The sequence below is a fragment of the Adiantum capillus-veneris genome, chromosome 5 (genome assembly GCF_014529385.1).
Source record: "Adiantum capillus-veneris isolate H3 chromosome 5, ASM1452938v2, whole genome shotgun sequence".
Classification (NCBI taxonomy): domain Eukaryota; kingdom Viridiplantae; phylum Streptophyta; class Polypodiopsida; order Polypodiales; family Pteridaceae; genus Adiantum; species Adiantum capillus-veneris.
The window spans coordinates 15247740-15391918 of record NC_140935.1 but is presented as its reverse complement, the minus strand read 5'-3'; the positions used below and the strand labels follow the sequence as shown (position 1 = coordinate 15391918).

General features: G+C 44.1%; 1 protein-coding gene and 2 pseudogenes across 4 annotated transcripts; 2 read left to right on the top strand and 1 right to left on the bottom strand.

The window, feature by feature from the left end:
* The first annotated feature begins 3892 nt into the window (after positions 1-3892).
* Positions 3893-4394, top strand: LOC147456917 (uncharacterized; annotated as a pseudogene).
* Positions 4395-36178: 31784 nt separating this feature from the next.
* LOC147456915 (putative serine/threonine protein phosphatase 2A regulatory subunit B''gamma) lies at positions 36179-129354 on the top strand. Of its 4 annotated transcripts, XR_015188055.1 has the most exons (15): positions 36179-36485; positions 77741-77992; positions 78069-78174; positions 78317-78416; positions 78519-78624; positions 78812-78902; positions 79694-79835; positions 80043-80190; positions 126781-126890; positions 126965-127121; positions 127207-127332; positions 127452-127620; positions 127942-128402; positions 128503-128709; positions 128802-129354. XR_015188055.1 is itself a non-coding variant. In XM_086511995.1 (13 exons), the coding sequence occupies exons 1-12, from the start codon at positions 36327-36329 to the stop codon at positions 127590-127592; spliced, it is 1638 nt and encodes a 545-aa protein (XP_086368121.1). In that variant the 5' UTR covers positions 36179-36326; the 3' UTR covers positions 127593-127620; positions 128503-129354. The 4 variants fall into 4 exon arrangements, 2 of the variants coding, with proteins under 2 accessions (XP_086368121.1, XP_086368120.1); XR_015188054.1 differs by having other exon boundaries at positions 128503-129354; XM_086511995.1 differs by lacking the exon at positions 127942-128402 and having other exon boundaries at positions 128503-129354.
* Positions 113088-113785, bottom strand: LOC147456916 (nuclear envelope-associated protein 2-like; annotated as a pseudogene).
* Positions 129355-144179: the final 14825 nt, after the last annotated feature.

Below are 144179 nucleotides of genomic sequence, written 5' to 3'. Positions count from 1 at the left end.
ACACATACACAAAAATGCTCCGATTTATAGCTTCGACGACTACGGCATCTTCAAGCAGGCAAGACACTTATATCCAGTTGTGGATCTCAGCATTGACACCTAGTTTTGCGGCATCAACAACCCGTTTTCCCGACGAGTTTCCCGGCTTGTGGCGTCGACTTCTCCTCTAACATTGACGTGCATGGGTGAGGTGCCTCTTTCATAGAGGAGTGACACTCGGCATCGGCATCGACTTTGATGACATCAACTACAAGTTTTCACACACTCTCTAGCATTGTAGAGAGTGACAAATAGAGACAGCTTGTCAGTAGTAGTGAGAGGCCGGTTACAGATTGCGATTAACAGTACTCGCATGTGTTTCTAAAAGTAGTTTATTTTGGATTTCTATTTGCATTTGGCCATGATGTATGGTCTCTATGGTACTACCTATGCATAGCCATAGATTCTTTCTTAGGGACAACTCTCAAATATAGATTAACACTCACAGGGACGATCACACATTCTCTTGACACAACAGATTTGCCGACCATCTTTGAGTGTGAACCATTACAATTTCCAGTGGGAGTTTAGACGCATATGGTTTATGTGTGACTAGCATTTGAGTGCTTATGCTCTACTGAAAGCATTTTTCTCCCCACAGAGAATGCTCACTTGAGTATAGATTTTTCTTGCATCTCATTGGTGCACCTATTTGAGCATGTGTCATGCGGTCTTGCAATGACAGTGTCACATTTTGGATGTACATTATGTTATAGATATTGCCGGTTGTACCTCATTGTACAACCAATTTTGGCATGTTAAGACAGTTCTGTCGTTTCTAAGACTCGATTTGGAAGAGCCTTTCTAAGACTGTGGCTAGTCAAGTCTGCATAACCTTTTGTGAGGGTCATTGCGTGAGATTATTTGAAGCCGAGTACCAAAGGCCAAGTTACCCCAATGTGAGGTGGATTAGGTTGCTAGAGATCTCCATTTGTTGCCTCACCATAGGACATTTATAGATGGGTATAGGTGCGTTGATGCCAAGTTGGCAGTCTTTTGATAGTTTCTTTGAGCAAAATATACTAGTTTATGCCTAGTCAACACTCTTGTTGGTTTATGCATTGTTTTTGCTTAAATTCTCTTGAGATTTTGATTTGGGTACAGAGGAGACTCTACTGAATCTTTCCCACAATTCCTCTAGTTTGCTTACAACCCCCTTTTGCATTGACATTGCAGTGGGTTGTGCTGAGTTTCTAGTTGAGATTTTGATCTCTGAGTAGAGGAGACTTTGCTAAAATTTTCACAAGTTCTTAGCATTACTCTCTTGTTGTTATCTCTTGTGAAGAAGATTACTGCATCAAGAAATTTGATTGCACAAATTTCACTATATCAAAATTCTTGATGTCCTAATCAAAAAAGGACTTATAGTCCTATTGAAAGAGCACAAAGAGTGTTTGGACAGTGATGATCAATGGGAAGAGCTTGATGCTCATGCCATGGAAACTATTAAGTTGCATCTTGGTGAGTGTATTTTCTTCGAGATTATGGACAAAACCAATGCTAAAGAACCATGCGAGTGTTTATGCTCAGCATGGGATGGTAAGAGTGCATATAACAAAGTGTTTCTAATGAAGAAGCTTATGTGTAGAAGGTAGCAGTGTCAATTCACACCTGAACAAGTTAACAATGTGTTTACTTCAGTTGACATCAAAGAGGCTTAGTTTCTATGATGAAACAAAAGAAACATTTTCTTGCTATGTTCTTTGCCTCCATCATGGAATACAACACTACCATTAGTAACTCCATCCCTACGGAAAAGCTTGTTTTTATTGATTTTATTAGCTCTTTGCTCACGAAAGAGATTCAACGTCAATCTCTTGACATTAGTGGGCATGGTGATACATATATGGCAATCGAAGTAGCTAGAGGAACAATCAAAGGTAGTCAATCTCTTGACAATAGTGGGCATGGTGTTGCGTATATGACAAGTGGAAGTAGCCAGAGGAACAATCAAAGGTAGAGAGTTCATAGTCACAGTTGCGGTTATTCTTAGTATCGCAATATTGCATGTAGCAAGAGCAATGGGCGTGACACAAAGAACATTGAATGCTATCATTTTCATAACAAAGGACACATGAAAGAGGATATCCATTTTTTGTAAACATAGAAGGGTAAAGCCATTGTCCTAAGTTTTGCACCTCCTAAGAGCAAGATGAAGATAGAGAAGCTCAATGTTGTTGAGTCTTCACATGTTGATGTTGTTCCTAACATGTTGCAATCGTCAACTGTATTGGTACTCAGTTTTAATTTGAGTTTAGAGACGTTGTTATCTCTTGACAAATGCTATATTTAGAATTGGATTATTAACTCAGGTGCTAGTTTTCACAAGGATTAGTTCTCCAATTATGCTTCTACACATGGTTCAGTTAAGCTAGGTGATACTTATACTCTTGAGTTATGTGAAATTGGAGATGTGAAATTGCATATTTCCAATGGTATTGAGTTCATGATGTGAGGTGTTAGACATGTGCCAAAGCTAAGAGCTTGGTTTCAGCAAGATAGCTTGATGATCTTGGATACACTATAGTGTTTGGAAATGGTTTCTAGAATATCATAAAAGCTAGCTTGGCCATGCTTAAAGGACAAGACTATGGCTCATTATATTCCTTGTATATCTCTTCTATGAAAGAGACATACAAGGATAAGATTATGGCTCATTATATTCCTTGTATGTCTCTTCTATGAAAGAGAACTCTATCTATGTAGTCGAGCTGCCTTCTATTGAGTTGTGGCATAGTCAGCTTGATCATATGAGTCACAAGAAAATGAAGCAATTACAGTGGTTTGTCTATATCCCTGTGTTATTCTATTCTAACTTTAGTTTGTGTGAACATTATATACACAAGAAACAAACTAGGCTTACCTCATTGCCATTAACACTAGTCCTGTAATTGGACACTAAAGTGTCGTGAGACACTAAAATGTCGTGCAAACACATTAAAAGGTGTGATTTTTTAGGAAGGGAAAATTTACCATGAATGACTGGAAAGCTAGCCTAGGTTGTCTCTCAAGACTTGAAAAAACATCCTTATTTCTTTAAAAGCCATAAAACTACCTAATTAGCTTGTAATTAAAGCATTTTTTGGTAAGTTTTTTATAATTGCATGGCTTTGGCTATGGAGCCTTGGAGGGGAGAAGGTTGGAAAAAGGCAACCATCGGGATGAGCAAGGCCATCGAATGATTCACATTGAACCCATCAAATAATGCTCAACTGCGCACTCTTATCTCGAAAAAAGCATGGCTAACTCTACAGAGCAAAAACCTGCTCTCTGGAGCGTTTTTTGCAAAAATACTAGAGCACGATATCGTTGTTTATGTTGGTTCATAGCGCTTTGTGGTGGCAACCAAGAATTCCACCCTCCTCTCGGTTGCACCTGCGCTAAGTTGTGGGATGCCCTCCTTGCAATTTTGCTCTATCCAGCCACGGAGTTTGGGCTTGCATTGGTAAAGAAGACTCATCCTCTTGATTGGCAAGAAAAGTGCTAGGCAGGTAGAATAATTCCATTCAATGCATGCAAACAGTTGTTTAAGTGTGCCTTTGAAGGCGACTCCACTCCCTACATGCTATCATGGGAGTCCTTGTGAGTGCATCTTATTTTGATTGTTGATGCAAGTGTGGAGGCACCTCATCAATGCATTGCAGATGTGGATGATGAGTTTACTTTGGCAGAGTTTTTGGCATCCCAAAAGAGGGATGCTCTAAATGTAAGTTCAAATGTATTGCCGAATGCGGGCATGCCACTTGTGTCTGATGCGGTTGAAATAACTTTTGAGTATGCTTATATGATGAATGTGATGGATGTTATGGATGATGCATTGAATTTCAATGTTGTGGATATACATGAGAAATCTATGGCTATGGATGTTTTGGGTGTGTCTCTAATTTCTTCTATTGCAAGCTTGCCACTTGGTGAATTGCCAAGTGTGCCCTCTCTAGTTGCTAAGAGTGGTTGACCTCCTAAGAAGAGAATTGTGGGTAGAGGCCGACCAAGGGCAATATATGCCAAAGAATGTTTTGGTAGTCATGCGGATGCAACTAATGTTGATGCCTCTAAATTTAGTACTAGCGTTCATGCCAAAGTAGGTGCTCGGTTTTTTGGTGGATGAGGATCTTGTAAGACATTGTGATGTTGTGGAGGCAAATGCAAGGAGGCGAAATGCTAATGCTCATGTTGAGAGTAGTCATGCTCACAAGAAGGGGAAGAAGATTCTCAAGAAGCGGGGCACTTCACAGAAGCATGTTGTAAAAGAGGGTTGACATGTGGATGCTATGCAAGATGGTGATGATTCTAGAGCTGAACATGCATTCGTAGGCGAGGAAGAAGAGTGTGAAGATGAGATTTTGGAGGCATAAGGTCTATTCTTGTGGGATTCTTATGATGAGGGTGATTGGTTAAATGTAAGCTTTCCAGCTTCGAAGAGCGGTGATAAAATGCCTGTGGAGCCTGAAGGAACATTCAAAATACTACCATCAGTTTTGGATACTGTGGGTCCAGATTTGGGACAGGTTCCAAGAGAGTTTACAGAGATTCAGTTTTTTTCCCAGCTCTATTTCCTCTTTATTTGGTACACACAATTGTGGCTAAAACAAATAGATATGCAATTGAAAAACGTGAAAAGGTTTTGGCAAAGCATGAGTCAACTCGAATATGGAATGCATTGGATAGACATTCATTCTTGAGGTTTTTGGGAGTGTCTATTGGTATGGCCTTGCAATTTATGCCATACAAAAATTGTTATTGGAAAAGAGATGCTTGCGGCGTTGTCCGATATCTTAACTATGCAAAGAAGATGGGGTAAACTGAATATCAACAAATAAAGCGTTTATTGCATATATATGAGATAACTCTCAATGGCCTCTTGTGAAGGGAACGTGAGAGTAAAAGAGGGGTACTTCACAGAAGCATGTTGAAAAAAAGGGTCGACATGTGGATGTTATGCAAGATGGTGATGATTGTAGACCTGAACATGCATTCGTGGGCGAGGAAGAAGAGTGTGAAGATTAGATTTTGGAGGCATAAGGTCTTGTCTTGTGGGATTCTGATGATGAGGGTGATTGGTCAAATGTAAGCTTTCCAGCTTGGAAGAGCGGTGATAAAATGGATGTGGAGCCTAAAGGAACATTCAAAATATTACCACCATTTTTGGATATTGTGGGTCCAGACTTGGGACATGTTCCAAGAGAGTTTACAAAGATTCAGCTTTTTCGAGCTCTATTTCCTCTTTATTTGGTAGACACTATTGTGGCTAAGACAAATAGATATATAATTGAAAAATGTGAAAAGGTTTTGGCAAACCGTGAGTCAACTCGAATATGGAATGCATTGGATAGACATTCATTCTTGCGGTTTTTGGGAGTGTCTATTGGTATGGCCTTGCAATTTATGCCAGACAAAAAAATTTATTGGAAAAGATATGCTTGCGATGTTGTCCGGTATCCTAACTATGCAAAGAAGATGGGGCAAAGTGAATATCAACAAATAAAGCGTTTATTGCATGTACGAAATAACTCTCAATGGCCTCTTGTGAACGAAACGTAAGAGTACAAGCTATGGCAAGCTTTGTCATTGGAAGAGAGGTCGAATGCCACTTTTCCATTGTACTACAATTGTGGAAAGAATGTAATTGTTGATGAGAGACTAATTCCATCTAAATGTAAGTTGAATCCTTGTTGAGTCTATAATCATAAGAAGCCGCAGCCTAGCCATGTGATCATGGTTGGCGGGCTTGAGTTTCCAATACCCAGCCAGATGAACTTTATGGCGCATGTCAAATGTGAAGGTAACAATTGGAAAATTTTGTGATGAACATATTTTTTTTGTGTAGGAGCATTCCTCCTATCCACTCATTTTGGGACAGCCATATATCACGGCTATGCATATGAAAAAAAGGTGTTGGATTATGCTTCAGCTTATGCAAGAATCTCAGTAGGGACGGTAAAAGAGCTGTTCAATTTTTTATGGTATGTTGACCATCTTAGAAATAAAGATAGCTTAGGAGATCACCCATTGCCCAAAGATCCATAAAGTCTTAGAATTTAAAGAGTACAGGTTTTCTCATGATTTTCTTGTTAAGTATGGAGCCTGATTTACCCTTGTAATTTTCTGTGGTAAAAGCGCACATTTGTAAGGCCCCCATTATGAGGAGAAGCCATCGTGCGTGAAACAAAATCACTCACCGGAAACCAAAATTTTCACGGACAAGAATCAGGGGCAACTTTAGGACTTTTTTTTTCGTCGGAATATAATGGCCGGACGGCGGCCGGAAAGTAGTCGGAAAACAACCGGTCGGTTGGCCGGTGGCCGGTAGTCAATGGCTAATGGCCGGTGGCCGGTGGCCGAATTCAAAAGCGGACTTGTCTTCTCAAGGGCGGCCACACATGGGCGGATTGGAGGGTCCGATTTGGACTTATTCGCACAAGGGCGGCTACACATGGCTGTCTCTCATAAGAGAGGGCAGCCCTTTTGGCCTATAAAAGGAGGCCATTTCTACACACATTTTATAGTGTGAAGTTGATGCAACAAGGTGAGTGTGAGGTGGTGAGAGTGAAGCAAGGCGGGAACTCTATCAAGGATTTAATCCCTTTGTAAACTACTTCTTCTTTTGAAGTGCTAAAGCCAGTGGCTGCTTTCCCGTGGACGTAGCCCACATTGGGTGAACCACGTATATCGTGTGTACTCTCTCTCTCTCTCTCTACTCTATTATCTCTTGTGTGTGAAATCTATCTCTCTCCATTAAGTAATCTACTCAAAAATCTTTTTAGCTACGTCTTATTTTCTAACAACTGGTATCAGAGCAAGGTTTGCTCGTAGCTAAATTATCTCAAGGAAAGGATTCCTTGAATTGAGTGGGAGTTATGGCGGAGGAAGGGAAGCTCAAGATTGAGAAGTTCAACGGCAAAAACTACCAACATTGGAAGATGCAGATTGAAGACTATCTCTACCAGAAGGACCTCTATTTGCCACTAGGCGGTCTTGCGAAGAAGCCCGCAACAATGGCAGATGAAGCATGGAATGTCCTTGATCGAAAGGCACTGGGAACAATCCAGTTAAGCTTGGCGTCAACGGTGGCCTTCAATGTTTCAGAGATGAAGACCACGGAGGACTTGATGAAGTCACTTGACGACATCTACGAGAAACCATCGGCATCCAATAAGGTATTTCTTATGAAGCGCTTGTTCAATCTAAAGATGGCAGAGAATGGTTCAGTTGCAGAACACCTAAATGACTTTAACACAAACATAAGTCAACTTCGATCAGTGAAAATCAATTTCGATGACGAAGTGCGAGCTCTCCTTATACTATCATCTCTACCGGATAGTTGGGATAGCCTTGTGATGGCTGTAAGTAATTCTATCTCTGGCACAAATACTGTTAAGTTTGATGATATTGTGGGTGTTCTCCTAAGCGAGGAAATGCGAAGAAGAAGCACAGGAGAATCATCAAGTGCTGCACTATCAGTGGAAACAAGAGGAAGGCCTAAGGAGAGGTTCAAAAACCAAAAGGGTCGTGATCGCTCAAGGCGGAGCAAGTCACGCACAAAGTCAGTTCTTGAATGTTGGAACTGCGGCAAGAAGGGCCACGTCAAGAAGGATTGTTGGCCCAAGAAGAAGAAGGAGACAGAGTCTCAAGACAACAAGCCAACATCGAAGGCAATGTGGCAGGTAAAGTAGAGCAAGATGCTAATTCTCTCATTAGACAATGTGTCTAATTCCTAGATAGTAGATTCCGGGGCTTCATTCCATGCGACACCACACAAGCAACGTTTCCAAGACTACACCAAAAGTAATTTTGGGTATGTATACTTGGGAGATGATGAAGCTTGTGAGATTGTCGGCAAAGGTACAGTTTCTGTCAAAACTGCTAACGGAAATGAATGGAAGCTTAAAGATGTTAGGCATGTTCCTTCTCTTCACAAAAATTTGATCTCTACAGGACAATTGGACGATGAAGGTCACAACATTGCATTCGGAAACAAACGGTGGAAGATCTCAAAGGGATCTTTGGTGGTTGCCAAGGGAGAAAAAGTCGGTACACTTTACTTGTGTACTGTTAGCACGCAACCTTCGGCCTGTGCAGCAACTACAGAAGTTGACAGTGCGGTGTGGCACTACCGACTTAGGCATATGAGTGCCAAAGGAATGCAAATCCTTCAAACAAAGAAGCTTCTACCAGGTTTGAAAGAAGTGGACTTAGAGTTCTGTGAAGATTGTGTTTATGGTAAACAAAAGAGGGTAAAATTTCAAAATTCAGGAAATGAAAGAAAAAATAAAAAACTTGAGTTGGTTCATTCTGATGTTTGGGGTCCTGCAAGTACACCATCACTTGGTGGCTCATTGTACTATGTAACATTCATAGACGATGCGACTAGAAAAACATGGGTTTATGTCATGAAGAATAAATCCGATGTATTTTCCATATTTCAAAGGTGGAAAGCCTTTGTGGAGAATGAAACAGGTACCAAGGTTAAATGCCTCAGATCCGACAATGGAGGTGAATATTGCAGCCAAGCTTTTGAAAGCTTTTGTGCTAGCAATGGCATTCGGAGGCAAAGGACAACCCCAAGGACACCTCAACAAAATGGTATTTTGGAAAGGATGAACAGGACAATCATGGAGCGAGCACGAAGCATGCGGCTACATGCAGGCCTACCGCTTGAGCTTTTGGCGGAAGCTGTAAGTACGTCTATGTACTTAATCAATCGATCACCCTCAACGGCATTGGATGGGGGAGTTCCAGAAGAGGCATGGACAGGTAAACCGATGAATTATGCATTTCTCAAAGTGTTTGGGTGTGAGGTTTTCATGCACATAGATAGAAGCCTAAGATCAAAGCTAGATGCAAAATCCAAAAAGTGTTTCTTCATTGGCTATGGAGAAGGTGACTTTGGGTATCGCCTATGGAATCCTGAAGATGGTAAAATCTTAAGGAGTAGGGATGTAATTTTTAACGAACAAAATATGTACAAAGATTACTTGGAAAGAAAACAAACAAAAGATACTGGTGATGAGTACATGGAGCTTGAGGACGGTGAAGACTCAAGGACTGCAAACGGTGACAATGTGCAACAACGTCAACCAAATGAGGAGCCTCAACCTATTCCCCGAAGATCTCCAAGAGCAAGTAGACCTCCAGAAAGGTTTGTTCCTTCCTTCAACCATATCTTGATCTCAGATTCTCGAGAGCCGGAATCATACGAAGAAGCTATGCAACATGAATCCAAAGAAGAATGGACGAAGAGCATGCAAGTGGAGATGGACTCACTACATCGCAACCAAACATGGGAGTTGGTTGAGTTGCCTAAAGGTAAGCGGTCACTTCAAAACAAATGGGTGTACAAGCTGAAGGAAGAAAAGGTACAAGTCTAGGCTTGTGGTAAAAGGTTTTTCTCAAAAGAAAGGTATTGACTTCAATGAAATATTTTCTCCTGTTGTAAAAATGAACTCAATTAGGCTTTTCTTAAGCCTTGTGGCTGCTCATGATCTAAATCTCGAGCAAATGGATGTAAATACGGCATTCCCTCACGGTGACTTAGAGGAGGAAATCTACATGCTTCAACCAAAGGGGTATGAAGTAAAAGGTAAGGAGAAAATGGTTTGCAGATTAAAGAGGAGCTTGTATGGTTTAAAGCAAGCATCAAGACAATGGTACTTGAAGTTTGATCGATGGATGTTGGATCATGGATTCACAAGATGTAACTCGGATCACTGCGTCTACACGAAGAATTTGGGAGATGGGAAATTCATCATCCTAATGTTGTATGTTGATGACATGTTGATTGCAAGTGCTAACATGCAGGACATCAAAGACCTAAAAGAGGAGCTGTCCAAATCTTTTTCAATGAAAGATTTAGGTGTTGCAAAGAGGATACTTGGTATGAAAATATCAAGGGACAGAACGAAGAAGACAATAAAGCTATCTCAAGAAGATTACATCAAGAAGGTACTAGAAAGGTTTGCAATGCAAAATGCAAAATCAGTTTCTACACCTTTGGCTGGTCATTTTAAACTAACGAAGGATATGTGTCCAAAGACACAAGAGGAGATAGCCTATATGTCTAAAGTTCCATATGCTGCAGCGGTAGGTTCTCTAATGTATGCTATGGTCTGGACAAGGCCAGACATTGCACATGCAGTGGGAGTTGTGAGTAGGTTCATGGACAACCCAGGTAAAGAGCATTGGCAAGTGTTGAAGATGATGAAACAGGAAACAGAAGGAAGACAGCAACTCAGAGTAGGAAGAAGATGGAGAAGGAGAAGACACAGAGCTTGCGTACGAGATCTCTGTAGTCTATCTCTCTGTATTGGAATAATAGAGTATATACAAACTCAGAGCTACAAAGCTTATATGAGACCCTAAGAGATAAGGTGTCCTTTCACACCAGATGTCCAAGGGGAAAAACCCAGTGGGAGAAAAGTGCCCCTGGTAAAGCGCGTATACACACTAACACTACTACATGTCTACAAATCCCCCCTGTAGTGATAGTGTGAATCTGTACAAGGTAGCAGATCATCATGTGTATGAGAGTAAGCCCAAAGCTTTTTGGAAAGCTTCAAACTTTTCTCGTGATAACGCCTTCGTAAATAGATCTGCAATGTTATCCTGTGTAGGACAGTAAGTTAGTGTGATCTCCCCTGCATGTAGCCTTTCCCTGACATAGTGGTAGTGAACCTCTATGTGCTTTGTTCTTGCATGAAATACTGGATTCCTTGCAACTGCCATAGCACTCTGACTGTCAGTGAAAATGGTAGTGGGTGCCTGTTGACACTCACAAAGATCTGCCAATAACCTGCGTATCTATACACAATCAACTGTTGCCATGAAAGCTGCCCTGTACTCAGCTTCACAAGTTGATGTAGCCACTGTGGGTTGCTTCTTGCTTAGCCAAGATATACATGCATTTCCCAAGAAAAAACAATTCCCACTTGTAGAATGTCGTGTGCCAAAATCACCAGCCCAATCTGAATCGCTGTAACCAAGAAGCTGCATAGAACTGTGCTTTCCATACATATCCCCCCTTGGAAAGAACATGGAAAGATTAGGGGTACCTAAAAGGTAATGAAGTATGCGCTTCACAGCCTGCCAATGATGCATACCTGGGTTGTTCATAAATCTGCTTGCTTGTGAAACCCCAAATTGAATGTCTGGACGAGTGTTGCCTGCCAAATATATCAAGCAACCAACCGCTGCTGCATAAGTATGTACATCAAAAGGTTCTCCAGCATCGTGCATGCTCAACTTTGATCCAGTTTCTACGGGTGTAGAGATTGGTTTACAATTTTGCATACCAAACTTGTCCAAAATTTTATGCAAATATTTTGCCTGCAGCATGTATATGCCATCCTCTGATTGCACAAACTGAATACCCAAGTAATAATGTAGCAAACCAAGATCAGACATCTCAAAGGTTTTTCTCAAAGCATCTTTAAACGCTTCAATTTCATCTGCAGTATTTCCTGTAAGAAGCATATCATCCACATAAAGTGTTAGCATAATGAGAACTCCATCTCTCTTTTTGACATACAAAGTACTTTCTGTTGGACTATTTTGAAATCCCTGGCCAATCAAATAAGTATGTATCTTCTCATACCATGCTCTTGGAGCCTGTTTGAGACCATACAAAGCTTTACGCAATCTACATACCTTTTGCTCTTTACCTTTTACAACAAAACCACTTGGTTGACTTACATAAACTTCTTCCTGCAAATCACCATTCAAAAAAGCACTTTTGATATCCAACTGATGCACTTTCCAACCATGATGAGCAGCAATTGCAACTAGTGATCTAACTGTGGACGCACGAGAAGTAGGAGCAAAGGTTTCATCATAATCTATGCCTTTCTGTTGCGCATAGCCTTTTGCCACAAGCCTTGCTTTGTACCTGTCAACAGTACCATCTTGTTTCCTTTTTACCTTAAAAACCCACTTTGTACCAATAGGCTTTTTACCTGTAGGCAAGTCCACTAGATCCCATGTATGATTCTTATGAATAGAATCAATTTCTTGCTGCATAGCATCTTTCCACTGAACACACTCTAAAGCTTGTTCAATTGAATCAAGCTCATTTGCATCACAAAGAGTGCTAAAGCAAGCCAAATCTACTTGCTCTCTGTCAAAAGTAGTACCAACCCGTGTTTTTCGTGGCAACGGTGCATCCAACTTGCTATCCTGCAAAGTTTTCTGAACCCATTTAGGCAAAGTTCTTTCTTCCCTGAGAACTTCTTGCTCTTCACGCACAATTTTCTCTACATCATGAGGTGTCACATGCTGATCAAAAGATTGATCAAGATTATCAACCTGTTGTGATTCTTGATTCTCCACAAAAGAAGGAAGCAAACCTTCAAATACAGCATGTGTCTGCATATGAGGTACATCAAAAGCAACCATAGGTTGAGCAGTAGTTTTTGCAAAAATTACATCACAACTTTCAAAAATCTTGTTTGTAGCAGGATTGTAAAGTCTATAACCTTTACTTCCACTACTGTACCCCACAAATATACATTTGATTGCCTTATCATCAAGCTTCCCACGTAACTGCTGAGGGATGTGAGCATAAGCAAGACAACCAAAAACACGAAGATAACTGACTGAAGGTTTTCTGTCATACCAAGCTTCATATGGAGTAATGGTCTTCAAGGCACGAGTAGGACACCTGTTCAAAACATGTGCTGCACAAGCAACTGCCTCCATCCATAGCTTATGAGGCAAACTCTTAGCCTTGAGCATACATCTAGCCGTCTCCATTAAAGACCTGTTCTTCCTTTCTGCAACGCCATTCTGTTGTGGTGTGTATGGCATAGTGCATTGGTGTTTAATGCCTTTCTTTCCCAAAAAATCCTTAAATGCACCTGACATGTATTCACCTCCTCGATCGGTACGAAGAGTCTGTACTTTGCAACCTGTTTCATTCTCAACCATGGCGACATAATGTTGAAAAACTGCAAACACATCTGACTTTGCTTTGAGTGGATACACCCAACAAAACCTGGAAAAGTCATCAATGAAGGTCACAAAATAAAGGTTGTTTCCTATAGATGGCATCCTCATAGGACCACATACATCACTGTGTACAAGCTGCAACTTTCGTGTCCCTTTAACTGAACCATCCTGCGAAAATGCAAATCTGTGCATCTTTCCAAGAATGCAACCTTCACATACATGTCTTGGTGGCATCTCCAATAAAGACAAATCATGCACCATATTATGACGTTGTAAAGTCATCAAACTGCCATAACCAACATGCCCAAATCTAGCATGCCACAACTCAGCATCCTGCATTGCCTAAGTCTTTGTTTCTGCAATACATACCTGAATCTGCTTTTCATAACGATCTAGCACAAATAGTCCATTTTCCAGCGTACCTGTAGTGATAAGAGAATAACCATTCTCTCGATCCCGTACAACACATCTGTCATCCTCAAAAATGACCCGAAGACCATTTTTTGCAAGAGAGGATACAGACAACAAATTCTTCTTGATCCCTGGAACATATAAGACATCTGGCAAGCATAAATCTGAACCATCTGAAATGGTAATCAAAATCTTACCAACGCCTTTGATTGGATAAGAAGCATTATTTGCACATGTCACCTTCTTTCCTGTTGGAGCTGCATCCAATGAACAAAACAAATCCTTCCTTGAAGTAATATGCATGGATGCACCACTATCAAAGTATCAAATCATTTTTGTCTTGTCAACACTGTAAGCAGAAAAATCTGAACATACTACGAAAGCATAAGAATCCTGCACAAAGTTTGCAGACTCTTCTTTAGCTGTAGAAGAATCACCAGAAGCTGAAACAACCAAACTTGACTCTTTCTTCTTTTCTTTAGCAATTCGCTTTTTACACTCACTAATGTAGTGATCAGGTTTCTTGCAGTAGTGACATTTACCTTTCTTCTTGGACTTGTCGAAATCACCTTTAGACTTCTCTGAAGACTGTCCTGCACCAGACTTGGAGTGATGAGCACTCTCTTTACCCTTGTTTTTGTTCTGTACAACAAGAGCATGATCCATACCATCCACCTGTAAAGACTTGTTCTTAAGTGATTGATCCTCCTGCAATAGCAAAGCCACTAACTCTTCAAAATGAAGAGGCTCAGGATTAGCTCGCAAAGATAGAGTCAAAGAAGTCTGAAAAGTCAAATAAGATGGTGGTAGTGAATTGAGTGTTTTGGAAACCAAGTCCTTCTTTGGAATCACTTCATCAATGCTAAGCAATTTCTCTTTAAGATCCCTGATTTTTGTAAGATGCTCGACGATATCGTCACCTTCGTCCATCTGTATTTTGTCAAGTTGTTTCTTCAAAAACTCTATTTTGGCAGCGTTTCTTCCTCCAAACATAGCTTGCAGAGTGTTCCAAGCATCCTCAGAAGTTCTGTAAGATCTGATATGTGGTGTGATTGTCCTCTTTATGGTTAAGGCAATCACAGCCATAGCTTGTGTATCTTAAGTATCCCATCTCTTTTGCTTTGGAGTGACTTGTGAGGGTCCTGCACCAACAGCTGCACCACAACCAAGCGTGGCAGGTGCAATCCTACCTGGACGAACTTCATCTCCAGATACATAATCCCACAATCCTTTACCAACCAAAACATTTTTGGCCATAAAAGACCAAAGAGAATAGTTGGTACCATCCAATTTGTCTTCGGATGTAAACGCACCAAAAATCTCTTTCTCTGTAGATTGAGCCATACTGTGGATGCACACAAGAGAGCAAAAGAACCTCCAAGAGATTCACAAATCTCCTTTCCAATCCAAGCAAAACTCTACACAAAATCTCAGCACAAAGCTAAGACAAGGTGCTTCCCAAAAGAACTGTTTACCTGAAGAAAATCTGTCAAAAAGCACACCCTCTTGATCTAAACGCCTCCGAAAAGTAACTTCTGCTACGCTGCTCGGAACAAAATTTTGAGGGCTCGAACGGCTTCGAAAGGGGGGTTAAACCCCAGGTCACCTAACCAGAATACTCCCGGAACGTTGAGGATGCTCCCACGAGCAAATTTTCCAAAAACTGCCTGAAAACTGCGATTGCGCGTGCGGACGCGAAAACGCAAGTAGAGGCTCTGGAAATCACCTTGCTCTGATACCAATTGTTGAAGATGATGAAACAGGAAACAGAAGGAAGACAACAACTCAGAGTAGGAAGAAGATGGAGAAGGAGAAAACACAGAGCTTGCGTACGAGATCTCTGTAGTCTATCTCTCTGTATTGGAATAATAGAGTATATACAAACTCAGAGCTACAAAGCTTATATGTGACCCTAATAGATAAGGTGTCCTTTCACACCAGATATCCAAGGGGAAAAACCCAGTGGGAGAAAAGTGCCCCTGGTGAAGCGCGTATACACACTAACACTACTACATGGCTACAGCAAGCTGTGAAGTGGATACTTAGGTATCTAAAAGGGACAACAACAAATGCTTTGTATTTTGGAGGAACTGATATTTTTCTAGAAGGGTATGCTGATGCAGATATAGCAGGTGACAAAGATACTCGAAGAAGCACTACTAGCTATGTTTTCACGGTTGGAGGCACAGCAGTAAGCTGGGCTTCAAAGCTGCAGAAAGTGGTTTCACTTTCTACCACGGAAGCAGAGTATGTAGCAATGACGGAGGCAAGCAAAGAAATTATGTGGCTTCACAGATTCTTAGAAGAGCTTGGATTCAAACAAGACAATTGTGTCTTGTACAGTGATAGCCAAAGCGCTATCCATCTTGCGAAGAACTCAGCCTTTCATTCAAGGACAAAGCACATTGAGGTGAGATATCACTTCATACGCACTCTTTTGGAAGAGGGACAGCTAAAGCTAGGAAAGGTGCATACAAGTGAAAATCCTGCAGACATGTTTACAAAGGTGGTCAACAAGGAGAAGTTAAGCTTTTGCTCATCTTCAATCGGCATTCAAGGATAAGAAGCCAGAATGGAAAGCAGTCACAGGTTTGGTTTGGAGATCAGTCTCCAAGTGGGAGATTGTTAAGTATGGAGCCTGATTTACCCTTGTAATTTTCTGTGGTAAAAGCGCACATTTGTAAGGCCCCCATTATGAAGAGAAGCCATCGTGCATGAAGGAAAATCACTCACCGAAAACCAAAATTTTCACGGACAAGAATCAGAGGCAACTTTAGAGGCCTCGGGGGCGGAGGCCCCCGAGACTTTTTTTCCGCCGGAATATTATGGCCGGACAGCGGCCGGAAAGTGGTCGGAAAACAACCGATCGGTTGGCCGGTGGCCGGTAGTCAATGGCTGATGGCCGGTGGTCGGAAGTCAATGGCCGGTGGCCGGTGGCTGAATTCAAAAGCGGACTTGTCTTCTCAAGGGCGGCCACACATGGGCAGATTGGAGGGTCCGATTTGGACTTATTCGCACAAGGGCGGCTACACATGGCTGTCTCTCATAAGAGAGGGCAGCCCTTTTGGCCTATAAAAGGAGGCCATTTCTACACACATTTTATAGTGTGAAGTTGATGCAACAAGGTGAGTGTGAGGTGGTGAGAGTGAAGCAAGGCGGGAGCTCTATCAAGGGTTTAATCCCTTTGTAAACTACTTCTTCTTTTGAAGTGCTAAAGCCATTGAGTGGCTGCTTTCCCGTGGACGTAGCCCACATTGGGTGAACCACGTATATCGTGTGTACTCTCTCTCTCTCTCTCTCTACTCTATAATCTCTTGTGTGTGAAATCTATCTCTCTCCATTAAGTAATCTACTCAAAAATCTTTTTAGCTACGTCTTATTTTCTAACATTTCTTGAGGTGCCACTATAAAGAGGGACTATGGTGGTGCAGTGGAGAGGAAGTTCTTGCAAAAAGAGACTTTTCTCTTCAGGATTTGTACAGTTAACTGAAACCTTGAAGGTTCAGTCTCATACAAGAAATTTAACAAATTACCAAAGTGGAAAAAGAAGTATGTTGTTAGTGTGCAAAGTGAATCGCAGGGCTATGATGTACTTAAACTTGAGGATGTTATCTCAAGAGTCTTTGAAGAAGTATCTTATGTGGATACAATGTTAGAGCTTGAGGTTATTAATCAATTTAGGTAAGAGACACAAGTAAGAGAATACTTTGATGATGGTATTGAAGTACAGGTACAAACAAAGTATAAGACTGTTGCCAAGAAGGTGAGACCAATGGCTACACCTTTGCCAAGAGGAAGTGATGAAGTTGTAGAAAAAGCTTCATAAAAACCTATGCTAAGGGACTCAGAGAATATTGGCCATAAATTTATTGAAGAAACATTGAAGCAATTGAGACTTGGTGAAGATGGTTCTCTTACTGAAGAGGAAATTGAGTGCTTTCAGGAGATGCTTGCGGGACATGTTAAGGATTTTTCTTTTAAGCCAAGTGAGATTGGATGTGTAGATCCAAATGTTGTTGCACCTATGGTTATATTTATAGTTCCTCATATGCCATAGAATTTACATTCTATTCCCATTCCTAAAGCTCATTTGTTGAAGCTTACTTATTTGCTCAATGAGAAGATACGTATGGGTATTTTGGAGCCCTTCATGTGCACCATATTCTAATCAATGGTTTACCATCCTAAAGAAGAATGGTTCTTTGCAATTTATACAGGGCATGTAGATGATAAATAAGGTAACAATTTGAAGTGTGGACACATGTTTAATTGCCCATGAATGTATTGAAGCCTTTGCAGGTAGGGCTATCTACTCTATGGGTGATATGTACTCAAGTTATCATCAGTTTCAGCTTGCTTTGGAGAGAAAGTATCTTACTCCTATGTGTACCCCTTTTAGGTTGGTAAGGATGTGCACTATACCTCAAGGTGCAATTAATTTTGTTGCTCATATGATGAATGGTATGAATAAAGTGCTAAGAGAGTTTATTCCTCATGTTACTATTCCCTTTATTGATGATTTGTTGATCAAGGCTTGTTAAGAAGGTTTAAAAGATGAGGTGAAATATCGGAGGGGGTACAAAAGATTTGTTACCCAACTCATTGTAGATTGTGATGCTATTCTATCCAAGCTTGAAGAGGTAATTTGACACTTTTAGGCCAAAATTTGATTTTTGGTGCCAGAGAGATATTGATTGTAGGGCATATGTGTGCTCCAAGTAGAAAACGGCCAAGTCTAGTTAAGGTTGAAGCTATACAAAAGATGAAGGAGTCATGCACATCAGTTACTAATGTTCGTTAAATTTTTTATGCATGTGTGAGTTTACCTTATTTGGTTGCCGCACTTCGCTCATGGTACAAAGGTACTTTATCACTTATTAAGGAAAGGAAAAAGGTTTGTAAAGGAAGAAATTCATATGAAGGCCCTCAAGAAACAAAAGAAGATGCTTCTCGAGGCTCCTACCTTGAGATTCGAGAAAAATTGACTATAAATGTGCAAGGCCCGTTATTTTGATAGTTGGCATTAGCCCACATGCATTGGGTGGGCTATAGACCAAAATGATAAAGAAGGTCATAGGTATGCAGTTCAATCTAGAGAAAAAGTGCTTAATGCCTATCAACAAGGTTACCCACAGGTTAAGAGAGAACATTGGGGTGTTGCTACTACCCTAACGTTATTTTATTGGGGTTTTAGTCATGATAGAAAGAGGTGGTTTGCCATTGATAGGGATGATTGCAAAGCGCTCTACTGTGGACATTGCTATGATGTGATGGATAGCTTTCATTAAGTCTCTTAACCCTCAGTTTTGTTATATTACAGGTAGAGATAACCCAGTGGCAAATATGTTGTCAAGGGGCCACGCATGAAGATGAAGAGGAAATGCTTACCACAAGTGATAGTGAGGGCTTAAATTTTTACACTTCTTCTCATTTACATACAAGTTGTAGTTTTTTAATGAAAAGATGTATGATGGAGAATGGATTTTGATAGGCCTCTATCTTAGCACTCTTACTAGAGAAGAGGGATGTAGTGATCAAGAGTACAAGAGGTTCAAGAAAAAGGCTTATGGGTACTTTCTAAGGGATGGTCGTTTGTGGAAACAACCAAATCGCCAAGGAGGAGTACCGCAATGGGTTTTATGTGATAAATCAATGTAGCGACATGTGATTAAACAGTTTTATGAGGGTTTATGGGCACGACACAAAGGTGTCTGTGCAACAGTTGTCAAGATCAAAGACCGTTATTGGTGGAAAGGTATGTAAAAAGATATTGTTCAGTTTGTAGAGACTTGCATGGTATGTCAACAATATTCAAATGTACAGCATCAAGATAGTTGCATCCTACTTATACATTGGCTATGCATTCTAAGTGGGTTGGAGATTTGATATTATGCTAGTGAGTGTTTGGAAAATTAAATGAGATATATTTTTCTTGCTAGAGAAGATCTCACTAATGAGGTTGAAGGCAAAGCTTTGCATACTAAAGTTACAAAGTACAATATGCAAAGTTTTGCTTGAAGATGTGATTAACAAATATGGTTTTGTTGGGAAGATTACTACTGATAGAGGAGAGATAGATGCAAATGAATCTCGTGAGTTTTTTGACCGGTTGGGTATTGAATTGGCTATTACTACAGCTTACAATCCAGAACGTAATGGGAAAAGTGAATGAGGTCATCCGCATTTTGTCAAAGCTTTGGTGAAGGCATGTTAAGGGTGTATTGGTGATTGGATTGAACTTCTACCTTTTACTTTGTGGGCTAACCAAACTACACAATTTTGTACAGGCTTTATGTCATTTGAGCTTATGTATGGACAAAAACCAGTCATGGCTATAGACGAGGTAGCTATGTCTTGAAGAGTGTCTCCATGGAAAACATAAATGTTGACGAAAGATTTTGGGACAAACATACATTATGGTTGTACGCATGGAGACAAAGGTATTAGATGATGGGTCAGCCTATGCAAGGATCCAGAGTAGGGATAGTAAAAGGGTTGTTCAGTTTTTTATTGTGTGTGTTGATCATGTTAGAAACAAAGATAACCTACATGATCATCCATTGTCGAAGATACGCAAAGAGTTCAAAGAACACAGGTTTTCACAAGATTTTCTCGAGGTGCCACTATAGAGCAGGACTATGGTGGTACCGAGGAGGGGAAGCTCTTGCAAAGAGGGACTTTATCTTCGGGGGTTTTGGGATTAACATCTGAGGGTTCGGTGTCATACATGAATTTTAATGAGCTACCTAAATGGGGAAAACAATATGTTTCAAGTATTCAAAGTGAATTGCAAGGATGTGATGTGCTTGAATTTGAGGATGTTATTTCACGAATCTTTGAAGAGGTCTCCTATGTGGATACTATGTCAGAGCTAAAGGAGATCAAGCAATGCAGGTTACAAAGTGGAACGGACATTGTTGCACATGTATGAAAAACTGGATATATATGAAGCACTTACACATATAAAGGAGGGTTTGGGTGAAGTAGTTGAAGTCCATGTGGAGACAAAATATAAAGTTGTTTCCAAAGAAGATAAGCCCGATGGCTACACCTTTGCTAGAAGGAAGTGATGGAGTGATGTAGAAAGCTTCTTGATAGCCTATGCTGAGAGATCCAAAGAACATTGGGCATAAGTTCACTAAAGATTTGCTCAATGAGAAGATGCGGATGGGTGTTTTGGAACCATCATGTGCACCATACTTTAATCGATGGTTTACTATTCTAAAGAAGAATGGTACCCTAAGGTTCCATTCAAGCGATCATTAAGGTAAGAATCCGCAATGTAGGTACATGTCCAATCGTGGATGAGTTTGATGAAGCCTTTGCAGGTAGATCTATCTACTCTATGGGTGATCTTTACTAAGGATATGATCAATTTCAGCTTGATTTGGAGAGCAGGGATCTTACTACAATGCGTACACCTCTCGGGTTGGTAAGGATGCGCACTCTACCACAGGGTGCTACTAACTCTGTAGCTCATATGATGAATGGTATGAATAAGGTGCTGAGGGGATTTTATTCCTCATGTTACTATGTCTTTCATTTATGATCTTCCAATCAAGGGATGTGAAGAAGGTTCAAAGATGAGGTAAAAGATCAGAGGAGGTGCTGACAGTTTGTTACCCAACATATTGTTGACAATGATGCCATTTTATCCAAGCTTGAAGAAGTTAACTTGACACTTTCAAGGAAAAAAACAATTTTTGGTGCTAAAGAGGTTTCAATTGTGGGGCATATGTGCGGTCTAGATGGGAAATGGTCGAGTTCAACTAAAGTTGAAGCTATAAAAAATATGAAAGAGACATGCACCACATCAATTACTAAGGTTCAAAGGTTTTTGGGTGCATGTGTATTTTATCGTATTTGGCTGCCACACTATGCTCATGTTGCAAAGGTACTTTATCAATTGCTAAGGAAGGGTAAAAGGTTTGTATGGGAAGAAGCTCATATAATGGCCATCAAAAGATTGAAGAAGATGCTTCTTGAGGCTCGTACCTTGAGAAATGTTGACTATAAGTGTGGAAGGCCAGTGATCTTAATTGTTGACACTAGCCCAGATATTGGGTGGGCTATAGATCAAGATGATGAAGATGGTCACAGGTACGCAGTCCAATTTGGAGCAAAAGTGCTTAATGTTGGTCAAAGAGGTTACTCACAGATTAAGAAAGAACTTTGGGGTGTTGCTACCACCCTGTAGTCTGGCAAAGAATATTTCATAGGTACTTCAATTGTGGTAGAAACAGATTGTTTTCCATTGATAGGGATGATAGCAAACTGCTCTACTCCGGACATTGCAATGTTGTGATGGATAGCCTTTATTATTAAGTCTCTTAATCCTGAGTTTTGTCATATTGCACACAGAGATAACCTTGTAATAGATATGTTTTCAAGGGCCAGGTATGAATATGAAGAGGAGATGCTTACCACCAATGATGATGTGGGCTTAAAGTTCTACACCTCTTCTCATTTACACGCAAGTTGTGGTACTCTTGTTCGCATTTTTGAAGTTTTTTCTAAAGGGATGTATGATGGTGAATGGCTTTTGATGGGCCGCTACCTCAGCACTCTTACCAGGCAGGAGGGATGGAGTGATCAAGAGTACAAAAGGATTAGGAAAAAGGCTTATGCCTACTTTTTGAGAGATGGTCATTTGTGGAAGCAACCAAAGCGTTCAGGAGGGGTACCACAACGGGTTGTTTGTGATAAAGCAACTCAATAGTAGGTGATTAAATAGTTTCATGAAAGCTTATGGGCTGGACACATAGGGGTATGACAACTTTCGTCAAAATCAAGGACCGCTATTGGTGGAAAGGAATGTATAAAGATAGTGGAAACTTTGTCAAGTGTGCCATCAATATTCTAATGTACGACATCAAGATGGACTACATCCTACTTATCCACTAGCTATGCATTACAAGTAGGTAGTAGATTTGATTACAATGCTAGTGGGGGTTTGGCAGATGAGGTAGATTGCTCTTGCTAGAGAAGATCTCACAAACCAGGTTGAACGGAGTTCTTTGCGTACAAAAGCTACAAGTATTGTATGCAAATTTTGCTTGAAGATGTAATTTCCACGTATTGTTGTGTTGGTAAAATCATTGCTAATAGAGGAGAGTTGGATGCATATGAATCTTGTGAGTTCTTTGCTCGTTTGGGCATCAAATTGGCTCTTACTACAACATACAATCTAGAGGGTAATGGGAAAAGTGAAAGAGGTCATCCACCTATTGTTAAGGCTTTAGCAAAGGCATGCAGAGTACATATTGGTGATTGGCCTAAGTTGCTACCGTTTGCTTTACAGGTTGATGGCACTAAGCATAGCTCTGTTACAGGTTATTGCCATTTAAATTGATGCATGGGCAAAAGCCCATTATGCCTACAGAGGAGGCGGTTATGTCTTGGACTATAATTCCATGGGAAGTAGGTATGTCTATAGAAGGTTTACTTGCTTTGCGTATTCGCCAACTTGAGAGGCGTAAAGAAGATATTGAGCAAGCCAGAGAAAAGCTCAAGGAGGTAAGGTTGAAGAATAATGTAGCATTTGATGAGAAGCATAAACTACGGCCTTATGCTATCAAAGATGGAGATTGGGTACTCGTTTATGATAGTAGCTTGGAAAAACAATACTTTCCTATCGAGAAGATGGTCAACCGTTGGTTTGGGCCGTATGTTGTACTTCATGCTTATGACAATGCAGAATATAATTTATGTGAGCTCAATGGCACTGAGCTAAGGGTGCCTACTACAGGGAAAAGGATCAAAATGTTCAAGAAACGGGAAGGTGAGTTCAATTTTGAGGAACAAATCTTAGATCAACAGTCAAGGGATGATGATGATATGTATGCTTCAGACGATGTGTCTAATGAAGCTTTTGATGATGCAAATTAATGAAAAAGACGGTTGGCACATGTCGGAGGATGTGCAGGTTAAGGGGGGGTGGATGTCGTGATGCTCTACATCCAAAGGGGGAAACTCAGAGAAGATATCACTTCCTGGGTGTTATCAACTTTTAGACAAACTGTTGGCAGTTGTTATTGGGCTACCATGGTTGATATGTATGTCATATCTTGAGGATTCATGGCTAATACGGTGTACTTTAGAGGGCAATAAGTGCTTGAGCAGCATCTTGTTCAGAATTCCATCTCTTACAGTGCATTGATGGCGGGTTATAATAGCAGAATTATGCTTGATACTACAGTGGTCAAGATATATGCATAATGTGGTGATTTGGTGATGCATGGTTGGCATTAATTAACCTCAACACTGGTTTGGTTGATATTTGGGCCAAATATGGTGCATCGGAAAATTCCCTAGTTGATATACAAGCCAAATTTTATGTTGGGTGATGTCCTAGGTTATATGTATGCCAAACAATGTGCACTTAAGAGAGCAAAAAGTGCTTGAGGAGCTATTGATTGCAAGATTATGCCAAATAGGGCAAGGGCAAATTGATCTTTAGGAGAAAATTGTTGTGATTTAGCATTGACTTGGTCGATATGTTGTCAAATGTGGTTCCCTTCCGAAAGCACAAAAAGTTCTTGATGAACTTTCAATTCAAATGTCATCTATTGGAACACGTTGATTGCAAGATATGCCCAGGCTAGCTATGGCAAAGAAGCACTGGGCTATTTCCATTGAATGTAAAGCGATGGCTTCTCACCAGATGTGGTCACGTATGCTGACATTTTAAAGGCATGTGGCTATTTGGGAAACACTTTGATGGGCAAAAGATTTCATGATGGTATCGTTAGTTGAGGGCTATTGACGTTATGCTTGGGACTACCTAGGTTGACATGTATGCCGAACGAGATGGCCAGCCATTGGCTGCTTGGAGGATGGCTGCCCAAGGCCAATGGCTCTATGGTCGTTTGTTTAATGAAAATTAGGTTTTGTTTTTTATATAATGTGAATGGGCTAAGGGGAAATGAAGACTGATGTTATCGAGCAGCACAGAGGCAATGTGGAGGGAAGGAATGGCCTTGTGTTGAGCTGTAGAGGGCTCAGACGGGCGTGATGAAGAAGCAAAAATTGCTTAGCAACCCGAGGCACTCTGATTTGGCTCTATTATCACCGACTTTGGCGCACCTCCATCTGTCGATTGCCACATCATCAAGGCTCATCATATGCCACATCAGACACACGGTGCCATGATTGATGGGTACGAGCAAAAAGAGGGGTTATAAGTGTGTTGGCAAAGACAAAGAGAGAAGTAAGGGAGTCAAGGGAAGCAGATAGGAAGTAAGAGAAATGAATGGGAAGCTTGGTAACGGGTCTCTCCCTCTCAACTTAGCAAAGCAAAGAGGAGGAAGCAAATTCTCTCACTTCCTCATTCAACCTCGGGAAAGTGGAAGAAGATGGCCTTCTCTTTCTTCATCGACTTTTCTAGACAAAGGGGAGCTCATAAAGGCCCCTTTCAACCTCAATTTTATTGATCACTCTAAATGTTCGTCTAATGCTGGCCTATATTATTCACATAAAAGGAAATATGGAGTTAGCCAAAGAGAAATCTTGACTTCTACACCGAATCTATCTGGAATGTCTTTCGATCTTACTTAAAATGTGCTTGAAAATTCCTTGACCCAAAAGCCTCATGTGATTCCTGCATTATGTGGTTTGGCCATGCTAATTGGTACATCTCAATCATTTGGAACATCTCTTTACAAAAAAACTTGTAGACTTTTATTTATCCCATATTTGCTCATGGCTGGGTGGACGAGCTAAACCATTGGTAATTGTACAGATTGCTTTCAATACTTTTTGTGGCTTGATGCTTGACATTCTTAAAGAGCTCAAATTGGATGAACCTGGTACTTATCTCACCACATATGCCAACTACAAGGGTGTTAATACTGCTATTTGGATTACTCAAACCCTGCATTGAGGATGAGGATTCTCCATCACTTAAAAGACCTAACTCACGAACCACCCCCAATAGCTCTTTTGCATCTTTCCTAACTCATGGGGCTTCTTCTAGTTTCAATAGAGGAAAGTCTCGTACCTTCACTAGAGGTAGAGGAAGAAACACTGCAATCCAACACCTCCTTGCCATGTAACTTATTTACCATGCAGAGGTAATTTTTGGCCCTTGTGGGAGGAAGCGTATTTCAAAAAACGTTCGGCGGCAAATCATGTTTATACCAGAATGAACTCCTTGAGTGTTTTTCATCCAAATCTATCTTTTGTGCGTGTTTTGATATACTTTTTGGTAATCATAACCTGTTAGAAAATGCCTCAATAGGCTAGACTTATCATCACCCTATTAAGAATCTAGTGTACATCAATGACTTTTTACGCCACAATACTAGTCCTGTATGCTCTTGTGAAAAGTATGATGCATTTTGTAAAGACTTTGATGATTAAGGAAAGCACGTCTGCACTTGTGATCTTTAAATTGTTAATGATTCTACAGTTCAGAGGATTATTTCCAAAGGTCTCAACCACATTCCGATTTTTTTCCAAAAAACCCTTACCTTGCCCTTTCAGCTTTACTTAACTGTTTGACTCAATTAGTCAACACTCTCTGACTATAGAAGGCAACGCTACTGGACTTAACCAAATTGGTTAAACAATGTTTTTTTCAAAAAGTGGCTCTTTTACCAAATAACTGGTTATACTGATAACACTTGGATCACACCCAACTTCAGCCTTAAGTTCCAAAAACTCGCACAAAAATGGTTTATTGTCAGTCTTGATAAGGCAACCAATTTCCCTACTCTTATGTGTAAAAACCTTGCATGGAAAGCTGCTCACTTATGTCTAACAGGGGATGAGTTTCCACTACTTAACTTATCTCCTATTGACGTCACTAATATTATTTCAAATCACTATAGTAGTCTTGGATATTCTCTTGAGATGGTCAAATTGCCTTTATTGTTCCCTACTTATAAACATCGCAAATAAAAAAATTGATGGACTTCGAACGCCTCAAATGGAATCTTTACAAATATTACCAAAGACATTACTTTATGCCTTGACCTTATATTGAATGAGTTTGAATCGGTTTGTGCAAAAAAACAAAAACTCTGTTTAGATTTTCTCAAGATCCACTACAATCCATTTTGGCTTGTAAAAAACTTTACAAAGGTTACTCTTAACCTCCCCAAACAAAATTTTCATCTTTTTTCTGCCAACATTACTCTTTGTTACAAAAAAATTCCCCGCAATGGTGATATTGGATTAAAAAACATTTTAAAAATAATGACTAAGATTGCATTTAGAAATGCTAAATTGATAGGTCTGTTTCACATTTCCCTTGCTAATAAACCTAGATGGATTTAAAAAAAACTAACTTAACACATATTGCTCACTTTGATGAGAGTAAACTATATGACTTCATTTCATGGCTTCTTGATAATTGCTTTGTACAATTTGGTGGCAACTGCTATAACCAAAGCCCAATGGGTTTCTCTTGATCACCCCTTATGTGCAACCTATACCTAGCCTATTTTGATTATAAGTGGTTTCTTGAAACCATGAAAAATAAAAATATCAACCACGAACTCTCTCGTTTTAATCACACCTATAGATACATGGATGAAATTCTTAGCCTTAATAACAAAGCCTTTTTCGATGAAATACGTCAAAATATCCTAATTGTCTTAAAATTGAATTGACTCTGGGTAACGGTTTTAATACTTTTTAGGGTTCTTTTCCACCTCTAAACAATTCCTTGACTTCTCAATTATGTTATGCAATCCCTGTAATGGTGACTTTGATCTCCGTTTTATTTGGAAAAGGGATAACCTAAATATCTCTTTTGCAGAGTTCATTAAAAAGAAAAGTAATCGACCACATAAGGCGACATTGAACACGGGTATCAGTTTGCTCTACATGATTGGGTATTCCTCTTCTGATTGTTTCGCAGCATGGGAATATATCAATCATTTCAAGAAAAACGACCTAATTAACACCATACTAATGCTATCTCACATAAGAATTGGCTTGACTTAAGAATTAATCGTACTAATCTCATAACATTAATCAGGCAGTAGGCCCACACTCAATGGGCCTACTACTGACTCATTGAGTATGGTGCCTGGGATAGGGTGGGTACACACACACACGCGCGCGCACGCACGTGTATCATTATCTGCTATTATTTGTTTTTTAAGCTTAACCCTATTTTCTCACACTTACTCTCACCTAAAGCACTATCTCTAGACAACTTATGGTAACTTGGAACCCTTTACCTAATCCATTCTTTGGCTACTCCTTACCTAGTAGTGGAAACACACTCTCACACACATATCACTATCTACTTTGATTTAAAGCCTATTTATACACACATACTACATCATTTCTTGGCAACACTTTTGATACTATGAACCCTGAGTTTTTTTTAGTCTGAAACTACTGATATCTCTATGGAACTCCTCTACTCAACCACTCCCCAATTTTGTGTTGGTAGCAAACCCCTTTGGTATGGGTAATGGATTTCTCTCATCAAGGTGGGAACTACCACATGTTGGATGCCTATAAAAACCTCATCTCCTGAAGCCCTCATGGGAAGGAGTCCCTTAGTGGGTACTTGGTGTATGATCGACTCTGTCTTAATTTCAGTACTCAATGTTAGAACATTTTTGTACACCCCAGGAGGGTGGGGTAATTAACTTGTTTTACTATAACCCTTCACGCCCCTCTTGCTCCCTCTCTCCCCCCCTCTACCGTGTATCTCCTACTGATAAACTAGCACTCACACAAAATCCTGCTATGATAATGTATATAATTCTACCCTATCCTTCTCTCTCTCTCTCTCTCCTACCTATGCTGCTATTGTCTAACCATGGCGACTTGATAGTGTAACTATCTATCTCAAAGCTTGGACCTTTTGAGTACACAGATCGGGAGGGATTAGCCACTAAGTGTAATACAAACCGGCTCAGCCTTTGGGTACTGCTATAAAAGAAGATGAGGGTTGCTTTGGCCCCTCGCTTAGCCTCGATTGCGTGGTGTGTGTATGTGAAAGAGAGGAGTGAGGGCATTTTTCGTTAACTATGGAGTAAAGAGTGTGATCACTTGTATCCATGGAGTTGGTCGAGCATGATAATGCGTCTCAGGTTGGTGCCTTACCTTGCTTGGTTTCTTTTTTTGCAACTTATACTTGGTTCTCAAATATAATGGCTTATTGGTTTAGACTGTCGCACCCAGCATATACTATAAACTGGGTTTTTTATATAAAAAAACGAGAGGAAGGATGCATCCCACTGTCTAGTAATTGATCTTGATGCATCCTTTTGTGATATGTTTTCTATCATTGGATTATATGCCTCTATAGGATGGTCTGCTTCGTCGAAGGTTTTTTTCTTAAAAGAAAGGTATCGTACTTAAGTTTGCTATTTTTTTCCGCACAGATGTTTCATCCGATTCGATATTTTGCAGGCCTTGAGATTGATTGAGAAATATAATGCTCCTTCTTTGAGCTTGGTTATACTAACACATCTGATCCTACTTTGTTAGTTTAATACTTGAGATTAATTTATTTATTTTATAGATGAAGAGGGAGTAAGTGAGACGACGGGATGGGTAATAGCTTAGCTAGAAGCAATTGTTTTTTTTAGTTTAGCTGGGTAAATAAACTACAACTTTGGCATAAGATCATGAAGGACTATATTTCTTTCTCGGTTTTGGTTATCTAGGAACGGTTACACAAACTCGTTTAAACATCTCGTTCGGTCCTGTACTTTGTCTATTATAAAATGAATAGCCTGAGTGGCATATATTTTTTTAAGGGATTGTAAGGGAAGCCTTTGAAAAAACGTTATAAAGTTGTCCATTGTTTAGCACCCACCATTGGTGTTTTTGTTAGGCACTAGGACATTCATGATCATAATTTACCTTACTTAAATGCTAAGTGGAACACGAAGAAATCTAGTAAAAGTGATTAGCAAACATACACTTCTTAAGAAGTGCCTTTAACCAAAGCTACATAAACACATAAAAACAAAGACCTATGGGACAAATATGGATTTAAATTCTTGTATCAAAAGGGGTAGTGGCCTTATGATCAGAATTTAATTTAAATAAATAAATATTAAAGTTCCTCAAAAAGTTGGGGTAAATAGTAACCTTATTTATAACCTATAAACTCACTTGAATCTTTAAGGAGTGATAACCCTTTTTATTACAATTAAAAAGCAAACATGAAATGGAACAAAAAAGAAAACACACCTTATACTTAAACAATAAAGCAATGGCTTTATGATTACAAAAAAAGACAAGTAAAACTACTCCATAAATTCACATTTATTTTGGATAGTAGGTTTAAGTTTAAAAATGTTGTAAGATGGACATGGATAACAACTGGTAGGGTCCATCGACACCTGTAATATGTATTCAAAGCTAATGTATCTGTTGTCTTGTATGCATGGATGCAGGTGAGGACTCTATCTTCTCGTAGGATCTTTTTTCGCTTAGCTATTGTCTGTCATTGATGTACCTAACCCTTTCCACATTGTAGACAATCATTGCAGATTATCCCATGAATAAAATTACTAGAATGATACCTCATTCTCATATTTATGTACAAAAATGAATCAAAGATTGAGTCGTTTTTGGGCTATTTCTTGTCCCTTGTCTAAAGTCACCTGTCTTTTGAACTATCTTGCTCTTTTGTATACAGTAAATAGTTTAAAAATAGCAACACAAACACACACACACACACACACACACACACACACATGTCACTTTCATCTCTGGCGGCTTATTGTTATGAGAAGAATGGATACTTGTTGATATTTAACACTACATGGATGGTAGGTATAAGTTAAAAAGGTTTTAAGTAGGACATGGATAACAACTGTTAGGTTTTGTTGACAACTTTAATATTACGTATTAAAGGCTAATGAATACATTGTCTTGTTTATATGGATGCAAGCGAGTACTCTATCCTTAATTATGATCTTTTTGGCTTATCTGCTGTCCATCACTATCAAACCTGGCCTCTTTCAACTTCAAAATAAGTTGTTCTTGACTATCTTATATACAAAACACTAGAATGATACCTCACTCTCACTTATGATGTACAAAAGTGAATCAAAGGCTGAGTTGTCTTTATATTAATCATTGTCTTTTGTCTAAAGCCAGCTGTCTTTTGAATTGTTAGGTTCTTTTGTGTATAAGTATAAGTCTAAAAACAACAACAAACACATCCTAAACACAAGGTTCTCCCAGAAAGTTGGGAGGCTTGCTTTGGAGATTTTTGTCTATAGGCTTTGATGGACCCAATGTCTATAATTTCTTGTTAGGTTGGCAGGTGTTAGGTGGTCTTTCCTAGTCTATAGATCGGATTCGTGCTCATAGCTATTGTAGTCTTTGACTTTGCTGGTTTTAGGTTGCAAGTTAATCCAAAATTATTTACCCTTGTGTAATTATTTTGATTCTCATGATTTCAGAAACATTTTATCTAGAAACTAACTACTCTTGGATGGACGATTTGTTCGAGGACTATCCATATAAACTTGTTAAAGCATGGAAAACTTCTATGATTGACTATGAATGGCATCCATACTATTCTCTATTGACTAACAAAGACTTAAAACTCCGACTGGAGTGTAATCCTCTCTGTTGACATTGTCACTTATAGTTTCGATGAGACTCATGGCTTTTCTAATATGATATAACTCTTTGGCTTCAAACTTGACTATTCTATTCTCATAACCTTGATGAGGCAATAGGACCTACTACGTCAACTCATTGAGTATGGTGCTTGGGTTAGGGCGGGTGCTTGAACATACACACACACACACACACACACACACATGTCACTTTCATATGTGGCTTACTGTTCTGAGAATGGATACTTGCTGATATTTAACATTACATGGATGATATGCCTAAGTTAAAAAGGTTTTAAGTAGGACATCGATAACAATTGATAGGTTTGTTGACACTTGTAATAATACGTATTCAAAGCTAACAAATCTATTGTCTTGTTTATATGGATGCAGGTGAGGACTCTATCTTTACTTATGATCTTTTTGGCTTAGTTGTTGTCCATCATCGTTGAACCTGGCCTCTTTCACTTCAGAATAAGTTTTTATTGACTATCTTATTTACAAAACACTAGAGTGATACCTCATTCTCATTATTATGTACAAAAATGAATCAAAGATTGAGTTGTTTTTGTGCTAATCATTGTCTCTTGTCTAAAGCTAGCTGTCTTTTGAATTGTTATGTTCTTTTGGCTATAATTATAAGTCTAAAGACAGTAACAAACACACACATACACACACACACACACACACACACATATATATATATATATATATATATGGACGCACCTTTGGTGCACCAGTTGTCACTACAACAAAAACAGGTGCCTTCGACGCAGATTTTGACGCGAGCCGTCGAAAACTGCGTCAAAATCTTAATCCTTGTGATATCGTCGAAATACGCATCGATATCTGCATCGAAAGGCACCTGTTTTCGATGCGTATTTTGACGCTTGTATCGACGCGTATTTCGACGACCATATAAAAAAAAAAATTGGGCAGAGAACATGCAGTCAGTCTTGTGCCCAGTGAAAAGATGGACATAGCCACAGCCAGACTGCCTATCCTCTGCCCAAGAAAACGAGCAACACCAAAATCAACCGTGCTCCCGTAGAAATTTCGGCAGAGTTCCCTTCATTTTAACATAAACTTTTCAAAAAAACCCATATGTATACGCCTCCTACATGATATCCATGTAGGATCTCACATGAGATTTAAGACATAACTTGATAGAAGAAATGAAACGAACTTTGTGCAAAACCATAACCAAATTAAAACCATAACCATAACGAACTTCATATATAACGAACTTTGTGCAAAACCATAACCAAATTAAAACCATAACCATAACCATATTGATCAAAACCATAACGATAACCATAACCATAAACAAAACAATAACCATAACCATAAAGTTAAACATAACCATAAACAAAACAATAACCATAACCATGTCTATACAAGAAAGAAACATAGAGCTGTGTCTGTGTCTCACAAAACATATATAGAAATCCACTGATGACTCGCGCGTCACAACCTGCATATATAGGGACAAGTCACAAAATTAGTATGATATTACTTCACATATACTTAATTAATTAAGTCAACTCACACATATTATTTGTCTCGATCAAACGTCTCACCTCAATCGATCAGCGAGACTCTAAGGCCTCCCAGTCTACAGGCTCTCCTTCAGCAAGATCATTCAATACTTCATAAATGCCTCTCCGATATCCATCTGTCTCCTCCTGGCGTGTCGGGGCTCAATGCATTGCGAGATTTTGCGTTTATACAAAAACCAAAGTAATTAAGAATATATGATTCATCGCTTTTTTTTTAAAAATGCCATAGCTAGGATTGGATTGGAAACTCACAAACTCATAGCGAAAGGTGTCGAAGCCTCCATTGCCAAGATGAGATGTGTCCCTGGTCGTCCTACGTACCTCTGCGGCCTGACGCTGCTGTCTGAATCTCGTGTCCGCTATCTGCTCATCCTCCCTGATCTGCTGTCACGTCTCGTGTGAGATGCCCGAAGGCTTCGGCGAGCCCTGCCTGAAAGCCCGACGAGCTGCATCTCAACGATGTTTCACGATGTCCCATGCAACATTCATGATCCACCTCCTCGGAAGCTCCTCTGAACCCGGAGCAGGCTGATACTCTCTCATGATGGTCTCCACTATATAATTGATTTTACTGCGATCCTGATCAGGTTAAGACGTCATAATGGTGGTAGAAAACTACAGCTCCGCGAGCTGGCGAACCCCCTATCTCATCTCAGTTCCGACTCTATCTATGTCAACCTGTCCATCTGCCCGTACAGTATAAACCTTGGAGGCACTAGGATCGTGTGCCCCCCAAGGTGTCCGAGGTGTGCTAAGAGGTGTGCCTGGGTAGGACGGGGGTTGTGAGCGAGGAGGGGTCGAAGCATCTGTGGACCCTCCTCCACAGCAACCACCACCTCCACCTAACGATCGCCGAGATTGGCGAGTGAACCTGTGCTATGGAGATGCTGACGTACCCGCCTGTGCCGTACCCCTAGGTGTCGAAGCGGCAGTGATGGGAGACCTCGCAGGCGTCGTACCCATAGGCGTCCCCTCCCCCCACAGGCGTCCCCCCCATAGGCATCGGACCCTCGGGAGTGAAGCCCGGAGGCGTGGTACCTGTACCTCTGGCTATCCAATATTGAGACGCATCTGCCATCTGAGTGGGCGTCATCCGTGTGATGAAGCCCATAAAAGCATCCGCACTCATAGAAGTGGGATATGGCGCGGCTGGTCTACCATACTAAAGTCCTACACAAAGAAAGTAAAAGAAAGCGTCAAAACACCTTTGTTTAAATTAAGAAAGAGCTTAATTTTAAATCAATATCTTCACACAAACACTTACAAGCCTCGACTAGTGAGGCATCATCAATAAGATCTTGCACCGTATCATCGTCTATCTCTAACTGCAGACATAACTTTGCCCCAACTCGCTCTGGCGGATTGTCTTCATCCATTGCATCTTCATCTACAAGTGTCATATCTGCCTCGTCTGCGTCATCCCTCGTATATCTGTCAGCTTCCTCTGCCATATCTTCGTCCATCTCATCTAATGTCATAGTAGTATCTACGTCGTCTGGCCGACTTTCCTCTAGGAGCTCTTGCCCTTCAAATTCTCTCTCTCTCTATCCATCTCCGTAGCTATCTCTAGTTAATTCTCTCTCTATCTCTATCTTTACCTCTCTCTCTCTCTATTTCCCTATCTCTCTCTCTATTTTCCTATCTCTATCTCTCTCTCTCTCTCTCTCTCTCTCTCTCTCTCTCTCTCTATATATATATATATATATATATATATATATAGAGAGAGAGAGAGAGAGAGAGAGAGAAATAGAGAAATAGAGAGAGAGAAATAGAGAAATATATATCACTCTCTATTTCTCTCTCTCTCTCTCTCTCTATTTCTCTATTTCCCCCCCTCTCTCTCTCTCTCTCTACTTCCCTATCTCTCTCTCTCTCTCTCTCTCTCTCTCTCTCTCTATTTCTCTATTTCCCTCTCTCTCTCTCTCTCTCTCTCTCTCTCTCTTTATTTTCCTACATACACACACACACATCTCTCTCTCTCTCTCTCTCTCTCTCTCTCTCTCTCTTTAATTTCTTACACACACACACACACACACATTTCTCTCTCTCTTTCTCTCTTTAATTTCCTACACACACACACACATTTCTCTCTCTCTCTCTCTCTCTCTCTCTCTCTCTCTTTCTTTAGTTTCTTACACACACACACACACACACACACATTTCTCTCTCTTTGATTTCCTACACACACATACACATTTCTCTCTCTCTCTCTCTCTCTCTCTCTCTCTCTCTCTCTCTCTCTCTCAAGCTACATGGCGCGTGTGTGTGTAGGAAAGAGAGAGAGAGAGATGAGAGAGAGAGAGAAGGGGGGGAGATCAATAATACATGCGCTGCAGGTTTCCAAAGGCCAGATCTGTGCGCGCGCTCTCACAGGCGAAAATGACCGCCTGTGCGCGGATTTGGTTTTTTTCCCCCAATTTTTTTGCGTCAATATACACGTGGAAATACGCGTGGAAATACTCGCCTTTCAACAGGCATTGCCACGTGTATTACCACGCCTGTATCGATGCGTATATCGACGAGAGGTATGCCCGTCGAAATGCGCGTGGAAAGGTATTGTGTGTCGAAATACGGTGCGTCGAAAAACGTATAACATGTTGTAGTGTGTCATGTCTATGGAGAACACTGGGTAGCCAAGTGCGGGGTGGATAACTGCTCTCACCCACTCGTACTTCCTTGGGAGGCTTTGCGCATGGAGCAAAAAAGCCGCGGCAACGACAACCCTGCGAAACGCAACAAAACTCTCTGATTCGAGAACCCGAGGTAAGGTCACGACAAGACGAGTTGTTTCTCACTACGATAGGTGCTAAGTGGAAGTGCAGTAATGTATGCAGCTGAGGCATCCTAATAGACCAAGAGTTTGAACTTTGTTTCTATAAAACTTGAATATAAAGACCCTTACGTTCTGTAGTTATATAAGGAGACATCTTTGGATTTCATCTCTAAGTTTGATGTCAAAGTGAATTCCTGTTGCCATCATTCCTTTCGAGTCTATATCCAATTTTTTTGTTGCATCTTCCCCTCTTTTATGAAAACGGATGTGAATCTGTCTCATTTTAACTAAGTTTGGTAAATTGTTACAATCCCAGTGAATCATTTTGCGGGTTGGAATGCGTGAAGAAACACACACACACACACACACACACACACATATATATATATATATATATATATATATATATAGAGAGAGAGAGAGAGAGAGAGAGAGAGAGAGAGAGAGAGAGAGAGAGAGAGAGAGAGAGAGAGAGAGAGAGCCATCCATCGACCGCCACTCACGGATGCAAACTGCAGTCTTACGAGTGAGCTGATGTTAGGCTATGGTCACGCGAGGCTTAGTTATCGAAAACTGCTGACAGGCGCTCAGAGCAAGAACCGGGAGCAACAGGTAGAGAGAGGAAGAACCGGACGCATAAGGAGAGAGAAGCAGGGTAGCGATCGGCAATGGAACCGCTTAGTTTTGTAACTATGCTTGAAAAAGCATAGTTGCAAAACTATGCTGGTGAAAAGCTGCAACTTGTCAGAGAGTTTTGGTGCAACTAAGCCTCGCGTGACCATAGCCTTAGTTCTTCTATTCTCTTCTTCTTCTTTCTATTATCTCCCTATAAACTGGTCCACCCTCCCTATGGACGCATAGATAAAAGGGAATCACACTCAATTGAACCTGATTTTTCAAAATACTAGCCGGTAATTTCTGCTCAACGCGCACACCGAGCGAACAAGACTTGCCCTTCTTCGAATCGCTGAAACTTGCGAAGGAAAGCTAGCTGGTTCAAGCGCGCGAACAAGGAAAGCAGAGAAAGACAGAGTTGGGGCCTCCTTTTAATTTATGGATTCTGCCATGGCGGTGGATGTGGGTTCGCTGGATCCGGATTTACTCCAGCTGCTGGAACATCCCTCCACCATGCCGTCCAAGCCCAACCCTGTCAAGCTCCCCCTCGAGGAGCTTTTCACCCAGTGGCTCTCTCTTCCTGAAACGCAACGACTGGTAAATATCTTTACAACTGTGCCCCACACACACACACACACACACACACACACACACACACAGAGAGAGAGAGAGAGAGAGAGAGAGAGAGAGAGAGAGAGAGAGAGAGAGAGAGAGAGAGAGAGAGAGAGTGTTTTTAACGGCCATGGGAGGCCAAACTCGACCTAAGGAACGATTTAGGGTGCACTTAGACTGCACGCTACACACTATGCCCATTTACACCTGGAATGCACGCATTGTCCACTGTGGTGTTCACATACAGCTGGGGAGAGCATGTTGGTGCAGTTCTCAGAGTTGTGTGATTGGTTGCAGCAAGCCATGGGTGGGGTGGGCAGGCAGGAACATCAGCTAAGCCTCTTGGTCATGAGTCAGCATGCCAACGAAGCATTGCTAAGAGCAAATGACGTGCACTCTGAACCGCTTCAAGTTGAGCGCGATTTGTTATTGGTTCACCTAGGAGAAAAACGTGTTGCTTGAGGCAGTGTAAACCCAGCCTTAGATCCCTTCTTCACATTCGGCTTTGGGTGTACAAACGCCCCAAAAAAGAAGAAAAAAGAAAAAACATTTAACTTTCGGGATTACATTGCAGGCATAGTTTTTTCATACACGGATGAAATCTTTTGCCCACGTATTTAGACGGGGGTGCATGGTGGCGTATGAAATCCAATTCTATGTGTGTGCAGCGTTACAGGCAGAATACCCTTTTTTTGGGAAAAAAATATGCACCTAAGTTTTGTCTACCTTGGGCTTGGACTTTGTTTTGCTACTAGTGTATTATGGTTCATGGATATATCGTACGTTATATTCTATGACCTGTCATTCAATGATCCATCTATGATTCTATCACACATTACTAGTGGCAACCGCAGACTTCACATTGTGAAGTTTTCGTCCGAGTTACGACCAGTTGATATTGTGCTAATTCTTTCTATCTTTTGTGGTGCGTATGCCCTATCAACTACCTCATTTGTGCTAATTTTTTCGATTTCATGCTTCTTTTAGTGCTAGGCTTCATTATGGCTGAGTCTGCCCTTGATCTCCGGTGTCATGATAGAAACTCAGTACGCTGAACTTTGTGTTGTTGTATGCTCATGTGTGTGTGCGTGTGGTGTGTGTTGTGTTGGGGAGCATTTGTTAGTACCTAGTTCTACACCCACTATTGGGCACTAACGACGTTAGTGGGGATGTCATGGTATTTAGTCAATACTATGCATGATGGAGCTGATGGTTATATCGTCTTGTGGGTGACTACCATGGGTCTATACCTTGCACTTTCCTTCAAGGGTGAATCTGGGCTTATCCTGGATTCATCTAGGTATATGAATTGAGTATTGTAACTTGTTTTTGGGGTTAATTTTTTATTGCTATTAGTCATTGTAATTTAATTTGGTGTATCCCCTTTAATTTTTGAGATCACCTTTGAAATCCCATGTATAGATTTTGCAAAGTCATACTTATGGTTGCTGTATGAAAAGACTATGATTGTAGGGGCTATAGTTGTGCTATACGCGACAACTTGTTCGACCATTTCTTGCATTTCTTGCATACTTGTTCTACCTAGCCTTGTCGTGCCTGCCCTAGCCCAATGGATGATAAATGTTACACAATCAAATGTTACACTAATCCAAACACTTGTTCCTTGTGCGGTTGTGCAACTAGTTAATTCCTTGGTTAGGGAGAGATAGAGAGAAGGTAATCACACCGCGATGGGGTCCCAACCAACCCTCTTAAGGGGTCCCCACTGTGTCACCAGAGTTGTATTTGCTTTTGAATCGCATAAATGTTGTGTATGGAAATGGTACCTTGATGCTCATGAAATGACGACAATACTTTCGTTGCAAATCGAACCTAGTAACAACTTGGCATGGACTGTGCTCTCTCTCACAGGCTCCTTTGATGGCTTGAGGCAACTCTTATGCCGAGGTGCCTCTTAGGATTGATCTAGCATTTAGTTTTGGCTTCTTGGACGAAAACTGTGTCTTGTCGTCGTCATCATTGTCATCGACATCATCAGCAAGTCCATTGCAGCTAGACCATTGTACCAGATTTGTGCAATCAATAGCAAAGTTTTGATGGCAGCCATGTATCTTGCCGATGATGCCGTTAATTGGTATCAAGTGTGGCATGAGGCACACTTGGCCGCGCACCTAGAGAAAGCCGAGGAAGGCGTGTCCCTTTCTTTCAATTGGGCCGACCGCCAAGACAAGCTCAAGGCGCGGTTCTTGCCACCTCAATACCTAGCGCGATTAAAGGAAGAATGGCGCAATCTCAAGCAAAATGGTACCCCAATCATGTCTTTTTCTAACCGTGTTTTGCAGCTTGGCACCCAATTACGCAAATTGGAAGAGAAGCGCAAAGAGGCTTTTATTTTCGGGTTGGACGAATATATCAAGTTTGATGTAGAAGTCTTTGACCCCGCAGATCTCAACAAGGCGGTAGCGATTGCTCTCGCACAGGAGATGAAGCACAACAAAGGAAGGCCTAAGGAGAACAATTCTTCTCACAATACGTCTCAAACTCCTCAGAACCCACAAAACGGTAAGAACAGTAACTCTTCTAGCCAATCTTCCTCTAATCTTTCGGAAAAGAACTCTCACAATGAATCTAAGGGTAAAGCTAAGACACTTGCTAGACCTAAGCTCACCCGAGATGAAAAAGTTGCACAAGGAATCATAGGAGGGTACATAACTACAGAAGAACAAGTCATCTATTCTAAAGAAGGAAGATGTTATCAATGTCACACTAAGGGTCACATAAGACGAGATTGTCTTAAGAACGAACCTAAAGAACCCACAAAGGAACCCACAAAATTCACATCTTCTATTAATGCAATCAGAGAGCACACTAATGTGTCCCAAGTTTCTCACGATCATGCTGATGCATCTCTCATGCATTGTTATGGTTATGTGAATGGTCAACGCATTTTAATCTTCTTTGATTCTGGTAGTATGCATGATGTGATTAGCGACTCTCGTGAGGAGCGCACGTCTAGAAGCTTGATCCATTGATCCCATTGGGGCCTCTGGGTTTGCGCCTAGCATGTACTCTTTGTTTAAGTTCCGACCCCATTTTTTGCGTATGTTTGGTGAACGGCTTGGCACTCTATCACTTTGTTCATCTAAATTGCATGCGCAATCTTTTCGGAAGAATCGTATTTTTCTAGTCACTTTACATGGAATGAGTATGTTCGTGGTTTCAGGAATTTTCCTCCTCGGAGATTCTTGAAGAAGGTGGACCTATGTCCATAGTCGAAGTTGGAGCATTGAAGTAGCCACTGATCACTTTGTCGCTTTCGGTGCGGCTTAAAGAAGCAAGTAGTGCAGACCTTCATGAAGTTCACGTATCACCCGACCCACGCATCGGAGTGGGCTGGCGAAGAGTCCTTCCCAAGATTCCAGATGTTGTTGGCGATCTCTCTCAACGCGATACAGTTCGGTACCAGTACCTCACTTTGAAAAGGAGGGGATGTCACGTGCACATCTAACCCTATGTGCATGTTGACAAGCTACTTCAGGTCTAGGGTTTAGGTCAGCTTAGGAAGTGTTCTGGCCGTGCATGTCCAGGCACTTAAGAGTAGTTGCATATCCTCTGGTTGCGGAGAGCATGATCATCAGCATGACAATCAATAACCATCATGAGCATTTTACAGTGCACAGAACCCATTTTCCCTATTTTATCCATTTTTCACTTATTATTAATAAGTGACTTTGTTGGGAAACTGGGTAGGGCAAATTTGCTAAGTCTATAAAAGAAACCTAGCCCTAGCACTTTCTGGCAGAAGAAGCAGCAGAGTTTTAGCAACTGGCAGTGCACCTTCTCAGCGGCAGGAGACTCAACGTTTTCAGCCACTAGACAGCCTGGCGTTTTGGTACTTCCCTGATCAGCCATCGTTTTCTAGATCCTAGCCTTGGCGTTTTGCAGATTGCAGATCAGGACCAGTGTTTTGCTACACATCCCCTGGCGTTTTTGGTTGCAGATCAGTATCAGCGTTTTGCAGATTGCCGATGATAGATCAGCCCCTAGCATCAGCGTTTTGAATTTTCAGCACTACACCGCAGAATCAGCCCCTAGCCTCGCAGATCTCACCTACCCGCAGCAGATCCTTACTGCACCGTGAGATCAGCCAGCGTTTTCAGATTCAGCCCGTTGTCCGCAGATTTCAGCATCTACGTTTTCAGCACATCGTCGTCGCGTCGTCGCTATCGGCCTCTTCGTCGGCATAGTGTCAGAATTCAGCAGTTAGCAAATTTGTAGATTTCAGCCCCTAGCGTTTTCAGATTTTAGCCCGTCTCGTCATCGTCATCATTGTCGTCGACAAGTCCATTGCATCTAGACCATTGTACTAGATTTATGCAATCAATAGCATAGACCTCTCTCGCTATAGAGAGGGGGGCCCTTGGAGGAGGGTTTGACAACCGTCTGGTGTCGTATTCTTCCTCTCTCTCTCTCTCTCTCTCTCTCTCTCTCTCTCTCTCTCTCTCTCTCAGTCTCAGCACCTTCATTCACAGTGTCATTCACTTTGTTTGTGAGCATTTGCACTCTTAGTAAAGGAACGGAAGGCTCTCCCTTCCGTAAGTAAAAGGAACTGTAAGGTGCAGCGGAATGAATGTTTGCGCTTTGCTCAAGATGAGTGCTCCGAACTGTGCTCAAGGTTCCTTTTGTTATTATGGAAGGGAGAGCCTTCCGTTCTTAATGAGAGAATGCTATGATCACAAACAAAGTGAAGGGACACTGTGCGTGCAAGTGTATGAGAGAGAGAGAGAGAGAGAGAGAGAGAGAGAGAGAAGAGAGATACGACACCAGAGACGTTGTAAAACCCTCCTCCGAAGGCCCCACTCTCGTCGGTGAGAGTGGTCTACTATTGATTGCACAATCTGATACAATGATGCTGATGCAAGTCTAATGGCTATGTCGGCGATGACGAGACGGACACTAGGGCTGAAATCTGCAATCTTTCTATTGCTGTCCAAAAACGCTATGGGCTGAAATCTACTGTGGGTACAAAAACGCTGATTTTTGTGGTCTTTGTCGCTGAAAATCTGCAGGTTTAGGGCTGAAAACAGAGGTTCTTAAGGGTTGAAAACTGATGGTCTTTCCGGGCTGAATCAGCCACCTTTAGGGGGCTGAATCTGCAACTACTTCATTGCTGAAAATCGCTGCATTGCTGTGGGTGGTATCTGTTGAAAACGCTAGTCATGGGCTCCCAAAAACGCTAGGCATGCTGATGACAAAAACGCGAGGTGCTATGGGATGCTGCGGGGAGATCTGATGCAGAAACGCTATCTGCTGGGACTTGCTGGCGATGGTGCATATGCTGAAAACGCCACACTGAGATGCTTTGCAAAAATGCTAGTGGAAGGGGGATCTGCTGCTTGGAGGGAATCCACCAAGGCTTGGTCTTGCTGAGAAGTTGCTTGCTGAGCTTGGCTCCTGTTGCCTCTTTTGCCATTTAGTGCTAGTCTAGGTTTGCTTATATACAAACTTACTCAATTTGCCCTACCTACTTTCCAACAAAAGTCACTTAAAAATAATAAGTGAAAAATGTCAAATATAGGGAAAATAGGCTAAATGTACTGGAAAATTCTTCTGAAGGATTTTGATGGGAATGCTTATGATCATGCTGTGTGCAACCAGAGGATATGCATCTACACTAAGTGACTGGGCATGCACGGTCTACAAATAGACTCACAAAAGTGGAGGATCACTTCTAATCTAGACTGACTGGACTGACTGAACCCTGATCATGCTGTAGTTTGTCCACGGACACATAGGGTTGGATGTGTCACGTGACAGGAACCCTTGAGCACAGTTTGGAGCACTCATCTTGGGCAAAGTTCGACATTCAGTTCCGCTGCACCTTACATGAATTGCATGGGGACTCGAATCAGATGAATTTTGTCGCACATGGGGCAAAGTGAAAGATTAGGAAGCCCTCATTTTTCTTTGATGGAGGAGCCAAGGCCAACTTCTTTTCACTTGAATTGGCGGCTCGACTTGGAATTACGTCCGACAGGCTAAGGCCACATGCGGAGGCAGTTCTAGCGGCACCCGGACGGGATGTTTCCATTGGCAAACTTCGTTTGCAATGTCAGGGGTGTTTAGGGCACGATGACTTTTATATCATGGGTGTGATGTCCTCCGAGGAATCCCTTGGTACCACAAGAACAATGCCGAGGTTGACTATCTAGTATCGGGCTAAGAAAGGGACTTTGACAACTGAAGGGCAAAGAGATTGTACTTGATGAAATCTAATTTTCTTTAGTCGATTTTGCTAAAAGAATTGAATGATGATTGAAGGTCGAATATGTTTGACCCAGAAAAGGAACGACAAGATTTTCTGCAATAGGGGTTAAATGTTTCTCTATAGGCCAACCAAGCGAGTTGCCTCCTTTACGTCCTGAAGATCACATGATTGATTCCTGATAGTACACCACCGAACTGGCCACCTTGCAAAGTTAGCTCAAGGCAAAATAAAGAAACAATGAACCAGAACAGATTTCCACATTACGAGGATCGATGATATACTTGACAGACTTCAGAATTCTACTTGCTAGATTGATATGAAGAGTGGTTATCATAAGATTCGAATTGCTCCTGGAGACGTCTATATGACAGGTTGTAAGACGACTTTTGGGATTTTTAGAGAGTTTTACAGCAGGAGTTCAGATGGATCCGACCAAAAGTGAGACTATCCGCGATTGCCTGACTTGAAGAATGTTCATGAAGTTAGAAGCTTTTTGGGCTTGTGTTCTTACGACTGACGGTTCATTCGGAAGTTTGCATGCATTAGCACTGCTCCGATGCTACTGCCACACACGTCACACTGGGCCACAAATGACTTCCTGAGATCTGGCAAAACAATAACTGGATCTGAAGTCAACTTTTCCTTTAAGAGACTAAAAGCTGAAATCTCTTTTCGGTCCATCTGAAAGTGACCTCTTTCTTTTGCAAAGCGTGAAGAGGCGATGCTATCTCTGCAAAATTCCTAATAAACCTTCTGTAGTAGGAACACAATCCCAAGAAGCTTCTGACATCGTGCACAGTCTTCAAATCTAGCCATGTCTTGATAGCTTCGACCTTTGCGGGATCTATTCTGACACCATCCTTTGAGACTATGTGGCCAAGAAAGTGGATCTCTTCCAAGAAGAATTCACTTTTATTAGGATTGAGAAGTAGCCTGTGACTGCGCAGCTCTTCGAACACAATGGTCAAGTGACGCCTATGCTCCTCTTCATTCTTCGAATAGACTATCATGTCATCAAAGAACGTCCCAACAAACTGTTGATGCGAGCGGAAAATCCGGTCCATCATTCTGAATGTGGCAAGAGCATTTGTTAGCCCAAACGGCATCACTAGAAACTCATAAAGACTAAATGTCGTTCTAAACGCAGTCTTGTGCACATCCTCTAGCCTTATACGAATCTAATGGTACCCACTCTTAAGGTCTATCTTGCTGAAAATTGCAGCACCCTCTAAACGATCGAGAATATCATCAATTCGAGGAATAGGAAACCTATTCTTGATGGTATTCTTATTCAACGCAAGGTAATCAATACACACGCATCATGAGCCATCCTTCTTCTGCACTAGGAGCACTGGGAAGCAAAAGGGTGAAGAACTAGGCTGAATCAGCCCCTTCTCTAATAACTCCTCAACCTGGCCCATAATCTCCTTCTGCTGCGCCGCACTAACCCTGTAGGGAGGTCTATTTGGTGGGCTGCACCCTGGCACCAAATCTATCCGATGGTCCTCAGGTCTCTCTAGCGGCAATTGCGACGGTAATGAATCAGAAAAACAGTCACTAAACTTTTGCAAAAATGTTGACCTTTCTTTATCTAACACAGATAAATTTGATTGATCACTATCTGAGACATCACGTGCAAAAATCAAGTACACAGAAAGATGATTCTTTATTACAGAAGTGATAGCAGAAGTAGATACAATAGGGATTGACTCTCCTCTAAGGTTTACATCCAAGATGGGATTTTTGCCCCTATGCTGTACAGTGATCTTTTTGTTGTAGGCATCCAAGACTCCATGCACTCGGAACATCCACGGGATCCCCAACAAGGTGTCACATCCTTCTAGTAGCATGATGTAGAACTCTTCTGTGTCCACATACGACTGAATATGCAGACGTAGCTTTCCAATGATGGGAGTAACACACTTTGAGTGGCCAGGACATGCTAACCCTGCGTGTGCTGTGTACCCCATCTCTTCAACTCTGATGCCCAGCTTCATAGCTAACTCTGGTGAGATAAAGTTGGCTTTGGCACCTGGATCAAAGAAGATGAGTGCCGTATGATCCCTAACTTTACCCCATGTCCTGCATAACTCACTGGTATCTGTATTGGGCCTGTCACCCACCATGTCTGGCACCATACCTGCCGTGGGTTTAAGCTTCTTGTCTTTCTGGTCTTCTTTATCATTTGAGTCAGTTGGTCTTTTCCTTTGTGGACAATTGGTAGCAAAGTGACCAGGCTACTCGTATATAAAGCATTTATTTTCAGCCATTAGGACCTTCTTTTCCTTGAGCGACTTGCGCACAAGAAGTCCCGGCCGAATCCTTGTCCTTGGTGGCCTTTTCCGACCCCTGTGACGCTTCAGGAGCCGTTTTCACAAAGGGCTTCTTTGCTGAATTTTTCTGTTGCTGCCCTCCTTTCTCGTTGCTCGGAAACCCATTGTCCTCTCCTTTCAACAAGGCAAGACCAGTGTTCGCAACTTCCATAAGCTGAGTGAGGGTAGCCACTCTGTTGTTGGTACAATAATCACGAAGCCCTTTAGGCAGCCTAGAACAATACTTCTCTAGCTGCTCTGTCAGTGGCACAAATGGTCACTGAGAATAGCGCTTTACAAAACCTCCGATTATACTCCAGCAAGCTCTTGCATGAAGCTGAAGTAAGCTGGTGCCAATCTGCCATGATGTAGGCTTCAGATTCATTTGACAACCAAGTAGATGCAAACATTTGCTTGAAGTAAATCCAAGTGGCGGGTGCCTGTCCTTGCATTAACACTGTCGTCCACCATGTGAGCGCATTGTCCTTTAAGACAGCTTTCCTGACTTTCGAGCCCTCTATAAAATTCCCTCCTACATAAGCTATATCAAACTGCTGGAGGAAAGTGAGAGCCTTTGTCTTATCCTCGAAGCCACTGAAGGTACTGAACTTCACAACTGCATCACCTTCTTTGTAAGCTTTTGGCTTCTCTAGTGCCCCCAAGTTGTCATAAAGAATGGTCTGCAACATGGGCACTGTGGTAGGCATGATCGGTACATCTTGGCCATTCACATTTTGTGTTAGAGGTGCGATATCTGGTTGCTGTCCAGAAAACCAGCCATGCCAAAATGACCATGTGGCACCCCAAACTAGCCGTGGTTGCTCTGAAAACCCTGCTGCATGCCGATACTACCATACATGGGGTTTGGCACGATGCCTTGCATACCCCCAAACATTGTTCATGGCATGTACGACTGACTTCTAGGCGCATAACCAGCCATACTTTGGAACACTGATCCACCCCCGAAATACCGTGGGTGGTGGAAAAACTGGGTGCATAGCCTGGTATCCAGTTCCTTGTCCATTCAAGACAGCATGCTGGCTCTGAAAGGTGGCGGGTTGAACTGGCATAACCTGTGGAACAGCCACCTGTTCAAGCACGGGAGGAACCTGTTTTGGAGCCCCTGACTACGCAACATGCGAGTGTTCCCTTTCCTGCTGAGTCGAATGAAGTACTTGGGCGTGAGCCTCAACAAGCTCTGTACGCGGTGTAGGTTGCCTATTTTGCTGTTGCACTGGTGGTGCTTGCAAGAACTCCATAAACCTTGGATTCTGCACCAGCTGCAAAAGACATTCACCGCGGCAACTAACTGAGTCCTGAACGCATCATCCTCAAGTTGCCCAGTCATAAAGCCTTGTACTACTGGAGGGACATTCACATTAACAGGAGGTACAGACTGACGTGGCCGTGAGCTCTCGCCAATCTCGAAAACCATAGGGATTTCCTGTCTGTCTTTTGAAGAGGAACCCTCTTCCATAATGCCCTTCCCTTTGTCGGCCATAGTGTAATCCCGCGTTCCTGCACTCTGTGTCTTTACCTAAAACAGTCGAGGCTCACTCTTTGAGGAAAAAGTGATTGATGTCCCGGCAACGGAACCATGAAACCGGCCCGTGGGGCGGTAGGCGTTGGCTTTCACCCGAAATTCTTTACTTTAGACACACACAGAGAGAACGTGCAAAGGAAACCTGCGACGGGAATTAACACTTGAATACACACACGGCTCGGAAGCTAGAATGCCCCGAGCAGACGCCGACAACATGTAGGCCCCAAAATTGGCACCCCTTTCGGTATTTCTTTATTCTCTAAGAGGGTAAATTACAAAGAAGAGTCCTGGGAATCCTTTACCTGTATCCAGGCCTGTATCCCGTTGGATACTACTTGATTTGGCCAAATTTCGGCAGCATGACAACCCCAAAACTTGCGCGAAATCAATTCCCCTGTTGGATCTCACTTGCATTGGCGTAAACCCTTTGATTCCTGCCCAAAAAAACAGTAAATTCAGCTCGCTGTATTTACTGGTTTTTGCCCTGTTTTCAGCCCGAAACAATCCCCTAGCTGTCCTCTGCCAGTGGGGCACGATTCCCAAGTGTTCTGGCGTCCGTATGGCTGAAAAACAGTCAATTTTTTGCGCATACACAACGCTGAATTTGCACCTGTACGGTGAGGTTATGACCCTCATCGGTGCCTGCTTTGGAGTAGTAGCTAGCTACCCCTCTTCCTGCTCAAGGAGGCTCTTGCCTCAGCACAAAAGCATGAACCCACACAGCTGTACATCAGTCAAATGAAGAGCCCTCTTGTGGGGCATCACATAACTGCACGTAGGGGAGAGAGAGAGCAGTGTGTAGTGTGCAGGGCATCACTCCTAGCACCACACTGTACATGGGAGGGAAAGAAAGCACTCCGTAGCTCTTAACCTGTGACCAAAAACCAAATGAAGCCTCCTCCTAGCTCAAAATTCAGCGCCCAATTTTCTGCATGAGGCAAGTGCATGAAAATTTGCCACTTTGGCGCATTTACAAGCATTTTCCCGTTTCGGGTTTGCCGCCTAAAAATCTTCTGACTGGTTGCTCAGTTGACTTCGTGGCAGAGTTGTAAAATGTTCCCCTAGTCATACCAGAGGTAATGACGCGAACACATTTCACGGCCCAAAATAGCAGCTCCCTAAATTTTAGGAAATGATTCCGTTGGGCTCCCACTGGTCATCTGACCATCTATCCTCATTGGGACCGCATCCAAAAGTGCAATGTGGCTCAACTGTCGGATTCTTTCTGTTGGTAGTCCCACCTTGACTTTGTGCCTTTATTGAGTTCACTTCCTAGTATCCACCAACTTGCTAAGTGCGACGGGGGGACCTACATGATCTTGATATGAGCCTAGACATCCTCTTACTATACGAATTCTAGTTCCGACCACTTCCCATCTGCTGGTAAAACTACCGTTCACATTGGCCGTACAATGTCCGACCGTTTGCTACTTCAAAAAGAGGGTCTCAAAAATAAAACAAAACCCATTGGGAAGAAACCAACAACTAAAGCTAGCAGTTGCCACGTCCTCGTGACATGGTTAACAGCTGCCACGTCCGCGTGACAGTGAGTTCACCTCGAAGGACTTTGCACAGTGGTGCAAATCAAAGGGCATCTAGCAACAACTGACTATTCCTTACACTCCTTCCCAGAACGGAGTTGTTGAGTGGAAGAATCGGACTATCATGGAGATGGCTCGTGCGAGGCTTGCGCATGCTTCTTTGCCCCGGGTTTACTTGGCAGAGCCGTGCAACACGGCGGCGGTTGACATCCAGAACCAATCTCCTACCCATGCTTTGTAGGACATGACTCCCTATCAAGCTTACTACGGGCGCAAGCCCTCAGTCTCACACTTTCGAGTTTTTGGGTGTTCGGCCTTTGTCCATGTGCCAAAGGAGAAGCGACAGAAGTTAAACTTCAAGGCGAAGAAGGTCATCTTCCTTGGCTATTCACGAGAATCTGATGGATATCGGCTTTATGATCCTGACGCAAAGACCACCATAGTTAGCCGTGATGTGACTTTAATGGAGCTCTTCAGCACACATGCAGAGGGGGCAGCATCCAAGCCTACCTAGAGATCGTATCTAGCTCTACAAAACAGACATTTGTTGTACAACTTTTTGCATCGTAAATCAAGTCTATTTTTGCAACCATTTTCTTTGTATATTGAGCTCTCAATGAGTCACTAGATTATCTCTACATTAACTATGTGTAAGTTTTGAAAAATCACTAACGTACCCACCATAGCTTCATTCTTGAGAGTGCAATTAAAGTATTTTTTGCTCATTAACAAGATCAATTTTGTTCACTTTTTTGGATACTTCCAATTTTGGGTGGATTTTGCTTGATTGCATGAGTAAATAAAAAATCTTGCTTCAATTAGTGATTGTGTGTGCAATTAGCCCTTTGAAATAGCTTTCAATTGATTGCTTAATACCTTCCTACCTCCTCCTCGTCCACCTCCTACACCTAATCTACCCTGTTCTTGTTCCTGTACCCTCTACACCGGAGCCAGTTACTTCACCCAATCATGCCATGTCAGATTCCGATTCTGATGTGGATGATGGTTCTCCTTCGGTGAAGGCGATCTCACCTTGCAAGGAGAAGTTAGTACTTGGTTGGCTCTACTCTACGGTTTCTTTCTCTGGAGTCATGAAGTTAGTAGACTCGCCAAACCTTGGATAGCCTCGACGTTCTGCACGCCTCAAGGGCACGCAAGTTTATGATGGCGCAGAGCTCGTGAACTTTGCACTCATGTCTCAGATTCAGGCTTCACTAGTTGAACCTTCCTCGGTGGAGGAAGCACTCCAGCATGATTGCTGGAAGCGTGCCATGCAGATAGAGAAGGACGCTATTGAGCAGAATAAAACTTACTTTGGTTCCCAAGCCCAACAAGCGGAAGGTGGTTTCTATGAAATGGATTTTCAAGACAAAGTACAAGGCCAATGGTTCCCTCGACAAACACAAGGCGAGACTTGTTGCTCGGGGTTTCACAGACTAGGCATGGGACTTTGACGAGACCTTTGGTCCCACTGCTCGCATGACTACCATACGCACAGTGTTTGCTCTTGCAGCCAACTTTGGTTGGCCTATCTTTCAGCTTGATGTCAAAAATGCGTTTTTGAATGGAGATTTGGATAAAGAAATTTATGTGGAGCAACCTCCTGGGTTTCGTATACTAGGCAAGGAGGATTGGGTCTATCAGTTGTGGAAAGCATTGTATGGACTGAAGTAGGCTGGACGACAGTGGTACCTCACACTTGTCACAATTGTGACCATGTTGCAGTATTACATCTACTCCTAGTTGCAGATATGCGAAGTGCCATGCCAAGGAGGACCCCTGTGCTTGGATGGTCACGACCCTTCGCTCAAGAGACGTGTCTCTTCGCCAAAAGCCACACTCCTTCGACGACTGGTCAACACCCTTCGCTCTACGGGTGCGACTCTTCGCCCAATGGTTGCACTCTTCGCCGAAAGGATGTCTCTTTACGTCTAAAGTCATGTCTCTTCACCAGGAGACACGTCTTTTCATTTGCGTCTCTTCGTCTCCTATATAAGGAGCCTATTGTACTCAGTTTCATTCATGCAGTCATCAATCAACACAGAGTATTATGAGTCTTGTTTCTGAGTTCAGTTCAAGTTTCTTAAGTCTTAATCATGAGTTTAAGTACTTAATTAAGGATTAGTACCTAGAATCCTTAACAGTGGTATCAGAGCAATTTTTTTTCCCGGGACCCAAAGGTTGTGAGCCTCTCACCCTCACCGCTACCCTCTCCCCCCTTCATGATGTTTCATGGAGGAAGCAGAAAGGCGAATCCTACAGGCGATGTGTAATCGACACATGTAACCCCTACCTACACCCTCACCGGACGAATCACACATCCTCGGCATATGTCACAAACGGGAGCGCATAACAATATAAAATACATTTGGATAAATAGGATTTATCACTTATTACTGAAGCCAGAGGATATAGAGAGAAATAAATAGAGAGAGAGATAGAGAGTGAGAAGATCGACACAGTACTGGGGACCAGAATATGGGCTGGTCCCCCCCGTAATAGTATCTTTATTACTGAGGAGAAGTCTATACAAGCACTTGAACCGAATGTATTACCACGTTCGTTCTAGAATAAGACTTGATGGTTCCCGGAAGCCTCAGCTTCCAATTCCTAGGGCAAAACCCTATTCCAAGGAACTTCCGTTCCTTATTCCAGTTCCTCGAGAATCAAGGTTCTCGCCTCTGGATCTCACCTTCCAGACTCATGGCATGGCATCCCTGCAACTCTTTTCCAACTCTCTTTCCAGAGTCCTCTTCCCGCAGAACAACTCTGCTTTCCCGGACACGAAGTCCTTACTTGGGAATCCCAACTTCCGGATCACAAATTGAGAGACTACCTCTCTCCGATCCGTGGATCTACTTCCCAAACTCGGGTACGAAACCCTTGGGCTGATCTGGCTCTAGTTCCTCAGAGCGCTTTTCTCCTGCAGAGGCTCATACCTTCCTCTGCTCCTACTCCCTCACTAAGAGGAAGTACACCTGCAAACAAATACTCAGAGTTCATAACATGAAAATCGTTACCTTCAAAGTCTCGACGCTCGAAACGCAACTCCGTTCTCGAAAAGCAATTCCCCGGAAGAGATCTCTCCATAGAAAATCCTCTCTTCCAATCCTACTCACAAAAGAGGTGTGTTCTCGAGTTCCTTCTCGTAAATGAGCCCTGTCTACGACGTTTATGGGCTGAAAACAGAGAAAAACAGCAACTTGTCACGATGGAAACACGCTTCGTAGACACTTCTTCGCGAGGGAACTCGTGCACTGGGTCTTGGCGACATCTGGTACACTTGGGGCAGCCATGGGCATCACCGACAACGTCTTTCTTTACGGCTGAAATCTGCAGCAGCATCTCCTCCTTGCAAAGATTGGTCCTCCCCTCTAAGTGAGGGCATGTGATGCTTTTATAGCTCCTAGCCACGGGCACGAATAGCTGCTCGTGTAGAGATCGCGGTCTTTTTTCTTTTCTAATTTTATTTTTTTATATATATTTTTTCTGTTCTGCCAGAAAAAGAGAGAGAGAAAACGTTGGCTGACCTGTTGCCTTATTTATCAGATGGCTGCCCACTTATTAAGTGGGCGGCCGGTGTATTTTAAAAATAGTCTGTACTTGCCCAAAAACTCAATAAAACCTTATAAGTTAAAAACAATGCTTTCACAGCACTTCCCAGGCGTCCCTGGATGCAATCACATGCACAGTTGCAATGCCGACATAGACTTCCTCGCGGGAAAGCATCTGCTTTCCCGAAAAGCAATCCCGCTTTCTCAAAAAGCATTTGTTTTTCCTCAAAGTTTCCTCTGAACCCATCTTCATTCAAGTGCTTGCTTTTTCCTTGTGCACAATTCTAACACAGTTCGGAATTTCCTCCCGACTATGGATATTCCCTTTCCGATGCACCCGTCACCCACCTTGTGACGCATCAGGAATACCCATCACCTAGTCCTTTCCGACCGAACTTACGGTACAATCTCCTTCACGATGCTCTATGTTACCCATCCTATGACGCATTAGAGATGTCCGTTCCCGGGTGGTCGGATACTTCTTTCCGATGCTCCCTGTCACCCATCTGATGTGACGCATCAAAAGTACCCGTTCTTGGTGGCCTTACAGATATTCCCGTTCTCAGTGTTCCCGTCACTTTAAATGACGCACTAGGAATACTCTGTACTCGGATGTCTCCAATGAGAAAAGCCCTCTCACTTAAAATTCCAATAATTCATTTAGAATTATTTTTATTTGGTGTTCCAAGCAAGAAAACCCTCTCACTTATAAATCCAATAATTCATTTAGAATTATTTTTCTATAGGATAAAGCCAATTTAGCAACATCCCTCTCACTTATAAACAGTTGTCCTCAATTGTAGAGGTCCAACTGAACTGCCGGGGAGAAACCGGAAAGATTCCAAATCTTGCTCGATGGTGAGTTGAGCTAGTCCTTTCTCAAAAGAGAACTTAAAAATTAAATGAAACAAAAATTCAAAAATTCAATACTTCGCTTAGCGGTTCATATCCTTCCTCTAGTACCTCGAGGATATCCTTCACCATCATCAAACTTACGAGCAGTGGAATAACTCGTCATTCGCGTCTTTCCAACAGATCGAATGTTTCCTCATTCGAGAGTCTGTTAACTCAATTCCACTTTCTCAATCCGAGAAGAATAATCCTCCTAGAAATCAATCTAGGTATCTGTCCTTGTGCATAATCCTGCACTGTTAGTCCAGAGGGTATTAATCCTCCCTTTGGCCTTCTCAACCTCGAGAAGAATAATCCTCCTAGAAATCAATCTAGGTATCTGTCCTTGCGCATAATCCTGCGCTGTTAGTCCAGAGGGTATTAAACCTCTTGTGTCCTCCCACATAGGGAATGCTCAAGTCATAGAGCTGCGAGCATTAAGCTCGATGTCTTTCTTTCACAAACAAAGTTTGCGATCACCTTAAAGAAGGTTCTTGTTTCGGGCCGTCGCTCAACATAGGCGGACGGTTCCAATCCGAAGATTCCTTGTGCACGGCGGCACTTCCTTCCAATCTTTTCCTCCTGCGAGTTATTACCACCAGCAGTGTTTTCCAAACGCCCATTAGAGTCTCTTCCTTACAGAATCATAAAAAATGATTCACCTTGCGAGCATCAATGACGATTTGCAAAATCTCAGGCAGATAGGATTCTAGCCATAGCATTTTCTAAACATACGTTCAAACCCGGTTCACAATAGAGCGAACCTTCTTTGATTCTCAGGGATGTTCTCCCATATGTAATTCTTACCATTTTGAAACGGTTGGCGAACTATATTCTTACGAACATAATAGTTCGAATTTATTCCAGCAGCGTGTAAATGCTACTTGACCTGCTCATGGAGAAACATATACCGCAACCAAAAGTTGCTACTGTAATGGTAAAGGCACATAGCGTACTCAATGATCAACGACCATCGGAAAACCTCTTCTCCGTAGAGAAACTCAAATTCCTTCTACCAAACATATCTCAAATAGAGATTCTCGTGTCGGAATATTCTTGTGTGCAAAAAGGCGCTCAAGAGAGTATAACAAACTCTCGTCCAATTCCTTGGCATAGGTCTGCATCTTCGTGTGTTATCCATGTACTCAAAAGTGTACATAATTCTTAAGCTCATAGTTACAAGGGACGGGGGGAACGGGCCCTAGGGCCAGGGGACGGCCGTAACCGGGCCGGGAACGGAAGGGAACGCCGAGGGACGAACGGAAATTGGGCCGGACGGGCGGGTCGCAGGGGGGACGGACCGGGGATGGACGGAACGGCCGGGGTCGGACGGGGTCCATTCAAAAATTTGCCCGTTTTTTACCGTTTTTAACGGATGTGTGCAGCCCCAACTGCCATATTTTTGGAGCCTTGGCCCTTGGGAGGCTATAAAAGGCTCCCTTGGGCCTCTTAATACTCATAGTCTCAATGCTCATTCCATTTCCCTCAAGCTCAAGGCTCAAGCTACTCAAGTCTCAATCGTCAATGCTTTCCTCTTTACTCAATGCTCATTGCTCAAGCTTGAAGCATGACCAATGACTACTCTACACTCTAGTCTCCACTCTCAAGTCTCTCCCTCTTCTACCCACTTTGAAGTTTGAACTTTGAAGCTCTCCTCTCCCTCTTCTACCCACTTTGAAGCTCTCCTTTACTCTCTCTCCACACAAGCTCTGCTCTAACTCTTCTTACTTCTAAGCTCTACTCTCTCGAGTCTCTCCACCATCATGTCATCTCAAGCCAACTCCACTTCTCAAGCCGCTTCTTCTCGAAGGAGGCCCGCCGTGCAAACGTGGTCGTGGTGGGATGAAGTCGACTTTAGCTCGCGTGGCAAAGGTGGCGGTGCAAGACCATGGATGTGCAAGCTATGTCCATACAAGAGATCGGGTGGTTCAAACAAAGTGCGAGCCCATCTTCTTCATGAACCTGGTCACGAGGTGAAGTTTTGCCCTCATGTAGCTCCCGAGAAGAGGTTGGATCTTCTTGAGAAGCTCACGGTGTATGAGGTTGCGGAAGCGGCCAAGAGGGGCCGTTTTGTTGCCGTTGATCTCTCCGCCACGGCGACACCGCGAGAGCAAAGGGAAGCCAACCTTGACGACATCTCTCGAACCTTCAAGAGCCATGGATCTACACCGTCCTCTTCCGTTCCGCATCGCCAAACCACTCTCAACGAAAATTGGAATCCTAAATTGAAGGAAGAGGTGGATAGGTCGGTTGCCCGGTTCTTCTTCCACGACCACATTGCCTTCCATGCTTCGCGGTGAGTTTCCCTTGGCATATGCACATTGCAATCTTCCATTTTGTATTCATAATGGGTTATAACTTCTCGACTCTCGACTCTCCATACTAACACAACATGCTCTATTTTGTGTGGATAGGTCTCCATACTTTCGAACCATGGTTACGAAAATAGGGGAATATGGCTCCTCTTATGTGCCACCTTCATTGGAGAGGCTTCGTACCACCCTCCTTGACAAAGAGAAGGTTGCCGTGGAGCAAGCGGCCCAAGCAACAAAGGATTTGTGGGAGACCAATGGCGTCTCTCTTCTTGTAGATGGATGGAGTGACACCCGCAAGCGGTCCATCCACAGGGTGGTGGCCTACTCTCGGGGGGAGATGTACTTTGTGGAGTCACATGATGCATCCGATAGTGGCAAGGCCGCCGAGATGCTTGCTGCGGAGTGGACAAGCACCATAGAGATCACCGGCTCGGAGAATGTCCTTTGTATGGTTGCAGATGGAGAGGCGTCAAATAGGGTAGCCGGAGCTATCATAGAGGGCATGTATCCCAGCATCCATGTCACATTTTGCATGGCGCATTGCCTCAATAACCTCCTCAAGGACATAGGGAACTTGTCATGGATTTCACCCACCATTGGTGACGCCTCTCGAATTGTCTCCTTTGTGCTCAACCATCAAAAAGTGCGCCATGAATTCTCAAAGAGGAGCCACTTGTCCTTGCTCAAATATTCAGAGACAAGATTTGCATTTAATTGGCTTATGCTAGGCCGCTTGTCTACATGTGGCGGAGCCTTAAGGGGCCTCTTTCTCAGTGATGAGTTCCAGGCCATGCCGGAGTCTACATCAGCAGTAGGATTGAAATGCCGAGAATGGGCCGACGACGCCGCTTGGTGGGAGGAGGTGAAGACTCTTAACGCCATGGTCAAGCCTATTCTACACCTACTTCGAGTGGTGGATGACTTGCAGCCATGCATTGGCAAAGTCTACGAAGCCATGGATCGGATGATAGAGGCACTTGAGAAGCTTGTGCCTGACCCTGTTCAGTATGTGGAGATTCATAGCTTGTGTGAGTCGAGGTGGAATGGATACTACTCTCCACTTCATACGGCAGCTTATGTGCTTGACCTTGAGTTTCAAGGAAGGCGTCAAGAGACCGACAAGGAGGTGAGCAAAGGATGGCGGCTTGCATTGGAGCGCCTTGAGCCTAGCAGTGACATTAGGCGCAAGATTAGAGACGAGCTACTCAACTACAGGCAAAAGAAGGGCTCCTATGGATGTGTAGATGCACAGCTTGATCGCAACAAGATTGGCTCGGTTTTGTGATGGGAGGACTATGGAGGAGATGGTCCACATTTGCAGCGCTTGGCTGTTCGTGTCCTTAGCCAAGCATGTACCACTAGTTGCTTGGAGCAACTATGGAGTGTGTACAACCACATTGCCTCTAAGAAGAGGAATCGCCTTGGGGTTCAGAGGGTCAATGATTTGGTGTTTGTGAGCGCTAACTTGCGCATGCTTGCCAAGAGCGTCACACACAAGGCAGATCCTTTCACTGAGTGGGAGATGGCACAAGAGAATCCATCTATGGCCGATTCTCTTTTGGAGGAGCTAGAGGAGGATTTCGAGCCTTAATGCGAGCCTCCCGAGCCCTCATACGTCGCTGACGACCTCGACTACGACGACGATGTGGAGATTCAGCAGGTGAGCACTTCTTGAGTTTGATGATCATTGATCACTCGACTCTCTAGTCTAGACTCTTGAGTCTACGACTCTACCTACTACATAGCCCTTTGTACTTTTTGTTATCCTTGAGGCCTCAGGCTTGTCCTAAGTTCTTTAGGCTTTTTGACTCTTGAGTCCTTGTGGCATGCACTTCTCATTTTGTATCCATCGATCATCGATGTTTTATTAGCACATTTCAGCCTATATGACTCGTGTTCTTTGGTCTATTTAGTGTAAATTTATGGTCAAAGTGATGCTCTATGTGTGTGGCATGTGTGTAGGTCAAAAAATGCCAAAAAAACTCTTTTTTTTTTTGCCGTTCCGACCCTCGTCCCTGTTTCCTGACTTTTGCCGTCTCGACCCCGTTCCCGACTCCGACCCGCCGTCCCATGTAACTATGCTTAAGCTGTGTTAAAGTTTCGGTGAACCTGGGAAATTACCTTCCCTTCGTAAGATCCTTAGAGCGAAGACGCTCAACTTGGTGATCACTTGGCTTGATCTTAAGCAAAACCCGCTCATCAAATAATTTAGGATTTGAATCCTTGGATTCCTCAAGCACAGGCCGTGGTCGTCGCTTGTTCCTTCCCTCCTAAAGAGAGTGTTCATTCACTTGTGCAAAAAGCACTACCATATCTTCCCTTACCGTGTAGGGGGTGTGGGCTTAAAGAGTATTCAAGCTTGATGAAAGCTTTTCTTTGCTGGAAAGCTCATAATGGTTCCTTCATAATTTTCCTACCCGCAGTAGCAGGTAATGTATTCGGGAATTACCGGATACCAGATCAATAGTTGACCTTCCGGCTAGTTGAGCAAACCAATTCATCTCAGAAAACAATGTTTCAGTTTGATCCTGCTCTCATGAACACTCGAGAGTGGTAGTCCCGGTTAGACATAACCATATCTTGTGCAAAAGAGCAAACAAGCACAATGCACTTTATGATTTCCTCAAAGATGTAACTTTGATTGAAAACCTGCCCTCTCACTTAAAGTTCGAGGGTCTTCTATTCAAGAACTCAGGAGTTAGATTGAATTCCCTTACTCCAAACTTTCTGTGTTCAATGATTCCCGTCCCACTACGGGGATTGGATTCTATGTACACTAAGGTGTACACTTTCAACTTTTATTGTTGACTCTACCATCTGTTGCAAAGTATTTTGCAGATGGGTTTACAAAATTCAGGCAAAAGTCCTTTGTTGAATTTCTTCATCTTTCCTTCCTCAGAGAGGATCGAGAGTGGAGCTACCTTGGCAAGAGTGAACCACTACTTGCTTTGACTCACTCGTGTTCCTATTGGGCAAACCCATCCCAATCTTCTTGGATGCCTTCCTCAAAGTGTAGAGGAAAAAAATTTGTTGAAAAATTCAGCCTTGAATTGAATCCAAGTCTTGTTGTAAGTTCCTTGCAGAGCTTTGGTATACCACCAAGTACTTGCAATCCCCTTGAGGTGTTTGGTCACATGTCTCACCTTCAACGCTTTTCAGAAATTGCCGCCTGCAAAGGCAACTTCAAACTATCGAATGAAAGCGGTAGCTTTTGGGACATCTTCCCATCCGTCAAAAGTATCAAGCTTGACCAGAGTGTTCTAAGGTCTAAAGACCTTCTTCATATCCTTCCCGAAATGACGGGATTTCTTGGCTATGGTTTTGGATTGATGCTCATGGATATTTTCTAGATTCTGAAGGATCTTGAGCATTCCGCTCCTTGGATTCTCTAGGATCTTGAGCATCATGCTCTCGTCGCCTTCTCAGAGAATCCCAAGTCTTGTGACGACTTCTTGCAAAGAGAAAAAAATTTCCCACTCTACAAGCTTTTTTCCTGCAGGACTTAGGTTTCCGCCTGCTTACTTGTCTCTTGGCTTGTTATGGCTTCTTCCCGTATCTTCCCAGAGTCGTCCTCCTTTACAGAGAAAGAGAGGAGACCATGCTCTGATACCACTGTCACAAACGGGAGCGCATAACAATATAAAATACATTTGGATAAATAGGATTTATCACTTATTATTGAAGCCAGAGGATATAGAGAGAAATAAATAGAGAGAGAGACAGAGAGTGAGAAGATCAACACAATACTGGGGACCAGAAGATGGGCTGGTCCCCCCCCGTAATAGTATCTTTATTACTGAGGAGAAGTCTATACAAGCACTTGAACCGAACGTATTACCACGTTTGTTCTAGAATAAGACTTGATGGTTCCCGGAAGCCTCAGCTTCCAATTCCTAGGGCAAAACCCTATTCCAAGGAACTTCCGTTCCTTATTCCAATTCCTCGAGAGTCAAGGTTCTCGCCTCTAGATCTCATTTTCCAGACTCAAGGCATGGCATCCCTGCAACTCTTTTCCAACTCTCTTTCCAGAGTCCTCTTCCCGCAGAACAACTCTGCTTTCCCGGACACGAAGTCCGTCCTTGGGAATCCCAACTTCCGGACCACAACTTGAGAGACTACCTCTCTCCGATCCGTGGATCTACTTCCCAAACTCGGGTACGAAACCCTTGGGCTGATCTGGCTCTAGTTCCTCACAGCGCTTTTCTCTTGCAGAGGCTCATACCTTCCTCTGCTCCTACTCCCTCACTAAGAGGAAGTACACCTGCAAACAAATACTCAGAGGTGTACTTCCTCAATAAGAGGAAGTACACCTGCAAACAAATACTCAGAGTTCATAACATGAAAATTGGTACCTTCAAAGTCTCGACGCTCGAAACGCAACTCCGTTCTCGAAAAGTAATTCCCCGGAAGAGATCTCTCCATAGAAAATCCTCTCTTCCAATCCTACACACAAAAGATGTGTGTTCTGGGGTTCCTTCTCGTAAATCAGCCCCGTCTACGACGTTTATGGGCTGAAAACAGAGAAAAACAGCAACTTGTCACGATGGAAACACGCTTCGTAGACACTTCTTCGCGAGGGAACTCGCGCAATGGGTCTTGGCGACATCTGGTACACTCGGGGCAGCCATGGGCATCACCGGCAACGTCTTCTTTACGACTGAAATCTGCAGCAGCATCTCCTCCTTGCAAAGATTGGTCCTCCCCTCTAAGTGAGGGCATGTGATGCTTTTATAGCTCCTAGCCACGGGCACGAATAGCTGCTCGTGTAGAGATCGCGGCCGTTTTTTTTTTTTTTTTTTTCCAATTTCTTTTTTTGTTCTGCCAGAAAATGAGAGAGAGAAAACGTTGGCTGACCTGTTGCCTTATTTATCAGATGGCTGTCCACTTATTAAGTGGGCGGCCGGCGTATTTTAAAAATAGTTTGAACCTGCCCAAAAACTCAATAAAACCTTATAAGTTAAAAACAATGCTTTCACAGCACTTCGCAGGCGTCCCTGGATGCAATCACATGCACAGTTGCAATGCAAACATAGACTTCTTCGCGGGAAAGCATCTGCTTTCTCGAAAAGCAATCCCGCTTTCTCAAAAAGCATCTGTTTTTCCTCAAAGTTTCCTTTGAACCCATCTTCATTCAAGTGCTTGCTTTTTCCTTGTGCACAATTCTAACACAGTTCGGAATTTCCTCCCGACTATGGATATTCCCTTTCCGATGCACCCGTCACCCACCTTGTGACGCATCAGGAATACCCATCACCTAGTCCTTTCCTACCGAACTTACGGTACAATCTCCTTCACGATGCTCTATGTCACCCATCCTATGACGCATCAGAGATGTCCGTTCCCGGATGGTCGGATACTTCTTTTTGATGCTCCCTGTCACCCATCCGATGTGACGCATCAGAAGTACCCATTCCTGGTGGCCTTACAGATATTCCCGTTCTCAATGTTCCCGTCATTACTTTAAATGACGCACTAGGAATACTCTGTACTCGGATGTCTCCAGTGAGAAAAGCCCTCTCACTTAAAATTCCAATAATTCATTTAGAATTATTTTTCCTTGGTGTTCCAAGGGAGAAAACCCTCTCACTTATAAATCCAATAATTCATTTAGAATTATTTTTCTGTAAGATAAAGCCAATTTAGCAACAACATACAGGAAAGCTCTTGCTCACCCGGGCTGATATGAGGTGGAAAATGATGGAATCCCTCGTGCACAGTTGCTGGTCGTGCGCCCTCCCCAATTGCTCTACTTCGCGCCCCACGCCCCTCTTCAAGTGCCGGCGCACTTCTTGCTGAAAGGGTGTGTGACCCTTGGTGCAACTCCCTACTCTCAAGTGATCGATCCCCTCTTCTACGCTGTTGCAATCAGCCAAACAACACGCTGGAGTTGTTTCTTTTTCCTACGCTGGTGCCTTTTGGGTAAATGGATGCTGTCTTTTACATATTTCACACAAAGGGTGGCCACTTTTAAAAGCTGAAGACCAATTTTTTTAAAGGGCCACTTTGGGCACCTACTTGAGCATTAAAAAAACTCACAAATTCAGCCAGCGTACAAACCCACGAATCCAGCCAGCGCTTGCATAAAAAAGAAGGCAGCGTAAGCAAAATCCAACGTTGGCTCCTTGCCTCTCTCCTACACGTAGTCTGACCCACAACCATGGCAGACGATCACACCTAGGCGCCTATTCGTATCTCTCATACATAGATGAAGTTCCGGAGGAGAGTTTGCTAGAGAACCCCCTTCCTCGAGGTTATTATTATCCCGACACTCCGCCGATGGACACAGAACTAGGAACAGATTCTTGAACCAATTCTCAAGATGAAGTATATACCAATTCCAAGCTAGAATATATTCTAATTTCCGATTCTCCAGAATCAGTACCCGTTCGAGAACCGGTACCCGTTCTTGCGCCTCTGGTCGTGCCAAGCCCACAGGATTACGTGATTTACGTCACCCATCGTCGCGGAAGTCGGTTACAAAAGTGGATGGTGTGGAACATCTACAGACGCGCAAGTCTCGTCGTCTCCCACACTTCGAGTACTTCCTTGGGCGGTACCCTACTCCCTGACAAAGTGCACATTGGACGCAATCAACAACATTATCTTACTCCAGTCCCTGGTGCGTGTTCACAGCGATCTCTTAGTCCCGGATCACACACCTTTGTTGCCCGCTCCAGAGGAGACACCTCCCATCGACGAGGTCAAGATCTCCATGTCGACGTCCTAGGAAGAAGATGGTCATCAAGCACAGATGCTTGCCCTTCTCAAAGCTCAAATGGAAACTATGCAACAGACTTTCTCAGCAAGTCTTGCTTCCATCAACACTTGCTTCGACCAATTACAGATGCAAACCTTTGAATTGACCAAATCGGAGGTTTCGCAGCCAAAATTTTCTCACCCAAAGCATGGTTTCTCAGAGACAACCAGACAGAAAGCATCTTCGTGCGAGCAACAAAAGTCTCAGCATGAATATTCTTGGAAAAGTTACAATTCTAAGCAGCAAACTTCTTATTGGAATCATCAACAACAGAAGCAGCAACATGAAGCTTCCAAAGGATCTCATCTTAAAAAGAAATCAACCATATCAAGATGGACGGACTTGGTGGCACATATATCCGACCCTAGTCGAGTAGTCGGTCGTGAACGTTGCGACGCTGGACAAGTTCCTCCTCGCGAGCCATGCCCTACATTTAAGTCTTTCTTGTCTGATTGTGGTAAAGTTCAAGATTTATTGATCCTTTCCTTGTGCAAGAGGACTTTACAGAGGTCTAAGAGGAAACAACTGCCTCAACCTCCCCCTTCACAACTGGAAGCCTTAATACCCGTTGAAACAGTTGAAGATTTAGAAGATTCAGGTTCTTGTGTGACAACCAACAAACACAAAACCCCTTCTTTGGCCGTGTTCCAGGCAAAAAAATTAGCCTTGTCACCGCCCTTGCAGAACCAAGTCTTTGTCTCTAAATAGATACCAGATGCTATGGTGAATGATAATTCTTCAAACTTGAAAACTCCAGTCCTTGCCTTCAGCGGTGCAAAGGATAAAGCAGATACAAACTCTTGCAGCACGACTTTAGTCGGTTTCCCAATAATTTCACTCGAAGCAAATACAGATTCAATCTTTTCTGGGACAAAGCTCAAAGTTACAAATGACTTTGACAAAGGCACTTAGCAAGTTGCAGATATGATCAATTTTCAGTTTGGAAAAATAGTCATGGTCAATAACAGTGCCATGACATGGGACTTAACAGAAAGAGCTTTGGATGCAGAAGCACAACAACAATACATTTCCTTCTTCTCGGAGTTTCTACAACTATCCTGGGTTTTATTTAAAGAGGGAGGGGAATGTCACGATTGTGAGTCGTGACTGTTGCAGTATTACATCTACTCCTAGTTGCAGATACGCGAAGTGCCATGCTAAGGAGGACCCTTGCGCTTGGATGGTCACGACCCTTCGCTTAAGAGACGTGCCTCTTCGCCAAAAGCCACACTCCTTCGACGACTGGTCACACCCCTTCGCTCTACAGGTGCGACTCTTCGCCCAATGGTTGCAGCTCTTCGCCAAAAGGATGTGTCTTTACGTCTAAAGTCATGTCTCTTCATCAGGAGACATGTATTTTCATTTGTGTCTCTTCGTCTCCTATATAAGGAGCCTATTGTACTCAGTTTCATTCATACAGTCATCAATCAACAAAGAGTATTATGAGTCTTGTTTCTGAGTTCAGTTCAAGTTTCTTAAGTCTTAATCATGAGTTTAAGTACTTAATTAAGGATTAGTTTCTCATGAAGTTGGGGTTACGACGTACCTCATCAGATTCCAATTGTTATGTTGTCTTTGATGGCTCTTTGGTTGCAATAGTGATTGTCTATGTGGACGATCTCATTTTCACAGGCTCATGGACGAGCAGGATCAAGTCGATCATGAAAGCTATGGAGACACGTTTCGAGATGAATGATCTTGGGCTTCTTCACTATTTTCTTGGATTCGAGATTTTTCAGACACCATACGGCATCTTCTTTTCTCAGTGGAAGTATGCGAAGGCTATCCTAGAGAGATTCCAGATGACAGGTCACAGGCTGCAGACCGATTAGCACTCCTCTTGAGCCCGGCGAGAACATATCGCTTCACGATCCTTCCCCACAGATTGACTTGGAGCAGTAGAGGAATGTTGTCGGCTGCCTCGTATGGCTGACTTATTCCCGAGCAGACATCTGTTACATAGTTTTTGTCCTCAGTTCCTTCAACACCTGACCTCGTCAGGTGACATTGGAAGTGTGCCCAGCGTACTTTGCGGTACATCAACGGCACCTTGGACCATGGTGTGTTCTATGGTCTCTCCAAGGGTTGCACCTTACTTGGTTGGTGCAATTGAGATTGGGGAGGAAATCCAGATACTTGGCGCTCTACTACAGGAGTAGTTTTCACACTTGGCTCGGGACCCATTTCATGGAGCAGTAAGCGGCAACCCACCGCTGCGCTATCTTCTACAGAGGCGGAGTACAGAGCAACTTGCTATGCTGCTAGTGAGGCCATATGGCTACAGAGATTATTGGGAGAGTTTTGTTTTCCCCAGACTGCTACGACTTTTGTGCGACAATTAGAGTTGCATTGCTATTGCCAAGAACCCTATCTTTCACGCTCGGACAAAGCACATTGAGGTCCAGTACCACTTGGCTGGAGATCTTCATTTGGAGTATGTTCCTACTACAGACATTTTCAATGTTCACGAAGGCTGTACCTCAACGGACTTTGGCTTCTCACCTTCGACTCATCTGTGTTGTCTTTGCATCCGGTGTTGAGAGGGGGTGTTAGAGTTACACCATCGTTGCTTCGCCATTTTGTACGGCTAGTGATTGTCCCGGGTTGGCCACCCATCGCACATCATGTAGATTGCATGGGCGGACACTTTAGCACGAGTCTGGCCGGTCATTTTCTGAGCCTGGCTGGGTGCACACATTTTTAGCCATTTTTGGGCTTTTATGTTTTTTGCACCAGTTACACATTTTGCCCTACCTCAACCTAAGATTCTATAAATAGAATGCTTAGGGTCTTGTAGTCATTCAGATTGTGTATTGAGAGCATCATTTTGAGAGCACTCGTGTTCTCTCTCTCTCTCTCTCTCTCTCTCTCTCTCTCTCTCTCTCTCTAGTCATGTACCAGCGCCAGGAGATCCAGTATTCCAGAGATACCTGAGCAGACCACCACCGATGTACCACATTCTCTACCCTACATATGTTGCTTGTTTTTAGATACCCTCCCTATCATCTCATGGTGGTATCACCTTGTAGCCCCTAGTTGAGCCTGATGATGCGTGAGCACACCTCGACACGAGGACCCACACTATACATTGTACACCACATGCACCACCCTACCACACCCTTTTGCATAGCATAGGCTCATTTCAGTTTGTACCCTTTTTTTATTTTCCGATGCCTAGAGCATCAACACATGTATATGATATTGTCTCATAGGTCGAGTTCGGCCTTTCGAAGACGTTAATAAAGCTTTCTTTCTTTCTTTCTTCTTTCTCTCTCTCTCTCCAGTGTTTTCGGCGCGCGTGGCTCACACTCTTTCCGCTGCTCACTCTCACAAAAACAGCCAACGCAACGTGTTTCAACCAGAGCCCGGCGATTCCAGAATTCAGTGCTTGGTGAAAGGGTACAATATTTCTCCAAAGAGGTGCGAGCACTGACGAAGGGGCGCATGATTTCAGCCCATCGTTTCAGCAATTCAGCCAACAAATTCAGCAATTTAGCCCAGCAATTCGTCCCGGCACAGAAATTCAGCGTTTCAGCGATTTTAGGCCAGCGCTTTGCAAAAGGGCAGAAGAGGTGCGAGCACCGGCGAAGGGGTGCGTGAAAATTTCAGCCAAGCAGCCCATCGATTTGCACAAAGGGGTACATCTCATGGAGGGGAAGGGGTGCGAGCACGGGAACAAGGGGCATGCTGCTTGCAGGTTCAATACCTTATTACGTGAATCGGCACCAAGGAAGGGGTACATCCCAATGAAAGGGCACGCTAAGGGGCACCAGCACAACGATCCCAAATTGATCGGGTACGCCACACACACAGCCATATTGCTATCCTTTATTTATATCATTGGAGCAGAATAAATTTAAGTTACCTCATGCTCGTTTGCATGTGTGTACCACCTTTCTTCTGCCTCCATACAACTCCGGGAAGGGGGAGAAAGGGTAGGGGCGGGTGAGAGGCTCACAACCTTCGGGTCTCGGGAAAAAAAATGCTCTCATACCTTTGTAAGGATTCTAGTTACTAATCCCTAATTAAGCACTTAAACTCATGATTAAGACTTAAGAAACTTGAACAAGGCTCAGAAGATTCTGTGTTTGATTGATTGAATGCTTGAAATGTGTTACAAGGATGCTCTTATATAGAAACTGAAGAGACACGATGAAGAGACACGACCATAGGTCAAAAGACATGACTCTAGGGCCTAGGCCAATAGTCGTGTCGCTCTGCTATAGAGTCGTGACCCTTCGACGTAAAGGTGCAACCATTCACTGAAGAGGCATGGCTATTCGCCGAACAGGTGCGACTCTTGGGCGAAGAGACACGTCCTTTGGAGAATCGAGGTCTCGGATATAATGTATCTTCGTATCTGCAAAAGAATCAAGTAAAGAAGGTAATACAAAGATAGAGAATTGTCACGTGCACATCTAACCCTATGTGTACGTGGACAAGCTACTTCATGACATGGGTTCACTTCAGTTAAATGAGAAAGTGATCTGGCACTTTTGTGAGTCTGTTCGCCGACCGTGCATGTCCATACACTTAGAGTAGATGCATATCCTCTAGTTGCACGCAGCATGATCATCAAATTTCCATCAGAACCCATCAAGAGCATTTTTACAATCCATAGACCTATTTTCCCTATTTTTGACATTTTTCACTTATTATTTTTAAGTGACTTTTGTTGGGAACTAGGTAGGGCAATTTTAGCAAGCGAGTACATAAGCAAACTAGCGCTAGCACTTTCTTGCAGAAGAGGCAGCAAGGACCTGACATTCACAATGACCTTCTCAAGCAAGAACCCCCCTCCCCGGTAGGAGACTTAGCATTTTCAGCCAAGAACAGCCAGCGTTTTTCCCCATTGCAAATCAGGCCCATCGTTTTGCATTGCAGACCAACCCGGCGACAACAAGACACAGCAAAAGCCTAGTGTTTTTGCAGAAGACTCCAATTGAGCCCTAGCGTTTTTGATTTGCAGATCAACCCCTAGCGTTTTGCAGATTCATCGCGACAAGATCATCAGAAGCACCAGGATTTTCAGATTTCAACGGTCAGATCCCGCAGAACTAGTCCCGAACCTCGCAGATCTCACCTTCCCGCAGCAGATCCTCGCCGCACGGTCAGATCCAACGTAATTTGCAATTTCAGCCCGGAAAACGCAGATGCTGAAAATTTCAGCATTTGCGTTTTCAGCGCATCATCGTTGCATTGTTGTCATCAACACAGAGTTAGAATGCAGCAGATAAAGATTTGCAGATTTCAGAACTTGGTGTATTCAGATTTCAGCCCGTCTCGTCGTCGTCCTCATCGTCGTCGACATCGTCGGCAAGTCCAAGCATTGTAGAGATTTGTGCAATCAATAGTAGACCGCTCTCGCCATAGAGAGTGGGGCCTTCGGAGGAGGGTTTGACAACATTCTGGTGTTGTATTCTTTTCTCTCTATCTCTCAGTCTCATGCACCTTCATTCACATTGTTCACCACTTTTTTTGTGTCTATTGCACTCTCTCACGAAAGGAACGGAAGGCTCTCCCTTCCGTAAGTAAAAGGAACCCTTGAGCACAGTTCAGAGCACTCATCTTGAGCAAAGTTCGACATTCACTTCCGTTGCACCTTACAAGAATATGTCACAATCGTGACAATCTCTCCATTCTGTATTCGAGTAAAAACATCAGTAAAATCTGGATCGGTGGTGTATTGGTCAACCATATCCTCGAAGCTTCTATGATGCATCTGTTAGGAAATATGACGTAACTAAGTAGATAATTGAGTAGATTACTTAATGGAGAGAAATAATTTTTACACACAAGAGATTATAGAGTAGAGAGAGAGAGAGAGAGAGAGAGAGAGAGAGAGAGAGAGAGAGAGAGTACACACGAAATACGTGGTTCACCCAATGTGGGCTACGTCCACGGGAAAGCATCCACTCAATGGCTTGAGTACTTAAAAACAAGAAGTAGGTTACAAAGGGATTATACTGTTTTGGAGCTTCCGCCTTGCTTCACTCTCACCACCTCGGACCCACCTTGTTGCATCAACTTCACACTGTGAAATGTGTGTAGAAATGGCCTCCTTTTATAGGCCAAAAGGGTTGCCTCTCTCATGAGAGGCAGCCATGTGTAGCTGCCCTTGTGTAGATAAGTCCAAATCGGACCCTCCAATCCGCCCCCATGCATGGCCGCCCTTGAAAAGACAAGTCCGCTTTTGAATTCGGCCACCGGTCACTGGCCAACCGGCCAACCGACTGGTCGTTTTTCAACCACTTTCCAGTCGTGGTCCAGCCATAATATTCTGACGAAAAGCAACACTCCGGCGAAAATTTTGATTTTCGGCGAGTGATTTTATTTTCCGGCGAGTTATTTTTCTTCACGCACGATGGCTTCTCCTCATAATGGGGGCCTTGCAAATGTACATTTTTAACACAGAAAATTACAAGGGGTAAATCAGGCTCCATACTTAACAATCTCCCACTGGGAGACTGATCTCCAAACCAAACCTTTGACTGCTTTCCATCGTGGCTTCTTATCCTTGAATGTCGATTAAAGATGAGCAAAAGCTCAACTTCTCCTTGTTGACCACCTTTGTAATCATGTTTAAAGGATTTTCACTTATATGCACCTTCCCAAGCTTTAGTTGTCCCTCTGCCAAAAGAGTGAGTATGAAGTGATATCTCACCTCAATGTGCTTTGTCCTTGAATGACAGGCTGAGTTCTTCGCAAGATGGATAGCGCTTTGGCTATCACTGTACAAGACACAATTGTCTTGTTTGAATCCAAGCTCTTCTAAGAATCTGTGAAGCCACAATTCTTTGCTTCCCTTTGTCATTGCTACATACTCTGCTTCCGTGGTAGAAAGTGAGACCACTTCCTCCAACTTTAAAGCCTAGCTTACTGCTGTGCCTCCAACCGTGAAGACATAGCCAGTAGTGCTCCTTCGAGTATCTTTGTCACCTGCCATATCTGCATCAGCATACCCTTCTAGAAAAATATGAGTTCCTCCAAAATACAAAGCATTTGTTGTTGTCCCTTTTAGATACCTAAGTATCCACTTCACAGCTTGCCAGTGCTCTTTACCTGGGTTGTCCATAAACCTACTTACAACTCCCACTGCATGTGCAATGTCTAGCCTTGTCCAAACCATAGCATACATAAGAGAACCTACTGCTGCAGCATATGGAACTTTAGACATATAGACTATCTCCTCTTGTGTCTTTGGACACATATCCTTGGCTAGTTTAAAGCGACCAGCCAAAGGTGTAGAAACCGTTTTTGCATTTGCATTGCAAACCTTTCTAATACCTTCTTGATGTAATCCTCTTGAGATACCTTTATTGTCTTTTTCGTCCTGTCCCTTGATATCTTTATACCAAGTATCCTCTTTGCAGCACCTAAATCTTTCATTGAAAAAGATTTAGACAACTCCTCTTATAGGTCTTTGATGTCTTGCATGTTAGCACTTGCAATCAGCATGTCATCAACATACAACATTAGGATGATGAACTTCCCATCTCCCAAATTCTTTGTGTAGACGCAGTGATCCGAGTTGCATCTTGTGAATCCATGATCCAACATCCATCGAAAAACTTCAAGTACCATTGTCTTGATGCTTGCTTTAAACCATACAAGCTCTTCTTTAATCTGCAAACCATTTTCTCCTTACCTTTTCCTTCATACCCCTTTGGTTGAAGCATGTAAATTTCCTGCTCTAAGTCACCGTGAGGGAATGCCGTATTTACATCCATTTGCTCAAGATTTAGATCATGAGCAGCCACAAGGCTTAAGATAAGCCTAATTGAGTTTATTTTTACAACAGGAGAAAATATTTCATTGAAGTCAATACCTTTCTTGTTAGAAAACCCGTTTGCCACAAGCCTAAACTTGTACCTTTTCTTCCCACCTTCTTCTTCCTTCAGCTTGTACACCCATTTGCTTTTAAGTGCCCGCTTACCTTTAGGCAACTCAACCAACTCCCATGTTTGGTTGCGATGTAGTGAGTTCATCTCCACTTCCATGCTCTTCATCTATTCTTCTTTGGATTCGTGATGCATAGCTTCTTCGTATGATTCTGGCTCTCCAAAATCTGAGATCAAGAGATGGTTGAAGGAAGGAACAAACCTTCCTGGAGATCTACTTGCTCTTGTAGATCTTCGAGGAATAGGTTGAGGCTCCTCATTTGGTTGACGTTGTTGCACATTGTCACCGTTTGCTGTCCTTGAGTCTTCACCGTCCTCAAGCTCCATGTACTCATCACCTGTTTCTTTTGTTTGTTTTCTTTCCAAGTAATCTTTGTACATATTTTGTTCGTTAAAAATTACATCCCTACTTCTTAAGATTTTACCATCTTCAGGATTCCATAGGCGATACCCAAAGTCACTTTCTCCATAGCCAATGAAAAAGCATTTTTTGGACTTTGCATCTAGCTTTGATCTTAGGCTTCTATCTATGTGCATGAAAGCCTCACACCCAAACACTTTGAGAAATGTATAATTCATCGGTTTACCTATTCATGCCTCTTCTGGAACTCTCCCATTCAATGCCGTTGAGGGTGACTGATTGATTAAGTACACAAACGTACTTACAGTTTCCGCCCAAAGCTCAAGCGCTAGGCCTGTATGTAGCTCCATGCTTCGTGCTCGCTCCGTGATTGTTTTGTTCATACTTTCAGAAATGCCATTTTGTTGAGGTGTCCTTGGGGTTGTTCTTTGCCTCCGAATGCCATTGCTAGCACAAAAGCTTTCAAAAGCTTGACTGCAATATTCGCCTCCATTGTCGGATCTGAGGCATTTAACCTTAGCACCTGTTTCATTCTCCACAAAAGCTTTAACCCTTTGAAATATGGAAAACACATCGGATTTATTCTTCATTACATAAACCCATGTTTTCCTAGTCGCATCGTCTATGAATGTTACATAGTACAATGAGCCACCAAGTGATGGTGTACTTGAAGGACCCCAAACCTCAGAATGAACGAACTGAAGTTTTTTTTTTCTTTCATTTCCAGATTTTTGAAATTTTACCCTCTTTTGTTTACCATAAACACAATCTTCACAAAACTCTAAGTCCACTTCTTTCAAACTTGATAGAAGCTTCTTTGTTTGAAGGATTTGCATTCCTTTGGCACTCATATGTCCAAGCCGGTAGTGCCACACCGCACTGTCGACTTCTGTAGTTGTTGCACAAGCTGAAGGTTGCGTGCTAACAGTACACAAGTAAAGTGTACCAACCTTTTCTCCCTTAGCAACCACCAAAGATCCCGTTGAGATCTTCCACTGTTTGCTTCCGAATGCAATGTTGTGACCTTCATCGTCCAATTGTCTTGTAGAGATCAATTTTTGCGAAGAGAAGGAACATGCCTAACATCTTTAATCTTCCAGTTATTTCCGTTAGCAGTTTTGACACAAACTGTACCTTTGCCGACAATTTCACAAGCTTCATAATCTCCGAAGTATACATACCCAAAATTACCTTTGTTGTAATTTTGGAAATGTTGCTTGTGTGGTGTCGCATGGAATGAAGCCTCGGAGTCTACTATCCAGGAATTAGACACATTGTCTAATGAGAGAATTAGAGCATCTTGCTCTACTTTACCTGCCACATTGGCCTCCGATGTTGGCTTGTTGTCTTGGGACTCCGACTCCTTCTTCTTGGACCAACAATCCTTCTTGACGTGGCCCTTCTTGCCGCAGTTCCAACATTCAAGAACTGACTTTGTGCGTGACTTGCTCCCAATGTAACAGGGAACGGAGGGAACACAGCCCAAAGGTTCCGAAACGGCGTTTCGAATGAGTCCCGTTCCCGAAACGGAGATGGGAACGGAACGGCGTTCCGGAACGGGGTGTAATTGGACCGGTGTTCTGGAATGAGTGGAACATGAGGCGGAACGGGCAAAAGTAGGCATTTGGGGGAAAAAAATGGGCTTTTTGGGGGCAGATTTAGGGCTGTTCGGGGAACATATTTGGTGCAGTTTGAGGGCAGGTTAGGGGGCAGATTTGGGGAGAGTTTTGGGATTGTTTAGGAGTTTATTTGAGACTAAGCTGAATGGAGATAATTCAATCCTTATTTTAGGTGGAGCGTTCCAGCGCCGTTCCCGTTTCGGCCCCCCCTTCTCATCCCCGTTCCCCTCCCGTTCCGGACCCTCCCGTTCCCGTTCCCCGTTCCCGTTCCCGTTCCGGGTAACTATGCTTGCTCCGTCTTGAGCGATCACGACCCTTTTGGTTTTTGAACCTCTCCTTAGGCCTTCCCCTTGTTTGCATTGACAATGTAGCACTTGATGATTCTCCTGTGTATCTCCTTTGCATTTCCTCGCTTAGGAGAACACCCACAACATCATCAAACTTAAGAGTATTTGTGCCAGAGATAGAATTACTTCCTGCTATCACAAGGTTGTCCCAACTATCCGGTAGAGATGATAGTATAAGGAGAGCTCGCACTTCATCATCGAAATTGATATTCACCGATCGAAGTTGACTTATGTTTGTGCTAAAGTCATTTAGGTGTTCCGCAACTGAACCATTCTCTGCCATCTTTAGATTGAATAAGCGCTTCATGAGAAATATCTTACTGGATGCCGATGGTTTCTCGTAGAAGTCATCAAGTGACTTCATCAAGTCTTCCGTGGTCTTCATCTCCAAAACATTGAAGGCCACCGTTGACGCCAAGCTTAACCGGATTGTTCCTAGTGCCTTTCGGTCAAGGACAATCCATGCTTCATTTGCCATCATTGTGGGCTTCTTTGCAAGACCGCGTAGGGCAAATAAAGGTCCTTCTGGCAGAGATAGTTTTCAATCTGCATCTTCCAATGTTGATAGTTTTATTGTTGAACTTCTCGATCTTGAGCTTCCCTTCCTTCGCCATTGCTCCCACTCAATTCAAGGAATCCTTTCCTCGAGATAATTTAGCTACGAGTAAACCTTGCTCTAATACTAGTTGTTAGGAAATATGACGTAGCTAAGTAGATAATTGAGTAGATTACTTAATGGAGAGAAATAATTTTCACACACAAGAGATTATAGAGTAGAGAGAGAGAGAGAGAGAGAGAGAGAGAGAGAGAGAGAGAGAGAGAGAGAGAGAGAGAGAGAGAGAGTACACACGATATACGTGGTTTACCCAATGTGGGCTACGTCCACGGGAAAGCAGCCACTCAATGGCTTTAGTACTTCAAAACAAGAAGTAGGTTACAAAGGGATTATACCTTTTTGGAGCTCCCGCCTTCTTTCATTCTCACAACCTCACACCCACCTTGTTGCATCAACTTCACACTGTGAAATGTGTGTAGAAATGGCCTCCTTTTATCGACCAAAAGGGTTGCCCTCTCTCATGAGAGGCAACCATGTGTAGCCGCCCTTGTGTAGATAAGTCCAAATCGGACCCTCCAATCTGCCCCTGTGTGCCCGCCCTTGAAAAGACAAGTCCGCTTTTGAATTCGGCCATCGGCCATTGACTTCCGACCACCGGCCACCGGCCATTGACTAGCGGTCCACTGGCCAACCGGCCAACCGACTGATCGTTTTCTGACCACTTTCCGGTTGCCGTCCGGCCATAATATTCCGGCGCAAAGTAATATTCTTGCGAAAATTATACTTTCGGTCGAGTGCTTTTATTTTCCAGCGAGTTATTTTTCTTCACGTACGATGGATTCTCCTCATAGTGGGGGCCTTACAAATGTGCGTTTTTAACACAGAAAATTACAAGAGGTAAATCAGGCTCCATACTTAACAGAATCGTGGAGATAGCCAAGACGAGGGGCTTCGAGAGAATGTTAGATGCGGTGGAATGAATGTTGTATTTTCTCAAGAATAGTGATCTTTATTGCTCAAGGTTCATTTTAGTTCTTTAGGGAAAGAGAGAGCTTTCCGTCTTGTAGAGTGCTATGGTCACGAACAAAGTGAGTGGATATTGTGCGTGCAAATAATGAGACTGAGAGAAGGAGAGAGAAGAGTTACGACACCCGCGAGGTTGTAAAACCCTCCTCCGAAGGTCTCACTCTCGTCGGCGAGGGTGGTCTATTCTTTGATTGCACAAAGGTGTACAATGCGTATACAATGGACTATGCAACTTGGTCTATGCCGATGACGACGATTTGCCCAGACATTGTAGGTAGAAAATGACTCCAAAGAGGGAGTAACATGAAAAGAGGCACCACTGTCCACTCTCCAAGATTGGGATAGGCCATCATCGGTTGATATCAAAGCATCAATCCCTCTCTTTTTGTGATGTGATATCACTTGTTGTTGCCATAATATCAAAATTAGTCCAAGAAGCTGCAACTAGTACATCCTTAGTGTCCAGAAGCTCTTCAATAATCACACTAGACGCAAAATTTGCCTTCGCAACTTCAAGAGTTGTCATCATCTTTCTTATCATCCTTCTTTTTCTTTCCGTGCTGTTTGTTTCTTTCTTGCTCTTTCTTGTAGTGTTTGCAATCGGGCTTTTTATGCCCTTTACTCTCACACTGATAGCAATCAACATCCTATTGTTAGCCCTTGCTTTTACTTTTGCTTTTGCCTTCACTGGCTGCATTACCTCTCTTTTCAGACCTGCCTCGAACATGGTAAGCTGAGCCACTGCTTTCACCACTAGAGTTTCTTCCGATTTCTTCATTGAGGATAGAGCCCGTAACACCATCAAAGGTTAAAGTAGGGTTGGTGCTAAGTGAAACAACCAAAGACTCCAAACAAAGTCTATCAATAAGAAAATAGCCTTCAATTTATCATTGAAGATTGGCAAACCAAAGTCTTGCAACTGACTCAAAATCCTTGTGAAGGCACTCAAATGCTCAGATGCCGGCTTAGACTCATCCAACTCCATGTGCACAGTTTTATGCATAAGGTGGACTTGATTCACAGAAGTGTCCATTAGCTTTTTTCATATAGCATAAGTGGTATCAAGACGCTTAATGTTTGTGAATACATCATTAGACATAACCATTTTAATGTATGGAATGACCTTTTCGTTGAGTCTAGCCCAATCCTCATTTGTCATGGTTGCAGGCTTAGTTTCCAAGAGAGCTTCTTCATAGTCCCCGAGAAACAAAATGCCTTGCATCCTGTCTTTCAAAGCGAGACCCATCAAACCTCTTGATTTCAAGGAGGGATTTAGTGTCATTGTTGCTAGAAGCATTAGTAGCCATATTCCAACAATGCACCAAAATACAAATGTTGCAATTTATGACAGCAAACAACCAGCTGAATATTCAGCCAAAGCAGCTCAACCTTTTAACAAAATAGAGAGCAAGGATCATTGCCACTATATCACTGACAGTATCCCAAATACATGTACAGCAGTGGAAGTGATGATTTTGAGCACTATAGCTACAATTTCAGCATACGTAACATGCACACATCATTGTCAGGTGATTCCCACTTCAACATCTGCAACAATCCTAGATCTTTAAATGATCTCTAGAACAGGTGCAACATGAATATTCAGTATTGTATTAACTCAATGAGAGCTGCACAACACGTGTACTGCATACATATGTACTCGTATCAACTTCTGGTGCGCAGAACACCAAAAAATCTCTGCAATTTCTCCAAAATCTTACAAGTGGGGGATAATTACACTGCTTACAGCTCCAAGATTGCTTCAACAATGCCCCCAATGTGCATTACATCCATCAATCTCGCCAAATACATGATCCCGAGAGCAAAATACGGGCATAATTAGCAAAATTTCAACAATTTTGCAAAAGCCCCAATTTTCTCAGATTCAAATGTGCACCTATGTCATTAAATTCAACTCAGTTGAGTATCACCGATACACAAAAAGCTCCAAATTTTCCGAAGCCAATGTGCACAATGTTTGCAAATTTTTTGGGTCAAATTTCGCTCAATGTGCTATCACGTCAAATCTGATATTGCCACCTGCTGGCTGTCAAATTAGGGTTTCGCCTATCTATCTGATTGTAGGTTTTTAGACCCATTGGTCTGTCTGATTTTAGGGCTTTTGGCCCGTCGACTAATAGTCCGGCACACACGTGAGCTGAAATAGGTGACGACGTGACGTCCGTGATCAGCAGAGGTGACGACCTAATGTTTCTTCGTGCGGACGAGCTGAAGCTAACTCGCATGGACTCCGGGAAGCGCGCACACCTTAGCCCCGCAGCTCTGATACCAGTTTGATGGGAAGAGTGCACAATGGAAGTGCGAGACAGTAGCAAGAGTAGCAGAATGGAGAGTGAGAGAGAGTGTACACAAAGATAGGTTCATGATGATAACTAAGGATGAGTGGTTTGTGCGTACTCAAGGTTCCTTTTACTTCATGAGAGGGATATGCAATAGACGAGAGAGAGAAGAGAGAATGATAGTGTGGGTGAAGGTTGTGTGAGTGATTGAGGGAGAGAGAAGAGAATAACACCAGATGGGTCCCAAACCCCCCTCCAAGGGCCCCTCCGTGTATTGCTAGAGAGGTATTTGCTTTATTGTTGCGATAATAGTAGGGAGAAAAATAGGACGATCGGACCAGCAATACATTGTGTCATTGACCTGCCTAGTGCAAGACTTGTGCTAGGCCATTAGTTTCTTGCTCTTTTCTCCACCTAGCCGGTGAAGTGACTATAGCATGTGCTATTTGCACTTCTCCACACATATTGAGCATATTAAACCATGGATACTTTTGTGTTCGGTTGAGCGGTCACACTTTGGTTGGTGTCATTCATATTATGCTGGCAACTCCCAACACATGGTGGTCCACTACTAGACCTTTCGCTTATCTTCCATGGAGGCTGAGTTAAGAGTAGCTAGCTATGCCGATTTTGCTTTTTGCTTTGTAAGACTTGGGGCTTTTCTCAAGCTACCGGTACACTGGTGAGAGTCTCCTGACCATTGCCAAGAACCTAGTGTTTCCTACTCCAATAAAACACATGGTTGTGAGGCGATTTACTTTGAAGGTTATTGACAGACTAAGGGCTTTTCTCAAACTGTTGCTATGCTTATTTGATGTGCCTGTAAGCATTTGTCACAAGACGAGCACCACGTGCCAAAAGAGAAGAACAGACTGAAACAGACTTTTAGCACTTCAATAACAACTGAATTGAGAGAGAGAGAGAGACAGAGACGACACGCGACACGGAGTGGCGGAATTCCACCCTAGAGAGTATTGGCCCCAAACCTTGGCGCCCCTTTCGGTATTTCTTTATATTGCATCAACACAGTACAAGCCGGTACTCCAAACTCTGCACCTTCTCCGGGAAGCATGCCAGAGAATGAGCCCTAGCCTCTTATTTAAAGGCCCTTGGCCTAAAAAGCAATTACAGTAAAAAGCCTTTAAAACTCAAAAGCTTTTGGTCCAAAAGCAAAGCCAAAAAGCTGCCAGCATAAATCACGGAAATCCGTACAGCCTGCCACGTCATCAGCCAGCGCAAAATGCGGAAATCCGTACAGCCTGCCATGTGATCATGCTAGTGCAATTTTCGGAAATCTGCCACGCTGCCCGTAGGGTTAGAGTTAGGGTTTCTGCAGTTTTAGGGTTAGGGTTTCCAAAATTAGGGTTTCAGCAGTTAGGGTTTCTGGCAGAAATTAGGGTTTTGCCAGGTCAGGAGTTTGTTACAGCATTGCCTGGCCATTGGCATGATTTGGGTGTTTCATATCCAGTTACATACATCAGGCTAAAGTACCCGTACGGGAGCACATTTTAACGAGTTTTAGTGACTCATCTTTAATTTCCATGGGCTTGTTTAGCATCAGGTGCTGAGAGGGATAAAACACAATTGTTCAATTGATTTTCCTCTTCTGTAACCTGAAATCATGGTGACATTAAAGGGTCTGGACCTTTTGAGGCGAACATTACTGGTTATAGCATGTGTGCCTTTGGAGGCGCTCATGCCAGGAATGAAAAGATATTTTGTGAGCTTTTCCATGTTTTCCTCCATGTTCAACTTGAGGAATTTGTTGAATAAAATTTTATTACGTAGGTTTTGTGAAGTATTTAAGTGAACAAAGAACAATCCTGAATATCTATAAGCAAAATGAAAGCTATTAGGTAGCTTTAGCTCCTTTGAAAATTCACATTGGCTCAGAAGAACTTTGCAAGTGTTTAATCCAACAAAGAATGCTTTTATGCTTTTATGTTTTAGACGAGCTTTGTTGAGAAGAGCGCCATGCCTGTTTGCAGGTCATGTCTTTGCTTGAAGATGCCAAAGCTGGGGTAGCATTGTCTGTTCCTGGGAATGGAAGCACAAATTTATCTGGTTCACTTTTATCCTCCATGCTTTCAGCGGGCAGCACACCCCCCCTTTCTCCCAGAAGTATATCAGGTTCACCTTTATCTCCAAAATCACCAATGCGTCGCCTTGGCTCTGGGCTCATTGCTTTAGGATCCCCCTTGAAAAAGGCAAGCGAACCAATCAGAGAAATAGTGCCACAGGTAGTCTTTGGTGCTCAAAGAGAATTACTAACTTTTCAGTGGCTATCTGTAGTATTTGTATTGATGAAAAATACAGTTTTACTTTCCAAGTGGTCCTCCCCCTCCAAAGGAAATTCACGAGCAATGCTTGTTCAAAATTGAAGAACTTTTTTCTGGTCATCCAGAGGGTCTGCCCCTTGCTGGTATTTGCGATTCTTTCATATACTTTACATATACTCTTCTTGCGTTGGAGGAGGGGCTACTCATCCTTTTGAATGGGTTTGGTTTTGGTACAAACCCTCGTATTTTTTGAAGTCTAGTAAGACGCCCTTTCACGATGTGCAGCATTTGTACCAGTTGTGAAGGAAATTTGCAGACTGCCATCATTTTTTTCAAGTTGTGTGTTCAACAAAATTGATGTCAATGACACGGGCTTTGCTACAAGGTGAAAACTGCAGTATCGGACAAGGTTCTTAGTCTTCTATCAGGTCTTTGCAGTACAGATTTTCATGATATGAGCAAGTTCTTGTTGACCCTGCATTTTCAGGAGTGCGTTTCTTGATTATTGGATGCGCGATAACTTATTAACAGCAGATACGGCAACCAGAATTTTTCATGTTCTCAAACAGGCTGGAAAATCATACTTGACACAAGTGAGTTGCTTGTTCTTGTATGGGTTATGGTTTTTACGATTCTTAGTCTATATGACTACATACCTTTCCTGAATGTTTGTTGCACACTCTTTCATTATGAACTCATATCAATATTTGAGGGTGTGTGTTTCAACGTGTCTTTTACGTTGAAGGTCTTTCAGATAAGAAATTCATTATGTCTGAACAGGAAGATTTTCGACCGGTCTTGAAAGAGTTGCTGGCGACTCATCGTGGTTTGGAATTTCTGCAAGACACTCCTGAATTTCAAGAAAGATATGGTATTCTTGGTTTCATAGAAATTGAATTGAGTAGATGATTAGTTTTGAGCTTCAGAGTTGGTCATTTTGATGTAATAATCTCCAACAGCATACAACATCTGCTTACCTAATTGGATGTATAAGCTTTCAAGTATTGTAGATCTGTGACTTCGTTTTAAATAGTGGAGGGCAGTCCATAATTAGTGGCTTCCGGTAAATGGGTAAAGGCTTTGTCTGTTGACTTAGTTAGCAAGGGGTGTTCCTTCTGCTTTTCGTGGATGTTGAGGGCTAGTTGGAACATGGTGAACATGCTGTGGCCCAGAAGAGTTTGATGGCATGCATGATCTTGGTGATGTTAGGCCTTCATCACCACGAGTCTATTGAACCTGTTTATGGTACCCTTTTGAGTAAGAATTATCATGCATTTACCTAAACATAAGCAGTTCGCATGTAATTATCTGTCCTTCCCATTAGTCCGTACTAAACCTGTGCCAGCTACCTGATGCCGTGTTGATAATCATTCAATTTAACTTGCCCAATTTCAATAGATTGTTCTTATTCATCAGTGATCAAAGACAATGGATTTCCTTGTACATTGGCTCTAAATTGGTCCTTGCCTTTGACACATTATGCAGGGGCGACCCAAAGTGGGCTGGGTTAATTTGTTCTAATTATATTCAGATGACTAGAGAACGATCTTTATATTGTGGGTGGGATGGAAGGGAGAGGAGGGATAGAATGAAGAGTAAGCAAGAAGTGGGTGAGTGAGGAGGGAGCAAGGAAGTAATTATTTGTTTTTTGTTGTGGTGCAGCTGAGACTGTGATTTACAGGATTTTCTACCATGTAAATAGATCAGGAAATGGTCGTCTACAGCTAAGAGAACTCAAGCGGAGTAACTTGATTGCAGCTTTTGAGCAAGTAGAGGCTGAGGATGACATTAACAAAGTTTTAAGGTAAGGGGTCTTGTTATAAATTGGAGTCTTGTGCAACGGTCTCATTAGGTGTTCTGCACTAGTTTCAAGAACATTTTATTGACACTCTTGACCGCTTCTATATGTGTTAATGGTAGAAAGATTGAAATTGTCTTGTTTTCACGTAGTGCCACACCCCCCAAACTTGGTGTATTTCATAATACTGAATTTTATCTTTGTGAAACACAGATATTTCTCCTATGAGCATTTCTATGTAATCTACTGCAAATTTTGGGAAATTGACACCGATCACGATTTCAAGATAGATCAGGATGATTTGATGCGGTACGGAAACCATTCTTTAACATACCGTATTGTGGACAGGATTTTCTCTCAGGTATCTCTCTGTCTCTGTCCCTATTAATTTTCTCTTATACAAAACATACAAAAAAGGAGTTGAGCATTGTTTCAGCTCATTTTTCTATCTGAGGCCTAGGCCCCTGTTAGAGTTTTATCCCCTGTTGCTTCATGGTTCTTGGCATTTTTGTATGGGAAGTGAGCCCCCCACTGCATTGCATGTAGGATGCATGGCCAGACATTTTCAGTTTGGTCCGGTATAAATTTGGGGTTTCCCATTGTCACCTATTTTATGGGAACTTTTAGGTTTTTCCCAACATTTGTAGTCTTTGGTGGAAGATTCTTGACGTGTTCGAGGAGAAATCTTTCGCCCAGATACTTCGATTAGAGCGTGAGTTACCTTTATAGCGTTTGGGACAGTGAGTTCAAATTGGTTGAGGGGTTCACTTGTGGGATGGAAGATATTTGGGATGATCTCTTCATTGCCGGTGGAGAGGTCTCTATGCAATGCATGGTGGGACGTCTACTCTTTAAGCTTATTGAGCAGCTTGACCCATACTTTCAGAGTATGGTTTGGCCCAAACTTTCAGAGTATGGTCACCTCCAACCGTATGACTTTTCTGACCTGGGAGAAGATTGCTCCCTAGCTCAAGTAGATTGAGGGCCTCTGTGCCTATCGAGATGGAGGGCCTATGGGGGCGGATGGAGCCCTTGTTGTGAAGGGCGACGATGGCAAATGCAAGAAGCAACAGGATTTAGAGGTAGAAAGGAAGAGGAAAAAGAAGGACATCACGTGCTACCATTGCAAGAAGGGACACAAGGAAGCTGATTGTTCGCACGAGGAGGAGGGGGGCAAGGGGAAGGAGTCTCCTTCTACAGCAGTTATGAAGGACACAAAGGGTATCTCATTGCTTGCGGCTTGAGACGACTCACTTCGTCTCACTCAGGAGCTAGGATTGTGGAGAATTGTGCAAATGGTACACATGCCTCCTTTGAGAGAGTGATGGAGCTCTCTCCGCCCTACTCACTCATTGTGGAGAGTTCTCCTATGATGATGAGGCTATGTTACAAGAGGACAAGCTTAAGTAGGATAGTCCTATGAAATTGGAGATGGATTCTTTGTAGAAGAATTTGGTACTTTTGCCAAAAGGGAAGAATGCTTCGCCCTATAAAATGGGTCTACAAGCCGAAGATCACCCAATGATGCTAAACCCAAGTATAAGGCTAGTTTGGCTTCGAAAGGTCTCAAGTAGAAGCAAAAAACAAACTTCGATGAGGTTTTTCTTCTAGTTGCTTAAATGACTACCTTGTGGACAACTATTGCTTGGTTACCAAAGAGGACATGGATTTTATTTTAATGGATGTTAAAGACAATGTTCTTACATGATGTCTCATTAGGACCTTTACATGCAATAGCCATACAGTTTTCATGACAAAGGCAAAGACAAGTTGGTGTGTAAACTTAAGAGAAGTCTCTAGGGTTTGAAGCAGGCACCATGAGAACGGTGGCATAATTTGGATACTTGCATTACGTCTCAAGGATTTAGGGCCTAAGCAGAGCTCGTATAGATGCAATAATCAATATCAATGATAGGTTTTTGATCTTCAGCCTATTAAGTAGATGTTATGCTCATTGTTGTGAAGGACACAGTTGGCGTAGATTCATTGAAGGTGAAGATACATGAGAACTTTGATATGGATGATTTAGGAGAAGCGAACCATATTGTTGGCATGCACTTTATGCAGGACAGGTCGAAGAAGGTTCTTTACTGAAACAAAAAGAGTACTTTTCTTGTGTACTAAAGCGTTTCATTATGGAGATAGGGTAGGTGATATCTACTTCATTGCCTCCACATGTGAAACATAGCCAAGAGGATTGCCCCAAATCTCCACTCGTATAGACATTGCATTTGTAAAGGGAGTTCTTAGCAAATTTATGTAGAATCTTGGCAAGAAGCATTAAGAGGCAGGTGTGATGAGATATATAGGTGTGATGAGATATATTGAATAGTACAAAAGAGCTTTTAATTTATTACGGAGGCAAAGATACGTGTGTAGTTCGCTACACAGATCTTGTAATGTAGGGAATGTGGAGACCAGAAGATCTACGCCTGGCTATCTCTTTGCATTCATTGGTGGTGCAATTTCATGACAATCTTGTTTGTGTTAAGAGTTATGGCATCTCTTTGGATTCGTCCAGCCGGTTTGGTATCTCCCATGGACAAGTGATAGGGAGTGAGGATTGTTTTGTGGTTGTGCCCTGTCTTGTGTGCACTTCACTTGTTCTACGTGGACATGCTTCTGCTGTAACAAACTTGGACACCCCAAGTCTAGAATCTGCCCCGCGACATGAGAGAGAATCACTTAAAATACTTCACAACTTTGAAATCACAGTTCAATTTGGTGGACACGGCCCGGCGTAGTTCCGTGCTGAGAGTGATTGGCCCCAAAGACTTGCGTCCCTTACAATATTTCTTTTATATTATTCTTTGAGCAAAGTACAACTCCTGCAGGGTCCTCGCTGTTAGACCTTGCGTCCAGATGCCCTGAGAAGTGAGGCCCTTAGGGCTCTTTAATTCTTACAAGGGATGCCAAAAGGAGAGCCCCAAAAGCAGTTAAACTCAAAATCAACTTGATCCAAAAGCTTCAAACTTAAAAGCAATAATCCCCCGAAAAGCAATGAGCTCCATAAGCTGTCAAAAACAGTCAGTGTAATTTGCGGAAATCCGTACAGCTTGCCGCGTCAGCAGCTGTCAGTGCAAAACACGAAAATTCGTACTGTCTGCCACGTCAACATGTCATCGCAAATCCCGGAAATATGTACTGCCTGCTGCCACGTCATCTATCCGCCCGCACTGTCTGTTGCCACGTCAAGTATAGTAACAGAAAACGGCGTTTCGAAGGCCCGAAACAGAAACGCCGTTTCCTCACTATTTCGGACTCGAAGAAACTCGTTTCGAACCTTATTTTTTTTAGGGGTCAATTCGAAAAGAAAAGGCAAGGGCTTGAGTGCGTGCTCCAAACTAAGGAGCTGTAGGAGTCCCTCAGGGCACTCCCGAGGGGTAGTTACCCAGGGAACGATGATTCGACTCTGAGTTTCTTCTTGAAGTGCTGGGAGGTGCTTGGTCGAGACCTCAGTCGTAATGTAAATGGCCTATGAACTTTGAGAATAGCGGAATTAAGAGAATTCGAGTGAGCATTTTCTGAGATTACTTTGAGAACATAGAGGGTGAACTTAATTGATGGTAGCAACATAAACGCAATACTTACTTAACTTGGCATGGACAATACTTTTTGCAAGAGAGAGAGTATTAGAGAACATGGCAATAGTTGAGGACCGGTTTTACTTGGAGCCGGTCCCCCTCCAAAAGGCGTTTGTATTATAAACTCTCCCATCAAGAGAAACTTGATACAATACAATCTGTGTGTTCCTTGTGACCTAGGTGATGCAATGAAGAGGGAAAGCTTCATGCATCACAAGCATACCATAAACTTTGCAAAAAGCATTAACTATCCCAAGCATCAGTCTCAAGGCCTCAAACACCTTCGAAGGTGGAGAGAACTAGCGGGGAATGAGGGTAGGGAAGAAGAAGAAGAATAATCCATGGAAGAAAGAAATAGTTTTTCACTTATCATCACTCTTCTTGCTTAGCATAGCACAATAGCATAGTAATGAAGACACAGAGAGATGCTTGGGTTTGTTTTTGCTCTAGCTACGCAGACACAGAGAGAGCCTGATGAGACGAGAGGCTAGCCAGTCTCAGAGACAGATCACAGATTTCTTTAGAGTTTCCACTGGACACCCGGAGGAGTTAGTACCATAGCAGAGCTCGTCGTCTCACACCAGAGGCACACTGATCGACCGAGCGACTGAGCTGGGGAAATCCAGACGCCCACGACTACGACTACACAGGATCGGCGGAGGCTACATCAGAGGATTCGGATCACTTTGGCTCGACATGCACGACGCCCGGTCAGACTACTGATCATGGAGGAGATTGATGAGATCCGCCAGCGACCGATGCTGGATCTCTTGTGATCTAGCTATCCCAGCTTGCTGCTTAGTTCACACCTAGTAGTTTAGGATTCCATAGTATTTTATTGTGACATTTGTCATTTCATTTTTGTCATCTTGTTACTCTGACTCTGACTTTGTATCAGATCCACCACATCGTAACTTTCTGGTCTCATAGGTCACTTTGGCCTTTTGAAGATGTTAATATAACATTTCATTTCATTTCATTTCTCTCTCTCTCTCTCTCTCTCTCTCTCTCTCTCTCTCTCTCTCTGTCGCGTATTATTTAATTATTTCATTTGGACATGTGTCCTCTTTTTTCTCTTTGAGAGAAAGAACTTAATTATTTATTTTTATGTATCTAAATTCTCATTTGACCCTTTTAAAAACTAACCAATAGGATTCAAGCACATCATGAGGGCCACATGTGGAGGATCATTTGAACATGTGTCTTTTATGCTTCTTAAGTCATTTGGTTTGAATTGAATACTTCAAGCACTTAGTCAATCAAGCATGGAAATCGTCGATGCCTCTTCAAAGTTTATCTTTGAATTGGACATTTTAAGAACCTTAGTCATTATAAGCATAAAAATCACCTTAAGCTTTGGGCAAGGTTCCCACAAACATTTGAAGCACTTTAGTTAGGAAGCGGACAAGCACCTGATGCTTGGGTAGAGCTCCCATCTCAAGTTCAGCCCTAGCTTGCCTAAGGTCAAAGGACTTTTTAACACTAACTTTTGGAGGTGTTTAACGAGGCTAACCCTAAGGTCTTCAAGCTCCATTAGGTAGCATTGCTCTTTAACATACCATCTCTTATTTGGACCCCTTTAACCTGGGCCCCGTGTTGAGACAGATCCATAAGCACATGTCTATATATTCTAACCCTTGTTCTCGTTTATTCTTCCACATTAAATGATCAGTTTAATATGAGAAAATCATTTGGGTTGGTTAGATATTAGATTTTATGACATTACCTCTCTCTTGAAATCATAGTCTTCCTCGACTATGAGGTAGAAGAGATAAAGTCTTAGTCATTAGTCTACGTTTCTTAGCGGGTAGAGGATCCCTTTTCACCCTGCGACATCATTCCAGAATGGATGACTAGTCCATTTGGTGCTTGGAAGACGTAGCTGCCACAAGCATGTCCGCTCTTTAGTTCATATCATACTCCCTAAGTAGAGTGACAAATTCTACTTGGTGTTTCTACTTGGTGTTTGAGTGGCGTCGTCATCACAAATATGATTCTAAGCATGCATACTATTTAAATTTGTGCAGAAAAAGGATTAGTCTTATAAGACAAAACATTGTTCATTTAGAAAGCATTTACATTTGCTTACTCTAGTGCAACATTGTAAGCATTGACAAGGTTCATACAATCCTTAAGCTGTATTCCTTGCATCCATCTAGCATCTTTAAAATGATAGTTTTTGAACCTTTTTTTTTTCCGAGAAAAAGGTCCTTCTATTAGTTAATGAAACTGTCCATAGGGCTACAATCTCCTCTACAAGAGAAGACTACAACAATCATACTCTCCCAATGAAAAATCGACTTATGTACAATGATGCTAGATCAGGGGATGGGAGGAGAGAAGAGCCACACAGGTGGACGGTGGAGAGGGGGAACACGCCCAGCACAAACAAAAGGGCCTCTCTATAGCTCAGGGCATTCACAACACCTCTATCCTCTCGGAAAAACACCTTCAACGCACAACTCACACTAGCAGACCACCGCCTGCTTGATTGTCACTGCTCACACACTCTACAAACCACCACACAAGATATACCTACTACCATTGTCTGTCTCCACCCTTACACACGCACACAACCACTCAATCTCACTCTCACACAACACCATCGGTCTGGGGGGGGCACACACTTCCACACAACCGGCACCGGAGAGAACCATGAAAGCAGGAGAAAGGGAAGGGGGGAAGGGGAAACAATAGCAAGGGAGGCAACAACGACTAAACTGCACTCCACAAAACACCTTTACAAACTCACACTGCCATCACCATGGCCATTTACACAAGAAAAATGCAAAGGGCTTTGACAGGCACACTGCTCTGTCCAAGAGCTCCACTTTGCAGGCTTCCAACGGGCTCCTCAAGCCAAGAAAAAGCCCTTGATTTGATCCATTTTTGACTTTTATAGGGGGGGCTTTTAATTTGGGAATTTTCACTCTAATTGGTCCACTTGGCACCTTGAATTGGTATCTTTTGGGAAAGAGAGCACCGCTTTGCTCTACCTCTTTCTTCTTCACTCTTTGCACTTGAGAGGGGGGCATTAGCGATGTCGCTATTGCCCCCTAGGCTCTTCATTTTTTATTTTTTATTTTTCACCTTTTATCCTCTCTTGGTTTAGCCTTATACTGCTCAATTTTTGACTTTGACCTTCACTCCTTATTCGGCTCCTCTTTGTCCTCTTTTGGCCTTGCACTTGGCTTGGCTTTGCACCTTTCTCTCTCTCTGTGACCTTTGCCCGCTGCTGTGGGACCTTCCCCTTACCTGAGGGGAGGAGGCAATAGCGATGTCGCTATTGCCCCCTCCCTCTTCCTCAAAATATCGGGTCCCCCTAGGGCCGTGTGAACTTCCGCGTGTCGGGAGAACGTGCCACATCATCGCCACTGCTTGAACCCCCGCGGGCATGCGCCTCCTGCGCCACCGGCCACTGCCAAAACCTCCGGCATCTCCGTGTCTCCGCGACACCGCCGCCACAGCAGTGCCCCTGGCCGCCGACGCCATAGCCCACAACTCACGGAGCTCCAAGCTCCTTCTCCACCTTGTGATACTAATGAGGGGTACACGTCCCAGTCCATATAGGGCGTTACATTTTGGCTACCTTTTGCATGTGGGTTCACTCGCCCGCCACGTGACAGTTGCCCGTGAGCTGCCTTCGATGGCTTCTCTTGAGTGTTCAAAAAACTCCCCCACAATGCCTTTTTTGGGCCCACTTCCCCTATGCTCCCATGTAATGACTGGGGGTCGGAATCACAAGCTGCTGAGCCGGGCCGGATTTTCACTGTACCGGGCCAATGCCATGCAAACCTCACCACCCTTTGACTTTTCTGAGTTCATTGTCCAAGGTTGCCAAAAAACGAGAAATTTACCTGCAAGCTTTTTACTGCCCAGGCTCCCGACTTCATCTTGTTGTATCTGACCGACCGAGCATCCGATTGATGTGTAGTCGATTGCGACTAGCTCCACATAACGCACACTTCTACCGAGAACCTTGGCGAGGCCGCAAAACTGCCATATGACACATCCTCCAATGCGGTCAAGTGAGCACACACCCGGCCCCTGGAAAATCTTCTAATGGCCATATCTTGCTATCTAGAGCTCCGATTCGCAATCCGAGAAGACAGGCATGCTCCACAACTCGAGCACTACACATATACACTCACACCTGCTTGGGCCACCTGTCCCCAGTTGCCCTTTCCGTCGGGGATCTGCTACACACCCTTTCTTTCAACTGCAATATCTTGAGCATCGAGGCTCCATTTGACGAGCCGTCTGGACCGGCTTCTAGAGCACACTGAGCACTACATTTTATGATGCTGACTTGGCATTTTGGACACCTTGACCCGCCATCCCATCTGGACCATTCCGCTACAATTTTGGCCTAAAAAACCGCATCAGGCATACTCTCCCGCTATCCTTTGGCTGCCTAGGGCTTTGGTACCTGCCCTAGCCTTCTGCACTGCACTTTGCTGCTGCCCTTGCCTGGCATAGACCACTTCCTAGCTTGGACCAACTTTAGATGCACCAACGGTAGTGCCATCTGAACACACCTTGGTCCATGGTGAAAAATGGCCCAGGACGCCAAAGTCGAAGGAAAGCCTCCTTGGCTCCAGCATGCGGTCGGAACTGCCCTGGAGTCTTTCGAATGGTCCTCTGAGAGTATGAATCAGCTCAAGCCAAAGATCCCAAACAGTCTCTGCTGGTGGTACAGAGCGAGCCTCGAAGATGCGAAAGCAATGGGCCTGACAGATGAACCAGAGTGTCAAGCCATTGATGAACTCCCAACACACCTCTCTCACTGCACCACTCCAGTGGAATAAGCTCTGTTGCAGGTTGGAGTGTAGGTCGCCCCCCCTGCATCACTAGTATCCTGCTGGTGGATGATAGCTCAAACTGAAGTGCCAGGCCCGTGAGAGTGGACCGAGCAGCTGCCCCCCAAGTGTACTGCCGAGCCGTCGAAAGAGTAGGCATCAGCTGAAGAACACGAAGCCACACCTGTTGTGCCAAGGGACAGTCCCATAGAGAATGACGCTGACTCTCGACAAGGTGGTCACAAGCTGTGCATGCGGACGAGAGGCCATTATGCACCAGCCAACTCCCAACTGCTGTAGCTCTGTGTGCGACAAACCACTGAAACAAAGTGACTCGCCTTGGCAATTTGGAGTCACAGGGCGAGCCTCTCTCTGTGCTGCCAATATGTGACGTCTCAGTCGAACAGTGTACTGAAAGAAAGGCGCACCTGGGTGGTCTGCAGAAGAGAAGGGTCCCTCCAAAGCCACTCTCCAGGATCCCGTTGTACTCGTGCCAGTGGACAACACTCCCAAGCCCACACTCTCCAGTGTCCAGTCGCAAGAGCAGCTGGGTCAGGATCGATGACACAAGTCCTCTCACAGCTGTCCATCACTTGGATCCTCTGAAAACAACACTCTGTCACCTGCGGGGCCTCTACTGCAACTCGCTGTAAGCGTCCCTCACCTTGTAGCTCGAAAAACAAGGAGGGAATAGTCTTTGAGCAAGGCCGAACAGAGATGAGAACCTCCAGTCGCGTGGAGGCTCCCATCCATCTGGGCGCTGCTGACTCGAGAGACGTGAGCCACTCAGTTGGTACTGCCTTTGAGATGTCGTGGGACATGCTCTGCACCCCTCTGATGCCCTGTAGCTGAAAGCCGTGTAGCTCCTCTGACGAGCCTGAAAAGTGTAACTAGTCACCTAAAGAGCGTGCTGGACCCGCTGCCATGGAACCCATTAAACATGAGGCCGACTACTAACCAAGTGACCTCTCTGAGTGCTAACCATGGGGTTCCAAACAAGGGGCTGTCGCAGGCGCTCCTCCATGCAAGTAGGCTGACGCTGCTCCAAGCCTCGCCGCAAGTGCTCCCAAGATCGAAGCAACCCCACAGCGAAGCGATCCTCCAGTCTCCTGCTCAAACCAACTCTATGCATGTCTGTGAAGATCCATCTGGTCGAAGGTTGCCAAGGGCCACCTGCCTGAGGCACCCTAGCACGAAGGCACTGTAACAAGAACTCCTTCCAGGGCTCTTTACCTGGAAGAAGACCTCGGACGATGAGGGCTCTGCTCTGCTGTGCTGGGTCTATGATGATTGATCCCAAGCCCTCCTTGTGAACAAGGAAGAATGATGACCTGCCAAGCCACTTTGGCCTGGGCAGTCAGAGTGTCTCGCCTTGACCAAAGGAAATTCCTGATCAGCCGCTCTACCTGGCTGATACAAGAACTCGAGAAGATCCAACAAGAAGTGATGTACCACATAGTAGGCAATATCACTTGGTTGGCCAATGCAACTCTGCTAGCCAAAGAAAGTCGTGCGGAGCTCCAATGTAACAACTTCCTCCTTATAGACAGGAGGAGGGGAGCAATTTGCTGCTCGGGAGACAAGTCCAAACCAACCCAAGTACCGAACTGCAGTCCTTGGGGGAATCCACTTGAAACCCTCACTTGGCATCTAGTCGAGCACAGGAGCACTACCAACCGAGAAAGCCGCTGTCTTTCTCCAATTGATCAGTGCGCCAGATGCACAACAGAAGGTCTCAAGAGCGTGCTCACACGTGTGAAGGTTGGCCTCCTGGCCATCCAAGTACAAGGTGAGTTTTCTGCAAACTCAGCGTCCAGTAGCTGATCTCCCCGAATAGGGAGTGCTAAGCCCCGTTAACCAACGTGTTGCGACACCAAAAACCTGTTCATCGCCTCGACATAGAACAGAAAGAGGAAGGGGGCAAGAGGGCAGCCCTGTCTGACCGAGCGTGTGAGCATGAAACGATTACCTCTACCTCCTGACAAAAGTACCTGACTGTGTGCCTGTTTGTACGAAACGGACACCCCTCTGATCCAAGCATCTGAGAAGCCCATCCTGCGTAGAGTGCCCTCGAGAAATTCCCAGTCAACTCTGTCGTTGGCCTTCTCAAAATCAAGAAGAAGAATCACCAGATCCTCACCACAGAGCCGCGCTAGGGCAAGGCTCCCAAAAAGTAAAGATGTAGTCAAGGATACTGCGCTGCTTGACAAAACCTGTCTGAGTCCCATGTATAAGGCTCTCAGCAGTGGCTAGATCCTCAAACTTAGAGCCTTGGCAAGAATTTTGTAGGCTGAGTTGAGGATGGTGATGGGGCGCCACTGTCGAATCTTATCGAAGGTAGCTACCCTCCTTGGGAATGAGGTAGATCAGACCCTCACTCATGCTGTCAGGCATCTCTCTTGTGTGCAAGATGTATTGAAAAGCACTACAGAGATCTGGGCCAAGCAAGTCCCAGTACTCGAAGAAAAAACTGGGAGTCAAGCCATCCTCAGTTGGACAGCTACCATGAGGGAGTGCACTAAGAGCCACGTGCAGCTCATCAAGCTGAAGTGGCAGCTCAAGCCTCTGACGCATTTCCTCAGTCACAAGGCAAGGCATCTGTGCCCACACCTGCTCCCTGCATGCATCCTGACGCTATGACTGAGGCTCTGCAGATAGTAACTCACGGTAAAAGTCAGTAGCAACTGCACGCATGTCCACTGGCTCAGAAGCAACTGACCCGTCGGGCCTCCTCAACTGATTGACCTTGGCATGTGTATGCTGAGGTTCCACTGCCTCGAAGAAAGCATCAGTCACTCTGTCATCCACCTGTGTCCACTGAGATGCTTGTCGATGGAAAGCAAACTCATGGCGCGGCTCCTCTGTGCTGACAAGCTCTTGGCGAGCCTGCTGTAGAGCTGCTCCTCCAACCAAGGACTGTCTGGATGCTGCTCATACATCCTCTGCAAGGAAGCAACGCCCCGTTTGAGACGTTGCTCCTCCTCTCTCGCTGCAGCCAGGCAAGCCAAAGACTCCTGGAGAAAGAAACGACTAATATGAGCTAGTCGTGAGGCCACTCTGTCAGCAGGAAAATCTTGCATGTCCAGAGAGCCTCTACTCGCTCTCTAAGTGCAGAGTCTAGCAAGACCCTCTCAGAGATGCGAAGCATCGTGCTCCCCCTCCTCTGCCTGTCTGCCACTGTGAGAATCACTGGTGCATTGTTCGAGAAGGGAGTGCTTGCTAGAATGCCAACTGTCCCACCGAAGTCACTGAAATGGTCACTAGTGTAGAAGCGATCTATTCGCGATAGATTCACTCCTCCCACTCTGCGGTCCGAACGAGAGAAGGCCAAGCTGTCTGGGGGCCTCACAAAACTAGAGTGCTATCATACATCAGAGATCCTCAGAGTCATACCGAACCTTTTCCAAGCTGCCAGCTAACTCCATGCACAGTAGCCTGGCTACCACCAATCCTGTCAGAACTCAGAAGGGTCCTCCAACATGTTGAAGTCACCCCCTATGCACCAATGTTCTGCCTGTGGCAGAGACTTAACAAGCTGTGACCAAAACTCTGCTCGTGCACTCGCCACATTGGGCGCATAGATGTTTAGGAAGCCCACAAGGCAACCCTGAACCTGCATAGTGATCCACTGAGCCCTGCCTGGCACAATAATCTCTCTGTCCACAATGGCCTGTTGCAAAGAATCCGCAATAGTCATACATACCCCACCCTGGATGCCTCTAGGTCCAAAAGCAGCTGACCAAAAAGTATCATATCGTCCACGCAAGAGCTGACCACAACATCTAATGCGGCTCTCACACAGATGATGCTCCTGTAGCATAAGGAGATCAATCTCTCCTCCCACAAGGCAGTGCTAAAGCTGTTGACGCAGTCGGCCCCGCTGACACTGAAACTGGGGTCCACCAAGTCCTTGCACGTTCCATGAGACGATCCTCATGGGGAGCGAGAGAGAACAGATGCTGCCGCAACAGCTAAACGTGCTATCTTCGAGGCTGGCTTGGATGGGGAGTAATCTGCATCCAAGCGTTCGCCAGATAGGCGTGACTGCAACGGGTGCTTGGCCCAAGCCCAAGTAGAGCGAGCCGTACGTAAAGCAACCTCCTCTGTCCTGGAGTCCTCATGAATGTGCACATAGCATGGCAAGCATTGCGTATTAGCAAAGAAGTGAACCACAATGTGTGTACATCCTGCTGTATCTGGGGGGGTCACCGCAAACCTGGCAATGGCCACAATGTCTGGAGCATGTCTGTAACTCTTAGGTCTCCCATGTGGTGAGAGAACTCTAGGACCTGTGTATGCAACCACTCCAACACTGAGTCGAGAGTCCACTCAATCTGGTCCCTGCCGCAAAGGGGAAAAGAGAAGCCAACCTTTGAGTCCAAGGCCTCTATCCCCCTAGCTGCAAGGAACAGAACATGAACCCTGAAGCAGGTGCCTCATGGTCTGCTGAGGAGTCGCCGAGAAAACGTGTAAAGTCGTAGCCAAAGAAGTCCCATCGGCGCCGAATGTCGAAGCTCGTCAGACCACGAGGGGTTGCTGCAAAGGGAGATGCCTGTACCTATAGAGGGGGTGGCAAGAAAGACTGTCCCTCTCTCGCCAAGCGACTCGTGGCAAAGGCGTTGCCAAGAGATCTCCTAGCAGTCGGAGATGGCCCTGCTCCCTGGGTCGATTGTGGAACTGGAGCGGAAGGGGGGGCTGTAGGAGCAGGGAGAAGAGGGGCGGGGGGGGGAGCGGCAGAGGTAGGGGGCGAGGGGCGGGAGCAGGAGGCAGGGGAAGGATAAGGAGGGGGGTAACTATGGGGTGGGAGGGACTGTCGAGGGTGAAGCTGAGGTGGGGCATGGAGCAGGAACCTCATCCTGCTCAAGAGGACCGAAACGGTTCCCCGTGGGAACCCACTGTTGCTGGGCAGGCGCTTGAGGACCACTTTGAGTGCCAGGCTGTGTGGCCCTTGCGGTCATCGACCACGGACCTGCTGCCATCCTTCCTTTGTTGCAGCCCCAAGCTCGAAGGGTGGCTCTGCATGTGTGCGTTGTGTCTCTGCCTGTGGCTGCTGGCCAGCCCTTGCAAGTTGGGGCTGAGTCTGTGGTGTAGGTCGAGGCCTCCTCCGTGGATAGGCCTTCGCAAGATGGCCCATCTGTCGACAAATGAAGCATTGGTTTGGGAGGCCCGTATACTCCACGCTCTGTCTAAACCAACCCCCACTCACCTGAGGTAGAAGAATGACCTTCGGGAGAGTGTGAGTGTTCCTAACCAGAACGCGAACTGAGGGAATGCCGGCCGCCTTGGCAGCTATTGAGGCTGCCGTGCGAGGTGTCTCCAGGACAATCCCAATCACTGAGCCTATTGTGGACAAAAGTGGTAGGTACTCCCTTCGCAAAACAGGAAAGGAGACGGAGAAGGGGATGTCTGTCTCCTCTACAAGAACATCTGAAGTAGGGTCAAAATCATGTCTCCACTGTCGAAAGTGGGCTCGAGGATTGGCAATGGACTCATGGCGATGACCTTGGACGCTATCTCGGGTGACCTTGGACGCTATCTCGGGTGTCTCGAACTCGATCTAGTAGTAGCCTCGTCCGAGGATCTGAACGTCCAAGATCTTGTCCACCTCTGCAAGAAGGCGGGCCTGGAGAAGGTCACGCAGTTTCCTCTGTTGGGTATGGTGCGGAGAATCTTGCAGATGACAGAAGTCACCTGCAGACGATCCACCTCTGCGGCTAGGCTCGCTTGCTCTGTCGGAGTAAGAGCAAGTCGATTGGTGGGCTCAGCGGGGTTGGGCGAGGGGACTTCATCATAGTCCCTCTGTGGCGGAGCTTGAGCCTCCATCTGTGTCTGCTGCTGTGAGGAAAGGGCGGAGAAATGTCGTTGATAGGAGAAGCTTTTGTTGGACCGAACCCGTCAATGGTGCTGGCGAGGCCCGACAAGTAGGAGAAGGTGAAATGCAGGCAGGCGGGGCAATGGGAAAAGGTAGTGTGTAGGTGGGCGGACGGGGCAAAGGGCAGGTTGGCGGTCAAGGCAGTGGTTGGGGACGAGTGGAGCTGGTGTTGGAGAGGACTGGTGACGGGCAGCGTGAGGAGGGAAGGGGGGGGAGGGGGGCTGAGAATGGGAAGCGTGAGCGGCAGCGGGCAAGGCAGGGCGGGTAGGGGGGCTGCGCGCAGAAGAGTGGGTGGAGGTGCTACGCGAGGGCAGCAGGAGCTGGGGCGCAACGATGGCGAGGGGAGAGGGGGGGTTGGGCAGCGATGGAGAGGGTGGGTGCGGGTAGCAGCAGCGAGCGCCTTGTGTGTTTACACACTTGTAATGAGAGAGCGTAAGTAAGAGAGTGAACCATAGTTTTTGAACTTAATAGGATACTGTCGGATAATCTTACCATGCCGTAGTACCTTGTCTTCATGCCGAAGGTTGTAGCACCTCTTCTTGGTCTTTGATTTCTGGAGGGTCTTCAATAATTGGTTCTCTTGGTGGCTGTCCTTTGTAGGGCTTAAGTAGGCTCACATGAGAAGCATTGTGTATGAGCCAATGATTGGGAAACTTGGGTTGATAAGCCATGTCATTGATTGGCTTCAAGATTTGAAAAGGACCACATGGCACAGTATCTTTTTGCTAATTTAGCATAATACTTTTGATGGCCCCTAGGATTTTTGCCCGTCGTTTGCCTCAATCGAGCCTTGGGAAACTTCAGTAAGACCTAATCATTTTCTTTGAACATTAAGGCCCTTCTGTGCTTGTGAGCAGCAGCTTTTTGCCTTTGTTGAGAGATGGATATAGCCTTCTTAACCTTTTGAAAAGATTCTTGTAGGTCACGGCTATACTCATCAGCAGCGAAGATCTTCCTATGTACCTTAAGTAGCAAGGGACTTTTAGGTCTTCCCTCTATGATTTCAAAAGGTGCTTTTCCCGTAGTAGTATGGACATTATTATTGTACGCATACTCTACGAGAGGTAAGTACTTCTCCTATTGTGAGCGTTGATCTACTTTTGTAACATAAGTCTTTAGTAGACCGAGTATTGTAAGATTGGCTATCTCAGTTATGCCTTCCATTTGTGGGTGATAGGCCGAAGAGAAATTCAATCTTGTACCTAGATTTTCAAAGAGACCTTTCTAGAAATAACTGGTCATTCTAGGATCTCTATCTGACACGATGGATGTTGGAAATCCATGGTCCCATGGTGTTTGAAAATCTGAGATGTGAAGATGGTTGCCATTTGGTGTGTCTTAGTAGTCTTTTTGACAGGAATGAAGTGTGCTTGCTTTCTAAACCTGTCGACTATTGTCCATGTTCCCGTATTCCCATGGATAGACTTGGGTAATCCAAAGATAAAATGCATGGATATACTCTCCCTTGGTGAATTAGGGATGGACAATGGCTGGAGTAGTCCAGGTTTCTTCCCTCTATCATACTTAGTCTTTTGGTATACCACACATTTTGAAACATACTCTTGTATGTCCACTTTCATGGTAGGCCAATAGAAGTATGTCTACTCCTCAAAGAGTAGGTTAAATGCCTCTATGCCCCGCATATAGAGGAGCATGGGATATATATATGACTTTCTCACGAAGGGAGTGGGTAACACATAGCCTATTGCCATGGAGACCATCCTGCAAGGCGAATCGTTTCTCTTTCTTCCCCAAAGCAAGGGCTGACATTACAACTTTAAAGCCAGGGTCAGTAGAATACTCAGCTATCATAGAAGATAGATCATTGTGAGTTGCTATAGACACCGCATTGACTTTTGGTCGTCGTGAAAGTGCATCGGCCACTTGATTGTGCTTACCAGCAATGTGAGCAATATGAAAATAAAATTGGGAAAGAAAATTTGCCCATCTCATTTGTTTGTCGGAAAGCTTGGTTGCGTCATGAAGTACTTGAGACTTTGGTGGTCTGTTCGTAAATGAATGGAGCCCGCAATAAATAGTGCTTCCATGTGTCTAGGGCATGTAGAACAGCTAAAAGCTCTGTCTCATAAATGTCCAAGATCCGCTCATCAGTATTGAGCCTTCGGCTCTCATATGCTACGGCATGCCCTTCTTGAAGCAAGACTACTCCAAGATAATCACCACAAGCATCACATTAGACCTCAAATGGCTTTGAGAGATCCGGAAGCATGAGGATTGGTTGAGAGGTAAGCTTCTCTTTGAGCTTGTCAAAAGCATTTTGCTTCTTTGCTGTCCATGAATACTTAACGTTCTTCTTTGTTAAGTCTTGTAATGGTACTACTATTTGATAAAATTTTACTATGAAGCGTCTATAGTATGCACATATACCAATAGAGCTTCTTAGTTCATGTAGATTTCTTGGATTAGGCCATGCTTTTATTACCGCTAACTTCGATGGATCTATACAAATACCATCTTGAGAAATAATATGACCTAAGTATCGAATCTCTCGAAGAAAAAATCCGCTTTTCTTTTGGTTGAGAAAAAGCTTGTTCTCCCTCAATGCTTGAAAACTCAACTTGGAGATGTTGCTTGTGTTCCTCCAAGGACTTGGAGTAGATGACAAAGAACACTCAATGAACTTGCGGTAGGGTCTCGATAATCCACTCACATACGGTATGTACCATCTTTCTTTTGCACTAAAAGGACTGGAGAACAAAAGGGAGAGGAGCTAGGCCTCACCATCCCTTTGTCTACCAATTCTTGTACTTGCCTCATGATCTCCTCTTGTTGAGCTTGGGAAACTCGATAAGGAGGCTTGTTAGGCGGTGAGCTTCCTGGTAGGAGCTCAATTCGATGGTCATCATCCCCTCGTTTTGGAGGTAAGTCCATAGGGATATCGTCGATGAAAACATCTTGGAATCCATTTAGAAAAGTAGACAAGTCTAACTTTTCTTGATTCGTACCATTTTCATTCGATAAATCATTAGCGTCATTAGTGGATTCTTTGACAAAAATCATGTACGCAGAAATCGAGCTTTTCATTAACTTATCAAAAGCTGGTGAATTTACAAGTGGTATAGTACGACCAGACTCATTAGCATCTATATATATGTTCTTTCCCCTTTAGATGTGGTAGATTCTCCTTTCAGGGAACTTCATGTTGGTAGCCATGCGATCAAACCATGGCGCCCCTAGGATAGCATCCTCACATTGGAGAAGAGAGATGAAAAGGTCTTCTTTGTCGACATAGCTTTGGACATGAAGCCTCAACTTCCCAATCAAGGGAGTAACGGAGGCTTGCTGTCCCTTGAAAGCTGTGTCAGCCGTTACAATATCTCCCATCTCGAAAGCTTGAATGCCGAACTTGATGGCCGACTCCGTTGATATGAAGTTGTGAGTAGGGTAAAGGGGCCAGTCGTGGGCCAGCTAAGAGGCGCTGGACATAGCTCCCTCCCCCGTTATCAGATTCAAGTCGGAGGAGGCGCAGAAGATGCGTGCTGAAGAGAGGGTTTCGTCGCAAAAATTTGAGCGCAATCTGCCTACGAGTGCAGAATAATATATAGCGTTGCGCATTCTCCAATGCAAAATGAAGCTTCTCACGTGTTAGAGATAGACAAGGCGCAATAAAAATCAGTTTTTCAGCAAATCAAAGCAGGACACATCACCAAGATTCCAAGCATATTCCAATTTTTTGGCTCTAAATTGGGGGGAGGTGCAGCTTTGTTTTGGTACCCGTCTCCTTATTGGCCCCTTTACCCTAGAGCCAGGGTCAAACAAGATGAAGGCATCATGCTCCCTTATCTTTCCCCAAGTATAGGAGAGAGATGATCCTTTGCAATGAGCATCCTCTTTTGGAGTTTCGATGGTGGAAGCCCTAGGAGTCTCATTGTGAGCATTTTTCTTGGGGCAAGAACGATAGCCATGTCCTTACTTCCCACACTTAAAATACTTATGGTCCTTGTGAAAAGCTTCAAGCTCTTCATGAGAGAGTTTGTTTTTACCTTGTAAACTCCCTTCTCCTTGGACCTATTGTTATTATTGTTGTTGGTGTAGGAAGTGCCTTGGAAAGAATTTTGGGCATTGGTTTTCCCCTTTGCATCATTTTTGTCTTTGTTTTCCATGGGTTTGACATTCTGTCTAGCCCCTTGTTGGAAATTGATGGGGGAAGCAACCATGGTGTGGTGGATTACTTTGGTGATAGAACCAGGCCGTTGGGAGTTGATATACTCCGCCATTTCTTCAGGTAATCCCGCACAAAATTGTTGCTTTTGCTCGGTAAAATCTATCTTTGGGAAGACAGTAGCCTTGAGATGTAAATCCCAAAACTTGTCCATATATTTGTGAATAGACTTATGTGAGAGAAGCTTCAAACTGCGCCATTCGGAAGTACTTTGTCCTTTGCATCGCTTGCAAGGAATTGCTTCACGATGGAAACTCGTAGAGTTTTCCATGTCTTTGGGGCTTCACCGTTGTCACGAAGGCTAGCCCACCATTGACGAGCCGATTTCTGGAAGTGCATAGCTACATGGCGTAGCTTGGAGGACTCCATGAAGTCCTCGTCTCCAAAGGCCGCATCAAATTGTTGGATGAAGGCCAATACTTTGTCGGTGGCACCAAAGTTGCCATCATGGGTGAGAAAAGAGATACTCTTCCCTCCCTCTTTGAACTTCCTGAGCTTTTGTGATCTTCGCCATGCAGGGTATGACTTGCGATGTCCTCCCCTTTTGTATTCTCTAGGAGAATAGCCATAGCTTTCGTCGGAAGAGGAGGAAGGTGAAGAAGAAGGAGAAGAGGGTGACCTCTTTTTTGACCTTTTCTTTTTTTGTTTCCTCTCTTCCCTTTCAGAGTGACGAGGAGACATGTGTGTTGACCGTTTCCTCATGGGAGGAGTTGGCGATCGTCTAGACCGCCATCTTCGTGGAGCCACATCTTCAGAGGAACTTAGGGATTCATTGCTTTCTTGCTCTTTGGATTCCTCCTCTCGTATGGGAGAGTCTTCTTTTGGGGGTCTCATCAAGAGGCCTCTTAAGCTCTCTCTCCTCTCTTGGAGAGGAAGGGAAATCCCATAAGCACGAAGTTGTTGAGTAATCTTCGGCTTGCAAAGTAGGGTTGTCCATAGCTTGACGCAACCTAGTAACAAGATAATTGATAAACATGGGGGCATCATCATTAACACCTTCATGTGCAAAATCAAAGTTATCAATGTTCATTCTACTCTCTTGGTTATTGTGAGCCATGCTAATTAAACTTATGTGTTTACTTAGTGTGTACTTTGAGAATAGCGGAATTAAGAGAAGTCGAGTGAGCATTTTTGTGATATTACTTTGAGAACATAGAGGGTGAACTTAATCGATGGTAGCAACATAAACATAATACTTAATTAACTTGGCATGAACAATACTTTTGCAAGAGAGAGAGAGAGAGTATTAGAGAACATGACAATAGTTGAGGATCGGATTTACTTGGAGCTGGTCCCTCCTCCAAAAGGCGTTTGTATTATAGATTGTCCCATCAAGAGAGACTTGATACAATACAATCTTTGTGTTCCTTGTGACCTAGGTGATGCCATGAAGATTGAAAGCTTCATGCATCACAAGCATACCATAAACTTTGCAAAAAGCATCAACTATCCCAAGTATCAATCTCGAGGCCTCAAACACCTTCGAAGGTGGAGAGAGCTAGCGGGGAATGAGGATAGGGAAGAGGAAGAAGAATCATGCGCAGGAGACAGAAATAGTTCCTCACTTAGCATCACTCTTCTTGCTTAGCATAGCATAATAGCATAGTAATGAAGTTGAAGAAGATGGCAAGCATAAGCATTGAAGCATGGCTTTTGGTTGGATTTGCATTCCATAGCCATGAGTGTTGGTGTAGGCACTCCACTTCTCAACAAGCTTGGAGAAGGAGATGGAGCTCTTGCACTTTGCACTCCACACAATGAGAGAATGTGTGTGTGTGTGTGTGTGTGGGAGAGTATACCCCCCCTCTCATGCTTGGTCCACCTCTTCCCTCTCTCTCTCTCTCTCTCTCTCTCTCTCTCTCTCTCTCTCTCTCTCTCGCGTATTATTTAATAATTTCATTTCCAGAGTTACCGGGGAACGCTCCTACCAAGGCATGGAACGCTGGAACGGCGTTTCGGCCGGGTACAGGTGCCCGGAACGGCTAGGGGTTCCGATAGACCAGGAAATACCGGAACGGCAGGGGGGAACGGGGCCGGAACGTCTCGAAACGGCCCGGAACGGCAACAATGGTAAGAAAGCATAAAGGGGCAGATTTTGGGTGTGTGTTTTTCCTTATGAATTGCTCCCCCCTCACCCCTTTCCTTCCCAAATGCAACAAGCCTCAAGGCTCTCTCTCGTCCTCTACCCTCGCGCTTGGGCCTTAAGCTCTCAAGCTCTCTCTCTCTTGGGCTTGCCCTCAATTTTCAAGGCTTCAAGCTCTCTCTCCCTTGGTCTCAAGAAGTGAAGCCTCTCAAGCTCTCTATCTCAAGCATGCATTGTGTCTATTGTGAACATACTATGACCGCGCATCACCACACGATGCAATCAAGCCATAATAAGGTGGAATGGTATGTTTTTTGTGAGTATTAGAGTCAAAGGATTCTAATACTACTTGTATTCAAAATTCAAACACATAACGCTAAAAATTGCATTATTTGGGTGTTTTTTAATGCCTCCCGTTCCGCGCCGTTCCCGTTCCAGACCCCTTGCCGTTCCCCCGTTCCGCAGGGAGACCCGTGGCCGTTCCGCGTTCCGCGTTCCGCGTTCCGCGTTCCGCGTTCCGGGTAACTATGATTTGGACGTGTCCTCTTTTTCCGTTTTGAGAGAAAGAACTTAATTATTTATTTTTATGCATTAAATTTTCATTGGACCCCTTTAAAACCTATCTAATAGGATTCAAGCACATCATGAGGGCCACATGTAGAGGATCATTTGAACATGTGTCTTTTATGCTTCTTAAGTCATTTGGTTTGAATTGAATACTTCAAGCACTTAGTCAATAAAGCATGGAAACCGCTGATGCCTCTTGATAGTTTATCTTTGAATTGAACACTTTAAGAACCTTAGTCATTTTAAGCATAAAAATCACCTCAAGCTTTGGGCAAGGTTCCCACAAACATTTTAAGCACTTTAGTTAGCAAGCCGACAAGCACCTGATGCTTGGGTACGGTTCTCACCTCAAGTTCAGCCCTAGCTTGCCTATGGTCAAAGTACTTTTTAACACTAACTTTTGGAGGTCTCTAATGAAGCTAAACCTAAGGTCTTGTTGAGATGGCTTTCCCAACCCAGGCATTTGTACCTATTTAACCAGCTCTTGGTGCACCAGTAGAAGCCAGAGGAGCAGTGAAGGTGCTTGTCAAGAACCAAGCAGTACCAAGCACCTGGGATGTCATCATCTCTATCGTTTTTCAAGATCAGCCATCAACGTTTTCAGCCAGCAGCAACGTTTTGCTTTGTCCTCGGCACTTTGTAGTAGATCCGCCGTGGACAGCCATAACCTCGCCGTGGTCGTAGTGCTCGCAGTGTCTATACCAGCGTTTTTAGTTTTCAACCCTTAGAACACCTAGCGTTTTTCAGTTTTAAAATTTAAACCATCGTCATCCGCGACGAAAACCGATCAGCTCGTAACCTGGCTGCATTAGCAAATCCCCATCAGCATTTCCAACGATTTCAGGTTTCAACCACAAGCATCAAGAGCATTTTTAGATTTCAGCCCAATAGCTTTGACATCTTCTTCGTCATCAACATAGAACCCTTTAGTACCTAGTTGTCGTCATCATCGTCATTTACATAGAACCCAGTAGTACCTCGTTGTCGTCATCGTCGTCGACATAGAACCTCTCAGTACCTCGTCATCGTCATTGTCGTCGACATAGAACCCCTTAGTACCTCGTTGTCGTCGTCAACGTCGTCGATATAGAACCCATCAGTACTTCAGTACCCTTAGTACTTGCAGTACCCCAGTACCCACAGTATCCCTCAATATCTCAGTAGTACCAAGCATCAGTACCCATTAGTAGCAGCATTTAGCATCATTGTATCAGCATTCTGTAAGAATATAGAAAGCACTTGCTCTGGCAACCGAGCAAGGGGGCCCTTGAGGGTTTGGGACTTGACGTCGGTATCGTCTCTCTCTCTCTCTTGTGTCTCTCTCTTTCATTCAGTTCAGTTTAGTCCTCTAAAGTGAAGTAAAGTAACCTCGTGTTTGTGTGCAGATTACTAGATCCGAGCTAAATCCTTAAACACTTCTGTTGCACCCGAAATTGATATCAATGCTCTGTGTGTGCTTCGAATTCGCGAACTCTAAGGAAGAATCACCAAGAACCCAAGTACAACCACGAACCCAAAGAACCCAAGCAAAACCAAGAACCCAAAGAACCTCTTTTAAATTTTTTTCCTTAAAGAAGCTTCACGTCCCTACCCCGAACTTATTAGCCTCTCAGCACCCTTAATATCAAGCATCCAATACTGTAGCGGAGATAATGTGTCGTGTCCTCTGTAGTGGGTGCTCCTCAGTGCAATGTGCGTGATATCTCACTCCACAGAATGAAAACATAGAAGTAAAAGAACTACAGAGCAACAACTGTATGACTCAGCAGATCATGAACAGCACGAACATCGACAAACTCAAAGCAACCGATACAGACTCTGGCATGGCAGCACACTCAGCTCCAGTCCCGATTTCATAGGTACAGTGGGGTTGTCGAGGCTCAACTGTGCAGGGATGGTGTGGACGTGCTGTCGACAACTCTAATGAGACTCTCGATGGCTGACCACACAAAAGTAGATCATCCATAAAACCTAAACAACTACAGATATATACAATCATAAAGAGCCACCAACGGCTCACCAATATCTAATCCAGGTAAGCCTATCTCTGAACTGTGGTGGTGGTGCACTGGCCACGGTGTCGACCGCATCACCACTCGTATCCTTGCCACGTGTCACCGACCCGACGAGAGAGTCATGTCCAGTGTGAAACCTGACAAACTGTAACTAATTGCTTGTGTGTGCCAGTGACACTGTAGCCGTGCTACATGTTGCCCGCCACAAAACCACTCACCATCTCGGTGAGAGAAACAACTGAAACTGCTAAAAGGTCGTAAGACTGCAAAATAAACCACTACTGCAGTGCACTGCCATGGGGGAAAAATTGTCATGCAGTCACCCTAGAGAAAGATTAGTCGCCACACCACCTGAAGCATCAGTCTCTGGAGGTGGAGCCATCAAATCAATGGTGGAACCTTGCTGTATATGGGCTCTTTTTTCCATAACTGGGCCGCTTGAGAAGGGGGCAGCCACTTGCTGCTGGGCTCTGGTGTCCATAACTGGGCGGCTTGGGAAGGGAGCAGCCACCTGCTGTGCAGGGCAGAGGGTAGCACGTGCCCTATAGTGTACTGAGGACGTCGAGTAACACAACCATATCGATGTGCACCAGCAACATCGTTGCAGCAAGGAACATTATGCATTTGAGGCAATGGCGACGATTGAAACCCCCGAGGATACTGTTGATTGTAGTAGTGAATTGGAGGCCGTATGTAGAGTCCCATAAATTGTTGAGAAGGACATGTTGTTGCATTCTGTATTGGTGTACCTGATCCAGTCCATCCATACCCCACGCCCATCATCATAGGCTGGGTAGTCCTATTTTCATGTAGAAGCATTTCTCTAAATCCTTGTATCTGAGCTTTAAGGTCATTAATCATTTGGGACTTTAACTTCAAGGCTTGTTGTAGTGCGAAAATAGTAGCATCCCGATCAGCGATGGCGCTCTTAGCGACTTGTAGAAATCCCTCCATAGCGACGTAAGTAGCGGAGTGACGCTGGTGTGTAGCTGCTAACTGCTCTGTTCCTAAGTGTATGGTGGCGATAGCATCCGTGGAGTCCTGTAATATCATCTCAAAAAGCTCAAACAGAGAAGTAGAATGCGCTACCGTTGAAGACGCAACAGGTGCATGAGGTGCATGTGACATTGTTGGTGGGCTGTGATTAGGTATGGGTGAAGTGGTTACAACTGGTGTAGTGGGTACATCTGGGAGGGTTGGTGCTGATGGGGTGGGAGATATATTTACTAGGGGAGGGGTGAAAACGAGAGAAGAAGGAAGGGGATGATGTGAGGGAGAAGCGGCAGACTTGTCAAGAGGAGTGGAAGTAGACACTGGCACAGTAGAGCAAGGAATGGATGTAGAGGGGGAGGGTCCTGAAAGATGTGTCACCCCAGTCTGTTGGCTCTCTGACCGTAGAGATTCTATTGAGTCTTTTAACCACCTTGGCTTTGATCTTCTTTTTCTTCTTTACTGCTTGCTCAGTCTCGCTAGTTAGAGATTTTCTTTTCCCGATTTGCAGCACTGGTTGAGTATCCTCATCCACTTGGGCATGGTTTACATGAATATTTATTACCCACGCCAAAAGAGGTGTTGCAAAACATTTGAAGCTCAACTGCATAGACTGCACTTGGGCCTGAAATTGTTTGGCCCGAGATTGTAAGGATGTAAAGAGAATCTGGTGGAATCCACAGGGTAAGGTGTTTATCAGACAGTAGAGGCCGTCCAAGTGGGAGAATGTAGCGGGTAGGTCACACTTCCCCTTATCTGCTTTTGCTTCTCTGGCTAGAAAATAGTACCTAAAGATGGCAGGAGCTGTTTGTTTCTTTCGTAGTCGGGGTGATCCGTGCTGAGCAGCTCCTGACATGCTTGAATGGTTTCATCCTTGGATAGTTGAGAAAAAGTGTGTGTGGCTGGTTTCACCGCTGGAAAGGTGGTCATACCCATGGCATGGCCAAGCCGTGTAGGAGTGAGTTTGTGGCTCCTTACCTTGGGAAAAATTTTCAAAAGTTCGTGGATCAACTCAACAGGAACTGTGGTTGGTAGATCGCTTGCAGCCAGTGCTGTGAGACCTAGACTCTGTATTTGTGAGACCTAGACTTTGTATCTTAGCATTGGAAAGGACCTCGCGCAGAGATGGTGAAGGCGGCTGTAGAAAAAAATCCAAGTAGAAGATTGAGCGGCTTTTAGATGTTGAAGGCCTCCTTATCTCATGAGTGATGACTTGACTTTTGCCTTTGCTTTGACTCCCATTTTGTTGTTCCGCGTGATCATTCGAAGCATCCGAATCATAGCTAACTTCAGAATCCGACGTTGAGTCTGCTGCTAAGGCGGCGTAGCTTTCATCAGTGGGGTCACTTGAGGTGAATTCTTCGAGGCCTTTGCTACTGTTATATGAGTCATCACTCCTTGATTCTACAGCCACAACTGGCTTTTTGCGCAAAGCTGCCTTTTGCACTTGCTTCTTGGTACCTGCCATATCAATCAATTCTAGCGAAGAGAGAGGGAAAGCGCTAGGGCAACTAAATAAACATTTAACAAGGGGCGCTTGGTGTATAGGGATGATGGACGAAAAACTGTATCTGCTAATCATTGAAGAAGACGAGCGGGTAGGGCTTGAGGGAGAGGGTCGGATATTGTATTTTTTGGCGAGGGAATAGGGTAGGGACTAATTAGGGCATAGAGTAGGGGTGAGGAGTGTGGATAGGTTCGAGGTTATAGGGTAGGGGCGAGGAGATTAGGTGATAGGGTAGGGACAAATAGTGAGGTTAGGTTAGGGGCGAGGGTGTGGGAATAGGTGAGGGGCGAGATCACAAGGGATGAGGGTGGGTGGTGAGGGGAGAGGGGGACAAGGTAGGGCGAGGGTAGATTAGGGAGGGGCGAGAGATGAGGGTAGGATGAGGGTAGGGGCAAGAGAAGGGGAGATAGGGGCGAGGGGATTGGGTAGAGGGAGTAGTGAGAAGGTAGGAGCGAGGGGGATGAGGGTAGGGGCGGGAGAAGGGGAGATAGGGGCCAGGGGATTGTGGGTAGAGGGACTAGTGAGAAGGGTAGGGGCGACGGAGGTAGAAATTGTTACATCTGATAAATTGTTTCCCTCTAAACGTTAAGTAGAATGTTTTTTAATTTCCAGTAGCTGTGAATATGTACACCAACTCTCCAAGAATTCTGCCTATTTCTAGAAAAGGAAAGGAAAGGTTGCGTGCTACACAGCATAGCTAGGGGAAAAGAAGGTTAGATTGCGATGTTGACCATGGCTACACAACAGATCTTGAATTCCACATTTAAGATGAACGGGAAAAGACCGAGTGATACAACAACTAGCATATTCTGAAAAAAAGGGACACCAGGAGGGAAAGAAGCAATGCTAAGATGAGAAAGCGTCGAGAAGGCTCGATGAGAAGGGAGAAACACCCAATTAAATATGGACAGATTGAGACCTCAGTAACTAATAAATAGACGATGCAATTAACCCCCAAGCAAAATGTAACTATAAAAGAATGTGCTTCATTGATTTGATTGGACACGGAGCAGGAATCCACTGAAAAACTGAAGGACAGAAGACAGACATAGACCAGAAGAACTGTTGAAACGTGGGGTAGAGATGACGGTAAAGAAAGACTGGGATACGGCAAATGATAGAAGTGAGCTGGCAGGATGGAAAGTACTAGTGGAAGGAACTTTAACCCATGGATTATGGTGAAGGGTGGTAGCATTTAATTATGGAGCCATTTACCAGTGGCAGAGAAGCACCTTCCAGAGTCATTAACTGTACTGCCCCTTGTGGTAGAATTTCCTGTACTATGAATGGTCCTTGCCAAGCTCGGACCAACTTCTTTGCTTTTTTTGGATACCTAGCTTGATACAATAGCACGAGTGATCCTTGCGTAATTTTTGGCTTTTAGAGATGGCGATCCTGCCACGCCTTGCAACGAAGCTGCTCTACTTCAAGAGCCTGAGAAGCGAAACGGTGGCTTTCTTCCAATAGGGTGAGACGAGAGACAGAGGTAGACTGCACACCCCCATTGGCACGCAGACTGCCTACTCGTGGAGATCCTGAGTTGAATTCAAAGGGTGCTATTGCTTCCAAACCTAGCGGGCTACAATGTCACTTGCACAGGACACATAGTTAGTACAAATGGTTTGGTCTGGTTTACACTGGACGGACTCTTTGGGTTGGGCAGTGACACGTGACAGGGATACGGATGGTGGTCTAGAGGACATCGTGGCCAGGTCACCACTACCACTTAGTTTGGAGATAGACTTAGATGGTTGACATTTATGGCTCTTTATGGTAGGACATATGAGTAGTAGCTGTTGGGTCATCGTGATTATCTTCTTCATATATTGTCCAACGTCGTCGTCTAGAGGAGTGAATCTATACACAGCATGTTTGCACCATCCCTACACATATGAGCCTCGATACCTCCATTGTACCCGTGAGTTCTGGGTTGGAGTTGAATGTGCTGCCATGCTAGAGTCTGTACTGGTTCCTTTGAGATAGTCGAGTCCATATGTTCTGGTCTGCTGCTGTGTCTCTGTGTTGATTTGCTGTTATCTATTGTTTCCTGTGTTTTCGTTCTATTTGAGTGAGATGTCACGCACATTGCATTGAGGAGCACCCACTGTAGAGAGCATGACACACTATCCACGATACAGGTGCTCTCAATTTTGGCACGCTTGGTGGGACCTCAACTGAAGTCTCACTCTCTGTTGAGGTACAGATCGAGGAGCTATTTGGTTTACCTAGCCTCACCTACTTCGCCTTGCACAGTGCAGCCTGCTGGTCTGGTCCAGTTTCACCCTAGACAACTTAGTCTAGCTAACCTAGTCTCTCGCCTTGCTCCTCTGGTCCTCTCGCCTTGGTCCAACCTAACTCTAGTCCTTCCTCGTCCCTGGTCTAGTCCTTCCTCGTTTCTAGTCCAGCCAGGTGGTCTAGTCACTCGCCTTGGTCTAGTAGAGTCTAGACCGGGGTCAGCCAGTTAAAGATCCTCTTGCCCAAAGCTTGGTTGGGTTTGTGGTTACTACATGACACATACAAGGCGGTCATCAGAGCTTCAAAGCGCACTACTGAGTCCTCTAAAGTACTACCACAGAAGGCATCACCCACTTAGAAGTCCACCAACTCCATTACCCATACCTCCACATACGGAATCTTCCATTCCTCTATCCGGTTCTACATCGTCCAGGTCACCTTCCCCAGTTAAGCCCTCTCCTATTTTGTTTCAGCAAGCTATTGAGCAACAGGCTCCTGAGCAAGAGGCCAGGAGTTGACCAGTGTTTTGGCCAAGGTAAACGTCAAGTTTCCTACTTTCAAGGGGCTCTCCTCAGAAGATGCAGACGACCATGCAAGGAGGTTTGTATCTCTCTGTAGATGTCGTGGTCTTAATAGAGAAGATGCTTATTTGGTGCTGTTTCCATCAACCTTGGATGGTTTAGCAGACAAGTGGTACAGCCAGTTTGCAGAGAATCACTTTCCAACTTGGGCAGCTTTAAGACAACATATCTGTGCAGCATTCAGGCCAGGTGACTTCCATGAAAAGGTTTTAGATGAGTTGGCCAACATGGGGCTCCAGCCAGAGGAGACTTTTGCGGAACTCATGACTAAGACCAAGTCTTTGGTTGCCAAGCTTCCTCAACAACCAAGGGAATTTATGGTCAAGAAGTGGGTAGAGAAAGCTCCTCCAAAGACGTCTCAACAAAAACTACGCGAAAGTCTTCGACTTGAAGCATCTCTCGAGGAGTTTATAGCGGCTTCTACCAAGATAGGAGCAAGGAGGCTATTCAAGGACCCCCTTTAGATGGAGACTGCCTCAGCGCTCACGGAAAATCTCTTTGACCCCTTGCTGTCTTTACGCAGGGAGTTAGAAGCACTGAGGTTACAACGAGCTCTTCAAGAGGAGAGGCCCTTCTCTCTTAGACAGGAGAAGCCTCCACATCATGAGGCATTGGAACAGATCAAGCGTGAGCTAACAGAGCTCAAGCCTCAACAAGAGACTAAGGCTATGGTTTGGTGTAGCTCATGCCGCTCTCCAGGGCACCCTCCACATGAATGGCCACTTCGGGTTTACTGCCACTTCTGTGAAAAGTTTGGACATGAGGACAAGGATTGCTACTACCTCAAGGGATTGCCACTATAAGGGGTATGAGCCTCCCGAAGACCGGCCACGGGAGGGGACCCCCCACCTAGACACGGTAGCCTCACTCCACGCACTCGCGCACCGTGGGGACTCCACGCAAGGTTCCCCAGGGCACGCTATGACCCGTCGGCGGTGCGGCGGAGCCTGAGGCTACGTGGGGCTAGGGACCCGAAACGCAAGACCCGCGAAACGCAAACGGCCGTCGACCCATGGAACGCAACCACGCCCGAGCCGGTCCTGTCCGAGCCGGCCCCCCGAGAAGGCAACTTGACCCGAGCCGGTCCCGTCCGAGCCGGGCCCTCCTGAGCCGGTGCCGTTCGCGCCAGGACCCCTTGAAGCAACACCTTGTCCCTCGGCCGCGCGCGGGTATAAATCCCCGCCGGGCCCCTTGAAGACAGAAGTCCCTCGGCCGCGCGCGGGTATGAATCCCCGCCGGGCCCCCTCGCCGACGCGCCCAGAAGCTGGGGCGTCACACTTGGTATCAGAGCTCCAGAAACTAGCTCCTGGAAGACGAGCCGAAGACCGACGTGCCCGACGCGCACGATCCTCACGACGACTCCAACCGCAATGGCCCGGGTCGTCAAAATCCTGGTGAAGAGAGCTCCAGAAAGCAACCACACGCCCTCCGCCCCGTGACGCGTTCCCCGAACACCGGGCCGTCACTCGTGACCCGCGCCGGCCCCGATCCGAGCCGGGCACCTCCATGAGAAAAAGGAACGATGCGAGCCAGACAGGGCTCTCCGTGACGCGTCCAAACACCGGGCCGTCACCCGTGACCCGCGCCGGCCCCGATCCGAGCCGGGCACCTCCATGACACAAAAAGCAAAGATTCGAGCCAGACAGGGCTCCCTACATGAAGAAAAGGCAGATGCGAGCCAGACAGGGCTCTTTATGACAAAAACAGAGAAAGACCAAAAACGCGACGAACCAAGCCAACGGTGTTCGTCGCGCCCCGGCCACTTTTGTGGCCCATGCTGAGCTGAAGACCCATTCAAGTCTACAAAGAGACCACAGGGCCCCGAGCTATGCCCTCCAAACGACGTCCAAACAGGGACCAACTCGCAAGTGCTGCGTTGCGACGGAACGCTGTTTCAGATTCGGCTTTCAAGAAGCCTCCGCGCGGGCCAACGCAGCAGGTGGCTCCGCGCACACTGGGTTACCTATTCGGGGAACGCTCAAGTACGGGGAATTCTACTTGGGTGTTCAAAGCATATCTTTTCAGCCTTCTGCCAAAACCCCAAAAATACACACACACTCATCTTCAAAAATGACAAAAACAAAGCATGCCTACTTACTTGCATTTGGGAACAGTTTTTGATCACTTTGCACTTATATGCACCCCTTTGTCCCCACGGCCTCATGCATAGCCGAGCACTCTTTTTCCACGTTCGACGCGGTCGTCGAACTCTCTTCAAACGGGGGTGTATATAAGGGGTATGAGCCTCCCGAAGACCGGCCACGGGAGGGGACCCCCCACCTAGACACGGTAGCCTCACTCCACGCACTCGCGCACCGTGGGGACTCCACGCAAGGTTCCCCGGGGCACGCTATGACCCGTCGGCGGTGCGGCGGAGCCTGAGGCTACGTGGGGCTAGGGACCCGAAACGCAAGACCCGCGAAACGCAAACGGCCGTCGACCCATGGAACGCAACCACGCCCGAGCCGGTCCCGTCCGAGCCGGGCCCCCGAGAAGGCAACTTGACCCGAGCCGGTCCCGTCCGAGCCGGGCCCTCCTGAGCCGGTGCCGTCCGCGCCAGGACCCCTTGAAGCAACACCTTGTCCCTCGGCCGCGCGCGGGTATAAATCCCCGCCGGGCCCCTTGAAGACAGAAGTCCCTCGCCGCGCGCGGGTATGAATCCCCGCCGGGCCCCCTCCCCGATGCGCCCAGAAGCTGGGGCGTCACAGCCACAAATACAGCAAAGTCTTGGTCCTACTCTTCAACAAGAGCCAGCACCTGCATCCAACATGGTTTCTCCTTGTGGCCATCCACACCATGTGCCACCTTTATTGACAGCCCCTCCTATGCAAGGTATACAAAGTACTTTTCCGTCTCAGAGCTTTTATCATACCCATGCTCCCTCATCACCTCAAAGCTTCTATGCCTCCATCTCCAACTCCATGCACCAAGAGCAAGGACCTTCGACTCGCCCATTGAATCGGCCCATTTTGTGCTACTGATGCGGGGAATATGGTCATTACCAAAGCAAATGCCCTCTGCGCGAAGGGTCCTCTCCCTTTCGTCATTGCCCTGAAGCTAAGGATCACTATAGTAAGGACTGCCCAAAACAACGGCATCCATATCTGCAAGCACAAGCCAGAACCCGCAGGAGTTTACATTCCAAAGATCAACCTAATCACCGTAAGCACCATTCCACAGGCCCCGCCTTCCACTCTTATAGTTGCCTCTCAAAATGGGTTGAAACAAGTGGAAGATCCTACTGGTGTGCTCACACGGGCACAGAGAGCTGCTCTTGGTCTTAGCCTCCCTGACGGTCCAACTTTTTCATCTCCAGTCACACAAATGAGTCAACCTCCCCTAGTAGCTGACAAACCAAGAGGTAGTGCCAAGAGCCAATCTACCTCTCCTCTTAGATATTGATGGTGCCTTCATGGAAGGAGTACAGGACTTACAGAAGCTCAAGATACCAGAGCAAGCATTGATCAAAAGAGAGAAGCCTCCATTAGAGACTATCTTGAAAAACACCTTATAGCAAGTATCATTGTATGACATGCTTCGGCTTGATGCAAATTTTCGAAGTGACACCCTTGCCATCATTCAATCTCTGTATCCTGGTGCAGGGTCTAGTGGCGGGCACCTACCAATGTAGCCCTTAGAGTCCTACATGATTCATTTCCCGCTGCTCCGCTCACTGATTACAGTAGTCCTCGTCTCACCGCGTCTATTCTAGGGCGCGACTTCTCCGGTGTCATAGTGGATGGTGGGTCAGGTATCAACTTTGATGTCCGAATTCACTATGTTGGCATTGGGTCTCCAGCCTATGCGGCCCGCTCCCTTTATAGTGACTTGGGCAGACCATAGAACTGTCTACTCTGTGGGAATAGTAGAAAAGGTCCCTCTGTAGGTACAAGACTTTACCTTTTACTTGGATTTTGTTGTGGTTCATCTTCTTGAGGTTGAGGGCGGATTTCCCTTTCTCATCAGTAGACCATGGCTGTGACACTCTAAAGAACTTCATGATTGGGGAAACGATGCCATGTGGATACATACTCGTGGCTCCCCGATGCAACCCATTCGCCTAGAAGGAGGCACAAATCCCGTACAACATAGTTTTTTGTCGTTAGAAACCAGCCTTGAATTGGAATAGCCTACTCCACCTGATGGGTCAGATGAGGATCTGTTGGAGTGGTTGGACGCTACCAAATCTATGCCTTGTTATGGAGTCTCTATTCACTCTTTTTTTGGAGGTACACCCTCTTCCAATGTTTCCACAGTAACTAAACATAATAGGGCACCTGAGCCAGCACAAAGGTTGAAGGTCACAGAAGCTACTCCCCGTGTGCCCTTGGTGGTAGCCTTTGGATTTGGTGAGCCTATGAAGGATCATAAAAGAGGAAAGAAATCTCCTCTACAGGAGTTCACTCCCCTTCAACATCAGCGCCATCGGTGTTTGCCTTTTCAACCAGAACAAAGCTCTCCTCTATGTCTAGCGAACTACCTTCACAAAGCTTCCTCAAGACGGGATACAACAAAAACAATGTTGATTTCAAGCTTGATGAATTCCCTGATCATGTTATCTCTCTGCTTGAGTGCCATCTCCCCTCACTACCCCCTCCCTCCCTCCTCGCCCCTCACACCCCCCTCGCCCCTACAATCTCTCTCTCGCCCCCTACCCACCCTTGCCCCGTGCCCACTCACCCTCGCCCCCTACCTACCCCTCGTCCCCCTACCTACCCCTCGTCCCCCTACCTACCCCTCGTCCCCTGTCCACTCACGCTCGCCCTCTACCCACCCCTCGCCCCCTGCCCAAGCCTCGCCCCCTCTACCCACCCTCGTCCCTTGCCCACTCACCCTCGCCCCCTACTCACCCCTCGTCCCCCTACCCACCCTCGCCCCACTTTTATGATTGGTAAAAGATGGTTGGGATGCTAGCCGAGCTCGAAGATCCTTCAGCTGTTTTTTCTTTCTTTCCGCAATCGTTTGCAACTTTCGTAATTGGTTTCGTGCACGTTGCAACCAAAATTCAAGCTTAAAAACTATCTTCTTCAAATCCTGATCTACATTTCAATGAGTATCCACCAGCACTTCAAGCTCCTTGGCCTTCATCTTGAGTTGAGCAGAAAGTAGTCGTAGCTCTTCTGTCTGCCGCACAATCTCCTCATCTTTCACACTCAAATGCTTCACAAGCTACTCAACATTTTTCATGATAAGGCATTGGTCTCATGTGTCTCACGGATTGATCCTAATCTTGCCCTTCCATCTACCAATTCTCGTAAATACTGCATCACAAACTGCTCTGCAATAGCGACAGTTGAAGTCGTTTGGCCAATCCTTTCCTCCAAGCTTTTTTGTAAAAGCTCCAACTCTCTTTCCATGGCAATTGCTTTTGCCTCCACTGCCTCTCTTCTGGCAGTTTCTTGCTCTAAATTGACCTCCTAAATAGCCATGCGGGCACGGACGTCTCGAAGTTTGGAAGCCATTGAGCCCACCTCATTTGCAATTCTTCTTATGTTTTTCTTCTACTCATAGAGGTCTTTTAGAAGGGCATTTTGTTCCATTGAAGAGGGAGCCCTTGCAAGAGGTTTCCTATCGATGTGATAACTCCACCTCCGAAGTCTGATACTTCGGGTGCAGCAGTGGCCACAACTCTATCTCTTGGATGATAGGATCATGAGCTCACCATTGTAGAGATGCAGTACCTTGTTGTTTTTTTTCACAGTTTTTCAGTATTCCTCTCACCGAGACGGTGAGTGGTCTTGTGGCGGGCAACCTGTAGCAGGCTACAGTCACTTTCACAGGACACACAGTTAGTATAGTTGGTCTGGTTTGGTTCACATTGGACGAACTCTCTGGGCTTGGCAGAGACACGTGGCAGGGATACAGACGGTGGTCTAGTGGACATTGTGGCAAGGTCACCACTACCACTCAGTTTGGAGATAGATTTAGATGGCTGACATTTAAGAACTGTTGGTGGCTCTTTATGGTGGGACATATGAGTAGTAGCTATTGGGTCATCATGATCATCTTCTTCATATATGGTCCAGCATCGTCGTCTAGAGGAGTGAGTCTGTACACACAGCACGTCTGCACCATCCCTACACATCTGAGCCTCGACACCTCCATTGTACCCGTGAGTTCTGGATTGGAGCTGAGTGTGCTGTCACGCCAGAGTTTGTACTGGTTCGTTTGAGATAGTCGAGTCCATATGTTCTGGTCTGTTGCCGTGTCTCTGTGTTGATTTGCTGTTATCTATTGTTTCCTGTGTTTTCGTTCTGTTTGAGTGAGATGTCACGCACATTGCATTGAGGAGCACCCACTGTAGAGAGCACGACACACTATCTAGCTACAAAACCGAAGGCTAACTCAAATGGGGTGTGATTGGTCATGGCTTTGACGATGAAAAATCTTGTAGTTGGCTAGCAAGGTGGAAATCATTTCATTAACAAAGTGACTTCCCCTATCACTGGTGATCTCCAAAGGACATCCAAACCTTCACAAAATATTTTCATACAGAAACTTGGCTACAGTATTGCCAGTGCCATCAGTTGTCGCCAGTACTTCTGCCCACTTAGTTGCATAATCTGGAGCCACGAGCAGATACTTCCGGTTACCTGGTTGGGCCGGAAGAGCAATTGGACCCACAAAATCCATGCCCCATCGCTCAAAGGGCAGCCATGCCATAGAGACGTGCAGAGGACGGTTGGACTACTTGCTTGGTTTAGGTCCACACCGTTGACACGCATCACATACTTTCACACAGGCAATTGCATCCCGCAAAACATAGGGCCACCATAGACCACTTCGTAGAATCTTGTGGGCAGGGATGTGACCAAGGTAATGGCCACTAGTGGGACGACTGTGGGCATCTTCCAGAATATTCTCAACCTCACGAGGGGAGACACACCATCTCAGAACACCATTCGGTCCTGACTTGTAGAGCTGGCCTCCAGTCAGAGTGAATGGCCTAGAATTTAAAAGCAATCTTATCTTCCATAGTGGAGACGCATTCTCAAGGTACAGACCAGTAGATAGCAAATGCAACCTGTGTGAATGCGAGAGAGGTGGTCAGCAAGAACATGATGTTTGCGGGGTCTGAGTACCACTTCGAAATCAAACTCTTGAAATAAAAGTAGCCATCGCCATACTCGACCTGCAACTTGCGGCTTATTAAGTAAATAGCGCAGGGCATGGTGATCAGTAATAATTGTGAAGTGGACTTCTAATAAATAATGGCGAAATTTTTGTAAAGCATACACAATAGCAAAACCTTCCCTTTCTGTGGTGCTATATTTGCACTCTGCTTTGTTGAGCAGGCGACTTGCATAGTGAACACGGCGATCCATGTTGTACTCCTTACTAGGTTGAGGCAGCACAACACCAACAGCCAGTTTACTAGTATCAGTATGCACATGAAAAGGAAGAGACCAATCGGGAGCCACTAGAATAGGTGCTTTAGTGAGGCGTTTTTTGAGGTATGCAAATGCTTCAGCTTCAGGTTTGGAACATTGGAAGGGTAAAGTAGCACTGGTGAGTCGGGTCAGTGGTTGAGCCACCTGTGCATACATGCGTATAAACCTCGATGATAGCCTGTATGGCCTACAAAGCTTTGAACACCTATAGGGTTGATTGGAGGCGGTAACTTCAAGCTTGCTACTATCTTCTCTTGGTCGGGCGCTAAACCTTTAGTAGACACTACATGGCCTAGAAGTGTACCTTCAGTGACCAAAAAATGACATTTGTTTGGATTGAGCGTCAGGCGTGCCTCTCTGCACCTGAGAAAGACAGCAGAGAGCTGAGCGAGGTGCTCCTCTAGATTCTCCATTGGGGTTGAACACTAAGCACCCGAGAAGGTTGAAAAATTGTCCATGAAGATGCGAAGATGATCGTAAGCAAGGGATAGAATATGAGATATACTGTGCAACATTCTAGTGTCGATAAAAATACCCTATGGAGTCATGAAAGCCGTTTTAATCTGATCACGTGGATGGATGCCCAACTGATTGTATCCAATGAACCCATCCATGAAACTGTACAATACATGCCTTGCTACATCTTCTAGCACACGCTCAGTGAAAGGTGTGGGAAAACCATCGGGAATAGTTACCTTATTCAGAGCGCGGCAATCTACGCACACACGGATTTTATTGGACTGCTTCTTAGGTGCTATCACCATGGGTGATAACCACTCAGAGTGCTCCACAAGTACAATAATCCTTGCCTCTTGCATTTTTTTTAGCTCTGACTTGACAGCTTCTGCATACTTTGGGTTGAGCTTACAATACTTTGGGTTGAGCTTGTAAGCTCGGCCTCTGATAGGCTTAGCCCCTTCAACCAGAGGGATAGTATGGACACCCAATTCTGGTGGGATCCCTTCCAAATCCTTGTAGGACCAAGCAAAAACATCTTTAAAGGAGTGCATGAAAGAGACTACCTGATCGAGTAGCGCGGGATGCTTCGATAATCAAGCTGCTAAGAGGATGTGCTGAGGGTTGTCAAGGTCGCCTAGGTTGACTTCTTCGATCGGGTCGGGAGGTGTAGCTGGAGAGGGCGTCTCAGAAGATGACGAGTGAGTTGCCTCTTGGAGCCTTGAGACATCATGGGCTGGTGTTTGATCGATTGGAAATTCCGCATACTCCTCCTGTACAGTGTGACATGAAACGTTTCGTGGTTTCGGTCGTTTCGGGGTTTCGAGGTTTTGAAACGTTTCGTTTCATAGTGTCAAAAACATGAAACAGGTTTCATAAACGACATTAAATTATATATTAATAAAATATGATAAATATGTATATAATGTAGCACACATGACTCTAGACTTTAATGTCCACGAGAGAGAGAGAGAGAGAGAGAGAGAGAGAGAGAGAGAGAGAGAGAGAGAGAGAGCACGATCAAAGAGATGTTCAGTATTGATGAAAGTTAAAACACAGCCACTAGTTTCATGAATCATAACTGATGCATCATTGATTCATTTAACAAAGTACTTCTATTGAGCAAAGTTTCTAGAAAAAAAGCCCCAATTTTAAACGTTTCATAAAAAATGCCTGTCCGTTTCATGCGTTTCGGCAAAACGTTTCATAGGTTTCGGGGTTTCATCCGCATGAAACGCGTTTTTATGTCACACTGCTCCTGTAACCATCCTGGTGGAAGCTCCTGGAAGGGTAAGTGTTCAGACACATTAGAGTGCTTTTGAGTGGGCGGGGCCTTAGACCTGGGGGATGTTAAAGGAAGAGATGGAACGTTGGCAAACTCATGTAGAGGAGATTTCTTTCCCCATGGGTGATGTGTTATAGGTTCACCAAGGCAGATGACTTCCATCAGAGGAACACTTGAATCATGGTCATCAGGGACTAACACACTTGCTTCTGGGACTCACACACTTTCTGTTGTACGACTTGGATCACTGGTGTCAGCCTGAGGGTCCGGGGGGGGGAGTGTATCCACAGGTGAGGCAAATGTGGTAGCTTCCAACCACTGCAACAGGTCTTCGTCAGACCTGTTAGGTGGGGTAGGCTACTCGAGGTCGGGGTTGGACTGTACTGACAACGAGCTGTGATGAACTACTAGATCCATAGCTCCTTCGAGTTGAATTGGCTGCATGGGGGAGCCAGGAGTATGTATCCACATGGAGTCGTTTCCCCAATCGTGAAGTGCCTTAGTATGCCACAACCATGGTCTACCAATAAGCAAAGGAAGTCCCCCCTCCACCTGGGGAAGACTGACCACCACAAAATCCAAGCTAAAGGTGAAGTCTTGTACCTTCAGAGGCTAATGGTCTTGTCCTCTGGTCGGCTAATGTAACAACGAATGAAGTAGGGCGGGTAGCCTGCAAACCTAAAGCCAAAATAGTGAACTCTCGCATCGGATTGATCCCAGAACCACCATCGACTATGACGTCGGAGATGAGGACTTTTGTAATCGGTGAGAGGTGCTGCTGGATAGGAAATCATGTAAGACTCTGAGGGCTGTATGGGGCGGTGCCCGCCACTAGGCCCTGCACGCTGGGTAGAAAGACTAAATGACTGAGAAGGTGTCACTTGATAGGGTTGCATCGAGCCGGAGCATATCGTATATTCTTCAAAATTGCTTCCGCTGTGGGCTTAGCTTCTGCGATCTGGGCTTCCTTTGGAACTTTGACCTGTTGCAAGTCAGCCACTACTTCCAAGAAGGCTCCATCAATGTCTGATAGCATAGAGACAGGCTTGCTCTGAGCACGAATGAAGGGCTCGTGAGTTGGGTCAGGTTGTGGAAGTGGAGATGCACGAGATGGATATGTTGGCAAGCTTAGACCAAGAGCTGCTCTTTGTGCTCGAGTGAGGACGTGAGCAGGCTCTCCCACTTGTTGTGGCCTAACCGTATGAGTAGTAGGTGATGATTGAGAGTTGGGGTTCACTCCGATGAGATTGATCTTCGGGAATGTGAATTCTTGTTGGTTTTGAGTTGGGACTGAAGATGAGGATGCTCTTTGCTTGGGACAATCCTTACTGTAGTGGTCCTTAGACTCCGCCACAATGACTACAAGGAGGAGACCCTTTAGGTAAAGGACACTTTCTTTGGTAATGCCCATATTCTCCACATCTGTAGCATAAGATGGGTTGATTTGATGGATGAAAGGGGGGACGAGGTGGTCTCTTCTCTTGTTGCATGGAGTTGGAGGCTGATGTGTAGAAGCTTTGAGGGGTTGAGGCAGCATGAATATAAAAATTTTGAGACGGAAAAGTACTCGACATACCTTGGACAATAGGGGTATTGAGGAAACGTGGCATGTAATTTGGATGGCCATAGGGGGAAACCATATTGTATGTTGGTGCTAGGCCTTGTTCGAAAGAAGGACCGAGACTTTGTTGTATTTGCCGCAATCCCTTGATATAGTAGTAATCCTTCTCTTCATTTTCAAACTTTTCGCAGAAGTGGCAAAGCATGAAGGGGACAATTCTATGGAGGGTGTACTGGAGAGCGGCATGAGCTACACCATACCATAGCCTTAGTGTCCTGTTGAGACCTAAGCTCTTCTAGCTCTCCTTATTTGATCCAAAGCCTCGTGATGTGGGGGCTTCTCTTGTCTAAGAGAGATTTATTTCTATGCTGTGTAGTCCTCCACAGTCGTGGGCGTCTGGATCTCCCCAGCTCAGTCGCTCGGTTGATCAGTGTGCCTCTGGTGAGGCGACGAGCTCTGCTGTGGTAGTAACTCCTCCGGGTGTCCAGTGGCAGCTCTGAAGAAGTCTGTGATCTGTCTCTCGGACTGGCTAGCCTCTCCTCTCATCAGGCTCTCTCTATTTCTGCGCAGCTCAAGCAAAAACAAACCGAGATATCTCTGATCCTCGTACTGCATGACTCTAGAGAGTGGTCCAAAGCCCTCTCTGAACAAGCAATGGAAGCGGCCTGGTATCTTGTAGTAGACGGGGCAGTGGCATGTGTAGTGCAACTCTGTCTCAGGCTCGATGTCACACACGGGGCATGTCCTAGCCTCTGCTGGTACTCCGCTGTATCTTCCAGTGTCGATCCGCAGCTGGTGTGAAGATGTGCGGATGTGGCAAATAGCACATCGTATCCCATGAGACAAGTGGGTGTCCATGTATTTGGGCCTCCTCACAAAACCATCCTTCGGAAGCTGAAGAAGATGCTCTTTGTAGAAAGCCATCTTCGTGCCCAGCTCCTGTGCTGGCTGTATCCATGTCCTCCTGGTGTCTAGCTGAGCCAAGTCCTGACGGATGAGCCTGGTGATTTCGGACTGTGTAAGAGTCAGAGAGGGTGCATCCAGTGAGTACTGGAAGGGAGGCAATCTGTTTATGCTGAACCCATGCGCCTGAAACCATGATGTCATCTCCCATACCAACATGCTATATCTCCGTGCATGGCTAACTGTCGAGAGGACTCAAGTGCAAGGCGGGCATATCTGTCTTTGGGAAGTTCCCACATGCGGTGTATGAAGGAGACAGATCTGGTGAGCATCTCAACCACTAGTGGGGGGGCAGCTAGCTCTCCTCGGACAATAGCACGTGGTACTGAAGCCTTGGCTCTAATGAGCCGTGAGATCAAAGAGACCAGAGGCTTCTCCATGTCCCCCCATCCATCACTGCGGCCTGTCCTCTCGTGATGATCCAATCAAGGTCCCCAAATCTCAGCTCCATAAAGCAATGCAGAAGCCACCAAAGTGTCAAAGAGCCCGAGCTTCGTCCGAGGCTCCTGAATCTGAACCTGTGAACACATCCTTTCCAATCTACCCAATGTTGCATGGGCTCCGGTCAATCTGGTCTCTGCTGCCCTCCTCCATGAAAATGTTGGCCCACTAAAAACCACTCCAAGGTAAGTGTAAGCATCTCTATACTCCACTGTCTCTTGGCCGTATGTGAATGCCTGCGCGGACCTCGTGATCCACTGTGGGGTGGTATTAAATACCATGACCTTGGTTTTACCAAGGTTGACGGACAAACCACTTTCTTGGGCAAACCTATGCAAAGCATCCAAGTGACGTTGCATCCCCTCCGGAGAGTCGGAGAGAAACACAATATCATCAACATATAACAATAGTGGAATCCATGTCGCTGCCAGCTGTGCACCTCTATCACCATCTCTCTCAATGTAGTCAGAAACCTCATCCACATACATACCAAATAGAGTAGGCGAGAGCGGGCAGCCCTGCTTCACCCCAATAGTGGAGTGAACCGGTGTGGATAGACCCTCTGAGTTGCGTACATGCCCCACTACTGACGTGTGTAATGCCATGACCCCCGAAATGAGCTTTGTGGGTACATTTGCTTGTAATCTGCGCATCAATCTAGCTCTGGGCTCTGTGACTGTCTGTGAGTGATGTCCCCCAAAAGCACCTCCCTCTGAAGTCTAGCTCTATTGTCTCGGCATTCCTCATCATACCAACTGTTCTGGGGCATGCTCCCGGAACGGTGTCTCTGCTCAGGCTGGGTATGTTGGTATGCCTTTGCTGCTGCATCATGTAGTGTCTGTGTCAGTATAGTGTTAAGCTCCTCCAGAGGTCGCCCTGGCTCCTCTGTGCATAGGCGTCTGTAGATCCCATCTATGTATACAGAGTCCGTCTCCCTCGTGAAGGTGTAGCGAGTAGGGGTTGCTGCCCGTGGCGTGTGTGCTACACTAAACTGAAAAGAGATGGTCAACAACACAAGAGCATAATCCACTGTCACACCAACAAGTCTGGGTCCAACCGTGAGATCTTGGATACTAGAGATGAGGCTCGGTTGTGCCATGACATAATCCACTGTGCTGGTCCATGTCTGTGTGGAAAGCGTGTTAAACCCCTTGCAGCGGGAAATCTCTGTAGGCCATTCAAGATGGCCAATCCATGTGCAGTCCCCATGTCTATCAAGTGTCGTCCGTACTCAGTGTGTTCCCCATCCTGTGATAGTCTGGATAGGCCCGTCTTTGCAACATCCAGCTCTCTCAGCATCTGCTCTGAAGTATCATAAAATACTGTCTGCTGATGGGTAGTCCTAGCATTGAAATCCCCTAGAATGATGATGTCACCATCTCTAGAGAACTCTCATATGTCATCATCCAAAATAGAAAAGGAGGACTGTCCTCTGGATGGTGCATAAACTGACGTACTCGAGGGAAAGTAGCAAATAGCAATGTAAAGATATCTGCCTGTCTCTGCTCTCAATCTCACCCACATGTACCTAGCTTGCTCATCCTTGCGGGCTATATGTATCAATGGATGCAACTCCTCCTTGCATAACACTACCACTCCTCTTGAGCCCCGCCCTCTGTGCTCTGATCGCGTCTCCCGTCTACAGGTTGTCTCCCATCTATATCTACTAATGTGAGGCATAGACTGCCCAGGGGCCTGATGTGACAGAGTAGAAGATGATGTCTCTTCTCGTAAAACTATCCTCAAAAGCACCCACATCAAGGCGCATAGATCCATTACAATTCCAAGTGGCAACTTTGAGTGTGGTCCCATAGGTCTCGCACCATCATGTGGAGCGCCCCCGACTATCTCTGTAGAAGGCCGTCTTTCCCTTCTCCCTTGCCGCTTGAGTCTTTGGCATTACCCCTCTCATATGCGCAAGCTGTGTGAGAGTGAGGTCATCTCCAAGGAATATGCCCGTTTTCTTTAGTGTAGGACGCCTCTTCAAGAAGTCCTTCTATGCCTCCATGGATGGGAAACGGATGATTAAAGCTCTCCTTTTGAAGTCTCTCCATTGCCTTGTGTCTTCTTCTCTACCCTCCATGCCTTTTTATGAGTAGCGTCATACCCATCATGCGTAGAAGTTCTTCGACTTCCCCTTCCACATCATCTCGGTTTTTTAGAGAGAGAAATGAAATGAAATGAAATGGAATGTTATATTAACATCTTCAAAAGGCCAAAGTGACCTATGAGATCAGAAAGTTACAATGTGGTGGATCTGATACAAAGTCAGAGTAACAAGATGACAAAATGACAAAATAAAATACTATGGAATCCTAAACTGCTAGGTGTGAACTAAGCAGCTAAACAACTAGCTGGGATAGCTAGATCATAGGAGATCCAACATCGGTGGTTGGCAGATCTCATCAATCTCCTCCATGGTGAGTGGTGTGACCAGGCGTCGTGCATGTCGAGCCAAAGTGATCCGAATCCTCTGATGCAGCCTCCGTCGATGCTGTGTAGTCCTCCGTAGTCATGGGCGTCTGGATCTCCCCAGCTTAGGCGCGCGTGCGCGTGCGCGCAAGAGAGAGAGAGAGAGAGAGAGAGAGAGAGAGAGAGAGAGAGAGAGAGAGAGAGAGAGAGAGAGAGAGAGAGAGAGAGAAATGAAATGTTATGAAATGAAATGTTATATTAACGTCTTCAAAAGGCCAAAGTGACCTATGAGACCAGACAGATACAATGTGGTGGATCCGATACAAAGTCAGAGTTAGAGTAACAAGATGACAACAATGACAAAAATGAAATGACAAATGCCAAAATAAAATACTATGGAATCCTAAACTAGTAGGTGTGAACATCAGCTAGCTGGGATAGCTAGATCACAAGAGATCCAGCATCGGTCGCTGGCGGATCTCATCAATCTCCTTCATGGTTAGTACTCTGACCGGGCGTCGTGCATGTCGAGCCAAAGTGATTTGAATCCTCTGATGCAGCCTCTGTCGATTTTGTGTAGTCCTCCGCAGTCGTGGGCGTCTGGATCTTCCAAGCTCAGTCGCTGGGTCGGTCAGTGTGCGTCTGGTATGAGACGACGAGCTCTGCTGTGGTAGTAACTCCTCCGAGTGTCCAATGGGTGGCAGCTCTAAAGAAATCTGTGATCTGTCTCTGGGACTAGCTAGCCTCTCCTCTCAGCAGGCTCTCTCTGTGTCTGTGTAGCTCGAGCAAAAACAAACCCAAGCATCTCTGATCCTCGTACTGCATGACTCTGGAGAATGGTCCAAAGCCCTCTCTGAACAAGCAATGGAAGCGGCCTCGTATCTCGTAGTAGACGGGGCAGTGGCATGTGTAGTGCAACTCTGTCTCAGGCTCGATGTCACACAGGGGGCATGTCCTGGCCTCTGCTGGTACTCCGCTGTATCTCCCAGTCTCGATCTGCAGCTGGTGTGAAGATGCACGTATCTGGCCGATAGCACATCACATCCCTCCCATGAGACAAGTGGGTGTCCTTGTATTCGGCGGGTCTCTGGCCGAACGTCAAACAAAGCCATCAACCGTAAGATGGAGGAGATGCTCTCTGTAGAAAGCCATCTTCGTGCCCATGCTCCTGTGCTAGAGCTGTATCCATGTCCTCCTGGTGTCTAGTTGAGTCCAAGTCCTGGCGGATGACCTAGGTGATCCTCGGACTTGTTTAACCGGCAGCATGTATCTCCCTGCATGGCTTAACTGTCGAGGAGGAAACTCCAAGTGGTCAATCGGGCAAATCTGAGTCAAGTCCTGGCGGATGAGCCTGGTGATCTCGGACTGTGTAACCGGCATGCTGTATCTCCCTGCATGGCTAACTGTCGAGAGGACTCAAGTGCAAGGCGGGCATATCTGTCTCTGGGAAGTTCCCACATGCGGTGTATGAAGGAGACCGATCTGGTGAGCGCCTCAACCACTAGTGGGGGGGCAGCTAGCTCTGCTCGAACAATAGCACGTGGTACTGAGGCCTTGGCTCTAATGAGCCGCGAGATCATAGAGACCAGAGGCTCCTCCATGTCCCCCCATCCATCATTGCGGCCTGTCCTCCCGTGATGATCTAATGAAGGTCCCCAGATCTCAGCTCCATAAAGTAATGCAGAAGCCACCAGAGTGTCAAAGAGCCAGAGCTTTGTCCTAGGCTCCTGAAATTGAACCTGTGAACACATCCTTTCCAATCTACCCAATGCTGCATGGGCTCTAGTCAGCGTAGTCTCTGCTGCCCTCCTCAATGGAAATGCTGGCCCACTAAAAACCACTTCGAGGTAAGTGTACGCATCTGTATACTCCACAGTCGCCTGGCCGTATGTGAATGCTGGTGCTGACCTCCCGATCCACTGTGGGGTGGTATTAAATACCATGACCTTGGTTTTACCAAGGTTGACGGACAAACCACTTTCCTGAGCAAACCTATTCAAAGCATCCAAGTGACGTTGCATCCCCTCCGGAGAGTCGGAGATCAACACGATATCATCAGCATATAACAATAATGGAATCCATGTCGCTGCCAGCTGTGCACCTCTATCACCATCTCTCTCAATGTAGTCAAAAACCTCATCCACATACATACCAAATAGAGTAGGAGAGAGCGGGCACCCCTACTTCACCCCAATAGTGGAGTGAATCGGGGTGGATAGACCCTCTGAGGTGCGTACCTGCCCCACTACTGACCTGTATAATGCCATGACCCCCCAAATGAGCTCTGTGGGTACTCCCATTTGCTGTAATCTGCGCATCAGTCTAGCTCTAGGCACTATGTCAAAAGCTTTGCGGAAATCCACAAAGCTACAATAGATCCGTTTCCCACGCGATCTACCCTCCTTAATGATGGCTCTGAGTGTCAAGATATGGTCAAGAGTAGAAAAACCCCTCCTGAACCCTGCCTGCCTGGCTGCGTGTATCCCCTCCCTCTCTGCCCATCTACTCAGCTGCTGCTCAAGAATAGATGCGTACAACCGTGCCAATGTGTGTCTAATCATGATAGTGCGATAATTCCTAGGCTCCATAGGGTCTCCCAACTTGAAGATAGGTACAATAGTAGATAGGCTCCAAGTATCAGGCAAGCCTTCACACATGGCACGGTTAAACATCACTGCTAGAAGCTCTGCTAGTAGATCTCTGGCATGTGTGAAATGCTCAGCCACTAAACCATCATGATCGTAGGCTCTCCCAGTCCTCATCCTGTCAATGGCCTTCCTCACCATCTCTGCGGTGAAAAAAGCACATGTGTGGGCATGGATCGGGGGGTCGGGAAGGGGGGGCTGCTCAGGAACTGTGTACAGAGATGATGCCTACTGGCCCGAGACCTCTGTTGAAGTGATGGAGGGGGGGGGGAGAGTGCTCCTGAAAGAGTCGCCATGCCTCACATGAGTCCTGAGTCAAGAACAACTAATATAGATCCTGCTCTAGCCGAGCCAAAAATGCTATCTTCTTCCGCCGCACTAGGCGTCGGAAGTCAATCTGTGATGTCCCCCAAAAGCACCTCCCTCTGAAGTCTAGCTTTAGTGTCCCGGCATTCCTCATCATACCAACTGTTTTGGGGCATGCTCCCCGAACGGCGTCTCTACTCAGGCTGGGTATGTGGGTATGCCTCTACTGCTGCATCATGTAGTGTGTGTGTGTCAATATATATATATATATATATATATATATATATATATATATATATATATATAATTATATATATAAATAGAGAGAGAGAGAGAGAGAGAGAGAGAGAGAGAAGAAAAAAAAAAAGAAGAAGAGAGTTTTTAACGTCGCCTTCTTTACTAGCATGAATCAATATTCAGCTGAGAGAACACAATCACATTCTAGATGTGGAGCTTGACCTCTCCCAACACCCGCATGTAGGTGCCACATCCAGAGGATAATACAAAAGTTAGGGCATAATAGCTTGAGAGGGGCCCTCAGATTCTTCATGATGGAGGAGATTGATTCTAAGCCGCAGGTGCTTTGCAGCAGTCCATGAGATAATGACACACTGGTTGTTTATTTTTGTATTGAGCAACTTGCAGCCTATTGGCTATGTTGTGACTTGTTGTTCTTGTACTCTCTCCCCCCGACGGCCCTCACATTGTTGTACCTGCATCACTCAATGCTGTATCCCACGTACACTCTACCCTCGTTTACCTCCATTACCTTGTATGCCTGGAAGTTCATCGCATGGTATTTTATTTTTAGATTTTTAGTGTGCTCTTTCCCAGATAATTGATGCACGTATCAGATGGTTGTACGTTTTGGCATTAATAATGCTTTTCATCATCCCCCCCCCCCCCCCTTCCAAACCCCAAAAAAAAAAAGAAAAAAAAAGAAAAAAGAAAAACAACATCCCCCCCCCCCCCCCCCCCCCCCCCCCCCCCACACACACACACACACACACTCTGACCTTCCTTGCATGGGAGAAATGAACCTTTGCACTCTTAAGAGTTGTATTGCTTATAGCAGGCTCCCAAAAAGTTCACCTGTCCGGAGCCAGGGAAGATGAGCTATGAGGACTTTGTGTGGTTTATATTATCTGAAGAAGACAAAACTTCGGAGCCAAGTCTGGAATATTGGTACAACTTGAACAAAAGCTAATTTTGCAATTTTGGAGGCTAGCTTTATTCTTGTCTGCAATTTGTACTGGCAGGTTTAAATGCATTGACCTCGATTCGGATGGAATCATAACCCAAAAGGAGATGCTTTATTTCTATGAAGAGCAGCTTCATCGAATGGAATGTATGGCACATGAGCCAGTCTTATTTGAAGATATAGTTTGTCAGATGATTGACATGATCGGCCCTGAGGTTGTACTTGCATACCAGAGGAGCTCTTTAGTAAAACCATTTATTGTGAATTTATGTCTCAACCTTCTCTATTGATCTGCTGCAGAAGGAAGGAATTCTGACTTTGAGGGATCTGAAACGATGTAAACTTTCAGGAAATTTCTTCAACATTCTTTTTAACCTCAACAAATTTGTTGCTTTTGAAACGAGAGATCCCATCCTTGTGCGGCAGGTGTTTTTTTGGTTCCCATTTGTTTTCTTTTGCAATGTGTTTTCTGTGTCTTATGCTTGTTAAAGTTTTGCATTTCTGGATATGGATGAATATCATGCCTGCATCTTTGTTTTGCGCAGGAGCGGGAAGATCCAACCCTCACAGAATGGGACCGATTCGCCCATCATGAATATATTCGATTATCTATGGATGAGAACGGTGAGGATGCTTCTAACGGGAGTGCGGAAGTTTGGGATGAACCTCTTGAAGCACCCTTTTAAGGCTACATGTTGGCGATTTAATACACAGGTTCTGTAGAATCAGTACATGCTTTTATAGAGAGGTAGCATGTTTTGAGTTTCTTCCCGTTGTAATTGTCATTGCAATGTACACCCACATCATTTGTCTGTGAGGGATTTACCCCTCCTTGTATTTCTCAATAGAAAACATTCTTTTATTTGTAATAAAGGTTTTATAAAAGCTATTTGGCAGTTTTCTAAATAAACTCCTTTCGCAATATGTTTTCTCTGACTGTTGAATACTTCACATTTTTATATTAAGAGAAAAGAAATCGAGTGCATACATGTGCATGAGCGTGTGCCTGTGTGCTGGCCTTTACCTTTACTGCAGAGAGATGATTATAAAAGATTGAGAAATGGGAGGCACTATGCCTGCTAGTTTGGTCGTGTCAATTTCTCATCTCACTCAGCTTGGCATGAGCTCCTTCGGCGTGCACATACGATCATGAGCTTTGAATAAGAGGTGGAATTATAAGAATCCATACGGACATGCGGCAAACAGAGATCCTCTGGTTGGGATGGTTTCAAAGAAGAGTTTTTTGCTAGCTTACTGGGATACTCTCTTCAAAATCCTCTTATGCGTGACAAATCAGGCATGGAAAAGACACAGCAGGCCCACCCCTTGGAAATAAGAGCTCGGTGAAAGTGATCCCTATAAACGTGTTCTGTGTATTGTTTTTACTTTGCCGGTCCACCGTCCATCACATTGATGGCTGTTATTTACAAAGTTTTGGCCAAGATGGTGGTGAATAGAGTAAAGCCTACTTTATATGATGGATCCCACCACAGACAGTATGGTTTCTATCTTCACATACATCATTGTTAATATTGTAAATGCCTATGCCAGGGTGTTGTATGCCAAGTACACTCAACAAATCTCGTATTGCTGCAGGTGTTCATAGCTGAAGCTTTTGATACTGTGCAATGGGATTTCATCTCAAACAATGCACTCACTCTGTTTTGGCCCCGGAATGTAGCATCTTATTTTCCAAGTCTACGGGGGTACGGTGCAGCCTGTATTTTGCTAGTCATTTCATTTAGGACTGGACTTCGCTGCGGTTCATTCGCCAGATATGGCGTCTTTGTGCTTTGCTCTGCGGTATACCACACAGTTTCTATCAATACATACACTATCTTGTGGACCGGTGACACTTGCATGGGCTGACATGAAGGCTGCTTTTCTTGGGTCAGGCCCAGGCTGCTTTTCATGGGTCAGGCCAATGCAGATGATGTTTCTCACACCCAAGAGCACGCATGAGGAATGCTCCTGGTTGATTCAATCTTTGTCCTTGTATGGCATTGCAACAGGGCTGCAATCAAGTTCCATGAGTCCAAGCTCTTCATGGGCATCAATGGCTGAAATTGTGCTACAGACAAGTCAACCACCTACTTGGGTTAGTCACATGGAAGCGGTTCGTAGACTGTGTGCTCACTAAGCTAAAAAGGAAAATTGGGGACTTCAACTTGGCCCATCCTTGTGCTGTTAAGGATAGTTGAGGTGAGTCTAGAAGCTTTTTGCCATAAAACAGTTATGTACCCAAGAAAGTGTGGTGTATTGATATTGATCATGAATACTTGAGGACATATCTTGGCATGTAAGAGCTGATTGATCTTTGAGTTTGGGTGGGTAATCAGCCCTAGGTATACTTGATGTGTGGGAAGTTTCTTGCCTACTTGAATACTTCAGTAAATCTCTTTTGAGCAGTAGTTAAATCTTCGTTGACTACTTGAGTAAATTGTTTGACTTACTGTAGTAAAGATCGCTTGGTTTTCTATGCCTTCGACATAATATCTTTGTTATATTAAATATGCATATTGTGGATGTTTGTGCGCTCTCGATCACTCTCTCTCTCTCTCTCTCTTTCTCTCAAGCATACACACTCATTAGCACTCGATGGAGAAGAAGGTAGAGGTAGAGCAAGAAAACTTCTTTAGTATGCACCTCAAGAATGAGGATTTTAGGTGAAAATAAATCTTTTATATGAATCTGACTATTCACACGAGCGTCCACAATGGTTGGTGATGGCAAAAGTAATGTAAAATGAGATAAGTGGTGAGCCTCTCATCGGCGATCACTTACACACCTATAGGACCGATAAGCTTGGTCCACAACTCAAATAAAGTGATAAGGCGTCCGTCAAAGGTAATATGGTGTCTGTAAGTGATTAACATGTCCCCTAGTTGATGTAGATTTTGTCTTCGAAAGCTAGTGAGGTGAAGTCTGTTCGTCGATGTGGAAGAGCATCTGAGGTTGATTGTCTTTAGGTTTCTTCAAACACTGTAAAATCAACCAAAAATGGTAGAGTAATTGTGTTTTTATAGAACATATGTAATTAAAAAGCATATGCAATGAAGACACTATTGATTAGTAAAAGAATGTTAAACAATTTTTTAGTAGTAAACATTAAACTCTAATATAATCAAACGTCTAAGCACTTGTAAAGATTAAAGCATAAATATGTTTAGGGTCGTTAATTTAATGATTGAAAGACACTAGAGGTCAATTATTATACCATGGGTAAGCTTCTTAATTCTCTTTGGTCAATTTAAGTGTTTAATTGCGATAACAAAGTATTTCATGCTTGAGGATTGGTTGAAGGTTATATCTAGAAGACCTTCTAGTTAAGCTACGATAAAAAGAATTGCATATGAATCATTGCTTGAAATTTTATTTTTTTTGACTTCTCAAAGTGTTATTTAATTGATTCAATTTTTGACTTGTGTTTTTTGTATTTCTTGGGCTTTTCGCTTTTCAAGGAAAAGCGTCAACATTGGGAACCTCTGGGGCTTCTTTGAACCAAATCAAGCTGGGATTTCTCTTTAAGTTTAAAATTTTATATTTTTGACAGTTTTTTTTATTTTTCATTGTATTTTAGTTTTGGAACTTTGGGGTGTTATATTGACATTGTTACCTTCTCAGGTTCATCATAATAATAAACTTGCTTTATAATACTTAAGCTAAAGGTCAAGAAGGATTAAGCTCACTAGAAAACACTAGTACATTGTATACAATGCTACATAATATCGGATTAAGAACTTAAGGTAAGCATTGACAATTCGGAAGGCATTTCTCATGATATTGAGAGAAGATCTCTAATGTTTATCTTGATCAAACTAGCTTAATCAGACTTCTTGATTCATAAACTTAGACAAGGGATTATGACATAGAATTATATTGAATGTAATGATTAATACTAAGCAAATGTGGTGAATATTGTGCTACCAATCACAATAAAAGCAGACAAACATGGATGCTAAAAAAAGACAAGAGACAATGACAATGGACAAGAAACACTTGTGTTAATGATCACGCTTGATTTGAAGAGTGAACTAAACAAAGATTGCATGAAGTTTAAAATGTAAGACTATACATGTCATCCGTGTAATCATGTAAATCTTGCTAATCATTAGATGTACATATGTTTACTAAGAATGTTATTAGGCGTGTATGGTCATTTTGGTGAAGAGAGTAAGCTTGTACAATCAGAGAGACGTTTTTTACTAAGTAGGGATAAGTCGTGGTCAAGAGACGCATCAATCATTTTAATTCTTAACGTTTTTTTTCACGTGCTAGTGTATCTACCGAATCCCATTCACAGATAAGCACCAGATAGACTATGTTAAACACTTGTGAAAAGTAAAGAGCGTACCTCTTACCCAAGGTAGGAGTGGATGACTCTATCGTACTAGCCATGTCTGTACACACAGATAGATTTTTGTTAGCGTGCAAATATTATAAGGATCATGTAAAAAAGTCGTATCTTTGTGTATAATGCGTTATTATGATTTTTGTGTCATGTACTAAAATTTGTAGGTTTCAAGATTTTTGTTTGGTGGCTCTTGCTCTTTTACTTTTTTATTTTTGTTTTCTTTAGTATATGGTGCTATATATATACATTCCTTAAGAATGAGAGATTGAGAGGTCAGGGAGGAAGGTGTAGAGAGAAGCAGGTGAATGATGGATATCAGCAAACACTCCCTCCTTCCTTGGGTAGATCATACCTTTTGGAACGATGTTATCACCTTTTGAAACTAATTGTTCTAAGTTGTAAGGGGTGAAGACTTTGATCAATAGTTTTTCACCATCCTAAGCATTTCATCTAGTTGCAAGGGTGGTAAGGTACTCTTATAATTTTACTTGAAACGTTGTTTTAGGTGATGAATTTACAATGGGAGGTGCTCCTTGTTTTTCTGTACAATTTTGGTGGTAGGTGAAAGCTGTGAAGAAGTTTGCGTTTTTGTAGAAGAACTATATGAAGTTCAAGAAGCTTTATTTTTTTTTTATATGTTTGAGCCGAGCGATACAAGTCGTTCTGCTTGGGTACCTAAACTTGCTCTGAATCCGGTGTATAGTATTTTGTGATCTTTTCCTTCTTCTGGTCTTCAATCAGCTTTATCGTTACAGGATTTGGCTCACATGGGCCTATAGATGACAAATAAAAACATAATTTATGTTTAGGTACCCAGATTTGATCGTTCTCTTCATAGTAGCCTTGGGCTTCCAATAGTCGTTTAGGAATCCAATGTAACATTTTTTTACATTTCTTGGAGCGAGTGGGACATCTCTTACAAGGATTTTGTTTTTTAGCGTTAGAAATGGTCGCTAAAGAAGCTCTAGGGACCCATTTGTATGTTTTCTTTGTTATATTACGATGAGTCTTGTGTGTCTCATGCTTTGTTTCAGCTACAAAAGTTGAAGCTCTAGAAGCTGTTGGGAAAGTCTTGAGCTATGACCCCGTTGTCATAATTGATAGAAGTGTGTCAGGTCCCAAAAACAGTAGTTGTTTTCTTGTTTGATACCCTTGACTTGGATGGTACTCTTAGATAGAGATGGCTTTCCTAACTGACACCACACTCCATATGATAACAAATTAAATACCATATGATAACATATTATATTAAGCATCCGTGTCTAATAAGACGTTATATAGCACTTTTTCATATGCTTTATTTAACTCAATAGGATATTGTGGACATGTGTTAGAGTCCAACCAATCATTTTCTGTTTCAACTTGAAATGCATGTATAACTCCAAAGGTTGGTCTCTCGTTGGTGTCTAATACGTTGCTGTCGCTCCTTAGCCTCAGCTTGAGCTTGTATCTTTTTCAATTATGCTTGTGTCTTAGGTGCCTTTTTTTGATGGATGACACATAACTTTTCTTGGCTTAAAGGATTATAGTATCTATTAATTTTACTCCCATTGAGGAATCCAATGGTTTCAACTCCATTAAGAGTTTCCACACAAATGGTACCTTGTGGGGTGATTTCACATATTCTATATGGTCATTTTCTCGCATTATTTCAACTATTTCTTCTCGTTACGCACTCCATACATAAGGACTTTATCCCCAACCTTGATATCCTTGTTCTTTAAATGATGGTCAAACCATTTATTTCTCCTATCTTTCTCCACAAGTGTATTTTGCACAGCCAATTGTCTTTCTTCATCTAACCTCTCAAGGATATATAAACGCTTAACTAAAGGGCTACCATCCCAACCTTCTTGTGAAGCTATCGTAAACTAAAAATTACAAACTCCCATGGCATAACTGCTTCTTGGCCATATACCATCTTGAACGATGTACAATTAATAGTCACTTTGTAAGCAGTATGATAAGCCCATAGAGCTGATGTCAGCTTCAAATCTGAATCTGTGCGAGGAGCTTCCATTGTTTTGGTCAAGATAGAAATTATAGTCTTGTTAGTGCTCTCAGCTTGGCCATTTGCTCGTGGATAATAAGGCGTAGATTTATGGTGGGCTATCATGAAGTTTGTCGTGAGTTCCTTTATCACTCCGCTTATAACATGAGTACCATTGTCAGTCATAATCTCAAAGGAATAACCAAAGCGCGTAATAATATTCTCAAAGAGAAACTTGGCAGTTGACCTTGCATCAGCCTTGCGTGTCGCCTTGGCTTCCGTCCACTTTGTCATATTCAATGACAACAATCATATATCGAGATTGAGTGTTACGAGCTACTGGACTAATTGGGCCTACAAAGTCTAAATCTCATTTTTCAAATAATTGAGCCACTTTAATAGAATGTAAGGAGATCTTATCCTTTCGTTGTGTGATCTTGTAACGTTGGCATTCATCACACCCTTTTGCAAAAAGTGATGTATTCTTGAATAAAGTAGGCCACCAATAGCTTGATTGCAACACCTTTTTAGCAGTTAGTTCCTCTGAAAAATATCCTCCGGCTATACTAATGTGGGCTTCTTGCAGTATGTATAAATACTAATCCTCACTAGCACAACGTTTAAGAATATTGTCTTTCCCTATCTTGTAGAGAGTTCCTGCAACTAGAGAATAAGATTCACATTCCTTTCATAATTTTTGAGCTATATCCTTACGAAGCTCTTGGTGTGGAAAAACATTAACTAAAAAGTTCAAAATCTTCTCACTTTATTCAGGCATGGTCTCAACTAAGAACAGGGAAGTATAAAGCTATGCATCATAGATTCCAGTAGGGGCTTTACCATTGGGTATGCGAGACAAATGATCCTCCATGGCATGTCTTTTACCGAGTCTCACCACAACGGTAAAATCAAACTCAAGAAGTATTAATAACCATCGTGTAACTCTTCTCGTGGAACAAGGTTTATTCACTAGATACAACAATACTTGATGATCCACATAGAAAACAAACTTGTTGACAAGAAGATAGTAGTGAAATTTATTTACTGTGTAAATCATAGCTAAACCTTTCCGCTCTGTAGTAGTGTAGTTTCTCTCAGCATCATTTAATTGACGACTTGCAAAACTAATGGGGTAGTCCAATTTATATTCTCCTGGTTGAGCTAGAACACACCCAATATCGAATTTTGATGCAGCAATATGCACATGCAAAATTACATTCCAATCAGGCACTCGTAGGATGGAAGCACTTGTCAAGGCCTTTTTCAATAACTCTTAAGCATGGTCACACTCCACGGTCCAGTGGAACTCAATAAGAAGCTTGTACAATGCGCGAGCTATGTCGGTAAAGTTTAAAATAAACCGTCGGTAATAACCAACATGGCCGATGAATCTTTGAACTCCTTTATAGTTTGTAGGTGGTGGCAAATTAGAAATGGCTTTAATTTTTCTCTCATCTGTGAAAATCCCATTTTTGGACACTATATGACCTAAAATGACTTTATATTTAACCTAAAATTGGCATTTGAAAGGGTTTAATAAGATGCGATACAATGTGCACTTTTCAAACACTTTTCGTAAACATGATAGATGTTCTTTCCAAGAAGAATAAACACAAAGGTCATCTAAGAAAGTTTCACAAAACTCTTTCAAATATTCTCTAAAAGCAGTGTTTATCAATCTTTGAAAGGTAGCAGGGGCATTGGTTAAGCCAAAAGCCATAACACGAAATATGAACACTCCAAATTTGGTTATAAAAGCAGTTTTAGCTTGGTCTTCTAGTGAAATCGTGATTTGATTGTAGCCAAAGTACCCATCTAAAAGCTATAAGATTTCTTGCCTACAACTCTTTCAAGCACATGTTCTGAATATGGAAAAGGGATAATGGTCTCTCCTAGTTGCGCATTGATCTTCTTGAGATCCACACACACTCTGAGTTTCCTATTATTTTTTGGCATAATAACTATTGGAGATATCCATTTTGAGTCCTCAATAGGGTATATGAATCCACATTTGACAAACTTTTCAATCTCTTCTTGAACAATCTTTGCATACTTAGGATTCATTGGGTAGGGTCGTTGGTGGACTGGTTTAGCCATGCTATTCATTGGAATTATGTGTTTCACCATGGAAGGTGGAACACCTTTCATATCATGATATATCCAAACAAATGTATCCTTGAATTCCTTGAGAAGCTTCTTAAGTACATATTGCTCAGTCTCTATCAGATCTTGGACAATGAAAATAAGTTTGGACTTCTTACCTGGTCTGCTAACTTTATTTCCTTAGCTATCACTCGACCATCATAGACTCCATTACTTCCATCGATAGGTGTTCTCTGGGCCTTTGTATACACAACCTTACGCTCCTCTATGGTGTAGGATTTTATACGCTCAGGTGCATGATGTAAATCTGTGGGGTCTTATTGTTCTGTGGACTGTGATTTCTCTTCCACTTCCTTTTGTTGTTGCACTAGCTCTTGATTTTGTCGTCTCCTTGCAGTATGACTCAACTTTGACTTCTTTGTAGTTGGGTGAAAGCATGAAAAGGTGGTCAGCTTTTGGGACAAAATTGGTGGATCACTTTGGCACTTTCATATTGTGTGAGGGTCTAGTGTAAGTCGATTAGAAAGTACCAAGATTTGGAAACATCACTTCAAGATTTCATTATTTTTTGAAATGCAAGCATGCAGCAAAAGGTAATATGCTCAGTGCCGGCACGCGCCAAGGTCGCATTGCATGGATTGCTCCTACTTGTAAATCTTTCGGAGCTCACTTTCTGCTCTGTTGTGCCACTAGTGCCATGAGACTGCAAACAACTATTTCTTCCTCTCTCTCTCTCTCTCTCTCTCTCTCTCTCTCTCTCTCTCTCTCTCTCTCTCTCCTGTTGATGCTTGCTCATCTTTGTTGGGTCAGATTTCCTTGCAGTTCTAGACTGTTTAAATGCTGAATTTTCTTCTTCTTCTTCTTCTTCTCTCTCTCTCTCTCTCTCTCTCTCTCTCTCTCTCTCTCTCTCTCTCCGCTGAGGGTGTTACATTCTTTATTGGATGAGATTTGATAGTTTTTTTGTTGGGACACCATAAATGAAGACACCACCTTGAAAGTGCACCTTACCAAACAAATCACTGGTTGAGGTATCATCCATCAGCTTGCGTTCCAACAATAGCTAACGGCCCAAGAGTGGTGCAAGTTTGTGGTCAAAGGACATATTTCTTGCCTCTGATAAGAGCAATGGTAATCACCCATTTCCTTCTATGAAACTGTTAAATTAGTACTTTTTGGTTAAAAAATTAGATGTTAAAGGTTTTCCAATTTTTTTCTCACATCCACATTTCATTAGTTTTATTACATTGAATGCATAGTTTTACATGGCGGTGGAAGTGTTTTGACTAATCCCCTTCCCTTTGAATTTTTGTGCTCAACAATAGCATCTTGGAAGGCTCAATATCCCAAGCAGACTAGATTCTGCTTTACTTGACATGACCTACACGAGGAGTATAGTCTAGTTTGGAAGGCAAGTTGTACTAACATTTGTCTGATGAGGATGTGACATATGACGATTGGCTGACACTCTTCACAAAGAAAAGGGAGAAGGGTGCCAGGATCTTCTTGCATATGGTGCGGTGTGAATATGCAGAAGAATATAGGTTATTGTTTCACAAAGCATATCAAGCCATACCAACCAACAAAGAAATCACACACAAGTTTTTAAACTTGTTTGTATATGACAGATGCCCAGCTGCCATGCAAAGTCCAACGGGTCAGCGGAAGGTTGCATGGGCTGTTTTTGGTGAACTGGTCCTAGATCACTCCAAAGGCTCTCATTGACCATGGGGGGATAACTTCTATTTCCTGCAGTTTGGGCCCTCACTCATTTTTGAATTGCAGCTCTGTTAATCTCCAAGTCCTGGCGGAAGTGGAGCAGATGTTGGCTGCAAGAAAGAGTACATTGGAGAGTGTGAAAAGCACACTAAATGCAGCCCAAGTGTAACTACAAGAGAAAAGTCATAGCATGTGGAAGATAGAGGGAACATCTTCAGCTGCAACAATGCTTCAAGGGCAATTGACTAAGCTTTAAACACTGAAAGACAGCATGGAGGGAGGAGCATGTGGTGCATCCGATTGTGATCTGATGGGAATTGATGCAAAGATCATTGCTCTCTCAAGTGCATTGATAGCTCTAGGGGCTGATGCAAGCAACTCAAAGATTAGAAACAACGTTGATCGTATAGAGGTATGCAATGTAAAACTAAACCTTGCATTTAGGTTTTTAAGTGCAATGTAAGTACCATGTGAACTTTCTAAGTGGTTCATAGAGTTTTGGGATATTACCTGACAAGTACAACTCACCTGACTCTAATTATGTTTTGCATGGTACTTTCCACAAGTCCCAATGGAGTTTTTTTGGTACTTAACAAGGCACAAGTAGATAGAACTACACAAACTCCATCATTTAACAAGGATTAAATATGTCATGGTGCTTTATATAAGTACCAATGGATCTGTATGGGTGCTTCACAAAGCTTAGGGATGATAAAAACAAGGCAGAACTCTCAGATTCCACCATGTGATTTTGATTATATACACCATGGTACTTTTTGTAGTTACCAATGAGAGATTGAGTAGATCATGGTACTTTTTGTAAGTAACAATGCAAGTTTATTGACCAGTGGTTCACAAATCTTAGTGATGGTGGTGGAAATCACAAAGTCCTCCATTAGACTAGGATTAAAGGTACTTTGTGAGGCTAAGTAATATGGTAGCTTTTTATATGGTAGTTCAAATTCAAGGTACAACCAAGAGTACCCACATAGGCACTTTGTACATATTGTTATATAACTTGGTAGAGTTTATAGTACCTATCATACGTACACTGACAATATATATGCCTTTATCTTTCAAGGTACCTTTCATAGGTCGATACTTTGAAAGTATATATGCCCTGTTTCCAAAGTACCATGCATGTGTTTGTACATTGTGAAAGTATATGTCTTTTTTTCCCTAAGTATCATGCACGTGTTTGTACCATGGGAAAGTAAATATGCCTTTGTTACAAAGTGCCTTTTATATGTGCTTGGTAAGTTCTTATGATTGGTACTCTAAGCTTGTCCTTGGTACTTAGAGTGTATCCTTGGTACTTTTTTGACGTGGACTAATATTTACTTGTCAAGTGTGGTGCAGAAAGAACTAATTGAGCTGGCAACATCAGAATCTACATGTACTGCTCAAGTCACATTTTGTGAGAGCTTGCTGGATCAAGTGAAGAGAGGTGACTGAATGTTACTACGATCGACAATTGGTGAGCATGGGAGTCACCGACAGCCAAAGTGACTGTTCCAGGAGCATATGCTCCAGGTGGTTTAGGTTTTGTGGCTTTCGAAGTAGTGTGTGTGTATACACTAGCGTGTGGTGATGTATACCATGCTTTTTGTTTTGCTGGATGGGTTGGGTCAGAGAAAGAATGTGCCAACCCTTCCTGTAAGCAGAGTATTCCCCAATCAGCAAAGTCGATGCGTGTGCATAATGGTTGGTTTTCTATTCTCCATGTCTATCGAGATTAATAGAGTTTGTTAAGAATGTAAGAAACTTTTTTTGATTACACAAGCTACAACTTCTGTGGTGTAGTTGCAGGTTCCAGTCATATGCTATATGTGGAAAAATTACCAAACCTGAATGTTGATCCAACTCCACACGCCCACACCATAGACACATGCATAGACACATGCATGAAATTTGATGATCAGTCAACTCCAGGTGGCAGGGAAGGCTCATCGTTGGCAAGTGACAAAACTCTGGCTTGCGAGGAAGGCTCGCATGTGGCAAAACTCCAACTGTTGAGGTGGTTCCCTCTCAACAGACAATAGGTGAACTAGAACCAAAGAAAACTGAACCAATGGAAGATGATGATGTTAAGATGACAGATTCTGTAGTGCAAGAGGGGGTGGAAGTGGTGCAACACATGGTTCATGGTGATGTAGATTTAGATTTCCCTGTCTTCCTTAGTGATATGGTGAAGAAGTCAAGGAAGCAAAAGAAGCATGCTGATGGTAAGTTGTTTTGACTATCTAGGACTTGGCTCCCTACAGACATTGAATGATTTTTATTGATGTGTCTCTTTATGGTGCAGCTGGACAGTCCAAAAATACGTGAGCATCACAGATGAACCGCTCAAAGCAGCAAAGTAACAAGGCTGAGGAAAAGAATGATGGTGAAACCTCTTTGACTCATGGCTTGTTCATGAAAAGCATCTCAGCACGTAGAGAAAGTTTGTAGGGTCAACCTCATTGATAGTTTTATCTCTATAGGTCATTTTCATGCTCATCAATGTGTAAATTTCTTGGGTTTTGATTTGAGGCGGAGATGAAAAATTGATGAGCGAGGAAGTTCCGAAGTCACTGCCTCTTGCGAAGAAGTCCCCCCAAAAAATTACTCCCCTCCAGCATCCCATTATTATTTCCCACTCTCCAAAGCCTCGTGTTTGCAAAAAACTGTGACATTGAAGACACTTCAAATGTGCAGTCTCTTGTAATGACAGAATCTTTGATTCTTGCTTTTTGAATAGAAATGAGAATTTTATGTTGGCCTCCATTTCTCCATCTCTCAATTTATTGCCACTAAGAGAAAGTTGGACTCAATTTTGGGCCCTATAAGAATCACCAACTCAGCATAGAGAGAGGTAATCCTGAAAAATACAAAAGTAGTTTTTTGGAATTCTATTTCTCATAGTACATATGTAAAAGTTTACTTGATCACTTAAATGCATGCTCGTACAAAATGCTTTTCGAGACCCCAACTTAAGTGTGCACCAAAATCCATGTCCGTGAATCTTAGTGAGTGATGTGACGTGCGATCGCTATCTTAAATAGTACCTATCAATTGCTATCAAGTACAAACCATTCGAATTTGAATTGCCAGTACCTCATAAAAAGGTGATTGATGCTTGTGCGAGATAGCAACAACGGGTCATAAAAGGGCACTCAGCGCTTGTGCAAGATGTCACTATCAAGCGCCTCAATTTTCTCATGACAATGATTATTTCACCAAAATGTTTTTCATGGATATTTTAAAAAATGAGACAAAAGGCTTGTCAACGTAACGTTAGCCTTCTTCCTATTGGCTAAGGAGAATTCTCTCACTAGAGATAAAAGGCCCAAAAATGAGTCCATTTCTTTCCTAATGAATCGTCACTCTTGTTTTGGTTAAAAAGTGCTTAGTCTACTCCTTGAAGTATTTTAAACCAATGTCTTTTACAAAGATACCAAAAGAAAAGGGGACCCTCAAATTGCCCGTCGAAGAAATAATAATTATCAGAGATCCACCCCCTATATTCCAACAACCATCACATCGCTGCCATTTGATATCCCCTCACGACCAACATTAGTGTTTGATCTTAATGGTGTTCTCTGTACTTCATGGATTGAAGATCCTGATAACTGGGATGCTCAGCCACCTGATCTACTGGGTTCGACCTCATCTACGAAAAGGATGACATGTTTGATTGAGGCTTTGAAGTATTTTTGTTGTACGTATGATTTGTGCATGCCCACAGAGCGGAAATTGTTGTTCTTCAGGTACATCTTTGTTCCCAAGGATGAAAAATAGTTCTTAGCTTGGGCTATGGGTTGGGCAAATATTTACATATGGAGTTTTGCAATGCTGAACAGAGTGGACAAAATGATCAAGGCAGCTTTTGGGGGGTTTTGTGACTACTTCAACGGATGGGTTGGACAATAGTTATGTGATGTAGCCACATTCAAAATGGTAGGTGGAAAACCAGTCTTTTTCAAGAATCTGTGAAATTTTCTAAAGCTGGTTCCGCAATAAGGTACGAGAAATGTGCTAATAATTGACAACAGTCTTTATAAATGCCATTATAATTTGCCTGGTTCCTACATCATTGTACCAGGCCTAGAGGATCATAGTATTGAATTCTAGTCTAGGGATTTGTAAGAGGTTCTTGCCAAGCGGCGTGATGCTAGGGATCGGTCAACCGAAGATTTTACCTTCAATGTGAAGCCTACATCGGAGGACAACTATGTTAAAGCTGCACTCAAGCGAGGTGGAAAGACGACCAGTTATGGAGAATACTTGACGGGGCCACATTTGATGCCAATGAAATTTTAGCCCTAGTATCTCGTCCTTAAAAAGATCATGTAATTTTAGGAAGCCAAGCTTTGTAGGAAGCCCTTGTACTGCCATGTTTTGTCATTACAGCTTAAAGCTCTCTACTAATCCATGTATATGCCTACTTCCCATGAGTGATGGTTTTTTGGATAACATTTTGAATGCGTCTTTCTTGAGTGATTAACATGTAACTTATCGGCAACACGAAAGTTGAATTTATAGTTATTCCATTATGTCAGTTTAACATGCTTTGGACTCTAGTTTTTGTGCTTTGGACTCAATTTATGTTGTGGGTAGTGTGTGTGTTTGGTTGTGGATGTGGATGTGGATGGTGCTAGACACGTAAGTTAAGTGTTTTTGAGGCCATGTTGTGTAGTCATTAGAGACCTCTTGTCATTACAATCATGTGTTTTAGCATTCTAGCACTAGAAAGTAACAATACAGGTACCACCCAAGGTACTTGGTGTACTTGATGTGCAAGGAGGTATTTTAAAAGGGAACTTTTAAAATACCCACAATGGTAGTTTAGGGTACCCTATCTGCAGACTAATACATGTGAAGAATGCTGGGAGACTAACAACAATGGTACTTAAAGTAACTAATTTACGGATATGTTCCATGTATGTTACTTCAAGTACCTAATCTGCACACTTCTACATTGTAGAACATGCACTAAAAACCTATCATTGATACTTTGAGACTACCTGGATACCCCCATTAAGAACCTGAACAAGCAGTCAGATGCTTGAAACCTGAACTATAGTAAGTTTTAAATTACTTTGAAGTACACATGTTGGTACAGTAAATAGGAGATAGAGAGTTTGTTGTCAGCACTCTGATATCTTGTGAGAAGTGGTGGTGGTAGAGAGAAACAAACCACACATGGACTGTAGAAAGAGAAAAAAGAACCAGGAGGGTACATTTGTGATTAGGTGTTTTGGGAGGACTCAGGTACAACAAACAAAAATTGTAGCAAAACAACTGTTTATTAGGCTCAAAGATACAAAGACCTACAAAACTGTTGGCATGTTGTTGTACACATTTTCGTAAACCTCTCGAGATAATCTGAACTTAGGTGGCTCTCCATGCAAGGGTTCCAAAGGTATCTTGATGGATCAAACCAAGTGCGATGCCAATAACACTTTTGGATGGTCAAGAGTTATGTAATAAAGATCCTTGGTACCATCGACTAGCTCATAGTAGTAGCCCTCAACCAAATAGGAATTCAACAAAATACAGTTGTCCCAAGAATCTCTTAGAGCTCATGTTGTTTTGTATTTCTCCTTTGAGCACCTCAAGAGATAGAAGTCTGCTCCGTCTTCGTTCATATTCATGGCAACGTTGTCACCTACACGCAAAGCATTACTAATGGCATCATGATGTCCACCATACATAGGCAAATATGATCCTTCATCGTCACTTGACTGATCACTTTCTTCATCACTACTGTCCAATTTTTGACATGTGTGTTGTTAAGGCATCGCCTCCAACGTTGTGACATACAAAACGGACAAAAACATGAGAGAGCTCTGTAGCGAAGTGCACACTTGTCAGTCCTAGAGTTTCCATTCACACAATGCAAAGAGAGTGACCCTTCCACTCGCTTGCAATTTTATTTCCTCTCCCTCGTCACATCTGCCGCTTCGACGTCCCAAAAAATTCGAGTCACCTCTGACTGAGTGTTTTCATCATGAAATTTATGTTTCAAGAAACTAACCACATCCTTGGCACACCATGTGCCATTCATCATGTTTCAATTGCTCATGTGTCAAAGCCTTTTTGACAATTGCACCGGCCCCATCATGCTCTCCATTGCCATGGCTTGATGCAAAGAAACTCCATAGCATCTCAATGCCAGTCAAAGAGTAGTACCTAGATAGATGACACGTCCCAAAGGCTAGAAAAAAACAAGAAACTAGATATCATGCTCAAGAGATCAGAGAAGCTAGAATACCTTGACACAAAGAAAAATGGCCTGGATGGATTGAATTGAGCAGCACACCCATTTGACCAGACCCAATGCCGCTTCAAGGAGTTGAACCCTTGCTCTTGTAGCCACACACTATGCAAGTGCATGCAATGATGCACAAACAATGTGTCATTCTCTTTGTCATCAGAGATGTAAAAATATATATACGACAACACTGTATCAAACATAGGTGATGTGCACCAAGATTGTGACTTGTGAAGAGTACCAATCCATTGATTGGATTTCATTTTGCTCCTTGAAAGAGTAATTCTGAGTAAAGTCTATAAGAGAGACTACCACATCTCTAGGAAACCTTTGAATGCAGTCTTTGAATTGCTGAGATTTCCACCTGACAATAAAATTGTGTCTGATGTAGGTGGTTAGATGCTTTTTAAGGAAGGATGTAAAATCTGCACATCCCATTTCCTTGACCAGTAGATCCTTGTGCTTCTTGCCTTCTTGATGGGCTGATGGAATGTCTTCAAACACCTTCACGAAAATTTGGAATGCACTAACCGTCTTCTTTTGGACGGAGCACTAACCGCTGTAATCCACATTGATCACATTCTCCCTTCAAGCAACATAGCTTATGAAACATAGACTCATCTGGCTTTGGACATAATACCATCTCAGCCAATTTGTTGATGCTATTGTGCATGTATGCAATAGCTCCACACTTTCCTAGATCCTCTTTTATGAAACATACTTGACACTTGCAGCCACACACTTCACTGTGCACTCCTGTCTTTCTTTGTCTCTTCTGATTGAATGCATCCTTGAGGTATATCATCTGTATGTGAGCAATGCAACAACAAGTGTACTTATCCTTCAACTTGCGA

Excerpts from the sequence above, each read along its gene's own strand:
- LOC147456915 (XM_086511995.1), top strand. The coding sequence starts at position 36,327 with ATGGATTCTGCCATGGCGGTGGATGTGGGTTCGCTGGATCCGGATTTA. Across the intron at positions 78,625-78,811 it reads GAAAATCATACTTGACACAA|GAAGATTTTCGACCGGTCTT; the intron begins GTGAGTTGCTTG and ends ATGTCTGAACAG. Across the intron at positions 80,191-126,780 it reads TGGACAGGATTTTCTCTCAG|GCTCCCAAAAAGTTCACCTG; the intron begins GTATCTCTCTGT and ends TGCTTATAGCAG.